This window comes from Pantherophis guttatus, chromosome 3 (assembly GCF_059756535.1).
Source record: "Pantherophis guttatus breed Tessera chromosome 3, ASM5975653v1, whole genome shotgun sequence".
Classification (NCBI taxonomy): domain Eukaryota; kingdom Metazoa; phylum Chordata; class Lepidosauria; order Squamata; family Colubridae; genus Pantherophis; species Pantherophis guttatus.
The window spans coordinates 45,565,658-45,678,413 of record NC_142065.1 but is presented as its reverse complement, the minus strand read 5'-3'; the positions used below and the strand labels follow the sequence as shown (position 1 = coordinate 45,678,413).

At 38.2% G+C, this 112,756-nt stretch overlaps 3 protein-coding genes and 1 long non-coding RNA gene across 13 annotated transcripts; 1 reads left to right on the top strand and 3 right to left on the bottom strand.

Moving 5' to 3' along the window:
- Positions 1–8,208: 8,208 nt before the first annotated feature.
- ELK4 (ETS transcription factor ELK4) lies at positions 8,209–23,926 on the bottom strand. 2 transcript variants are annotated; one of them, XM_034414416.2, is made up of 7 exons: positions 23,653–23,911; positions 22,899–23,052; positions 17,769–17,953; positions 17,050–17,265; positions 14,541–15,425; positions 12,583–12,699; positions 8,209–10,636 (listed from the first exon to the last, which is right to left on the bottom strand). In XM_034414416.2, the coding sequence occupies exons 4-7, from the start codon at positions 17,254–17,256 to the stop codon at positions 10,538–10,540; spliced, it is 1,308 nt and encodes a 435-aa protein (XP_034270307.1). In that variant the 5' UTR covers positions 17,257–17,265; positions 17,769–17,953; positions 22,899–23,052; positions 23,653–23,911; the 3' UTR covers positions 8,209–10,537. The 2 variants fall into 2 exon arrangements, with proteins under 2 accessions (XP_034270307.1, XP_034270308.1); XM_034414417.2 differs by having other exon boundaries at positions 9,498–10,636; positions 22,899–23,060; positions 23,653–23,926.
- Positions 23,927–31,234: 7,308 nt separating this feature from the next.
- LOC117663879 (Krueppel-like factor 15) lies at positions 31,235–48,698 on the bottom strand. Of its 7 annotated transcripts, none has more exons than XM_060689743.2 (4): positions 48,242–48,555; positions 38,117–38,216; positions 37,197–37,999; positions 31,235–32,288 (listed from the first exon to the last, which is right to left on the bottom strand). In XM_060689743.2, the coding sequence occupies exons 2-4, from the start codon at positions 38,123–38,125 to the stop codon at positions 32,108–32,110; spliced, it is 993 nt and encodes a 330-aa protein (XP_060545726.1). In that variant the 5' UTR covers positions 38,126–38,216; positions 48,242–48,555; the 3' UTR covers positions 31,235–32,107. The 7 variants fall into 7 exon arrangements, with proteins under 7 accessions (XP_060545726.1, XP_060545727.1, XP_087745528.1 ...); XM_060689744.2 differs by adding an exon at positions 35,413–35,506 and having other exon boundaries at positions 37,197–38,216; positions 48,242–48,372; XM_087889402.1 differs by lacking the exon at positions 48,242–48,555 and adding exons at positions 35,413–35,506; positions 42,053–42,198 and having other exon boundaries at positions 37,197–38,216.
- An 8,695-nt stretch (positions 48,699–57,393) lies between these two features.
- Positions 57,394–96,441, bottom strand: SLC45A3 (solute carrier family 45 member 3). 3 transcript variants are annotated; one of them, XM_034414409.3, is made up of 6 exons: positions 96,308–96,439; positions 92,757–92,802; positions 67,333–67,729; positions 65,732–66,556; positions 64,395–64,660; positions 57,394–62,708 (listed from the first exon to the last, which is right to left on the bottom strand). In XM_034414409.3, the coding sequence occupies exons 3-6, from the start codon at positions 67,523–67,525 to the stop codon at positions 62,280–62,282; spliced, it is 1,713 nt and encodes a 570-aa protein (XP_034270300.1). In that variant the 5' UTR covers positions 67,526–67,729; positions 92,757–92,802; positions 96,308–96,439; the 3' UTR covers positions 57,394–62,279. The 3 variants fall into 3 exon arrangements, with proteins under 3 accessions (XP_034270300.1, XP_034270298.1, XP_034270299.1); XM_034414407.3 differs by lacking the exon at positions 92,757–92,802 and having other exon boundaries at positions 96,308–96,441; XM_034414408.3 differs by lacking the exons at positions 92,757–92,802; positions 96,308–96,439 and adding an exon at positions 74,214–74,350.
- On the top strand, positions 84,214–92,163 carry LOC117663878 (uncharacterized). Its single transcript, XR_004590848.3, has 4 exons — positions 84,214–84,440; positions 86,463–86,605; positions 89,259–89,380; positions 91,895–92,163. It is a non-coding gene; the product is annotated as an uncharacterized LOC117663878 (long non-coding RNA).
- Positions 96,442–112,756: the final 16,315 nt, after the last annotated feature.

Sequence of the window (112,756 nt, the reverse complement as noted above, 5' to 3'; positions counted from 1 at the left end):
CACAATTAGCTCTTGTTATCTTTAAATTTATATTTAATTAACAAGCCTGCATCAAACTGGCCATGCTGTATCTGTATTATCAACCTGAAAACCTGAGGCGTTGCTTTATTCATTTTTTTCTAGACTGCTCAATAGCCAAAGCTCTTTGGATGGTTTACATTAAAAATACAATTTGAATAAAAATATATAAATAAAAACAAATAGCATAAAAACAAAAACACTAGCAGCTGCACAAAAATAATTCAAAAAAATAGAATTAAAAATCAATTGAAGAGCCTTGTAAAAGAAAAATGTCATCTTCATCTGGAACCAAAATGATGCAAACAGGGATGCCAGGCAAGCCTTCTTGGGAAAAGTTCCACAAATTGGTATCCACCACAGAAAAAGTTCTCTCCCTTGTAAAGACCCATTGGAGGAGACCTAGAGACCCTCATGGGATAACTTTAAGGCCTGGTGTACATATGAGAGATAACCTGAAGTGCAGACACCCATTAGGACAGGTAGGGCAGCATTTGGCTGGACAGACCTGCAACCCATAAACAGAATTTGTCTTGTCTACACTAACTCTCAGTTTATTGGCCCTTATCTAGTCCATTACTTGCCCAGTAGTTCAGAACACCAAGCACCTCACCTGGTTAGATGAAAAGGAGAGGTGGAGCCAAATGTCATGTTTATTAATGACTGACATATGCTCAGCTGACACCCTCTCCCAGCAGTCACATGTAGATCAGTGTTTCTCAACCTCAGCAACTTTTAGATGTGTGGACTTCAACTCCCAGAATTTCCCAGCCAGAGCAGAAGTTGAAATCCACACATCTTAAATTTGCTCAGGCTTGAGAACCACTGATGTAGATATTAAAAAGCATAGCTGAGCTCTGAGAGATTCAGACATCCAACCACCATGAGGCAGAAATCACACAGTCGTCAAGAGTTGAATAGCATATACATTTAATAAAGAATAAATCCTTCTGGATTTCTGGAAATGGCCAAATGAAGTGGAATCATTCTAATACAGCGTACATCCCAACTCTGACAGTTCATCTAGGAGAATATCACAGTTCTCCTAGTTCTCCTCAATACCAGAGTTAATGGTATTGAAAGCCACTGAGAGGTCCAAGAGGAACATAATATGGTCATAATCCCTATGTCTTGTTCCCAAGTCATCCTACAGGATGACTTCCTTTTCCATAACCAGGCCTGAAACCAGACTGAAATGGATCTGAAAAGTCAGTTTCACCTACGAAAGTCTGGAATTGATAAACTACCACCCACTAAAGCACTTTGCCACACTGACAAAGTAGCAAACTGCATAATCTACAATGAGAACTCGGCACCTGAATAACTTTCTCCCATTTGGGAGGCTGTGAAATAGATATGAACCCTGCTTTAACTGATATATGGTATATGAAAATGAAACACTGCATTGATTGGTTATTGGAATTATAGGAAGGAAGGGATTGGGATTCAGTCACTTTAAATGCAAGATATATAAATAGCATGAAATAATCCCAATCTAGTGAAAGAATATTCTTGGCGGTGGATCGGTTCACACTGCAACCCAAAAGGAAACTTCAGAAGACACAGCCACCTTGCCTGGTTGCTTACTTGCTTCCTTGTTGCTCATCAAGACCTTCAGAGCCAGCTCCAAGACATAGGAGAGGGGCTAGTTACATTTTGGTTTGCCAGTCAAATGATTATTATTGCCATAGGATATCCTTTACACTTATTTCTCTGGTCTTATTTCTTTGAGAGGGCAATCTTCACTATCCATAAAAAATAATCATCTGCAAATATCTCCAAAAACATTATTAAAGGGGGGGGGGGGTTCTCTTCTTGCAAAGCAAGATTTTCAAACTGAATCCTAACACCAATGTAGTAATTCAATTTGCAAAGCCTCAGATTTCAATAGGGTACTCTACGATGAATATGTGTCATTTAATTACATCCAAATTCAAGAACAATACCAAAGAAGCAGGCTGTAAATTTGTACTATAACATATCAGATTTAGATAACAGTTGATGGTTATCTAAATCTGGCAAAATATTTTTAAATATTTCTTTTTAAATTGTACTGTAGTGGCATATTGTGTCTGCCGCAGAAAAAAAATAATATTCCAAGATAATTTTTTGTTAAAAAATATTTATTTTAAAAAATACAATTGTTCTGTAAGTCTTCTAGCACATACATATTAACATGATTTACTACAACGTTTAAAACAAACCTATATTATTAAACAAAGTAATTCCCTCTATCAGTTCTTAAAGAAAATATTTAACACTTTCCCCAACTCTTGTAAAAAGAAAGATTGCCATAACTTTTTTCTTGCAAAAAAGTCTAAGCAATAGGAAAAAAAACAGACTGATTTCTCAAGGAACAACTTCATTATGTTAGGGTGTGCAGTAACTAATATATTTTTTTAAAAGCAATTAGGCCTCCAAACTCTGCTTGAGAAATGTAAGATTAACCTTGCAAAGATCTGAATCAGATTTGGTAATTAAAATTATTATTGAAGATATAGATTTTTCTCTTTTCTTATAAACACCTTACAATTATGAAAGTCTTCCTAATGCCTTGTCTAGATATGCTTGTAGTCAAGTAAATAACACTGAAAACTTACTTAGAACTTTGGCTATTCATGCAATTTTATTATATATTAACATTATTTTACAATGGCAATATACTAAATATATAAAACGTATAGGTTTTCAATTTTTTTAAAAAAAGGAATAAGAAGCTACATTTCCCTAGATAAATTCACTTGACTCTTGTGACAAAAGGCTGAACATCTGACAATTATTAAGAAATCCTTAATATTTCCAACCCATCCCATTGATGTACCAACATAAATATTGCAGAACACATCCCAAACCCATGAGAATTTAGGTAAGATCATAGGATGAGGGAAGAGAAACTAGAACTGATTTTTATATCCTTTAAGGGCCCCACAAAAACCACAGGAAGCTGTGAAGGTTTTCCAATAGGCAATTACACTAAGAAAAAGCTCAAGGACCTGGCCTTACCCACTGTCATCGTTTCTGGACTAACCATCATAGTGGGCTATCGTCTCCAAAATTAAGATAATTCCACTTTTGTCCGCAATATATATGCTGGGCAAAAATATTATTTTGAGAAAGTAACTATTGAAATAGAAAAGAACAAAAACCAAGTGCTGTACGCATTTGTAAACTAAAATGGGAATTGCAGGAACATTAGTAATACCAGAGCAAACTAGCTTTAATTCATCAACGTAAGCCAGAGATTCCATAGTAGGTTTCATGATTACCAATCCCTTGCAGAGAACTCCACTAGCTTCATCTGCAGTGTAGGTACTAGCTAAATTGCATTCTGGCAGAAGTATTTGTGAAGCACTGAAAGTACTTCAACAATATTTAATTGTGTCAGCTTTCATTTCTGAAAAATGTTTGCTATATCAACATATACATCAAGGCCTAGTCTAATTTATTCCACTCTTCCACCACCTAGATTTCCCCTTGTATATTCTTACAACATGCATGAACGTGTCAACTGTGAATTGAAACAATAAAAAAAAAACCACTCTCACAACCACTGTGTACATAAGGTCATTTGGTAACTGCATTAAAAATACAAACAATGCATTGTCACATGGATTTAGAAGAAGAAGGCTTTCCCATACAAGTTTTAGCAAGTATTTTGTCATTCTAATATATCTAGTATTTAAAATTCTGTGCAGCTGAACAGAGAGAGACCAAATATCAACTATAGTTAAAGCACTACCTTTAACTATAAAGGGTCTATGGGAAAACTTTGTTACTTTTTCCCTTCTAATTACACAAGGCATACCAAAAACAGATTTTATTTAAAGAAAAAAATAAAATCAGATATGAAGACAGTTTGAAAATAAAAACTTCCAGTTATTAATGTAGTGCACAAGTAATATTAAGGAACTTGTTCCATATTGGAGTTTAAGATGGCTTTAAAATGGGATACAGTAAAGTTGGAACAAGAATAACTGAGTATTAATTGAGGGCCACAATGAAACCTATTTATTTATATTCCATGTTTCTTTCAAGAGTTCAAAGCAGCGTATCTATTGGACCTTCCTCTCAATTCCCCCCCTCAACCTCATATTACCTTCAAGCTGTGTTTCTGGCCTTCCTAGTAGCATGTAGCTGATCATGGACTAGTAAGATCTTTGGTGTGATCTAGAGATTTTTTTTTCCTAGAAAACTCTGCAAAAGGATTCCAAATTAACACTCACACTGAAGAATGCACTAAGTATACAACTTTGGAGGTTTATCATTACACAGAAATCTTATTTTGAGCCAATCCATTCATATCTTTTTCAACAGCATGAAAATAAATGATGCTAAACCAATTTAGCTTTGTGGCTCTTCAACTAAAGAAAAGCTTACTCCTTCAATTTATGCAGTACCAACATGGAATGACGAACTAAATAAAATATTTAATTTGCAAATGTGAAAGCTGCTTCAAGCAAAGATACATTCATATGGTAACAACTATTTCAACCATTCAGGTTATTTATATGACACAGTTGTAGGACTAATGCTAACCTTTAACTCATTTTCAGAAAATTGGTTTAAGATACTTTTGGAGAAAATTATATTTTAGTAGCTTCAAAATTATGTTTTAACGAATAGAGAAATACGACACAATGATCTATAGTATTAGAAATCCTGAATGTGCAACTATTTTAAAAACTGCAGCCATAAAGTGCAGTACCTTTCAATCATGTTTAATAAAACAATCTGAATACCATTCCAATTGTTTAACTCTACAAAATATTGCCTTAGGTATCAATTTCTCCAAGCAATAGAATTAGCTTCATCACTGTGATTAATAACATTGCATAACATTGTAAGAGTGACCTTAAGAGAAAACTCTTTTGAACAATGCTCAGCAACTACCATATAATTGCGGTAGTTCCACAGTCTCACATTATATTCATATTTTGTCAAGATCAGTCAAACTTTAATAATAGCATTGTGAACTACTTTCAGAAGCATTTTTCTCTGGAAATAAAAAGCAAACAGCTATTCAAAGAAAAAGTTACTCTTAGCATTAGTGCAAATCCTAATTAGTGAGTCTAGAGCAGGGATTTCAAACTAGTGGCCCACGGGCTGGATGCGTCACGGACAAGCCACGCCCACCCCAGCTCCGCAAAGGGAAAAAACGTCATGATACGTCACATGACAGCAACGTGACATGAGTTTCACACCCGTGATCTAGAGCAGTTTTCCAACCATAGTTGCCTAGGCTTCACTGAGTGAAGAGGAATTGTCTTGGGCTGCATCTAAAATATATAATATAGTTAATGTATATAAATAACAAAGTTCCTTTATTTTTTAAATATTTATTATTATCTTGTGGGTCTGTACAGGGGCCACATACAGCTGCTAGGGGCCACATACAGCCCACAGACTGGACACATCTGATCTAGAGCCATAAAACCAGCTTTATCACTTTTAACCTCTTCAAGATGTCTATGTTCTGTAACATATTTATATTTATTAAAATCAGTGGGACTTTAAGTAAACAATACACCAGCTTGGCTCACTCACTGATAATTACTGATAGTTAATTTCAGTTTTTATTTTGAAAAAGTACTCTAGCCCTTAAGACCAATACCTCACTTTTTTCCAGTACCATGAGTATTATTCTAATGCTTCTTTCTAAACAAAATTTTGGAAATATTAACAAGCTTAAGAAAGTATTTGGTTATTAAATTAAAATGTCACTGATTTACATTCACAAAACATTAGCATGGCAGCAAAGGAGAATTAAAGTTCTTTGGCATTTCCTCACATTAATATGTACTTTTATGACCTCTTACAATCTGTTTTCATACCAGTTACGAAGTGGGGAAGGGAGATCTCACAAATGTAGTTTGTGAAAGGTAAAATTTTCACTGCTTACTTTAATACTTGAAAAGTAATATCTAATTTAATATTCTCTTAAAAAACACGGAGCTCTAACCAGTATAATCTTGACAGGCTATTGAGATCTCTTGAATGAATAATTGTTTATACGTGATTACATATAAAAATGCAATAAAAGAGTAGCAAAAATTATATATAATGAATTACTTAGGAGACTCAACATTTGTCCTAACACTAACTGATTAGGTAAAAACCAATGAATATCAATTTGTGCTAACATATAAAATAATATTGTAGAGATAAATGTAGAGCCTTGGTAGTACAGTGGTCTAAGGCACCCTGTTATTAAACTGGTTATTAAGACCAGCTGCCTGCAATTACTGCAGGTTCGAATCTCTCCAAGGCTCAAGGTTGACTCAGCCTTCCATCCTTTCTAAGGTAGGTAAATTGAGGACCCAGTTGTGGGGGCAATAAGCTGACTTTGTATAAATATACAAAAGGATGAAAGCTATTGCTGAGCACATTGTAAGCCGCCCTGAGTCTCCGGAGAAGGGCGGCATATAAATCAAATTTAAAAAAAAATGTAGAAATTGTTGTTTTCTCTAATTATTAGATAAGAAAAATACAGCATTAAGAAAGGTCAATAAAGTATCAGTAATCATATCAAAATAAGATACCATCTGACTAATGTGTATGTTAACATGATCTAGCAGCTGAAAGCATGAAAATGTTTATCATCTAACACAATTAAAGAAAGCATACATGAAAAGCAAAATAAAATCTAGATCTGGATTCTGGAAATTAAAATATTCTATATTATCTGGGGTGTAAAATGGAGGTTAACCCTTTACTGTCCTCCTATTAACCTGCATTTCCTCCATCCTCGATGGTCAGAGTGGAGTTTTCACATTTACCAAATGGGTGTTTAGAAAATAACAATGAAGTACCTAGGCCAGGGGTCAGCAACCTGCGGCTCCAGAGCCACATGCGGTTCTTTGGGCCCTCTGCTGTGGCTCCCTGTCAGTGATCCTACCACTGGCTGGCCCCGCCCTTCACCCTCCCCTCCCAGTCACTCCTCGCCTGGCCTGAGAAGGTAAGGGCGACGGCGTGGGATGGAGAAGCGGCCGGGGCAGAGACAGAGAGATACAGAGAGAGGGGAAGAGAGAGAGAGACATAGATACAGAGAGAGAGGGAAAGGGGGAGGGAGGGGAGAGAGAGATATGTCAAAAGGGTTTTGTGGCTCCTGATGTTTTTTAACAACTGGTTCTCTGCCTTAATGACTGGCTGGGTAGGCGTGGCTGGGGGGGGTCATGTGAATGGTTGAAGTGAGTGACATTGAGTTGGCCACGCCCACCCGGTTTTGTAGCACCCGGTGTTTTCTTTTCTGTGGGAAATGGGTCGAAATGGCTCTTTGAGTGTTTAAGGTTGCATACCCCTGACCTAGGTGAACAGTTGCAATGGGACAAAAATTCAATTCAAAATGTAAGAATATGAAATAAAAAAGAAAAAAATAGCAGGTCAACCAGCCAGGAGGCAGACCAGTATAAAATACCTCTCTAAATAAATCACAAAAACATTTGCAACAGGGAATGTGGTGTTTGGTTTTTTTTAATACAGAGGGAAGCTTCTCTAGGTAATGCCACTATGTAATGGTTAAAGACTGTTATCTTCCATACCAAACAGAGTAGCCACCTCCAGTTGTGGCTTCCAAAGCTCATTCTTTAATAGAAAATAAGAGAAAATGATTTATTGATGATGAAGCAAGAAGAGAGAAATTCAAAATTTCTCTACACATAAATCTCCCGTAAAATAAAAGGACAATTTTGTTAAGTCACTAAAAATGGAAACGCTATACCTGGATCTTAGCATAAGAGGGACAGTGGTTTATAGCAGAACATTTTTTTCTGAGAATATTGGGACTAGCTTGTGAAACTAGGATAAACAATTTAGATCAGGATGATCTAAGTTTTGGTTCACTTGCAAATCTAAATACATGTATTATTCCTGTTGCTTCTTGTACCATATAGGAAAGCACAATACTGGAAAAGGGAGACTCCCAAAGAAGGCAGAAGCCATTCAAGCCAGTGTTTCTCAACCTTGGCAACTTTCAAATGTGTGGACTTCAACTCCAAGAATTTCCCAACCAGTGCTGGCTGAGAAACTCTAGGAGTTGAAGCATCCATGCAAATGGCTCAGTCCATCAGATATTATTTTTTTAACACTTAATTGGAATCTGCCAGTCCTTTCTGTTGTCTGACTGGCAAAGGAGATGACAAGCAAATATTTTAACCACATTACTCTCCATCATAAAGTTAAAGCAAAATTTCATTTTTAAAACCTCTTGTATTTAATACATATGCCGTCAGCAGCCAGTCTAGAATGGCTGCCCTTAAAAAGTGCTGCTCTGACCTGGATATTGCCTGCAAGACATCTACTTTTCTATTTATAAAATGAATCCCGCATTTTGAAGCTGAAGCTCAAATATTTTGGCCATCAAATGAGAAGCAAGGACTCATTAGAAAAGCCCCTGATGTTGGGAAAGATTGAAGGCAAAGGGAGAAGGGATCAGCAGAGGATGAGTTGGTTAGATAGTGCCATTAACACAATGAGTGTGGGTTTAGGAGGACTCCAGGAGATAGTGGAGGAAGGGGGCCTGGCTGCTGTGGTCCATAGGGTCACAAGGAGTCAGACACAATTTAGCAATTGAACAACAACAAATCCCACCTTTATAATTTTTATGAAGAAGATATCCAACGTATCTTCCTCCTCCTATTTTTCCCACAGCAACAAACCTCAAAGTAAGTTGGCCTGAGAGAGAAAGAGACTGGCCCAAGATCACCCAATTGGCTTTCATGGATAAGGTGACACGTCCTGCTTTCTAGATTTCTAACCACTAAACCAAACTGGCCCTCTCTTGTTACCTGCCATCAATGTTTTTCATGTCTATACTGAAATAGATCCACATATATTCAATTAGGTACAATGAGAGATAGGATTGGGCCTTTTGAATCCCTGCCTGATCAAGGGCGCCAACTACAGTTTAATGCAGACAAATGTATCCTACTTTAATCTGATATGTTACCTTGAGGCACTATGGCATACTAACCAATGTATGAGGCCTGTTAAGAATAAGTATATGAATAAAAACCCACAGGTTGATTGCCCTTTTAAACCAAGCCTACTTTGACACAGAAAAACGGATTATAATACTTTACTGATATCTATTTCAACTTTCTAATAAGCTATTGAAGCAACAAGATTTAAAGTGTTTTCTGAAATATAGCAGGGCCTGACTATAAATATTACAGTATGTAGAAAGGGTGAATCTTCTTTCAATTCAACTGAGGGATACCTACTATTAGTGGTGTTAGATCTATCCATTTTACTTTCAATTTCTAGTCCCCCAAATAAGTCTCCCACTTTAGCAAGTCATCATTATGTTACCATATATTTGCAAAGAAGTCTCAACTACCATCATGCTGAAGCTGTTATGCAATGAATATTTTCCCACAAGATTAAATTCAGGCTAGAACCACATTTTACTCCTTTTAGATTTCAAACAGCATGTGCCACTTTATGCTTTCTCCCTCCAGTTTCAAACATTTAATTAGTCAGAGTACTTTCTAATAATGGCACATTTTTAATTTTAAAGACTTGAACATTCAAAACGTCAATCCATTTATATTTAAAAGAACACCTAGATATGCAGTAGGCCAAGAGAAGGTGTGTCTCTTTCCCTCTTTGAGGGAAAAAGAACAAACAATAAATGTTCACTTCTCAAATGTCACACTTATGTACATTAACAAGAAGCAAGACAACAATAACTCACTGCATGTCAAATAAATGCTTATTAATCCAGTGCCACCATAAATCCACTGCAAGTTTCTTTAATTAGCTCAACCTGTTAAATTGTTTATTAAACAACAAGGGATTTGCTTTTATTTTTCTTGACTTGGCTTATCAAATATTAACACCTTTAAATATTTTTGGAAGATCAAAGCAATTCAATCCATGATCTATGCATAACTATGCCATTCAAGCATACAAAATACCATTCTATTATGTGAGGATGAACTGACGTTTTTGCCAAAGAAAAAAGATTTTTCTTATCCATAGCAACCATTCTTAAAATTTTGCTCAACTCTACACTACTGTAAGTTGCAATGCTAAAACTTTTTAAGGTCATTGGAATTCACTGTAAAAAAATAAGTCTTTTTATTCACTTTCCAAGTATTTCTTGGAATGCCAGCTTCCATGAAATAATATTTTGACATAAAAAACAAAAAGCAAAGGAATGGATGGATAACAGTCAAAAACCATCTGATATCAGTTGGCTGTTCTGTCCAATACCTCATTATAATACAAAAGTGTGTTCTTTGTTAAAAGAAGCCTTCTTCATTCAAAAGAAGCAGTAAGGAACAGGAGGAGAGAGAAACTCTAGAGAAGAATCTCCACAATCAAGGCACTTCCTTATGAATTCTCTTATGTCTTAAAGAGAATTTTGCAAAGGCATCTGAACTGGGAATAGCAAAAACCAAGTCACTTTAAATTGTCTCTATGGAATTAAAAACTGTCTCTTAAAACCTGGATTGCAGCATTTTTAATAAAACCTCTTCCTCTTTTTAGTCCAAGCTGTCCATTTTCAAAAGGCCGTATGTTAAGTCTTCTGCAAATCTGGGGAGAAAGGGCCAGGAGTGGAAGGGCCGTCCATTCCTGACAGAGTAAATGGTCCGTGAGTATTCAGCACTGATGGAAACTATAAAACAGAAACAGATATTAATGCTACAGTTGTCTATAAGGTAATATCTGTATTTTCAGTTTTCCACTGGTTTGCTTTTGTCATCAGCAAAACACCCACAGGCTTCAGTTTCTTCAGCTTAAGACAAAGTAACAATTTCATATTCATTTTTCAAGAGGGAAGTCTACCCAGCCATGTATTCATATGAAATTCATCAAGATGGCTTCAAAAGATAAGCACCCAAGTCATTTCTTCTAGCATGATACAGTAATACCTTAAATGCAAGGACCTTTATAGTTATTGATTCCCCCACCCCCCTGCATTTTGGTTATTTTTGCAGAAATATTGATTTCCCTTAAGTCTTTCAAATCAAGCAAAAAAGGCACAGCCATTTTTAACTTTCCTCTTCTAATTCCATAATCAGGAGACTCATTTGCCTAAAACGGTGTTTCTCAACTTCAACAATTTTAAGTTTTGTGGATGTCAACTCCCAGACCCCCAGAAAGCATTCCTGTTCCAGGAATGATTCTAGGATATTCTGATTCTAGGATAATGTTACCAGATAGCTTCATAGCACCAATTACCAGGTTGGGTGTGACCAAGATGCAGTACTGTATAATTTTATTGCATAGTAAAGCATCACACGATCTTATTTATCAGCTAGAAGGTGTTTGAGCTTTACAAACCCCTCACAGGAATGATCAACTTAGAAGGTCATTTTACTTTTTGTTCACGCTGTCCTTGTAGCTATTTCATGAACAGGGAAGTTCCTATGGCAGCCATTTTCTTGAGTATACTTACATCTTTTAAAATTTCAAATGAGTCCCTGTCCCAAAGCAGTATGCTTATCCCTGATCAACATGGAGCCCCTGATATAGATAAGCACATTTATTTTAAATCTTAATAAGAGGAAGAAAAGCACAAATAAGTTCAACAATGACACCTATCTCTATTCTGATATTATTTTCCACAGTAAGAGGCCAACCTTCTTATAACACTGAAAAATTAAAGATAACACTGATCCTTAAATGTGTAAAGATTAGAAAGCCCTACAGATTAGAAAACCCTCAATGCAGAGTCAGAGTCACCATCTACATTTGGAGGGTGAAGCTTTGGCTGGGATACTTGCTCTGCCTCTTCTTTTTTGTTCTTCAAATTTAACAAGCTTTTAACAATTCTGAAGAGGCTAACATAGGGTTCTAAAATGTAAATTAAATTAGTACTTGAATGGGGCATCAGCTGAAAATTTCAGAGGTGTTATCAAGACTAACTAAAAAAAAAAACCTATTGAAAAGCAACATCTGCTCATTTTTGTTTTGCTGCCATAGACACATTGATCAGAAGAGTGGGCTCAATTCAAGGCATCCTCAAACTTTTGTTTTAACTGTACTCTCACTCAGATTGTAGACTAATTCCTTCATAGAATATATTATTTTGGCTTTCTTCAACTTTTAATTTACACAAACATGCGTAAAACAACAAACGTGCCCTGGGAATATAGAAGTTGGGAGCCCAAATTTATCTGAAGGACACCAGGTTGGGGAAGACTGAATTATTTTGTTAAACTGCTAAGCTTAGCAGCTGCAAACAGTTAGGAAATATGTGTGATTTACATGGAGCTAAATTAAGGGTGTAAAAGCTGTCAAATTTCCTAAGACCATCTTTGAATATAGCTGTCAACTGCAGTTCTTAATATAATAGAAGGAATGAATAAAATGTGATAAGTAATAAGATTAGTTGTAGTTAAATCAAAAGTAATTGTCCTACTCTTGCTCACTCCTTTGTCACCTTCTTGATCAGCCACCAGACTCCTCCCAAATTGCTCCATAAAGGCCAAGTCTAGCCCTTGGCTTAAATAAAGTTGCACAATCTTGTCCTAATGAAGAAAAGGGCTCACTCTTATGTGACTATTTAGGAAATATCTGCCACATAGACTTTGTTTGCTGTCATGATCTGAAACTTACCTGGAAGAGGGTATTAGCACCTTGTAATCTTGCTGGGCTGAGAGGAGCAACTGGACTGAGAGTACTCCAAAAATGGATACTGGAGAGCAAGGGGCTTGGTGTCAGTAAAATAGGTGTCTGTGGGACATACAGAACAATAGCATAAAAATAATCATTTGGAATTGCTCATTAAGCTCAATATGACTAACAAGCATCTAATACCACTAAGGCAAGACATCTGTTTTAACATCACTAGTCTGGGATCAGACACCAATATGACAGTTAATAAAGGGTAGAAAATCAAACTGGTTCTGTCTAGTCTAGGAACTAAGAATGATGGCACACCACAAAAACAGGAAGACAATTTGGTTAGCTATCTTCCTTTTCCAGATACAGCAAGAGAAGATGAACAGAGATTTTTTCCATTTCAATGTCAGATCCTAACAGGTATGATAAGATGGAGGGGAAATCTAACAGTTTTAAATTATTTTATTTGCTGTCCAAGCAACAATTAATGGCTCAAAAATAAAGGAAGTGACCTACGTAAACAATTTTTAATGAACTGTCCTATTCAGATGGTCATAAAATAGAGATAGACAGAATTCACATTATTATTATTTTTTAATTTCTTATAACACAAAGTGGTCATATTCTGATATGTTTACTGAATTCCTCGAATCTAAAGCATTAGCTTGAGGTTGTTACTCTGATTTTACTTTTGTTTTCATTTTGATCAACTGTTTTCTGGAACTTTACAGCTTGGGGTGCTGACCCCTAAAAACTGGGTTGATTATATTTTACAAAATTATCCAAGGTTGCCATCTTGGGATTTAATCCAAACTATTTAATCATAGTTAAATCATTATATTGGATTGCCTATTCGCCAACACCTCTCTATTCTTCATTACATTCAACTCATTTGCTTACTCATTACACTCTATTTTTATATGCGAAGTAAAATTAAGTATAGCTGAAAGTACATCAGGGTCCTTGCTTAATTTAGAATATAAAATTACCTAGAAATAGATTTTTAAACTGCTATGTTAAGTAAAAATTATGCTGCACATAACGTTGCTGTAGCCATAATAATTAAATATGGTTTTAATCAGTTGAAGAAATGTCTTCTTAAAAGGGAGAGAAAATAGCAACTCCAAATTACGTAACCATGATTAAATAGTGAAATGTTAACTGTTGTCCTTTTTTTAAATCTTCCATTCAAGCCTTGATAGTACAGTGGTCTAAGCACCCTGTTATTAACACAGCTGCCTGCAATTACTGCTGGTTCGAATCTCTCCAAGGCTCAAGGTGACTCAGCCTTCCATCCTTTCTAAGGTAGGTGAAATGAAGACCCAGTTTGTGGGGGCAATAAGCTGACTTTGTATAAATATACAAAAGTATGAAGGCTATTGCTTAACACATTGTAAGCCGCCCTGAGTCTCCGGAGAAGGGCGGCATATAAATAAAATTAAATAAAAAATAAATAATAAATCGTGTCCAATTTTCAGAGACTGCCTGGTCAAGTCCCTGAAGTTTTCTTGACAAGGATTTTCAGAAATGGTTTGCCTCTGCTTCCTTCCTAGCACTGAGAGCAAGTTACTGGCCCAAGGTCACTTCATGTCCAAGGCACGACTGGAACTCTGTCTCCCAGTTTCTAGCCAGATGCCTTAACCAATACACCCAACTGTCCCTTTTGTCCTAACTAGGATACAAAATATCTAGGAAGCTTAGAACTCTTAAGGAAAAGTAATATTTTTAAAAAAACACCCAACATTAAGTATTCTGCCTCAAGCACAGACTAAAATATATACTAAACAGATTAGGTCAGTTTTCTGGTCTACCTTAGCTAGATAGCCATCCAGCCTCTTAAATTCCTAGTTTTATTCCCAAACTTAAACCAAAAGCAAGAATTAGCAGGCAAATTTCTATTCTGTTGCAAATTCACATACAGAATTTAGATCCCAAATAAAAGACAAGATTACCTGTGAAAAAAGTGCTGGTGTAAGAGAAGCAGTTGGTAGAGAAGGACTCAGTATTCCCAGTGGACTGGGGTCACTACCAGTAATAACCAGAGTGGGAGTAATCTCCAGTCCTTTGGGCTTTCTAGTTCTGCTATGACGAAGATTCTTTTCAAAAATGGAGGAACTCATCTCTTTAACCTCCAAGATTTGATTCTGAAAGTGCTCTAACTGCTGGCAAACTACAGACTCAGTTTCTGTGTCTATAACCAGATCAGAATTAGAATTTAAAGGTGGCAAAGGAGATTTGGCTGGAACTTTGAGACGAGGAGATGTGGAGGTTGCAGGAGATGTAGAATTAAAATTAGAAGTCAAGCCTGGCAAAGATGCTGAACTTTCAGTGGCTGCACATTTAGATTTTGCTAGAGGTTCCATGGCCTGGAGATGTTCATTTGAACCTGAAGGTACGATAGAGGCAGCTGAGATAGTAGAGGTCAGTTGAGTAGCTGAGGCAAGGGGAGACACAGAAGGCCTTTTGGAGGACATGGTTACAAATTTTATGACTGAAGGTGTTGAATCCTGAGTTCTTTTTTCTGTCAGCTTCTCAGCTGAATTCTCCATCTTAAACAGTTTTGTACAAGAGGAGGAATTAAGAGAGTTCAAAGTAAATGAAGAATACAGGCCTGAGTGGATATAGTCATTGCGACTGGAGGATTTCACACTGGCCTGATGCTTTTCTTTCCCATAAGTTTCAATGTCCTTTGTAGAGTTGCTAGTATCAACAAAGCCAGCCTGTGCCTCAGCTTCACCCTCAATCTTGCCAACAACCAGTGGATCCATATTCAAAATCTCTGGGTAAGATACAAACTTGTAAACAAACTTTTGACCATTAACTTTTTTGATGATGTTCTGTGAAAATATCGAAAATAAAACAGAGATTAGGCACCCCCTCTTTGAATACTTGTCCCAGATATAGTTCAGCTAGTCAAGGAGGCATTATGATTAACTAAAGATGAAAAAATTGTGGGGCCTATTAAGTCCCTTTTATCTCTATAGGCTAAAGACTACATAGTTCTAGATTCAAACTTTTATCTTTCTTCATTTTTGTTTTGAAAGAGATTTGGGGATACACATCCATGTACTAATCAGGACACATATCCAACATCCATTTGTCTAGAAGCATATAGCACTGGGGAAAATAAGAATATACTTTCCCGTTTCACTATGAGGCCAACCACCATGGTTCAAATGCTCCCAGTTCAGACCGGATCGCCCAATCTGGTAGCGATGGCGTTGGGTGGTTCGGAGAACTGGTAGCAAAAATCCCTGCCCCCCCCCCATGCCCAGTTGAGCGCGCAATCATCAGAGGCTTTTTATTATTATTTTTAAAAGCATTTTTTCTACAACCTCTTCAGCCGAAAAAATGCTTTTAAAAGTAAAAAAAAAACCGCCTCTGATGATCGCGCGGCTCAGCTGGGATCGTCAGAGGCTTTTAAAAGCATTTTTAAAATGCTTAAAATACAACTGAAGAGGTTGTAGAAAAAATGGTTTTAAAAGTTAAAAAAAAAAAAGTTGGCAACGCCCACCCAGTCACATTACATCCCCACCAAGCCATGCCCACAGAACCGGTAGTAACAAATTTTACATTTCACCACTGCCAACCACATACCAACAAATCCATCAATAATAAAAAATGAGTTTAAAAACATAGTAGAGCTTTAAAAAAAGGTTGCTCATAATGAACATGGTTTCAGTCAACTGCATATTTTATTCCTTTGATTAAGAAGACAGTATAATATAAGCCAATTATATAATACTTGTATCAATATCAATGGTGCATTTTAGCATCAAGGTTAAGTATTAAAAGCTGACTGTACATAACATTTTGATGTAGCTGAAGGGAAATGAACATCTGAAATACTCAGCAGAACAGTATGAACTACAGCCATTTCAAAGTCTCCAGACAGTATTCAATGGCTTTCACATTGTTCTATAGCAATGTGCCGATTGCTACAATCCATGTATCATAAAATTACAAGCAGCATTTAATAGTCAATGTTATTCCAAATTAAATTCTAATAAGAACATCAACTAAAGCTTTTCAAAATATACTGAGAATTTTCCAGAAAACATTAAGAGGGGGGGGAGGGAATCATACTCTATGCATTCACATATTCCATAGAAATTCTGCATAAAATATTACTTACTTTTATTTATTAATAAAATAGCATTTAACATATTTTAAAAATCTGAGGATGAAAATGAGTAAATCAAAATGTCAAATAATAGAGCTCTGAGTTGCACAAACCTATTTCAAAACAAGAACAAGTGGTTGGGTAGAACAGTAGCAGTGATTGTTGCTAAATCATGAAACAAATATTTACTCAGACAGGCAAGCAGTTTAGCTCAATAAACTCTCATGGTATTCCCAACATTCCTGCCATCAAAATCAGAGAGGAAAAAAACACTAATTCTAGAACCACTGGAATTCAACGTAAGTTAAACATTGGAGGCAAACAAAAGGCCAAGTTACCTTTACGTAATAATATCTGAGTGCACGACTGAGTTTGTCATAGTTCATGCTGGGCTTGTTTTTACGGATTCCCCAAAGGCGGGCTACCTCTTCTGCTTGCAAAAGTTTGAATTCTCCATCATTTGAGGTCCAGCAAATAATGTCCTTATTCCGAGATTCCTGAAGAAGTTGCAAAAGGAACTGCCACAAGGTGATAGCACTGTCCATAGCAATGAACTGAAATTTAGAAGAGAGGAGATAAGATCGACATCAAGATCATGCACAATACTTTGGGAACAAAAGCATCTCCAGTCAACTCAAAGTCAACTCGCATTCAGGGGACTCATATTTGCTATACAATCTGGTTTTCTGCTTCTTTTTCTTAAACTTTCTTTGCTAAATCAGATCAATTGGGAGAAATCTAATTATGAAAAGGGGGGGATAAGTTTATTTTAGATTTCTAGAAACTATGACAATGGAGACTGAAACATTTCTTTCCCTACAATCTTACATTCAGAGTCATCTTCTTTTCAGGTAAATACCAAACATGAAATGGTTCAAATAACCTCTTGGCTTTCCAAATTTATTTTTACATCATTTTTCTCCAAATTTCTACAGCTGAATAATACAGGGAAGATCCCAGTGATATTCAACAGTGAAATAGGAAGAGTCTTTTATAGATGGAAATATTGACATTATGGCCTTGTTTTTCCTTCTTCTTTTGAGCACCATAAACATACCTTCTACAAAAATCCACATGTCTAATGAACATCAGATCCCAGCAGCCCCAGCTAGTAAGGCCAATGATAAGGATTTCCAAAAGCTGTGAATCCAAACATCTGGAAGGCAGCAGGTATAAATGGATTTTCACTTTGGCACTCAATCCTCCAGGTTACAGACAAAGTTGTGAAAGAGGAATCAGGATCTAGAGACAAGTGACAAAATTACTGGAGGAAAAAATATATGAAGAAGTCTTAGCCAATTACTTTCCAAATAGCATAAATAATACAATTTGTTTTGTACTCTAAATTTATACTCTAAGAAATTAACTGTTTAGATAATAATTCTGCTAATAGTTCTGTTATTTACATAGTAATGTTTTTACAAGTACCAAGAATAATATTACATTACTAATTCTAGAATATTACAAAGTGGGCCATTCAGAAAACATACTGGAACAGTACCTGCATAATGCTTAAGTAGGGTTCAGCATTTTCATTTGAAGTACCCACTGGGACAACTGTCTCCTTCCTTGAGATACAATCTATCATTTTGTCTGTTTTTAACACTGTAAACTTTTCAAGTAAAGGAACTCAAAATACTTTCCGAGAAGATTTGTGATATTTGATGCCCACAGGCTGCCCAGTTAAGAAAACAGGCAGAAATAGAGGTCACAGGAAAACAGGAAAAAAAACCTCTTTCTTTCTTTCTGTAAATGGATACAGAATAACAGAATTGGAAGGGACTTTGTAGGTCATCTAGTCCAACCCCCACTCAAGCAGGAGATCTTACACCATTTCTGACAGATGGCAGTCCAGTCTTTTCTTGAAAGCTTCCAGTGATGAAGCTCCCATGAAACCAGATGTCTCTGACAAATCTCATTACTTTCAGCATCCAGGAATGCAGGTAGTCCTTGCTTATCAATGGTAATTGGGACCGAGGACTTTGTCACTAAGCATTCCAGTGTAAGGTACAAGTCGCCTTACATCATGTGACTATGCCAACTTATAACACCAGTCCCAACTGCAGTCATTATGTGAATTCCAGTGATCACAGATATCACAATTTGTGACCTCCTGCCAGCTTCCCCATTGATTTTGCTTGTTGGAAGTAGGTAGTGAAGATCACAAATGTCATCACGTGACTGCAGAATGCTGCAATAATATAATTGTGAGTCAACTGCCAAGTGCCTGAATCATAATCATTTAATCACAGGGTTGCAGTAATGGTTACGACCACACCATAACACTGAACGGTCACTGAATGAGTGTACATGAAGGGAAGACTACTTGTAGCCAAGAGCAAATAATATTTGCTTCCTATTCCAACTCTGACTGATCAGAGTTGGAAGATCAGAAATGAGAAAAACCTTTCTGAAGAACCCCTTATCAACACTGTCTTAGGAGAGCACAACCAGAGTTAAAGGGACACAAAAGGGAAGCATTTGTGTACATTTATAAACTGCTTTTCTGCTGATGAGATGTTGCCAAGTGCCCGAAATGCAATCACATGACTATGGAAGTGTTGTAGTCGTAACTTTGAGGATGAGTTGTAGGTAGCTTTTTTTACTCCCTCGTAACTTTGAATGGTCATTAAGTGACTAGCCTGTAAGTCAAGGACTACCAGCATTCCTTTAGGAAAATGCTGGACTATGCAAAGCTTAAGCAACAGTTTGGTGAAATATTAGGAATCAAGCAGTGAAATAAAGCAGGTGCTTTTCAAACACCAAGACAGAATGGCTTGGCAGGAACAAAAAGTCCTACTGTGTATGGCTTTTAAAAGGCCTAAAAGTTCTTTCACTTATTGTATGTTGCTCTTGGTACAGTTTGTGGAGCAGACAATGTGATAGCTATGATAGGCAAGGGAAGCCCCAGAAACCATGATGCACTTTTAGAGGACAATTTAAGATTATTGCAATGTGCTCTATATGGAGTCTCCTTGAAAAATGCCTGAAACCTATAACTAGCACAAAATACAATAGCCAGGTATCTGTGAAACTTCATCTGGAAATCATGTCTTATCAACTATGGAGCATCTTTATATTGGTCCATGTTTATTTTGTGATCTATCAAGCCATCTATGTAAATCTTTTTCACATGTGCAATTTTTTATCCAGTATGGCCTCAATCACACACGTCTGTGATTTTCTTACCCAAATACAGGAATATATGGCATAATATATTTAGAGAGACTATGTTAATAAACAAGTCCTTTTCTAATTAGTCTTCCTGGAGTAGGAGTTTTTTACACTGGCATCTTCTATCTGATATTCCATATTTGTACTGTTTCCCTGAAAATAAGACATCCCCTGATAATAAGCCTAATCAGGCTTTTGATCGCATGCGCTAAAAAATAAGACTCCCCCGAAAATAAGCCCTCCCCGAAAATATTTAAACACAGAGCTGGAAATCTGGTAAGATGGCTAGAAGAGCCCCATCTTGCTCCTCGCACCCCAAAATAATAAGACCTCCCCAAAAATAAGGCCAAGCACTTATTTCAGGGTTCAAAAAAATATAAGACAGGATCTTATTTTCGAGGAAACACGGTAAGAAAGATGCTTCCATTTTGGCAACGTTTTTAATACTCTTTATATATATAGTATACATAACTCATTATAAAAGGAAGGATTTATTTTGTTCCTTTGATTGAATATTTTGAAGGTTGTTATTTGGGTACCAGTTAGACGTGAGTGATAACTGCATTTAACAAATATGTGCAAAAGAGTCACTATTTCCCACAAAGAACATTTCCCAAACCTAGAACTTTCCCAGACTTAGTATGATCAGAGAGAAAAAATCCAAATCCAACTGCAGAATGCTTGATGTATATGTCTGCATATTTTAGTATATTTTCCCTTACAATTCAAATTCAAACTTACAATTTAAAATTCAAGCATTCCAGAAGTCACTATCTGAGATGCACATATAAGAAAGAATTGTTTGTACCCCTTGAAGGATCTTTTGCTATTGCTTCTGGAAAGTTAAATAACAGGGAAGCCACTTTCCTTTTTAAAAATGCTTTGTCCATTTAGTCTTGCAATTGCAGAACAAACTTCAAAGACCTTAATCTACTACAAAAGTAAAAAAAAAAATTCTTCCCTACACAAGCAAATAATCAAGCTGCAAAGCTACACCTCAGATCTTGGCAAGCATATACTGTTACTTCATTCTGTTCTTTTTAATCTTTTTTAATCTATAAGCCTGCAAAAAAAACTAATATGTTTTTGTGACAGTAGACACATCAATGGTGCATACTTAACAATACTTAACAAAGACTTAAGTAGAAAAAGTAATAGCCTGAAAAACCAGAGAAAGCAAATAGCTCTTAAGTTCTTAGCTAGCTTCCACCAAGTTGGCGTTTTCTGTATATGTTGTAGGTTTCCCAGGTAGAATGGGAATAGCTTGTCATTTTATTCTCACAATAAACTCTATGAGGTAGCTTGGGTTCCGAAAACTGTCACAAAATCATCCAGTGAGTTTCATGGTGCAATGATAAAAGTCCAATGTACCAGTTGCAGAATTATTAGGTGAATTATGTGGGAAATGGGATGAGCACCATCACAGTATGTCTTCTGACCCCAATTTCTTCTCAGTGAAGTAAAGAAAGTGCAAGCATACTGCCATTGAGGGATGCTCACTGAGATTTTATTCTTGTGAGTGGCTCCTGAAATCTTGGTTGACTCAAGACCATCTATTTGTTGTCCTTGTTATGTGGAAAATATACATAAATATCAGTGGTGGCTTGCTACCGGTTCACCCCTGATCGGGCGAACCGGTAGCGGCGGTGGCGGGAAGCTTCACCCACCCACCCGTGTGCACCCATGAGCGAACCGGTAGCGACGGGTTTTGAAACCCACCCGATACATATTACACAAATTTTATACAAGTCACACAAGTCATATAATCTACTAATAAGCATTTCCAGTGAAGAAATAAAAGTTCACAATAGAAAAAAAACAAGCCAAGTTCAGTACAAATAACTACTATTTGTACTGATGATGTTACCTAGTTTGGATAATGAATCATCTGCAAGAAAAGAGCCAAGGTCAGAGAGTTCCAAGGATCCCTCAACTACTATATCCTTTCAGAAACCAACATCCTGAATGGAATTATAAATTTCAATACTTTTGTAACTACTTTCATCCATGTTCCTGGCATGTATACAGAAGCACACCGATACACAAGTATCCTCATCCATATCACACCAAAAAGGAAACCTTTAATATTTTCATATATATATATAATAGTTTCTAAAGAGAATCTGTTTCATTCACTGTTTAAATATTAATCTTCACAAATATGTCTGGAAATATATAGCAATATCAGACACAGATAATGTGAAATACTTGTATATAGTGCAAAACTTTCAGCCTTTTTCTTGTGAGACATGAGTTTGTCTGACAATTAAGATTTAATGAAAGGGCCTCCTTAAAGAGCAGATACAAATACCAATAGATGGTAATATGAGCACTTTCCCTATTTCTATTTATACAAATTACATTTGGAGTTCCTACCAATCACCAAAAAGGCCTGTTGTTTCTGATAATCTTGGGAAAGAACACTATATTCTCAAAGCTCTGGAGCAGGAAAGGAACAGTAGTAGGAAATAAATATCCGATGTGTTCCAGAAGAAAAGATATTGAAGTGAAAACTGTGTGAGCAAACAGAGACGTGTCTGGAATAGTCCTAATAACTGGTTTAATATTCAGAGTCAGGTTTGTTAGAGAAAATTATCACTAATTATCATTTATCCTTTTTCCTGGTGATCATTTATTGAAAGAATGAGAAGGATCATTTGATAGCAAAAACTGGGGCATTATCAACAAGGAATAAAAAATTAACTTATACAAGCTAAGATATGTACACAAAATAATTTCTAACATTTCTGATAATTTATATAGAAAAGCTGAATTATGGCCTTGTCATTAAAGAATTGCTTCTCATGTGAATATTGCAAAAAAAAAAAAAAGGAGCCGTTTTTTCCCCTTTCTTTAAATAGCATGTGCCCACATTGTATTAAAGTTTAGATACTAAGCTAAAAGCATCTGGGTAACCCCACATGATTTCTTGCCTTATGAAATATGCAACCAGTGCAAAATTTAATGCCTATGTCCATAAATCTTGCACAAATTTCAAAAACAGCTTGCTTACCATGCATGGTCAGCATCGGGTAGAGTACTTGTCATAAAGGCAATAACTAGAAGTGTATGAAGGAGAGCACAGTGGATTCCAGAAGAGCCATGACAACAGAATATGAAGACTTGAAGTCGGTTAGGAAGATCCCAGCTAGTTTCAGAAGCCACATCTGAGGTTCTCAAAGCAGAAAAAGAAGGGAAAGTTAAGGTTTATAGGCCGAGAATGAGTGGTAGGGAGATTTCGAAATATCAGTGGAGCGAATTATAAACCTCTACCGTAGATACAGATTTGATTTGTTTGGATCAAGGGAGACATTTCCAAATCCTTAGCCGAGTGGCGTGTTCGCATATCGTGGCAAAGCAAAATTAACGAAACATACGGGACAACTGTTGCATGGGAATACTTCTCAGAAAACAATTAATAAGCCAGCTAACTATGATAAAGAACAGCGAGAGAAACCCAGGCGTCTGCCCAGGCGGAGTTGAGCACGTCAGAACTTCGCCTGCTTGGGAGTCGGAATCTGGAAGCCCGAGGGATGCGGGGAAGCGAGAGGACCAGGAGCGACACATGCGCTTAATGCGCGCTTAGTTTCGGGGAAGGGACTCTGAGCATACGCAGAGTGTCTTTCCCCCAGTGCCACCGTTAAAGAAATTCCGCACACGCAGGAGAGTAGCGGCCAGGGCGCGCAGATCGCCTAACATCGCCTTGCGGGATTCAGCACCATCGGGGAAGGGGAGAGAAAAGGGTCCCAAACCGACCCTGGACTCACCCAGGCGGACAGCCCCCTCCCGCGCCAAGCCGTTCCTGTGCAATGGCAGGTGCTGAGCTGCTCCCTGCCGAGTGCTCGCCTTTCATGGCCAGCGGCCTCCGCGGAGACTCAAAATCTGGCTGCCCATCTCTCTCTGCGGGCAAAACCGAAACAAGAAGAAGCCGAGTGGCAAGACCAGCCTGGCCGACCAGGCATTTACTCCGGAACACATAAGATTTTCCCAGCCCAATTACGGCCACCGTACTCCGCATTTCCGCCACTCCCCTGTGGAAAGGAAGGAAAGAGCCCAATCACGACAACTTGAGTAATTTATTGGGCCAATGAAAAGTTTCTTCCCGCCTCAGTCCCGCAAGGCTTTCTGGTCATTGAAGTATTTTGTAAGTGGGAGTTTTGCTTTTATCAGCCAGTCAAAAAAACAGCAGAGGTAGAAAGTGAGAGTTATGTGGGTTAGCGCATCCTTGCTTATTACCAATTCAAAACAAATCATCAAGGGTTTTCTTTAGAGCGCGCTCGTTTTGTTTTGCCACATGCCTTGAGGCCTGGTTTATTTATTTTTAACAATCTGTTAATGGTTTATCTTTATTAACATTATGACTTCCAACCCTGAAAGTGAGAAAATAGTGAGGTGGGAGGCTAACTGCAAGAGACTTCTGGTTTGAAATCCCGAGAATGCTCCCCCCACCCCTATACCTTGCACTTCATATAGTGCAGACATAAAAGAACCGAGAAGCTAAAACATTTCATGGTTCACAGACCTTGAAAGTAGCTTACCCAGCCAAGTGAGATAAGGTATAAATTCCAGGGAAGGCTTCTCCTTAGGTAAATATTCTCAGAAAATATAGAAAGAATGAACCTTTTTATAAAAATGATGTGAGGACAGAAATGAGTGCCTATGGTATTCTATAAGAGGGGCTGATTGTAATGTATATAACCAGGCTAGGGTATTTGTGGCTACCCACCTAATTTCTTGTTGTCACTGCTCATAGATAAAGAATGAAGAACTTAATTTCATAATATTTTTATCATTACAGATCAGAATGAACTTGGTAATAAATAAAATATTCCAACAAACATAATAATAAATGTTTTTTAAAGGCAGAACAGTCTAGACCACACATTTTTCAGCCAATCAAATCAACGAAAAATCTCAAATATAGAGACCATGTTTAGACACCTGTTCTGGGGGGAAAATATATTCAGACCACCCACTTTCTAGTGGGCCAAATGAAGCAAATTCACTTGTCACATGTGATTATGGAGGACTCTTGGTGCAATAAGAGCAACGTGGGAACTATTGTTTAGTCCTGCATTATTGGCAAACTTTATTGTTTTAGTTGGGTAGAATAGAATACTTTATTTGCCAAGTGTGACTAGATACACAAGGAATTTGTCTCTGGTGCAAAAGCTCTCAGTATATATGCAAAGCAACAGAGTAATAATAATCATACCATGTTTCCCCGAAAATAAGACCCTGTCTTATATTTTTTTGAATCCTGAAATAAGCACTTGGCCTTGCCATGCGCTCAAAAGCTCAATTGGGCTTATTACCAGGGTATGTCTTATTTTGGGGGAAACAGGGTAATAATACCAATAAGAACAGATAAAAAAAAAAGAACTGGTAGTAAAGATGGGAAGGATTATAATACTACGACATACAACACGGGTAAATATACTTAGATATAAGACAGTACTGTGAGAATTGAGTGTTCAGCAGAGTGATGGCACGAAGGAAGAAACTGTCCCTGTGTCTAGTTGTTTTGTCATACAATGCCCTATAGCAGCAAGGGGAAGAGTTGAAACAGTTTATGTTCAGGATGTGAGGTGTTTATATTTTCTCAGCCCTCCTCTGGCCTGCATAATATATAGATCTTCTATGGGCTGGTTGCCATTGTGTTTTCTTTTCTTTTCTTTTCTTTTCTTTTCTTTTCTCTTTTCTTTTGTTTTTTGTTTTGTTTGCAGCCCTAACTATCTGTCAGTCTGTATCTGTCCTGTTTGGTTTCTGTATCTGACCTGACAGTTATATAGAAGTACAGATTACAGACTCAATAATTCCTCTGTAGAACTTTATCAAGAGCTCCTGGGGCAAGCTGAACTTCGTAAATTGATGCAGGAAGACCATTCTTTGTTGTGCCTTTTTAATGATAGTTCTAATGTTAGGTGTCCATTTCAAATCCTGGGAGATTATAGGACCCAAAATCTTTAAGAATTCTACTGCTGATACTGTGCTATCAAATATAGTAAGAGGTAGTAGAATAGAAAGGCTCCTCCTAAAATCCTCCCTTATCTTTACATTTTTAACCATGGTCAGCTCCAGATTGTTCTGGCTGCCTCACAGGGCTAGTTGTTCAACCTCCCATCTATATGCAGACACTTCACTGTCACAAATGAGACCAATGACATTTCAATCATCTGCAAACTTCAGTATTTTAACAGAGAGAATCAAGGTTTATTATTATTACATATGCACAGGCTCTTGGTAGGCATGCAAGGTTCCAAGTTAACACCTGCAACGAAAGAAGACTCCAAGCTTATAAGTTCCTGAAAGTTCCATTTTATTAGAGATGTCATATTGGCACATCTGGGAAAACGTGAATCTGAAAGTTTCCAGGTTTTCCCCACCCAAAAGAAAGTCCAAGTCCCTGCCCCAGCACCCACATGTCCATCACATGGTCCAATCAATGCACCATCCCAACTGGAGATGCCTCCCAGTCACTCCACTCCAGGTGCAGGGCCAAATGTCCTTGACTCTCAGAGAAAAGAATGTTATTATGGCTAGATATCTCCCCAACTCCATACAATCCCCCTTCCCAGTTTCCCACAGCGCTAAATGTGGCAGCCCTGAAGATCCAAAGTAAAAGATGGCTTCCAGGGCTGACAAGGCACACAGGTCCTCACAAAAGCTAATATATGTCACAGTATCAGTGAGTTCATGCAAAATGTCAGTATTCAATTTTGTTCAGTTTTGGAGTAATAACACTTTAATGAAAAAATAGTTGAAAATGTTGCAGATTTAAATATTTTTACCATGTAAGTCTAGCAGAGCTCACTATGGGTTTTATATTTATTTATTTATTTATTTATTTATTTATTTATTTATTTATTTATTTATTTATTTATTTATTTATTTATTTATTTATTTCACTTATTTAGGTTTTGTTATCCCACCTTTATTATTTTATAAGTAGCTCATGGCGGCAAACATTCACAAAACTACTACTCCTTTTCCTCATAACAACCACCCTGTGAGGTGGGTTGGGCTGAGAGTGACTGCCCCAAAGTCACCCAGGCTGCTGTCCAGGTATCTGTCTTTTTACTCTCCTTTTCCATCTCTTTATAACATTAAATTATATGTATGCAACATTAATTATTTGTATGCTTAATTATAGAAGTTCCAGAAAGACTCAAAAGTTTCAGATAGTCTTAGTATTGCATTCATACAGCATGCTTCATTTAATTACCAATTTCATCTATTTTCTGGGTTTGTATAAAACCGTAAGCTAACAATATGGTCTGAATTCTCTCTGAGCTATAAAATACTCAAGTGGGGTTATGCTAGATCTTCTGCAGTCACGACATAAGCCTAAGACTGAAAATCAGGCTTGTCAGATGTTACATCTTTTCTATCCTGCTCTACGGAGCAGAGAGTTGGTCTCTGACAGAAAACCACTTGAAGAAACTAGAAGCATTTGAAATGTGGATTTACAAACAGCTGTTACGTATAAAATGGATTAACAAAATCACAAATGAGGTGATAAGCCGCCTGGGAAAGCAAAGGGAAATTATCAAAGCCATTAAAAAGTGAAAGTTAAGAGTATTTTGGACATGTGATGCGACACCCAGAAAAATACAGCATCCTTCACTTAATTCTCCAGGGAAAAATTGAAGGCAAACGAGGCCCAGGTAGAAGGAGAACATCATGATTTCAAAACCTAAGGGACTGGTTTGGACAAAACTCAGCAGCACTTTTTCATGCGGCTATTGACAAAAATAGGATTGCCAACATGATCGCCAACATCCGATGACGGACATGGCAGAAGAAGAAAAAGGAAGAGGAGGAGGAGGAGGAGGAAGGAGGAGGAGGAGGAGAAGGAGAAGGAGAAGGACAAGGAGAAGGAGAAGAAGAAGAAGAAGAAGAAGAAGAAGAAGAAGAAGAAGAAGAAGAAGAAGAAGAAGAAGAAGAAGAAGAAGAAGAAGAAGAAGAAGAAGAAGAAGAAGAAGAAGAAGAAGAAGAAAAGAAGGAGGAGGAGGAGGAGGAGGAGGAGGAGGAGGAGGAGGAGGAGGAGGAGGAGGAGGAAGAAGAAGTAGTTATGCTAACCAAGCATAGCATGCTGTTATGTCTTTGCCTGGCCCAAGTTATGACAACACAGCTAAAAAATAATTCGTTTTAAGATTCTTCAGGGACTGGCTCAGTGTTTATGCAAGATTCATGTTTTTGAACTGTTTTTTTATTCCTGATTTTATATTTTTTTAATAACTGTTGCCTCCAATTAAGATAAAGCCATATTTTACAAGTTTTACTTGTAAAAAGTAAAAAAGATTTACACTTTTGCCAGGTTCAGTCAAGAACATGCAGCAATAAATATCATAAAACTGTAAGTGAGCATGATCTGGAAGTTGTGATTGTGTTTACATCCTTTATATATATATATGCATCATAGATTGCAATCTTATATTTTCTGTTCTTATTGTACAATTTACTTCTTCAAACAACCACTGCATGAGCTGCAGTTATTTGCTATAACATTTGCATCCTAGTTGATTTGCTCATTTATTTTTTTTCACATTAGTCCTTTGAGACAAATTTGTACTGAAAGAGTGATGGTCATTCAATGATGGTCATTCAATGATATTTATTACAAAGCAAGCTGGTTTTCTGAACTATCTCCCCATTCAACATCAATCAACCATGCCTATTCTGCCAAAACCCACACAATGATGTATACATTTGATTCCCAGTAAAGCAGCAATCCCCAACCTTTGTGGCTTGGCAGCCCAGCTGGGGATGGTGGTAGAGAGAGAGGGGAACTGGGTGGTGCGAGCAGCGGGATGGGGTGCACACACGCACCCATGCAGCCCTTGACTTGCCAAGCAGTGGGCTAGGGCCCATGCACTCAAGTGCCCACCGGCTCACTGCTTACAGAAGTTCAGCCAGCCAGCCAGCCACTTGCATGGCCCAATTCCAAATAGGCCATGGCCCGATAGTGTGCCACGGCCCGGGGACCCCTGCAGTAAAGGGTTTGAATCCTATAGAATAAGAATCTGGCTATGTACATCTGATGATTCCTAATAAGGATAAAACTACAATAGTCTGTTGCCTCCTGGTAATTAGTGTAACTGAAAACACTACATACTATATATTGTGTAAAAATAAATAAATCCACCACCACTAGGATGACAGGGAGGGTGAAAATCATGTAAAACTTTCTCACACTGCCTCAAAGTTCGAAGGGAAACAGTGTGTGGATACCATTCTGATTGATTCGATATATTCCGTCTGACAACAGTAGTGGGAACCAAAAAGCTCCTAAAGTTAATGCACTGTATTTATTCATCTAAAATGCAATAATCAATGAATTTAGTTCTTGGAGAGGATTTTAACCAACATCTGATATGTTCGTCCAATGGTTCCCAATAAGGATCGTGTACCATCTTCCAGTGCCTCCTGGTGGTCAACATAACTCTTTATAACAAGTATAAAAAATTGGGAGCCCTATTGTGCAAGAAAAAAAAATCCCCCATAAAACATGTAACCAGAGATTACATAAATCATTACAACTATAGAACATATATGATTTTATATTAGGACTTGCTTTCAACTTGTAACAGCATTTTTAAAGAATGGTAGAAGTTATGGGGAAAAATTAAGTTCTCCGAGTCCAAATAACTCCGAAAGGGAAAAGAATTCAGTAATACCTAATCTATGCGTTTATATGTTAGATAAATGGTGCAGTTACATATGTAAGAATATTTACTTGCTATATAATGGTGGCATTAATTCAAATCTCATCAAATCAGAGTGTTGAAAGAGGCTATTGGGTCAACGCCCTGCTAGGATAGGAATCGAAATTAAGCATCCCCAGAAGACAGCTCTTCAGCTTTCTCATGAACATCTCCCACAATGGAAATCCTACTATTTTTTGGGGGGACAATTAGTTCCACCGCTGAATGCTCTGTTAATTTTATTCGATTATTTGAAGCTCAGTATCTACAACCTATTATAATAGATTTCAGCTTTATTTTTCTTCTAGGGTACATGGTTGCTACATCAACAGATCCTTGGAAATCAGTTTGCCAATTACTTCTCCTATTCATGAAATAATGAAAAAGAGATGATTTGGGTTGCCAGAAGACATTTTCCTTTCAGAAGTAAGAAGTAAGGCACAACTTAGGAAGGATTTTGATTCAAGTCTTATCTCTTATTATGATATATGCAAAAATATATATTTTACTGTCTTGTCATTCTCTTTTACTGTTATTTGTATGTTCGGATTTTAAAATTGTACCAGGGTTGTTTTAAACAATATTATTTAATCTATGTATGCTGCTGAGAGCATTTCAACTGCAACAGCATAGAAATATGCTTAATAAACAAACATATTTACATAGTTGGGCTTGAATTATGGATTTCTGTATCTTCAAATACAACTTGCTTTGAAGATTTTTCAGTACAATTTGTTGTGACATGGTAAAATTTTCTGTACGGCATATTGGAGGTGCTTTTAAAATCGTTTTGTTATTTATGCCAACAGAATGTCGTTCAGTGGGGAGAAATCGCTGTAGTACACCTTTTATACATTATTCAGAGTCCTTCACTGAGAGTGGTCAGAGACAGAGAATAATAAACTTGACACAGTACAGAACTCTTGTGGAAAACACTGGAGCAAAGAAAGGAGTCAGCGGCAATATAAATCATTTGGGCTGGCACACGCTAAAAAATGAAAATAGTGCCCATAGGGGAAGGAGGCTAAAACATCTAAGGCAAGCCATGACATATCTCAGAATCAGTTTTCCAAGTAAGCATGGTTGAGTGCAGGCTGCTACTCTTACACAGGATTATACAGATTCTCTCCTCTTCTGGCAGGAACTGTTGCATTTTGGGACAGGCTGGAGATACATAAGAAGCTTGCTTGCTTGCTTGCTTGCGGATGCATGTTGCCTCTTAAGTACAAGGCGTTTTCTGTGCTCACATTTAACTGTCCTAAATTTTACACCAGCAGTTCACTTAAACTAGATCTAAATACTTAAGCAAATTAGCCATATTAAAGATGAAAACTCCCACTTGGGCTGCATTCTTGACAGCTTGACAGTAGTTTTTTTTTAAAAATAACATAGACGTAGCGTGTTATTGCATACTGCTATTCTTTCAGATCATTTTTAACCTCATAGTCTACCCAAAGCCTTGGAGTTTCCTGGAAATGTCCATCCACATATCAACCAGATGTGACATGCTTAGGTTGTCTGAGATCAGCCAAAGTTAACTAGGCATTGCCATTGCTGTACTGAGATAACAAATCCAATGCAAGGATTTTGTGTACAGTAGTGTATAGCAGACATCATAATACATTGATTAGTGTTTTATCAATTGTAATGTATCCGGCTCTTTATTGTTGTAATTAAAATGGACTGAAGACTCATTCTGGCTTGCCTTATTAGAAAGGCAGAAGGCACTCCCTAATAATGCAGCACTTTGATGAATAGCAAAAAGTGTACAAATTCATCTTGGGTCCCATTCAGAGGCACTGGCAATCTGCATTCCATTGAATATGCATTTTAAATCTGGCTCTTAAGAGAGAATATAATCATTCACAGTAATCTAAAATACAATTAATTTCCCAAAAGAAAAACAAAAGAAGAAAGCATATTACAGAGAAAGCAATGAAACTCACTTTGAAGTAGCAAAATATAAATTTAGGAAGTCTACATTTTAAAAGAGGAATTTGGAATTCATGGAGTAATTTGTTTGCTGGATTTATTATAGTTTACGTTCACTTGCCTACATTTTAAACCAAAATAATTTTCTCCCACTCTTGGTTTTAGAATAAGTGCCAGGCTGATCAAACAAGGATAGGCTGAGAGATGATGAAAAAGGTAACTTACATTTGAATACAGTCCCGTGTGTGCAAGCTTAATACCGGTAGAAGATACAGAATTCCTGAATAATATTTACAGTACAGTATTTACAACATTTAGAATGAAACAGGATCTCATGCTGTTCTTCTCCACATCCTGAATTGTCACATTTTCCTCTCAGATATAATGTACAATTATTAACATGTGTCAAAGATCTTGATTTGGAGGCAAACCATAATTGTAAGGCACATTGAAACAGAGGTTGTTTTTTCTTTAAACAAGTCATTTTCTAATTACTTATCTCCTAAAGAAAAATTGTATTTTCTATTCAGCTGTCCTTTGAGTTGATGGGAAATCTTCTCTTGGCAAGGAAACAGGGAGTTAGTTAACTATTACGAAAACAACCTGCTGACTGACTTCCTGAACTGAATGACCCTTTGTGGATCTTCATATGTTTAGATAAGTGGTCACTGCGGGCAAATTTCTTCTCACATATTTGACACTGGTAAGGCTTGAGTCCAGAATGGGAGCGCTTGTGGCGAGAAAGCTCATCTGAACGGGAAAACCTGCCAGACAGAAGAGGAAATATTTGTTTATTGCACATTTGTTAAAACCAGAGAGACTGTTGCTTTTCCCCCTGTGCCATCAACACCAAACCACAGAATGCAGGAAAGTTTTCTGGGATATAGAAAAGAGAATCAAATGGATGTCATCCTTATTTGAATTTCAAGGAACCAGTATTTTTCCACTTATGAAGTTTCCCTTGTAAACCAAACATTGGCTCATATAAATTCACACAAATACATTATGTATGTAGCATGTTGTTGTATATGACTCAAGGAGAAAGGAGACATGACACCTCTCCAGTTCACAACAATAAAGGCTTATATTACTTTATTTTTGTGCACATCAGGTCTTCTCTTTCGCTCTTAATAGTGTCTTTGGTTTTATTTTCATATGCACACCCAATATTCCTATGAAGTCTTGCAACAGATCTTAACAAATCTTAATAAAGCCATTGTGCTTTTGTGCAATACCACTTCTCTATTCAGAATGTGACGAGAAGGAAGCATTGCTGGTCCATTGTTACATAACAATTCAGAAACAGGCTAGACATGATTTCAAACTGGGCTCAGAACACAAACTACTCCTTAGCAGATTTATTTTCCTTTTAATTGGAAAGAAATCTTTGTTCAAATGTAAATATATAAGGCAAGTATTGGGTAACATGCACCCATCAACCTAATTTCAAAACTCTCACCAAGCAATCTGTTCAGTTCTCTGATTTGAGTAATCTGTCTCTCTTCTTGGCCTGGATGACAAAGAATTTTTTAGGGTGGTGGTGAGAGAAAGAGACTGTCTCAAAAAAAAGAGAGAGAGAGGGCGGGGAGAGGGAGAGGGAGAGGGAGAGAGAGAGAGAGAAAGACAAAGGGTGGCAAAAATAAACTTTCTAAAGGGGTAAGAGGTAAGAGCATTCTCTGTGGGTGCTCCCACCCTCTGGAATGAGTTGCCTACTGAGCTCCAGACGGCTCCTGATCTCCGCTCCTTCCGTCGGGACCTGAAGACTTGGCTGTTCAAGCAAATAGGCTGACTCTGATTCTGGGTTTTATTATTTATTATTTATTAGTTAATTTGGTTTAAAATGAGATTTTATTGTACATGTTTTTAACTTGTGTTCGCCACCCTGAGTCCTTCTGGAGAAGGGCGGCATATAAATACATTAATTAAATAAATAAATAAATAAATAAATAAATAAATAAATAAATAAATAAATAAATAAATAAATAAATAAATAACCCTGCTATTGTGGTTTCTGGTTATGCCTACCACTGACTTAGCTCTATCCATGACTCACACAGAACCTTCAGCAAATGACCTTTCCAGGAATATGGCTCTTGACATATTAGGATACCCAATTCTAATGAAATAATGTCATTTTCCGGATCTGTTTCACATATTGTGTTACCATGTTATGAGATACCTCTCCATTGTGGTTTATTGAACAAACTATGATTTAGTTGAACAAACTCCAAGCCAAGCTGTAGGGTGTGTTTAATGCTGCATCAAGCCCTTGGATTAGAATCAATCTAAGATCAATTCTTTTTATCCTTCTTCAATAATAAGCATTTTAAAACAGAACCAGCATAACTAAGAAACAAACTTCTGAATACAGTTATTGGATAACTAATGTTTGCATCAATTTTCAAGCTATAATTTGTCCTACCTTTATATATTTGGGTTACATATGTATGGGTACGTATTCTCGGTTCACTTAGTCAGGCCCCTTTGCCATTTTGAAGGTTTCACAGAAATAAAAAGGGCGACTAAGATTGGGTGGCTTGTTCTTTTCAAGCTCTATCAAAGACTCAACTCTGCACTGTATAGAGCCAGATGGATAAAACCAAGAAATTCACTGTGGTATAATAGATTTTACCATCTAGTTTATTTTTTTAGTGATTCTTATTAGAGGAAACACAAGAGGAGCTCTGGATCAAGGATAAAACTAAAATCAGAATTTCCCAGAGTGACCAATCTGGGCTTCCTAGCAAGCCAGAATAGAGGAGGAAGATAACACCATCTTTTGCCTTATATCCACTGATAGATGATAATAATATTTACCTTTTGCCTAAATTGATCAGGCTTTGATTCTCCTAATCCAGAATCCAGTTCCCCAGAAGGGAACTAAAATCTCTAGAGTACCCACCTCCATGAAGCAGCATAGTTTCAAACTAAGGGAATGCATTCCTGGTTACCAAAACATGATAGAAACATTTAACAAGGCTTACGTAAGATAATGTAGAATCTGAAATATGTTCCAGTCATAATTCCTCCCACTTGCATTTTCATTTAAAAGCAACTCATTGTCCACACATCAGAGGAGTCAGCAAAGATCCATTTCATAATTCATTTACCAGAGTTCTGAGGTGGAGGAAAAAATTGCAATAAAATGGGAATGCATCCAAAGATATGTAGCTGAAAGAGTGGAGGCAAACAGATCATTCAAAGAACCTTTCAGCATAATTCTTGATAGCTTGTAGACTAAGAACTGTAGAAAACGGCAAATGAGAGTGGGCCAAAGTGGCAAGGAGCAGTTCCCTATTTGTTGTGGCATATGGTTAAAACTTGCGGTGGTGTAGACGTTATGGATTGGGGAAGGGTACATTTCCTACTGAAGAAGCCCTCATTTTCCAAGTTTGTCCACAAAATAAGAATTGAGAGACTAATCTTCAGGTGGATCAGTTGTGGATATCTCACACCTAAAATAATTCACAAGTTTCCCTAGCTCATAAGACCATTAATTTCTTTCACCACATTTGATGGACAGAATTTGTTCCTTTAATCAACAGTAATTTCACCATTTGGGATGCCAGATGTTTAACCAGAAAATAATTTTTAAAATCCCTACCCTCTTAATAGCTTTACAAATGGACAATCTGCTCCATGAAAGAACTTAAGTTCTTAATGTATAGAGTGGAACAGGTGCAGTCCAGTTCTTTAGGCTTCTAGGCAATATCTTGTGAATCACAGCCAGCTATACAGTATATAGGGATTTATCACACTCATCTCTGCAAATAAATTACATGTTATTTCAAATTGTTTCCCTTATTCTGAACTATAAAAATCTGGATGACCACTGAATGCTAGTACAAAGATTCAGAATCAAACTCTTTGTTCCCCTTCTGAGGTTACCTGGCATCTTTCAGCCCAAATATGGTAATCCTGTTCTTATCACAAAACTGTCATGGGACAAACAACACAGCTCTGGCAATTGCTGCAAAGCTCCCTGTAAATACAATTGCACATCTGTTAACAGCAGCCTTTCTCCACATTTGGAAAGTCTCCACTGATGCAATGACAAATAGATAACTGGACATTTAAAACTGTACAAACTACCATTGCTTGAAGAAGAGATATATGCACATAAATGTAATTTTCCAAAACTTTGCAACTTTACTGCTGTAAAATATAGCTAGGACTGAAAAGACCAGCATAACTGCATAAATAAAATGACAATCTGACAAAGTCCATGAGTGGATAATTCTTTATCAGAAGAAAATATGTGAAGTGCAAAACTGTAGAGAGCTTTCAAGATTTTCAGAACTCTTCATCCTGCAAAGTATACAAGAAGCAGATTGGGGGGGGGAGAGAAAGGAGGGGTGAATGAGGCTAACATAAAGATGAGGTCATAAAGGCCAATGACCTGTAGACTAAGGAGGATTCTGGAGGAAAGGGGAATACTATGAGGAACTAATTCATGCTGCCTTTGAAAATGTACATTAAACACAGTCCCAAGGGATGGGAGGCTAACCTTAAGGCTTTCCAAAACTGTAGAACACCAAGCAAAAATTGAGCAGCTGAAGCTTTTCCCAGTCGTACTAAGAAGGAAAGTTATTTGGTGTAAAATAACTTCTTTATTTTACACCAAACTAAATTACTGTAAACTGCCAGGCAGCTGTAAAACGAATCAAAACCTTGTGAGTAGGGAACAGAAAAAGACAGAGAAACTATTGTATGTGAATCAGCCTCTCACCAAGATTGGACATAAGAAATGCCATGCCTGTTTAACCTTCCAGTTCAACATTCTGTTCCTAAGAGATTGCACATGGGAAACCTAACAGCAAATTATACTGTTCATGTTCGTCAGCAAATGATTGCAGATGGCTGTAACCGTGGACTGGGAGCCTTTGATACCCTCCCAGAATTTGTTTAATTCCTTTTTAAACCTGTGGAAGTTGATGGACTTCAGGGAATCTTGTGGTAATGAATTTCGTAGTTTATTTATGGTGCTGTGTGAAAAAGTACTTCTCTTTTTCTATCTTCATTTTATACCATCGAGTTTTGGAAGATATCTCCCAAAAGAAAGAGACAAACGTGTGCCTTTTTTGTACACTAAACAGTTAACATTATTATAATCTTCCCTTGTGGGCAATTTGAATATTTCAATTGCCATATTGTGTATCTTTCCCAACTCCGTATTAAATATACAACAGCATAGTCTCACACTATTGTTTATTTAAAAATTGCTTCATATAATTATATAAGAAGATACTGTTGAGCACATCAAGAATAATTATCCAAGTATTAACAAATGATTATATAGTTGTTTCTGTCAACTGTGTTGAGATCATGTGTACGTTTCTCAGATCAGGTTAATACATTTCAAATTATTTTTCAAGCAAAGTATGATCTGTATTTGGACTGCAATCCTAAAGAGTTTTATAAGCCTCACTGAAGAGGTTTATGAGCCTCACTATTTGGAATGTCTTTTGTGAAAATATATGTGGAATTAGAGTGTAGGTTCAGAGAAATAGTAAAAATAATGACAGAATTCTAAGACCATTACACCTATTTGAAATGTTTCATTGAACTATGCTAAAAACAGGCTTGAACAGTAAGCCTATAGTTATAAAAGCAGTGAAAGATGTAGCTGGAGAACTTAGTTAAGAAAGCGGTTTTCACTGTCACACACTTACCTCCAACCACAGTCAGGCCATGTACAAGTATAAGGCTTTTCTCCAGTATGACGTCGGAAGTGTGCCTTAAGATGGGAACTCTTGGTATACATCTTGGTGCAGCCAGGATGTGTACACTTGTGGACTCGAATAACTGAAGGGGAAACTTTGGGGGCTTTGGTCTCTATACTCTTTGGACTTCCAAGAACTTCTGGCCTCAATGCCACAGGCAATGGAGCTATTCGTACATACTTCTGGTCTGTGCCTTTCACAGGACTTGGAATGACCTGGGGATAAACAGTCAAGTTTTGGCCTTGCATTCTGATGATCAAATGGGCCACCCGGATACCACCCACAGAATTCTGGATGGATGAGCTATCTTCTGCTTGGCCAGGCTGGATCTGAAGGAGAACAGGGATTGTCCTCATGGTTCCAGGCATGCTTATATCTCCAGATACTACTCCAGCCTGAACAGAATTAGAAACGCCTTCATCTAGATCAGTCCCAGTAGCAGATTCTTCCCCTGCACTGCTTAAGTTGATTTCAGATTTTATCTCAAGTTGTCCCCCTGGTTGTTTGTCATTCAGCTCATCCTTGACAAGTTCTTTCTTCTCATTGAGGAACTCCTCAATCTCTTCCAGTGTGGGGATGAAATCTCTAGAGATATCAGAACAAAAATCTGGCAGTTTGAGGTAAGCCTCATAGATGGTATTCTGTGGTTTCTCCACTTCCTTCTTTACCATTGACAATGAGACACCCATCTCTGGTGTAGAAACTGTGTTTGAGGTAACAGCTGGAAAAGATACTTGTTCATTGCTGCAGTCCTGCAGTAAATTTAATGGTGGCATGTCAGGCTTGAAAACATCTAATATGATATTTTGCTGATCAAAAGCTGGGGCAAGCAATGGACCAGAAACAGATAGCAGTTTGCTGTGACTTACTGAGACCATGGGTTGATCTATTCCCTCATAAAAAGATGAACTGCACAGTGTGTAATCAAATCAGATGGAAATGAAGGCCTTGGGAAATCTATAGCTCCACCTGCAAGAAAATAACCAGAAACTTGTCTAAAGGTATCCACATCTAGCTGAAACAAAATCAAGATATAGAAGATTTTTGGAAATTAATTTTGTAGGAACACACATTCCAATTCAAAAAAATATCCCTGAAACATACTGCACTAATATCCAAATATCCAATGACTTTCTAGTTAGCAACGAACTCCTAGTATCTGATATTGTTATGTTAATAAAGCCATTGATTTGACATAAAATCTATCCTTATCTTTTAATTATTTGGTGAGTGATATATTGGCATTTTCTTTTGGCTCTGAATTTTATTTCATTCTTCTTAGTATTACTCCTGTTATGTATAAAGAAAAGGCAAGATAAAAATATAATAACTCAACATACATTATCCTTTTGATTTTCAATTTCAGTGTGCAATTTTAGGGTTTGGATTTTGATATGTTATATATGTATTATGATAGATATGCACAAAAATCAATTTTAAAATAAAAAGATATTTCTGCAAAAAAAAAAAAAAGATAAAAGGAAAGTCCATTCTCTTATTATGCTATAGTCATATACAACACTCTACATTATATTATGCTCTACATCAAAAGATTCAGTGAAACAACTCAATGGAACAAATAAGCATTGCAGTACAAATAAAATCGGCATCACCATATATCTGTCCTGTTGCACCTGCAGACCCAGCTGTCCCTATGCTAGAATGGGACAAATTATTCTTTAACCAGAAGTTAATCTTGTAGACTTGCCTATGCTCTCTGTTCAGTAGAACAGAAAATGGCTCAGACCAAGATTACACTGTTTCTGGCAAACACATGGCATAAAGGAGAAACCGGATTCTACATATTACATGGCACAACAAATCTTAATTGGTATTTATCAGTTTTGCAGCCTAATGGGAAACTAATGGAAACCTTGTTTCAACCATTAGCAAAGTCAGAGCAACCAGTGTTCACAACTATTGTATCAATCCCTCCTCATACAGCCATTTTCCACAAAAGTGAAATTCAGCACTGAATTTGGTAATATGTAGAATTTGGTCAGAATTTCAGTCAGTAAGAATAAAAGGTACATTCAGCCATGACTTCATTCTAGCTGTTCATGTATCTTTGCAGACATCCAAACACTTTGCTTTGTGAGCAAATAAGCTGATAGTAGATTAGCTTCATTTAGGAAACTGTTCCCATAGGAGAAGGAAGGACTGCTGAGATGAAATCAGAAATGGGGCCCAAAAAAGAATAGACAGGATTCTGAAGAGCCAAGGAGAGAAACTGGAAGTGATATACAGGTAGTCCTCGAGCTAGGACCACAACCGAGCCCAAAATTTGTGTTGCTAAGTGAAATATTTGTTATGTGAGTTTGCCCCATTTTATGACTTTCCTTGCCAAGTGAATCATTGCATTTAAATGTTGTTAAATGAAACTGGATTCCCCATTGAGTTTGCTTGTCAGAAGCTGATCACATGACTCCAGGACATGCAACCGTCATAAATATGAACCAGTTGAACCGCAACTGAATTTTGATCATGTCACCATGGGGATGCTGCAACGGTTGTAAGTGTGAAAAATGGTTATAGGTCACTTTTGTCAGTGCTATTGTAACTTTGAACAGTCACTAAATGAACTGTTATAAGTCAAGGACTACCTGTAATGGCTGTCAAGATGACTGTAGACAGTGCTACACTGTTAAAAATTTGGTTTGGGTTTCAGGATAGAGCAAGGATGCCTGATGGACCAAAACTAAGCTGGGCAATGTTATAGTGTAGAACAAAGGTCTCCAATCTTGGCAACTTTAAGACTTGTGGACTTCAACTCCCAGAATTCCTCAGCCAGCAAAGCTTTCTGGGAGTTGAAGTCCAGAAGTCTTAAAGTTGCCAAGGTTGGAGACCCCTGGTGTAGAAAGCTTAAGGGTAAATCTGGAAGAAGTCGCTGAAGAGCCACTGACTGAGATCTGGAAAAAAGCTCATTGAAGAGGAGGCTCCTATTGGAAGACCCTATCTACTCAATCTCAGAGAATGAAGATGGCAGAAGATAAGGCGTTCTACCAGCCAGAGTTGAGGTAGGAAACTTAGGCCTATCCAGGAGAGAAAGGCAGCCAGCCAATACATATTCAGTTCTTTCTCTATTTTTGAAGTAAAACATCAATAGAAGTACTTTTAGGGCATATATGTTAGAGCAATTTTATTGCTTGAAAACATATACTGTATGAAATTAAGAAAAATCTTAAGTTATCATATTCAGTAATAGAAAGGGGGGGAAGTCTCCTTGCAAGGAAGAGAGATAATTTAAAAAGTCAAGGGGCAGTGTCATCAGTAGCCAAGGGTGAAGATGAAGTGGGCACTGGAATGCAATTAGTCAGTTGTAAATTCTCTTTGCAGAGATAGCTGCAGGGGTGGACTGCTGGGGGTTCATAGGGGTTTGGGAGAAACTCTAGCTAAGATTCTGTGCAGTTCGGAGAACCCCCAAATCCCACTCCTGGTGGCCCCGCCCATCCTACTCTGCCCCTCACACGCAGCCGGTTTTGGATGCAGGTAAGTGCAGAGCGCGCATGGAGGCTCAGGGAGGGCAAAAAACAGGCCTACTGGAAGTTCAGGAAGGGTGGAAATAGCTGTTTTTGCCTTCCCGGAGGCTCAAGGAAAGCTTCCAGAGCCTGGGGAGGGCAAAAATGCCCCCCCCGCCATGGTGCAGGAGGCCAACTAGGCCATGCCCATCATGGCCACGCCCATCCAGCAACCAGGCAGAGAACCCCTTGCTAAAATTTTTGAAGCTAACCCACCCCCGGATAGCTGGTGAAATGAAACTAATGCCTTAACTCTGATGTACTTTGTTAATCAACGATTACACTCCCCTCCCCTACATCCAAAGGAATTGTTCCTATATTATGTGATTCACCAAATCTTATGATCCTATCAATGATCCCTGTGATGAAATGAATCTCCTTCAAGCTGAACTCTGCTCCCGAAGCCTTCTTCTCTCATGGAGATGTCCATGCAACTTCCTTGGCAATAGCACAGGTAGTTGTCATATTATTTTAATTTAAGAACAAGGATACTCTTACAGCGGGGGTGAGGGAGAGGTTTTGGTGGTGGTGAGGTGGTAAAAAGGTTTCCCTGTCCAGTTGTGTCCGACTCTAAGGCGTGGTGCTCATCTGTGTTTCTTGGACAAGGAAGCCAGTGTTGTCTGAAGACAATTTCCATGGCCATGTGGCCAGCTATTCCATGGAATAGCTATTACCTTCTCATCAAAGTGGTACCTATTAATCTACTAGCATTTGCATGCTTTTGAACTGCTAGGTGGGCAGAAACTGGGTAAGAACAGAAGCTCATCCGTTGCCCAGCACTTGAGTCACAAACCTGGGCTGTCAACCTTCCAGCTGACAAGCTCAGTGTCTTTAAGCACTGAGCTATTGAGGGGATGGAGTTAAAAACCAGCAGCACTTCAGAAATATCAATTCAGAGATTTATCCATGTATTTCATTGCATACATGCATTTGTTCCTTTTGTGAAGATACAATTTTGTAAAACACATAAGTTTTATCAATCCATTCAAAACCTTTTCAATCCACTTTTTCCTTCTATTTTACATAATAGTAGCCATAACTGGAAATATTTTTTTAAAAAAAGAAAACATAAATCCAAAAAGATCTGGATGACAAAAAAAAATCAAGAATGTTTGCTCCTGTCCCACTGAGTACAGCTCACTAACTGCTGCAATTCAACAGTGGATGTGTTCTGAGGGCTTAACCGACAGAGCACTTTTCTTTTAATGGCACTCAATCACAGCTTATCTTCTTGTGCACCTTCCTGCAAGAAAACCTAATTACAGGTACATTCCTGAATAAACATACCCATTTTTGAGAGCATAGCATTCAAAGGATTTCACTTCTAGCCCAAGGCTATGTTCAGGTCAAGACCTGGCATTACTCGATGCATTTTGTAACACACCATTCATAACAGTTGGAATGTTTTCTGATCCCACACCCACTGCAAGTGCCTGCAATGTAAATCCAGAAATTGCAAGGAATTAGATCACCCTGGCTTCTCCTTCTCCTCTGGAACATTTGGTTCCAATCAAAATGGAGATCAGATTTGGTTAAGAAACATCCCAGGAAAGGCAAATACAAATATTTCTGTTCTGTTGCCAAGAATTAATATGGCCACGCACCCACTATCACAGGAAGTGAAGCTTGGCTAGCAATCTTTACCTTTAAAGAACACTTTGTGATTTTAGCTTTGGTTTACTGAAAACAGCCATTGGATTGGCTTAGACACAATGCTAAACCAGCCTGGGTTATACAATATACTAAGCCAAAACCCAAATATATGTATGATGTCTTAAGATTAATTAAAGAGACAATTAGGAATCACATTCAAAGAGAATATACCCTACAGGCTTAGAATTTTTAAAATGTAAACTATTCCAATTAACAGTCTCTGTATGGAGGAAGGGTATTTTCTTTACATTTCTTCCATTTTATTATGGCTAGGGCTTTGAAAACTGGAACAGGCCTGTAGTAGCCATAGTAGCTAGAGGTAGTAGCTAGATGACTTCAGTCCAATTATTCTGTCTCCGCCCAAACTACCTCACAGGGTTGTTGTATGAGAGAAGTAGTGGTACGTTTGGTACTTTGCACTCTAAACTAAAGGCAGGATATCAGACTAACAAATAAGCCAATACTTGGAAGGGCTTCACTTTGTGGGTTAGAACAGAAACTAAACATGGTCCAGAAACTCAAAACAAGATGGCCACATTTCACCACATTTTTCCCATTTTGTTTTTGGTTAATAGCGTTTATTTTCATTGCTAATGTTTTTAATTATAGTATAAATCTCTTTCCCCTTTCTATTCCCCAATTTTTTCCTTCAGAAAGTGACTTCTTAAAGGTTCAGCACTGTTTCACATCTTCAAAGAATAGCAGCTTCAGCAGGTGTTGAAATCACTGTGGCTGTTGTTGGAGCTAAATCTGAAATTATTTTTAGAAGGCATGAAAGGCACGTATGTCAATGTGTGTGTTGTCAGGAAGCACTTAAAAATCTCATTTGCAATTTAAAACCAAAGAACTGTGTGTGCAGGGAAGGGTTTCCTTCCTTCATACTTGATGGCACATTTATATCTGAAAAATAAAACAATTGGGACAACTTGACTTGTTGTCTGAACAGAGGCATTCAACAACTGCAAAAGAGGCTCTGTCAATAACAACGGTGATTTGTCTTCAGCAAGTCATCCTCAGTGTAAACAATGAGTCAAGTGAGAACTGGCTCTAACTGGATGCCGATAAAAACTGGATTTTCATATTGCACTGATGTGGTTTGTTTAACTAAAGTTTATTGACTTTAAAAGAGGGAGGGAGGGAGGGAAGAAAGAAAGAAAGAGAAAGAAAGACATTTTGATTTAGCCTATGGATAAAACAAAATGACTGAGTTAATATGTTATGTTGTTTAAATGTCTTCAAATTCCATCCTGTTCTATGTGGCAAAATGATTACCTATTTAAAATATTTTATTAATAGAGATCTAAAATCAAGACAAGTGAAAGACTCAAATTCCATGCTTCCTATCTTCACCACAGAAACAGACTAATAAATAGCAGAATATCACTTTGCTTACAGAATGTCTACCCATGGCCTTTCTATTTATTTCAATAGGCTCCCTATTTGGATAAGGTCATTCAAGTCAGTCACTAAAATGTGAATATAATGCTATCATATAAAACTGTAATTAAATTTTAAATGTCAGAAGTAAAGACTCCAAGCATACATATTAAACTATAATTCAATTGCTAGGAAAACAGAGAAACATCTGAAGAACTGAAGAAGCTTCTTAGATGAGAAGCAAAACGTCTTAAAAGAAAAACCAGAAACTCCAGTTGCCTCTTGAAAAAGCACCTTTGGGAGCGTATCTCAGCTGCAATTGATCCTACTCACTTTTGAAGGAGTCTCTTCCACATCATTTACTAGGAAAACAGTTTCAGTAATAAAATGCCAGAATAGGGAAGTTGATTATCACTTGATGCAATGCATCTTCTACCCTTCAAGGCAATAGAAGAAAACATGCTATTAAGCACCTTTGAACTGAATTGCCTCTTGATTTATATATAGACTTTAACTATAAAGTCAGAAAGCTGGTTCACATATGTATCAGCATCAAATGATGGTTTAATAAGATAAATCACTACTAAAATCAAATAGCAGGTATTGGCACTATGAGCAATTTATTATTCCATATGAGAAATATCTAAAGTGACACCATCAATTTACATATGTAACTACAAGACAAGTATTAAAGAAAAATTAAGCAAAAAATTTACACATGTGGAAAGATTTCAGAGACTAAGTTCATATAAAAATATTCTCATTTTTTGCACTTAAATTTTGACCTGTTTTAAACAGGTAAAACATCTTACCTACTGCACCAAGGAACTGTAAATATAAAGAACATTGATGTTTTCATGTTCCATAGCCTAATTAAAGGTTTGTAAAACTTTTAACTGAAAATCTGGCACAAGAAGAATTGTTCTATCTTGGATACTGTGTTAATTTTATTAAAAACCAGTTTTGCCAGTAGCAAATAGAACCTGTTAAACTAAGAAATTAACTACCTGAATTCTACTATTTGCATAGATTTTAATATCATATACAAACAATAGCTGAGCCATCCAATTTCCTCTGAATCTCGATTAATAACATTAATAATGGACATATTAACCAATGGTAATTTTGTAGCATTGAATTCAAGAGGGGAAAGAGAATGTTTTTAAAGCAAACAAAACAAATAAGAGACTGAAAGAACAAAACAACTGCATAACTAGCAGTGTGCTAATAAAGAAAAAGCCTAATGCTGGGAACGATTGAGGGCAAAAGAAGAAAGGGACAACAGAGAATGAGAATGTTGCTGGATGGAGTCACTGAAGCAGTTGGCGTGAGCTTAAATGGACTCTGGGGGATGGTAGAGGACAGGAAGGCCTGGAGGAACGTTGTCCATGGGATCTTGATCAGTCAGACACAACTTCGCGACTAACAACTGGAGACTAGGGTGTGTGGTTACACAGTAGAGTAAACAGAGAAGACTGAGCAAAAAGAGACAGAGAAATGGGTTGCAGAATATTTGGAGGAGAGAAGGTGGGACTACAAGCACGGTAGTCCTTGACTTACAACCACACTTGAGCCCAAAATTTCTGTTAAGAAAGAAAAAGAATATAATAGAATTCTTTATTGGCCAAGTGTGATTGGACACACAAGGAATTTGTCTTAGGTGTATATGCTCTCAATGTACATACGGAGGATAAAGTACATTCATCAAGAATAAAAAGGTACAACACTTAGTGATAGTCAAAGTTACTAATAACCTAATAATAATAATAGCCGCCCTGAGTCTCCGGAGAAAGGCGGCATATAAATTGAACTAATAAATAAAGAAATAATAAACCTATCAAATCGTACTAGGATTATACTAAGACAGATTGTTGTTCAGTGAGTTTTGCACCATTTTATGACCTTTCTTGCCACAGTTGTTAAGTTAATTGCTGCACTTAAAACTAGAAATACAGTTGCTAACTGAATCTGGCTCCCCCATTGACTTTGCTTGTCAAAAGGTTGCAAAAAGTGATAATGTGACCCTGGGACACTGCAACCGTCATTAATATGAACCTGAATTTTGAACATGTGACCATGGGGATGTTGTAACAGTTATAAATGTGAAAAATAGTCATAAGTCATTTGTTTCAGCGCCGTTGTAACTTAGAACAGTCACTAAATGAATGGTTGTAAATCGAGGACTACCTGTATGTAGATTTAGACAAATTCAGATTAGATGAATGCCAGGGATCAATCAGAAAGAAGAGAACATTGTTGGAGATACAGTATATAAAATAAGAGGCAAAAACATTATGGGAAGAGATTTAATGAGGCCCCAACTAGGTTTGATTTCATCTTGACAAATTAAGGCATGATCAGACCTGGTTACTTCTTGGATGAAGACCTTCTCAAAATCCTAAAGTTGTACCTAGTTGGTAGTTGTATCTTATAAGGAATTAGAAAAAAAGTATCTCGGAGGAAAGCATCTTCAAGCTGCTTTTGCATTGTTGCAAGTTACAGGGACCTGTCCCCCGGAACCTTAACTTGATGTGGAAGAGACTCCTTCAAGATTGAGCCAGTAGGATCAATGACAGACGAGTTATGGTCCCAAAGGTGCTTTTTCTCCCAAGAGACACTGGACTTTCTGGTTTTCCTTTGAAGACCTTTCTCTTCTCATCCAAGAAGCTCCTTCAGCTCTGAAGTCAACAAGTGTTGGTGCATTAATTTTAAAATGGGTGGGAAAGTATTAAAAAGGTCCGATCTCAGGCTAATATTTGAGGATCGCTCCTAGCCAGATCGGGATTGGTGCTGTCTGCTACAAAAGGAGTGGACCAGAGGTGGGTTTTAGCCGGTTCTGACCAGTTCTGGAGAACCAGTAGTGGAAATTTTGAGTAGTTTGGAGTAAAAATTCTGACTGGCCCGGCCCCCATCTATTCTCTGCCTCCCAAGTCCCAGCTGATTGGTAGGAAATGGGGATTTTGTAGTAACCTTCCCCTGGATTGGAGAGGGAATGGAGATTTTACTGTATCCTTCCCCTGCCACGCCCACCAAGCCACATCCACAGAACCGGTAGTAAAAAAAATTTGAAACCCATCACTGGAGTGGGCACAGTCAGTGGGGGGAGACGGGGAGGACAAGAGGGGAGCCTACTTAAGGAGGGAGAGCAAACAAGCGAAAGCGCACCGCGGCTGGAGCGGGTGCACTTTTTGAGGAAGAGGGTAAAGCATCCATTACGGGCGTGGCCAAAACTGGAACGGGGTGAAGAGCTTCTACTTCCAGCTGTCAAGAGCTCGAGGAGCCCAGGAAAGGAATCCCGAGCCTCCCACAACGCTCCTTGCTTGTCCGTGTATCCGGGCGCGGAGCGGCTCAGATAGAAAGGAACGAGGCGTCCGCTGGACAAGACAGGACAAAGCTTGCCTCACGCGCTCCTTCGGCCTCACCTCTCGGGTTCCACTCGCTACACCAGGGGTCTCCAAACTTGGCAACTTTTAAGACTTGTGGACTTCAACTCCCAGAGTTCCTCAGCCAGCAAAGCTGGCTGAGGAACTCTGGGAGTTGAAGTCCACAAGTCTTAAAAGTTGCCAAGTTTGGAGACCCCTGAGCTACACAAAGGTTGCCCCCACCCCCGCCTCGCGCTAGAACCGAAGGAGCAAAAGTCCCGCCCTGCAAGCCGAAGCCCCGGGGGGCAGGTCTCTCGCCCATCAATCAACAAGAGCTCGGCGTTTTCCGATAGGCCGGGCGAAGATCGACTTCCCGACGGCCAAGCCGGCTCGGGTTACTCGCGTTCAGAGGGCGCGTTGTTGCTTCACGCGCCTTGCAAAAAAAAAAAAAAAAAAAAAAAAAACCACCACCCTCCGCTCTAGAAGTTTAGCCTGCTTAGCCGGATTCCTGAAGCCCCATTAACGTTTGTCAGCGTGACGGGAATCGGCCGCGTTTCTGAATTCAGACGATCGGATTGGGGAAGGAAGGAAGGGAGGGAGGGGAAAAAAAACGTACCCGTCCTTTGGCGGCAAGAAACCCCAGATTTTCCACTGTAGAAAGCGGGTCGGGAACTTTGCCTGCCATTTGCAGTAAACAACCCACGCGGTTTATTTCTCCCGCAGTTTCCAATATAACGAGGCAGAGCCTAAAGCTTTTCAGGAGCTTTTTGCAAGCAAAATAATAATAATAACAATAAAAAAAAAAACCGGCTCTTGCTGGTGAATCCGTCTCCAAACCCAGCTAGCTTTGGGGCAGAGAAGCAGCAAAACTGTTTCTTGGAAGAGGTTAATTCACGCGCATTCCTCGCGCGCCTTCCCCAATCCACTAGCTGCCGAAGTGGCCCTTTTTACAGCCACAAGGCGCTGTGCAACCTTCGCGGTTGAAAACGCGGCCGCTCCCTGCAACCCCCGTCCCCGTTTCCTTCCCTCTCGTGGCCAGCCCGCGCGCCTCCACGCCGACAGCCCCGCTTGTTAACCCCCTTACCCTCGCCGGCCGCCACGACGCTCCCGTGTGTGTTGCCCCTCTCCTCCTCGCGCTCGCGCCCTCTGCTCACATGATCCGAAGGTAGGTGCCCTCCGAAACGGGGGCCCCGCCCCTTCGAAGGCTTGGTTCCATCCCGATCTCCTCATTGGCCGGCTCGTCTCGGGGGCTCGCCTGGCCCCGGTAGCCGCGGAGCCACGTGCCGTTTGGCTGGGCGAGAAACCCGGCAGGAGCAGCCGGACCCATCGCCGGGAACTTCCCCGCACGCGCAAAATAGGCTTTCGTGTTTACATTTTCATTCTGCTCTCGCCGCTGGCCTGGAAGATCAGAGGTCCCGACGTTTCGGTTTTATACGCCTTGAAGCTAACGGGATTAAAAGATATGGTCTTGATTAGGAAACATGGGAAGTTACCACGGGAGATTTTTCTATCGGTTGGTTTGCGCAGGTCGATAGGCGAGTAGTCCTCGATTTACGACCGCAGCGGAAGCCCAAACTCTCTGCTGCTAAGTGAGAAATATGCTAAGTGAGTTTTGCCCCGTTTTACAATATTTCTTGCCACATTTAAGTTACCACCGGTTCTCTTCGCCCACGTGCTTTGCTTGTGGCAATGAGCTCCTGAGTATATGTTTAATTAGCACATTAGCTCATAGCTACCATAGAAACTGATTTATTAAATTTTCCAGTGCCTCTAAGGCAGATTTGCTCCAGGGCAGTGTGACAGATTTAAAATGATGTTTCTGAAATGTAACTGTAAACCATTGGAAAAGATAGCAGCAAACATCCCCTCAGTACTATAACAGCATTTACATTCACACACGCTCGCATATTTCAAATACTGGGGATAGACTTCCTGGTGATGGACTTAATATTCTCGGCTGGAGTGGAGCTGCCTATAGGAATGATTGTATGCCCAGACAGCTTCCTTCACACTTATCAGGCTCTAACTTCTTTTTTTAAAAAATAATAATAATAAACTAGTATTCTCCAAAATTCAACCTTCCAGCATTACCTGTATTTCTATGAATACCACTGGGATATGAGACGTATAGGCATTCTCAAAAAAAATAAAAATCATGCATAGCTGCAATCTAGTTTGAAATTGTTCTGATCAGAAAGCTGAAATTTGATAAGGACCATCTTCAGGAATGAAAATGGATGATGAGGAACAACTTTTAGTTTACATTCCAGTTAATGAATGGACTGTGATTATTATATCTATTACAAAAGCTATTTTGTGAGTAGACAGACTCATTTCTCCCTGTTCCAGCAATGATTTTGTGAGATTACCTGCAACATCTCTGCCCCTGGCACATTAAGTGATATTATTCTGGTGTCTGGAGGCTGTGAAGTTCTAGATGGGGAAGAGGCTTCAGTTGAACCCTGACAAGACTTAGTAGCTTTGAATTTGGGGGCTTACTGGTCCTAGGACTGTGCCATTTTTGGTGCTGACTGAGGTGGTACTACTGCAGACAGGCCCGTTGTACAATCTGGGAGTCCTCAGTCATGGCTAGGAGTACACCAGTCATACCTGTACCTGGATTGGAAGACTCTGCGCTTGAACAGTATCCAGAAGTTTCAGTTGGTGCAAAATGCAGTCATGCAGTTATGTGTTCTGCTAGAACAACATTCATTACACCTCCATGAGCTGCATTGGTTGCTAGTTTGCTTCAGGGTTCAATTCAAGGGCTGGTTTTGACCTTTAAAGCTAAGTTTTTTGAGGGACCAAATGAGATCAGCATTCCTTATTTTTTGAAAGTTCTTCAAGAACTTGCTTTGTCATCAGGCCTGGGGGTCTCGGGAGACCAGTGAGATCTTCAATTGGCATCATTGCTGATTAAATCAATTGTACTGATAGAATATTTGTATCCCAGGGTTGAACTGTGGAGTCCTTGGTACTCTGGTTGTTTGGTTATTTACTGATGTTTCCTTTCCAAATTAGGCAACATCATCAGTGCTAGTAGGGAGTAGGGATTTACTGTCATTTTATATAGTGGCTTGTTCTGTCAGTATTGGTGGAAGGTCTTGGTGGTTCCTTGATTGGGTTGTTAACTGTTAACTTCTTTGTCTGATTAGGGTATTGTTTGCTTCTTGTTTGTTGGTCTAGTGTTAATCTTGGTGTTAATTTGCTCTTGTGGTTGTTGATCGCTGGTGAGGAGATGTTTGGGCCTTTTTGTTTCCTTTTTGACTTGTTGATTGTCTCTTTTGAATGGTATGTAGATGATGTTTATCTCTGCATGCCTGTTGATTGCCAATTTGTCTGAATGCCAAGCTTCCAGGAATTCTCTAGTGTTTTTGGACTTAGCTTTGTGTAGGATGCTCACAGTTAATTAATTTCACAATATATGGACAGACTTAATCATAGCTTCAACTGGTTATGGAGAAGCCAAGATTGTCTCTACAAAGAGACAAGATATGGAGATTCTCAGTCATCCAGGTCATAGTTGCCTGAAAGGTGCATTTTCAAGAGGCAACTGCACTTTCTTCTTTTTCTTTGAAGACATTTTGCTTCTCTCCAAGAAGCTTCTTCAGCTCTGACTGGATGGTGGGGAAGAAGCTTCTTCAGTCAGAGCTGAAGAAACTTCTTGGATGAGAAGTGAAACATCTTCAAAGAAAAACAAAAGTCCAGGTACCTCTTGTAAAAGCACCCTTTGGGACAAGATATGTGCATGTTTGTATGTATGGTATAGAGTTCAATTAGCATTTATTTTAAGGGAAAGCAGGGATTACAGTACCTAGTCATTTTATACTGTCGTCATAAGGACTGTTGAGAAAATGAGAACATAATGTTCTGAACACTCAAAAGAGATACGGAAATTCTAATAACTTCTTGGCATTCAAAGTTTGGTTTGTGGCTGGCATCTACTCAGTTCTATACTAATCACAAGAGGATCTGATTCTTGTATTATTTCAACACTGTCTCTTTCTTAAAGCATGATTAGCCCTTTCTTCCCAGAGGCTCAGAGACTTGCATCAACTTGTAACCAGTTTAATTCATCTACTAGAATGGTAGTAAAAAGGTACCACCCTTAATTTCCAAATGCAGGTTGCCAACACTCTTGATCTTTAATTTATTCAGGAATCAGAACCAATTCCTGCTACATTTAAAATGCATGTTTTAGCAGACAGTGTTTACAGAACATTGTTTGAATAGCACCTGTAGTTTTTAATGATAAAATTTGCACACCATTTCAAGTAGTTGCTCTGTTGATGTCAGTTTAACAGTAACGATAACATCCGCTCTAAAAATAATAAATAATAATATAATGGGATGTCTATTCTAGAATTAACATACAACGAACTATACATAACAAACTGCACTGCAAATGGGTAGGAATAAGTTAGCCTATTCATGTTTGTTCATATAAGATTCCTCTTATCTGGTTTGGGCCTGATTAGCAATAGCACTGAGACTTATATAACACTTCATAGTGCTTTTATAGCACTCTCTGAGTGGTATATAATGTCAGCCTACTTCCACCTCCCCCCAACAATCTGGGTCCTCATTTTACCAATCTCAGAAGGATGGAAGGCTGAACCAACCATCAGGATCGAACTCCAGGCTATGGGCAGAGTTAGCCTGAAATACTGAATTCTAACCATGCGCCAGCAGGGCTCTTCTGGAGTCTTTGTATCATGTGTTGAGCACTCAGATTTGGCTGGGATATCACCAGTGTTCTTTCAGCAGTCTCTGTGAATAGGCAATGGCGTTTTCAGTATTGAGACTCACAAGCTGATTATCCTGAGGCACCTGTAGTAGCATTGCCTCAACAAGGGCAGTTTTGTTTCATAGCTGCCATGGCAGACACAGTTATCTTGACTTGTAATTAGCCCAAACTAAATCTGAACTATTTTGAATTGTTTTCTCAGTTGGACAGGTCACTAGTGATCTGCAGGTATGGATCTCTATTCATGAGCCATGGCTGGATCACTGCCTGTGGATGTTTAATCTGTCAGTGGCTTTCTCCTTTTGTAAGGATTAGATTTTTATCCCACCTTTATTACTTTAAAAGTAATTTAAGGTGGCGAACATGCATAATAATCTTTCCTCCTCCTCCTAGTTTCCCCACATCAATCTTGTAAAGTGTTTTGGACTGAGAGTGGCTGCCCAAAGTCATCCAACCAACTTTTATGCCTAAATCATGGTTTCCCAGTTTCTAGCCCGATGCCTTCACTGCTCACCATACTGAATGGCCTATTGAAACTAGAGATGGATTAGGATATTTTTCTGGATGATAACAGTTGTGTTTATGTTATTTATACTGTGTGTGTCTATATGTATAGATACAGGTGAAACTCGAAAAATTAGAATATCGTGCAAAAGTTCATTTATTTCAGTAATGCATCTTAAAAGGTGAAACTAATATATGAGATAGACTCAATACATGCAAAGCGAGATAGTTCAAGCCTTGATTTGTCATAATTTTGATGATTATAGCTTTGTGGATTATGGATTATGATAGCGTTGTGATGTGTAGGAATAGTTGAAAAATTTTAGTACAGAGCTTATTTATTGCTCTTGTTGGTATTTATAAGGAAACTAGCAAATTTTTGGGTCTATGCCATGGCACAATTCATGATTTGAAGAGCATAGGGGGCTCAAGTGCTACCTGCCAGAAGCTGCATCATTTCCTGGGATTGTGCAGTTGCCATCCATAGCTGCAATCTGATCCTCAGAAAAGATGCATTCGTTTAAGAAACAGTAAGCAGGTGCAACACACTCGGAAGCATTTTTCTAAGTGTCTAAAATGCTACAGAAATCTTAGGTAGTTCTTGAAAGAGTACATGGTCTGTTATTTGTCCAATGAACTCATTTTTATTTCTCCATATATCCTTACCATCTGAGGGAAATCAAATTATAATTCACAGTAGCTCCCAAATCAAATTTCAGGGTTGATCTTTGACCCCGTCTATTCTTGCTGATGCTTTATTTCCTGATAGAAAAGGGTATAACTTGTTATTTGTGCTTTTGGACTTCACATCCCAAATCTTGTTAATCAGAAAAAGCCGTTTTAAAAATGTCAAAGATCATTGACTTGCACTATTTTGACTAATAGTGCAGGGGCCTCTGTACCACAGCTTTTGCCATCCCCAACTGTTCTATTATGCTTTTTATCTCACTTCAGAGGGTATTTACACTAGTGAAATTTAATACCTTACCCTCAAAGATATTGGAGGGAAGGTTCAGCTGCATCCTTTATTCAGTTGGTTCTCATCTATGCTTGGATGAAGCCATCAAGGAAGCCCCGCTCATCTTGCATGCTTAGCACTCTGAATTAATAACTTCCAGGTTGGCCAAAATAGTAGGAATGCACTTCTACTAACGTATCAGGTTATTGAAATTTCTATAAAAATTCTGCTCAAATGCAACTGCTGTGAAGTTACTGGTTTGAATTACCCATAGGCTCAAATGATCTGGTTATATATTGGGACTAAATGAATACTTTGTTAATGTTTGCCACCATTTCCATTCTCTAATGTGTTGACTTTTTACTTTATCTTTTATATTTGTGTTCTTTTAGTCTTGGACAATAAATTCAGTTCCTTAAAGGAGTTCAATTCCGTATATTCATGACTTCATTCTCCAGAAAGGCTCACAATCAACATTTTCAGTTCATTAACATATTCTATTAGGGTTTTCAATATATTTTAATATTTCTCTTAATAGCATATTTTATCTAGCTATTATCTTAATGAGTTAGGCTGGCTATACTGGGATGCATTCTAAAGGACTGCTTTTATTCTTTTACATATTCTTCCTATTTTATTCAGCTTAGTAGTTTTAGATCTTTGATTCTATTTTTTCTTTGTTCTGTTATCCATTTAACCTTTGATGCCTTTAATTGAATTGCCATGCTGCCTTTGCTCTGCTTTGTAGAGGTTTTATTTTTTTGAATTTGAAAGCTATTATTTAAAAGCAATTAATACCTCTTAGAATCAAATAACCAATATGTAAATCTTCCAAGTGCAAGCATAATTATCCAGAACTGCCAGAATATGGTGCCAAATCAATTAGCCTGGAAACAGATATGTCCAAAAAATTAATCCAGTTTAGGATTCACATTCAGAAGGAATGGATGTAGCATTATTAATCCAAGTCAACTGTATATAAAAAAGTAATTTGTACACTAATGCAAACTACTTGCTACAGTATTTGCCTAGAATATTATAGCACCACCTGCTGGAGATCCTGCACAAAATATGGTGTATCCATACCTAAATAAGGTAAGGAAAGCAAACAGTCTTAATTTTTATTTTTTTACTATTCAGCAGAATTTTGGGAAGAAATTATGTAAAGGCATTCAGGACTGTCTGTCAGCAAAATAGCTCTTTAGTGCAAGAGGATCATATTTGGTATGGGGGAGAAGCTGGCAAAGATGTTTGCAAATGGGCTGAATCAGCCCAGGTGCTACAGAGAAAGATTTGTGGGAAGAAGCAATTGGCCAGGAGCTCCGATTGCTGGCAGCTGTTCCAATTCTGAGCACTCCCCACTTCTTATCACATGACCCCAAAGCAGAGAGTATTCACACAGACACAACAACACGACGCCTCATGCTCACAGATGATACTTAGCTACACAAACCAAAGTGCAATTACCACCAATAGTCAGGGGTTTGGAAAAAATATTCAGCTGTGCTGTTCTATGAACAACTATTAGTTCTACAATCATTTTAGGGGTGTGGGGCTAGAAAACAAAGCTGTTACTTTCTCCCTAGCAGATACTGTACTAATTCAGAAAGGAATGCATGACAAACCAAGAAACGGAACTGGCAGATTTATTTTACAGTTTAAAATGAAGGCATAAATTAATGTAAAGTTGCCAAATTTTTCTAGGAGGGTTATTTTTTTCCTTTTTTACTCCTTTAATTATTCCCACTGTGCACATCCAGACATGATCCTTCAAATTATCGTTTATTCCTCTCTGACTTCCCTCAATTATAATTCACAATTTGTCAAAACCGTAGCATTCCATACCTCAAGCGATTCTTCATAGAACAATTTCTCTTTATTCACTGCCAATTTCTTGAGTGCCTCTGCCTAACGTTTTGTAAGAATAGTTTTATTAGCCTTCCAGAACCACCATAGACTCCTATTTAAATTGATTATGCCACACTGCATAAATTATGCTACACTGCTAGCGTACATAATGGCAGCTATAATCTGAATACTTCAGCATTCAGTAGCTATTATTCACTATACACTAGCTGGGTTAATATCATGGATATGCATGAAATGGAAACGTTCAGGTTTTGTTCAGAATTCAAACCACTGCATTCTGGGTTTGGTTCTCCAAATAGTTTGGCAGCCGAAAAGTTTGGAAACTCCCAGAATTTCCAGCCTTTGGGTATATTGGTTTGAAATGTTGGGGGTCAAAGTCCCAGTACAATGTTTCTTTAGAGCTGCAAATTGAAAAAGATTGGTCTAAGTTACAACCACCCACACTGTTTCTTTCAATAGTCATAATAAAATAAATAGAACATAAAGCAGGGATGACTGTCTCAGAGAAGTTTGGATTAATCTAAGAATTTTGGTATTTGTGTGATGCAAGCAAATGGTGATATCTTCTATCTTTTCTGAAACTTCTCCTTGTTTCTTGTGCTCATTCCGAATATTTTTGTCTATTTAATGGCTGCAAAACTATTAGTGATCAAAAGGCACAAAGTTTTAATTAGTAATGATGAAAGTAAAATAACTGCAACAGATTTATAACTAAAATCTGCCAATATGTTTACTATACACACTGTTCTGCAAAAGGAATTGACAAGCCTGCTGAGAATTTTCTAGCGTGCCATGGCAGAATCATAGAGCTAAAGGTTATCCATGCCAAATCTAAAAAGAGGTGACTGGGTGAAAAACAGACACATTTTCAATACAATTCTATAATCAATCAACACCAAATGGGATTTGGTATGAAACACAAATATATTTGCTTCATAAACCAAGTGTAGAGCCTGGATAGCTCTGCAGACAAAAGCACTGTAATTTAACACCAGCTGTCTGCAATTTTATTTTTATTTTTTTTATTTTTATTTTGATTTATATGCCGCCCTTCTCCGGAGACTCAGGGCGGCTTACAAGACGTTAAGCAATAGCCTTCATACTTTTGTATATTTTATACAAAGTCAGCTTATTGCCCCCACAAACCGGGTCCTCATTTTACCTACCTTAGAAAGGATGGAAGGCTGAGTCAACCTTGAGCCTGGTGAGAATTGAACTCGCAGTAATTGCAGGCAGCTGGAAGCTAAATACTACCTTTAACAGTAGCATTAGTCTGCTGCACCACTCAGGCTCATTAAATTAAATTAAATTAAATTAAATTAAATTAAATTAAATTAAATTAAATTAAATTAAATTAAATTAAATTAAATTAAATTAAATTAAATTAAATTAAATTAAATTAAATTAAATTAAATTAATTAAATTAAATTAAATTAAATTAAATTAAATTAGTTCGAATCTTGCCAGGCTCAAGGTTGACTCAGCCTTCCATCCTTTCTAAGGTAGGTAAATTGAGGACCCAGTTTGTGGGGGCAATAAGCTGACTTTGTATAAAAATATACAAAAGTATGAAGGCCATTGCTTAACGCACTATAAGCCGCCCTGAGTCTCCAGAGAAGGGCGGCATATAAATCAAATAAAAAAAAGTGTAAAATTTGAAAATAAAAATATTTTGTGAACTTAATATTGTAGTGCCTCCAAACAATTAACTTGTATTTTGTTTAGATGTATTATTTAGTGTAACCTCACCATAAGTTATTGTAATATGGAAAATTCCATGTCTTGAAAAGGAAGCTATTCAAACTTTGTGACCAGCTTCAGCTCTTCAGCTTTAATTTTTCTGATGAAATTACCCATTTTCAGAAAAAAATCACAATGATATAGCCCCAGAAGTATATATTATCCCGCGGGCCAGATGCATCAAATGCAAGCCACACCCACCCCGGCTCTGCAAAGGCAAAAAATATTCGTGATACGTCACGTGACGCAATCAAGTTTGACACCCGTGCCTTACAGTCTGGCTGTGAATGACCCTGACTTCCTTTACCATTTCAGATGTTATTCTTTCTTCCAATTCAACATAGAAAAATGTAAATAACTTGGTATTTGGTTCTAAATCCAAAAGTTCTTATTGTTTTAAATTAAGTCCATTTAAACATTTCCATTCCTTAATAGACTTTAATATCTCCTGCACAAACTGTACAAAATATTTATTTCCATAAATAAATAAACATACAAATTCCATACAGTTTTTTTTTAATGCTGGGAGGACATAGCACACAGGATATTATTTAATCACTGGCCAAAACTTGATTCAGAAAATTCCCTTTAAATAAAGCTGTGTGGGAAAGATAAAGATGAATACTATTAACTAAGGAGGAATAATTAACACCCAAAGCTGATGTGATGCCAAAATGACAATGACAAAATGTGAAGATGCAATCATGCAAACATTATGGATACATACATACAATGACACAAATGCGTAAGTTGCAGGTTTTGTGTGATTCCATCATCATGCCTGTGTCATTATTTGTCCATTTTGCCACCCCCACAGTCATCGCCCTAACAAAGTTTCAACACAACCAAAAGAAAGTTTGTGAATGATATGCATTAGAAACCAAACAATGATGGGCACATAGCAATAAAGGAAGTGTGTGAATCTATTACCCAGTGGATTCTTTGTTAGCACATCTCGAGTATAAAAATAATGTTTCTAACAATCATACGGATTTAAACCAGGTTACTGATATATATGTGTTTTGGATATGGCTCATGAATTTATTTTTTAATTCTGTATTAACCCTCCACACATTAGCAAGACCAATCTTTATCAGATTTATGTTTCATAATTCCAACTGGACAGCATTGTGCCACATAATGCAATGGAACACATTTAATCATAAGAAAGCCAAGATGGTCACAATTTGTTACAAATCCCACAAGTGTTTGTCCAGCCCAGGAATAGTTCATATTCCTGAATAATTTGTTCAAAATGCAAAAACAAAAATACTAAAGCCTAAACTATAATGTGGTTACTCAGATTTTGTTTTGGTATGTTTTATTAACTTAGCAATGGAAATTGTTAACTCAGAGTTTATGGCTATTGTTTCTATGAACACAGCTACTTTTGGCTTATCCAATAAATTATGGTCAAACCACCAATGAGTTAATGGAATAAATGAACCTAATTTATATTTTTAGGGATTGGTATGAAAAAATGAATTGGATGATTTGTCAAGCTTTTTGTGTTAGCATCTCTGCCAATACCTTTTCAACCACTCAGCTAGTTCATATGTCAATTTACCTCAAGCTAGACCCCTCTAATTGTGTTGTACTTCTATATTATCTCTCCCTCCCAATCTTGACATATCAAGCTAAGCCAAGCATGTGAATATGGACTGAGTGGAAAAGACTGTGAAGAGTGTATAGCAGAAACAAAAACTCAATTGACATACCACTTTCAGAGACCCATATTAAAAAAAGACACCATCATCCCCGACAACAGCACGATTCAACTCTAAAACTGATTATACATAATTTGTACAGGAAACTGCTTACCACTGCAGCATCTAGTGAGTACTATGATATATTTTGCTGATAAAAGACCGTTGTGATCTTTTGCAACATAGTATGAGGAAGAAGAAGAAGAAGAAGGAGAAGAAGAAGGAGAAGAAGATGGAGAAGAAGATGGAGAAGAAGAAGAAGAAGAAGAAGAAGAAGAAGAAGAAGAAGAAGAAGAAGAAGAAGAAGAAGAAGAAGAAGAAGAAGAAGAAGAAGAAGAAGAAGAAGAAATAAATAAAACATTGGGGAATACCAGATTTCTGACTTTTTAGATCTATGACCCAAGAAGGATCCTAGAAACAATTAATGCCTCTCACTTTTGGCATAGAGGACCTAGGATGACAGTGAAGGCTCTCATACCGTACTATAAAGATTGGTATAACTGATTTGAAGGTGACTACAATTCTCTGGAACTATTTTCCTTGGAAAAAACAGAACCTGAGCTATTTCCACATAGGCCCTTTTCTCTTTCTTTTTTTCTCCTGAATTCAGATGATTTGTTAGATGTTTTTCTAAGGTGACTCTCTTTTCGTTTTTTATTCCAGACCTTTTTTGCAGCAATAAAATGAAATTGTAGTTATCAAATGTCTCTGAATAGTGAACAAGCAAAATGCTACTTATAGTCTTTTAACTAAAATTTCCCAGAGGAAAAGACCTACCAAAATTATTGCTTTCTCTAATGGAAATTTATTACTCCCTTTTATAGTTTCTCTCAATTGGTCCAGTAGCGCTCTTAGGTTATGAAGAATTAAAGAACCCCATGTAAGGAAACTAATAAACTAATGTCATTCCTACCAAGAGAGGAATGTGGGCACCTGAGTGACTTTACAAGGAGAAAAAAGTTTCAGTGAAAATGGGCATAATTTTTAATACCAATCACTAGATTCACTGCTCTGAAAAAAAACACATCTATCTGAGTCTACTCAAATTAGAGGTGGGATACTGACTCTTTCTATCTATAAATGAGTTTTTCATTATTATTTAGACAAGATAGGATGAAATTGCTTAGAATTTTTGCCATTGCAAAACATTTTAAAGATGTCAGGTTAAGAAAGTCTGAAGTATCTTCTTTTAGAAGGCTCTAGCTTGCATGTTCTTGCCGGAAAATAATCCCATTTGCTTCATGGAATCATAAACTGTGTCTGAAGCACACATCTATTGCTAATCTGTGAGTAAACATTATGGAAGGACCATTGTATAATATATGAATACTTATTGTTTGATCACACAGGTGGGACTCATGACTAATACAATATTTGCCATTTAAAGCATGAAACCATGTTAGGATCTAATATCAAATGTGTTTTTTGAACAGCCTTGTTGTACCTGTGACATCAGAAGAAAACATGTTAGGACTGTAGCTCCCATCACATGTAATCTTGCTGGATGGGAATGCCAAATCATAATCCAACACATGTGAAGAACATCAGACTGGGGAAAGTAATCGCAATGTATTCAATTTTGGTTTTTGCTTTTTCCACTTCAATTTACATCTTCCCCTATTCCAGTTCTGACATTTTGCTCTTATTTTTGTTTTAAAACTTTACTCCTTTCACTCAGAAGATTAAATTACATGAGTCTGTAGCAGGAGACTTTGTGGATAAATGTCAACTTTCACAGGATTTAACGAACTGGTTTCTTTAAGCTAAGAATTTGGACTAATTAAAATTGCTTAAGGCATTTAACAATAGCATGATTCATCCATTTGAACAAAAATATTTTTCCTACAGGGGTCTTCAGCTCAAATTCATCTAGCAGTTTCTTAATGGGTTTTTGTGACATACTAGAGTCTGGTTAACACTGTGATATTTGCAAGACTGCAGCACACTAAAGCTAACCCATGGTCATAGGACCACATGATTGTCTCAACAATTATCTCATAGTTCAAAATGCAAAATGGGTCAGATTAGAAACGACTAACTGAAATTTATATCAAATAGATACAATATAAACATCCATCTTTCTTGCACTCTCTCAACCCCAAAAGATCATCTCATCATAGTGGTTATCTACATTCCAAGAAAAGATCATCAATGGAAGCTTCTCTTGAAATACAAATTGCAGCTTTAGTGACACTATTTTTGGGGGAGGGAGAGAATATAGAGGACAGTCCTCTTTCCTATCCCAGATTCTAGAATCCTAAAGCTTCCAACAATCCCTATTTACTTAATACTATTGTCAGATCTAATCTCCAATTGTTCTAATTACAATCTTTTCAATATTAATTGGTGCAACCCATAGAAACAGGATCCTACCTTGGAGAAAGAGAGTTGATCTTGACCTTCTGGTCACATTGTTCTATACATCCTGAATTCTTGTACTCGATATGTGTTAGTCCTGGCCAGGAAAAGCTGTCCTGCCTGCTGCTGACTGAATCAATGCCAGCTAAATGGCTTATTAAAAATAGTTGGGGTGTGGTGTGTGAGTTTGTACGTGTGCACTTAAAAAAGAGCAGTTTGGCTTACAATACTTTTCTAACCCAAGAAATGCCTACGCTCTATCTGGGTGGCAGAAAGAATTGATTACACAGTGGAAAACTCAGTTTGGTGCCTGCCTTGTGGTACATAGGAACATAGTTCCTTTTCTATGCAATCCTTCCCCAGAAATTTAGATGACCACACATCTCCTTAGCCGAAATAGCAGCCTACACCCAAATGTTTTTAATCTAAGCCTTCTTTTTAGGATTGCATACAGTAGAAGGTACTGTAGTTTGTTTGGGCCAGTCAGTTACTTAAAGGCAATTCCCCAGAGAGGCATGTTCTTCAGTCTCCGTTTATGCAAGACTTTCTATTTACACTAACTGCAAGCTCTGTTTTGGGCAGATGTGGGGAAAAGGATCAGCTGACAACTAAGGTTTCATGCAGTGGTAGAGTTGCTGCCAGTGTAACCACAGCATCTTCTCTTAAACAAGCTCCCTTCTATGTAGCTCTGCTCAGATTATTTATACCACCTACTTTGACCTGCAACATATCCAGAAAAATGAAGGGAGTGTATTATTCTGACATATTTTCAAAAACATTAACATACCATATCACATTCTTCCATACGATTTCTGGCTCACGACAAATTGTGAGGATTTGTAACTCAATACAAAAGCTGACCAACAACATTTCAATACAGAAAGTAACTAAGAAGCGAGGTTCATTGCATTTCTGAGCTATCTTTGGTCCCTTCTGCACTATGTCATCATCTACCCGCACAACTTAAGGAAGTGATCATAGTAGCACCCCTGTTTGAATGGCTCTTGTGAGCCTGAGCCAAAGGATTGGACACAGATTTTTACTGAAGGCATTGGGTAAAAAGAGGCAGCCCAATACCACACTTTTTGTTAAGACACCCTGAGATCAACCCAGTTATTTTCCTTCAGTCAAATATTTTGTACATCTCATTGAACAGAGAAGCAGAAAGAGGCTATATTTGCACTCCTGACTCTTCTCTAGTATGTCTTTAATATACGTTAATTTTCCCTCTACTTTTCTCCTACACTGAATACTTGGCCATATCACTTTTGTCAAAAATAACTTTGGTTGCAAAGTAAATGGCTACCAACCCAAAGCCGGTGGCAGATGCCATATAAGTGGTGACTGACTGTGTGAACTGAACCAGCGAACCCATAAGAAGGGACGGGATAACCTGGGAAAGAAGAAAAGCACTGTCCAAGATGGCCAGATCTGAACAGATGCCTCGGCTTGTCGCTGCAGTGTCTGAATCTCCCACCATCATCATGAGCGAAACTTCACATGGTGAGCTGACACAGAGAGAAGACCCGGCAACAGGGGGAGAGTACAGGCTACCACCGTGTCCATTCTGGTAGGTCAGCTTCTGAGTAGAAAGGTGGTTTTTGAGGAAACCCAGTTTCTTTTCTGATTGAGCTGCATTCTCCTTATTTTTATACTTAGGCAAATATATCTGAAAGCACAAGAAAATAAAAGATAACAAGATGCTGGAACACAATTCAGCAAAGACATAGAAACCACAGAATACGATATGGAATATATGATTAGCTGGAGCAGAGAAAAGTGAGGATGAAAGCTTTTAAATAGAGATCAACAGAAGAAACAAAGCTGTTTTTTAGAAATTAAAAATGTTCAAACTCTTTCACATGAATTGAGGATTCATTAAAAAAGAAAGAGCTCAAAGCAGCTTGGTATTATGTACTATTTAGTTACCGCTTACGTTTATAAGTTTAAGCTTATTTACCATTTAAGTTTATGTAATGTCAACCTGGTCAAAGAGCTTTATCCAAAACAGAACAGTCAGGAATTGATTCCAGAAAGATGATAGTCCTGTAAGGACGGTACGATTCAAGGGCATGCATGAAATGCAACCGACTTACACGGCTTGTGCACTGGAAGCTTCAGACAGAGTTAGTCTTGCTGGCTCTCACAACACTGGAATGGCAGCTGTTATGAAATCACTTCAGAAGAAAGAAGCAAAAAGATAGAGGAAGCAGACATAAAGGACTGACAATAGGCAAAGAAAAAAAGAGGAGGCTTAGGTAGAACTATATCACCCTACAAAGGTCTGCAAAGAAGATACAGTAGTCACTCGATAGTCGTGCAGTTAGATAATGGGGAACAGCTGCTTTGGACATATCCTGATTGGTGTGCAAAACTGGCATTAACATAGTGACAGTTTTAACAATCGAAGTTATGTATTTGTTTAATGGTTTGATCAGGGCAGCCATTCTGCCAGTTCTCTGAATAAGGATCAACTGAACATGCCTCTTTGTTACCTCTATATAATTGTCTTATTGCTTTAAAAACCACTTGTAGATCTCTAGGCCATACAAACCCTGGTCAAAGAAATCCAGGAATCCTACCCAATAAATAAATGCACTGGCTAGCATATCCTGCATGACTACTGTCAAGGCTAGTGGTGGTGAAGCCATTACGACTTGGGAGTTTGTATCAGGTGTCCCAGACTTATTGATTATGGTACTGCTAATTACATATCCAAAAAAAAAATAAAAATCCAGTACTGGAATTTTAACTATGTAACCTCTAGAAATCCAGGAGTTTGTACTATCAGAATTTCCAGTGATAATTTTCTCTTAGATTAGTTGAAATTATTCACTCTTTCCTAGTTGTTTTGGTCTGCAACGTAGGTTTTAAGATTCATGGCTAGGATACCAAGTCTACAAAAATCCATTGCTTATTAAAATGTCTATAAATGGGAAAAACAGGAGATCAAGTCAAGATACTACAGTACTTTATATAGTCAATAGCTTGATATGACAATGGGCAAAAATCAATAAAGCAGCAATCAAGTGTACTGCTGATTGAATCTTTAATGCACTAAGCAAATTTAGTTTTTGGCTGCTTTCAGCTGGATGTCTGGGAATATTAGCAATCAAATTATTATGCAACCATTCTGCCTTTTCCTCAACAGAATGATAGGAGAATCACATCTGGAAGATGACATATGAATTCATCAGAAAAATTACCTAAGAGCCTTCTCTTGAACCATTCTTATGTGCTAATTTCTGCTTTCATACAAGATAGCTATGGGGAAAAGTGTACATGTGCCAAACTTCATATTAAAATTATATCCATTTGTTCCATGCTCTGAATCATTTCAGGATGTTTCTCCTACCTGTTTTTCATGATGATAAAGTGATGCAAGTGTGTATGGAATGATCTGAAGCACTGAGAAAGGGAAGCCAGTCAAGGCAGCAGAAACAGTGACAATGACAACACTTTGAGAGAAGCACATGATGAAGGCTGTCAATGGAAATAAAGCCACACTGGCTAAGTAGACCATTCGTGTCCCAAAGTGTTTCACCATCCGATCCATGATTGTTGAGAAGAAAATGGAGATGATACACTGGAGAAAGAGGCCCAGGCTACCCATCCGAATTCCTGAGAAGAAAGATATATATCATGAAATAAAGAAGATGGACAGGTTAGCTAGAAAAAAAGTCAAATTTTATAAAGCCAACTATTGTTAGTCATCTGGACAACAATGATCTATCTGTTTATGAAGTTAAAAAATGAATAAGAGGAAAGTATTAAATGTTTTAATATTCAATATGTCAGAAGTCAAATCCGTCCAGAGAGTAACATAACCCTCAAATATAGCTCAGCCTTAAACATTTTCAGAACTTTGCCCAGCTGTTAATTTGAACTGCGGCCAAGATGTTAACTTGTACCTGCAAATGACAAACTTTGCTCACATTTCATTTATATTGAAAAAGACGTTTAAATCAGTGCCACATTTCAGTTCCTTGTGAACTTTTCTTCATGCATCTCTAAAAGATAATTATACATGGGTCACAGATCCAAGATGAGGCAATTACTGAACAGTATTGTGTATACTTCATTAATAAATGTTAAATATTAGTTAAACTGAAACTGGGTCACTCAGACCTTGGAACTATGCTATATTGGAACAAAAGGCAAACCAGAGATCAAAAGGCTTTAAGAGGAGACATTCAAAAAAAGCTACCATCTGGGTAGTTTTTCATGTTAAGAAAGAGGTGAGAGAACATGTCAAATACATATTTTATCCTTTTGCAACAAGAGGGGGATCTGCACATTTGATTTCGTGCAGGACAAATATATAAAATAATATTTTACAAATTTAATTAACAAAAAGTACTTTGCTTACAGGCCATCATACATTAATCAATGAATCAGAAAAGTCAAATATTAACTACTTTACCAATGAGGGGATATATTTCCATAAAAGAATAAAGTATAGGTTAATGTTATGTGCATGAATAAAAACTTCTCCTCAAAAACTTCAGGTTCAAGGAGAAAGAAAAATGTATAACAAATGGCAAAGGCAGGTTTATATAAGTCTGCTCTAATTACATCAATTATCAAACATTTTTAATAAAAATGGATTTACTAATTAAATAATTTTAAAAACTTTCAGTTCTGTAATCTGCTTTAAGGGCAGAAGCAAAAGGACTATCGCACACTTCATACCTTCATCATAGTTTCTCCTGGCCTCTGTCCCAGGTTTAGCCCTGGGAATGCCTTGGTACAATCCTTCCCCAACAAAGTCTGTGTAGAACAACATGAATGTCATGAGGGCCATCCAGCTGCAGAATTCCGCCACAAAAAGCTTTTGGATTACCTTGGGAATACGACAGCACACTCCGTGCAGGCGTGGGGCCAAGGCACAAAGATTCCTAAAGGCCTGAACCAGATGCCTGGTCCTCAAAAAGTTCTTTGGAAGCCAGAAGGAACAGCAGGCAAATGATGGGGACTTGGAAGACGACTTTCCTGTAGGGCCTGAGCTGAGCTCTACTTGAGCTGACACCTCCTCTGTCACAAAGACAGTTGCTAAAACACAGCCAAGGAAGATGATGGTGAGGAGGCTGAAGAGGCATTCCTCCTGACCCCCTAAATAAGGAGCAAGGAAGCTACTGTCCCAGTCAATAGCTGGTAGCAAGTAGCCAACACAGCCTCCCAGGCTAACCATGAAAGAGTAAACAGAGAAGGCCCGTCGGCAGCTGTCAGGCTCTTGGAACAGATCAGAGAGAAGAGCTTCTAAGGGGGTAAAGCAGACCTGGCCGCAGAAGTCAAGAAGGCCAACCCCCAGGATAAGGAAAGCCAGCTCCAGTGCACGGGCATCTAAGGCAACAAGTCTGGCCAGACGGTGAGCATGTGGAATGATGAGAAGGCTCAGGAAAACACCTAGGCATAGGACCCAGATGAAAGGCCTTCGTCGACCATAACTACTATGCCAATGGTCACTGGCAGAGCCAAGCAGTGGTACAAACACTAGACCCAGAACTGGTCCAATTCCTGGAAAATAAGAATGGGAGAGGAATTATTATTTGAGGTGAGGGGATTATATAGGGCAGTAGCTAGAAACAAATGCTCACAAAACAAAAATTACAACGTCAGATAATCTATCCCAAGATTTCCAAAACCTAAGAGGAAAATCAGACTTTCTAAGGAGAAATGAACAACTGCTAGGGGCTCTTTGAGCATCCCCTCACCCATTTTCCAAAATGGAGCATGTGTGTGCCCATGTGACTTCAACAGATTAAGACAAGAGTAAACAAGTTAGCAACAGAAGTCGCATTCAAAGGTAAGGAAAGCCATGATACAAAAGTAGGAGAGTCATCCTGTGTGATAGGGAGAATAATCTTGAAACATTTTTTAAAATGCAGAACTTCCCATCCCCTAGCCTAGACCATTTTTTAAAAAAATACAAGGTTTGATTTGCAGCCAAATCCAGTGAGAAACTATGCTGGCAATATTTGGTAATGCAAACATAAGGACAATGTAGGGACATATATGGTTTGCAGGCTTTAGGTTGCTCATACCTGGATTAGATTATAGCTAGTATCATATTGTTTAATATAAAATAGCAATAACTTTATATTTTCTTCTTATATCCTAATCCACATGCACGACACTATTATTGCAGCCTGAATATTGTTCATTTGGCAACCTGCAGCCTTAAGGCCTTGATTGGTGGACAGATAAACATGCACATATCCACACACTGAACTCAATGTCTATCAAATCTAGCATGGACAGTCTCCCTGCAAAGAAGAAAAGAAGCCACCTACCCAGAACCATTGTCATAAACTTCTCTTCCACTCCTACTTCCAACAAGAGGGGTGGCACATATGTGACACCTGCAGCAAGACAGACCTCCAGGCCAAAAGTCAAGGAGTTGATCAGCAAAAGCTGGACTCTGCAATTCTGGAACACCATCCTGAGCCAGGCCCTCTGAGCCAAGCCAGCCATGCACCTCATCATCCCAGAGTTGCCTCAGCCCACAGCATGCTCCTTAGGGGGACTGAGAACAGGAGTTCAGAGTCCTGAGTTTTCTTTTATAGCTGAATGGCAAAAGATTGGTAGCCATGTTATAGCCAGCAGTGAAGATCTGTTTGTTGTCCACTTGGGTCCAAGCTGAGGATGGCAAGATGAGTAGTCTTAACTGTTTATCATGCTTCACTTTTCCTATGAGAATGGTGAAAATTAAAAATAATACATATCAGCATCTAATTTCCTTAAGTTGAGGCAGTTTCTAATAGCAATGTAATCCACATAGCAGCTCCCCAACGCCCTGCAAATGAATTGTTCCCCATGTTTTGCAAGGAACACAGAGGACAGTTACTCCTTAAACACCAACCCTTCCCCATGACGTAACTTAAAACGGCAGCTTTATCATTCATAACTGAATAACAATCGTATTGTGTCTAGTTTAGGACTGAAGAAATCAAGGTCCCATGATTCCAAACTGCCCTTGCTTCTGTTTTTCTCTGCCCACAATTGCCCCAAATACCACACTACCACCCACCACTTGGCAACAGGAAATATAAACTCAATTGGTGATTCTGTGGGTGACAGTCACACTCCCTCAATCCAACTTTCCCCACAGGATTGTTGTTGTGGGGGGGAAATAAGTGGTGTTATGTATGCCACCTTGAGTTCCTGCAGAACAAGTAGGACAGAAATCTAATTAATAATAAAAAGTGTAGTAAAAACATCCATATAAATGACACATAACCCAGAATTTGCATAACCCTTGCTAAAACAATCGTGAAATGCAGTCCATGATCACCAAATGATTTCTCAGCTCTGGACTTTTTAAATGCTGGTTCTTTTTTTCTTGTTTAGCTATGCAAATAAGCAGTTTAAACTAGCTCAGTTCCATGGTTTCTCCAAACAAGTTTCAGAGCTGTACTTTGGGAGGATGTTAAGAATTGTGATTCAAACAAACACTTAAGTTCTGACAACTTCATTGAACTAAAATAGAACCCTGAATTTGCAGTAATTATGCTTAGAAGTCCTTTCTTAACTTGCCTATTTATCTATTATAAACACAAGTAGTCCTAGACTTACAACAGTTCATTTAGTGACTGTTCGAAGTTACAACGGCACTGAAAAGGGGGCTTATGACCATTTTTCACACTTATGATCATTGCAGCATCCCCATGGTCACATGATTTACACTCGGATGCTTGACAAGTGGTTCATATTTATGACAAATAGTTCATATTTATGTCATGTGATCCCCTTGTGCGACTTTCTGATAAACAAAGTCAATGTGGAAGCCAGTGTTACCGACTGCAGTGATTCACATAACAAACATAGCGAGAGAAGTCATAAAATGGGGCAAAACACACTTGATAACTTTTTCACTTAGCAACGTAAATTTTGGACTCAATTGTGGTCGTAAGTTGAGGGCTACCTATATACTCCAACACAGTGGTGGGTTGCTATTGGATCAGGCAAACTGGTAGCGGTGGTGGCAGGAGGCTCCACCCACCTGCCCAGACGTCTCTGCACATGTGCAGTAGCATTGCGCACGCACCCACGAGCAAATCGGTAGCAAACAAAATTGAAACCCACTACTGCTCCAATAGCTGCAAATTTTATATGGTACATTAAAGGAGTATTTCAGTAAACAAACAGGAAACAAAATGTCAAATGGAATTCAATGGAAATAAGTACTGAAATGAAACTCTCTCAGTGAAGGGAAGATCTGAACCAATTGTAAGTAATCAGGGTTAGATTAGGGTTAGTGTTCGGATTATGAAAATAGCCACAACCAAGCCTCCCCCTCAAAATGGATGAAACATGACTGTAATATTCTAATGCATTTAGACAATAGATGGTATGGTTATAAATGTATAGTTAAATGCAACTCTTGTCACAGCTCAAAAAGAATAATGTAGAACCCTGCCAGAAAGGCCAATCAGAATGACTCCAATGAAGAAATGTTATAGTGTTTAGCTCTCTGGGTTTGGAACAAAGAAAGTGGAAGAGGTAATAAAGAGTGTGAAATGTACCAGTGGTGAAATCCACATTTTTTTACTGCTGGTTCTATGGGCGTGGCTTGGTGGGCGTGGTGTGACTTGGTGGGCGTAGCAGGGGAAGGATACTGCAAAATCTCCATTCCCACCCCACTCCGAGGAAGGATACTGCAAAATCCCCATTCCCACCCCGCTCCTGGGGAAAGCATATTGCAAAATCTCCATTCCCACCCCACTCTGGGGCCAGCCAGAGGTGGTATTGGCCAGTTCTCCGAACTACTCAAAATTTCCGCTATCGGTTGTCCAGAACCTGTCAGAACCTGCTGGGTTTCACCCCTGAAATGTACAACGTATAAAGAAAGTGGATCTTCTGATCATGGAGAAACACAGTATAATGAAGTCAAACAGGAGAGTCAAGGCAGATGGGAAAGCAGAGGAAAAGCTTTGCATAGTGAACCTATATAACTTGTAACAGTAGGAGATAACCAATAGGATAAATGATTTAAGAGGGGGAGAAAATGAATTCTTGGAGGAAACATAGTCTAACATAGTCTTTTGGGCATAACAACTTCATAGTTTACTTTATTGATTAGCCCTTTGGGCCATATCAAAGTGCATAATGACTACAAACCACCTCCAAGCTGAAAATATTTTCAATATTTTCACTAGTAACCGCACATCCCACTCAGGGCTTCTCAGAAGCTTCTAACTAGCTATTTTAGGATGGCAGCCTGGTTAAATGCTTCATCAGATTCAGTAGAACACTTACACTCTAAACTCACCTGACAATTATATTCACTGGATGTGGATCAGAGTAAAAGGCACATGGAATTTGCACTCATAGAAACAACAGGAATGAGACATGTCCCATGATCTATCCATATTTGTAAAATATGCTCCCTTTCTTTGTCTATTTTAATTTGGTCTCTGACCGCAATAAAAGCTTACTTACTTACCATTTACATTTGCTAAATAGAAAATCTGGGCTAGAAAGAGAGGGAAAAATACAGATTATTAAGAAGAATTAAAGATATTAACAAGTACACTGTATGAAGGAGGAATTTTTTTTCTACTAATATTTTATTCAGAAAAGAAGGAATAAATTCTAAGCAGCTATAGAAGGGGTCTGCAACCTTAAACACTCAAAGAGCCATTTGGACCCCTTTCCCACAGAAAAGAAAACACCAGGAACCACAAAACCCTTCCCGTGCCTGATTATTTCTTGAGCGGCCACAAAACTAGCATATGTAGTTGAATTAAACATTCTGTTTTCTTCGGACACTTTTCTTTTCTTGGATTTATCCATGGTTGGCCTACCGGGGGTTGAAAAGCTCAAATAAATCGCGTGCTGGCAGATGTCACACATTGGCAGTTGTGATGCATATTTTGAGTGAAAGGGAGCCACAGGAGAGGGGTGAAAGAGCCACATGTGGCTCCAGAGCCGCAGATTGCTGACCCCTGAGCTATAGTGTAAGGGTATGTGGGAATTATCTTAGGAGACAGGAGGAAAGCCTTATCTGACATCAGATAAGAGGCAGCTAGGTTGGAAGCAGGAATGGCGGCATGGAAAATGCCTCAGAAAGGATCCTCCCTGGTTTCTTAGATTGTAAAAGTGAGCCAGGACAGACCCCTGCAAACTTACAAGTTTCTGTTAATGTAACCTTACAATAAAGATTGAGTGACTTTTCTTGGATATGCTTGTTTGGGCTGGTCCACAAAGCTGACATATTGTTAAGAAGGATTAAACTCATGCCCAAGTTACTATATTGATTACTTTTGCCCTTCAACATCTCCATCATCAGATTTTTCCTCAGATAATGTATTAGCAAAGGAAAGAAGGTATATAAAACATTGAAAAATGTATTTCTTCAAGTTGGAATTACAAGCAATATCCCTTTGATAAACCATAATTTAACATCTTAATAAAATAGACCAGTAGATGGCTCTGTTACCTCCAAGACTTTGCATTACTTTTCTCACAGCACTGAAAATATATTCTACCAATGTCCCCTTAACAAGATTAATATGCAATTTTCTTCACCTTGTGCAAACTGTAGGATAATTATCTTTAATAAGAAGGGTAGGGAGTTTTTTCCATGATAAACAAATTCAATCCTTCATTATAGTCTCAAATCCAGTTTGTTATTACAGAATTTCAAAAGTTCTGAATCAGTTTTGCAACTGAAATCTAAAAATAATTGTTATTAACATTTGGGTCTCTTTTGTTTTAGCTGATTAGGTCTAACAGTAATTTGCTCATACTGGCAGAAATTTTAAGTCAGAAACCATTTGGAGCCAAGAAATTCCAATAATGTAAGGGTGTAAACCTATATGTACTTACTAAGCATGTTTTAAACATGCTAATTTAAAATAAATACAAAGATGAGAGGTCTTTTTCTCTACAATGAATTTCCCCTTTTCTTTCTTGAGAACATATTTTTGCTGAGACCAGCCCAATCATCAAACAAGGCATCATGCAGAACTTCCTATTTTAAACAATCCTAAAATTTACAGTACAGTAAAGTCAGTACATTTTTCCAGGTAATATTACTTAAAAAGAGGCAGGACTAAATAATTAAAGTTGTTTTTAAAAATCAGGACTTTGAAACAATGAATAAGACACATTCCTGGAAAACATATACTTGCAGTTTTCAAATTTTAAAATATTCACACATGCACACACTGCCTTATCTATATATGTAAAGAGTTTTCCCTATCATTGCATGCTTTCTACCAGTAACTTTAACACCCTTATTTAAATTTTGCTTATCAGGACTGGAAGTTATGTTAGATCTGCCACTATTAACAAATTATTTTCTTCAGCTATCAAGAAAATTATTTACATTTAAGTAATTCACACTAATTCCATACTTCTGTAATATCTGAGATCCAAATAAAAACAAAAGCTAATTCAGGGAAGGCCATTTATCTTTCATTTAACTGCCTGAAATTTATGTAGTTTAAAAGAAAGCTTGATCAGTCTTTCCCAAAAAAGCAATTATGGTGTTTAAGGAGGAGCTACTCTGCTCAAGAGTTGAGAAGTTCACGGGGCCATCATCTTAATTTTCGACATAACCCATACAGATATTTACGTCCTTTCCTCCCTCAAACAATTCAACCCAAACCCATCATCTCAGTTTTAACAAGTATGTGTACTGCATTGCTTCAACACAAACAGGCCATAAAAGACACCAAGAGAAAGGTGTGTAAACTATATATATATATAGTACCACCCAAAAAATTAGCCTGTTCCAGTTTGAGGATCGAGACCACATAAAATGCCCTTTAGCTCTTCATATTACACACCATAGATCCTACTGGTTAGTTTTGTATCAACGAGAATGGAAAAATGTTCTTACGGCTGTCTTCTAAGGAGAAAGGGGAAATGGAAAAGATAAAATGTGAGCAGATATTGAAGAAACATCTCCAGATGAACAAGTTTTCCCTAGCTTTAAATATAGGCTTCTATAATTCTGAGTTATTGAAAGAAACATATTTGGCAAGTTAGGAAACAGCTACGTTGAGAAAACTAAAGTCAACTACATGCTACTTTTTTCACGTTTAGATTTCTGAACAACACACATTCTTCAATTTCCAAATTGAATAAATGGAAAACATGTATATCAGTATAACCGAAATAATTGAATAGATCTTTGCTTGGATGCTCACAGAGCAAAGAACAATATAAACAACTACAATGGGTTTTAAATTCCAGGAGAATCATAGGACTGATGAAATTATCAATTGTTATGAAGATTACCGATATGTACAAAAGTAAGAAGTCTGTGTGTCGTGCTTCTAGATGTTTGCTTTTTCATTACTTTTAATCTATTATCTTAATGACAGTATTTAACTCTCTGATTTGAACTTTGGTTACATTTATCCATATGGAAGAGTGAATTGGAAACATATTTACTGTACACATTAATTTCTACATTGATAATACCTATAAAATTGCTATTCAACTGCTAGAAGAATTATTATTTAGCCACTAGGCTAATGAAAAACTAATAGACCATTTAAAAACCGGTTAGAGTAAAACCTTCCTTGGGATATAAACCTGCCCTAAAGCCATAAAACTCAAGTTAAGTGCTCTTGACGCATTTGTAAATAATAATAAAACCCATTTATGTAGTCACAGAGCTGTAGCACAGGATTCTATCATAGCATCAGTTAGCAGAATTAGATGCCACAATACTAAAAATCTTCTGTACTCTCTGGGGCAAAATTAGATTAACTTCTTGCTTGGCCAATAGAAATTGCAATTTCAGAATGTTTACAAATATAATACCTATTTAGCTTTCATGCTAGACATTAAGCAAATCAAAATCTTGGATTTTTCTTTCACTTCTGCGCAAACCTAAATGCATGCCCTGTATTAGTACATTTCCGAAGCAAGGAGCTGTTCAGTAAAAATCTAAAGCATTTTGCTGAACAGCTAACCCAGCTAGTCTCTTCCCTTCCCTTCCCTTCCCTTCTCTTCTGTGGTAGTTGATGAAAGGTGTTATTTCCAGTAAATTTCTATAATTGCAGCTTTCATTCAGTAATCTGGAAGAGTGAGAGAGAGAAAAGAACTATTCTGGGAAGCAAAGAGGAGAAAACAGTATAAATTTAAACTGTCCTTCACCAGCCATCCAAAACAACTGCAGAGTCTCCACTTATTCCAAATGCTAAGATCAACTCACCTGATTATTTGCTAAAGCTGGAAGCCAACAGGCTAAGAAGTTCAAGTATGCTGGTTTCATATCCCTTCCCTCTGAAAGACAAAGCTTTTTCAGCAGAGTAAGCTTGGACCGGCATTGGGAGTGCACCAGAGAGAGGTGGGGCCAAGATCCACCCCTCTGCTGTCATAGCCTATTGGTTTGGGAGCCCTCCCTGCTGCTTTTTACCTTTCCCTTTTCCCCTCTTCCCTCCCAAGTATTACCACTGCGAAACTATTGTATATTTTACAGTGAGTTAAGAGTTCCAATTACAATGCACAACCTGCTCTTTTGTCTGGGGAAAGAGAAAGAGGGAAAAAAAGAACACAAAGCAGCAAATACACAATCCTTTTTTGAACCCACCCACCCCCCAAGAACTCAGCTTCTCAATTTCTAGGATGACAGGACTGTTGCATTGTTCTCAGTAGGATGACTGTTACACTCCCATTTCTGCTTTTTGGAGAAAGTAGCACTTCTGCTCTAAGACATCATCATAGTAATGGACAACCTAAAAAGGTACAAAAGCAGGGGGGAGGGGGGGAGAGAGAAGAGATGGTTGGGAACAGCTGGGAACCCTGCCCTGAAACCATTCTCAAAAGGGATTATGCAGCTGAATAGTGCTGCCTCCACAACAGGAGAGTCTGTACTCTACTGGGCCTCTTGGAAGGGATGCAGTAGCGTCCACAGAAAGTTGGCATGGAATAAAAGCTATTGTTGGAAGGGAACTCTATTTTCTTTGCAAGTTGCTCTTCAGAACTATGTCATTCTACAGTGCTCACCAACTTGAAGCTGCACATTCCCTATGATAAGTAGAAAACTCTCAACTTGTATTTCCTCCATTTCCATATTAGGAAATCCAGTTGCGACATTTGACATGTGATCTGAATCCATTAAGACAACAGTAGAAATTAAGAATCATTGAAGGAGAAATTCAGGTTATATAGACCAAAAACAACTGAGTTGTCCTGGGCTATCTCCTGTTACTGCAGCTTCAATTAATCTGGGCATTAGAGAGAGAGATAATAAGGGGAGCACCAAATGTCTTTCTGCAAAATAGTGGAAAAAATTAGGAAAACACCAAATGTCATTCTTGATCCAATAATTGTGTGAATTGTGTGATAATGTAGCCTTCACATTTTTATTGTTTGTGACATAGTAATACAAAGGTAATCAGCAAATATGGGACATTATCAAGAAGCAGCTGATTATAGCTTGCTTTTTTTTTGTTAAGGGTCCTCTAGTATACTAGCAGTTTAAAAGACAAAACTTCTTTGCAGTATAGTTTGTATTTCTAATTAAAATTTGAAAGCTGCACTTCAGGTTGATGAAGATTTTTCATTCATGATCAACATGGTTTACTAACCGAACCTAAAAAGCCACGGCCTACAACTTATGTACAGGGTTGAGAACATGCTGAACCCAATCAATAGGACACTGCATTAAGTATCGTGCTCTTCAATGGATTCACACGTAAGCACACATATGCAAACACTCAAACACCTACACTTCAAAATTTATTCCTGAATCACTGAATGTCATTTTATATTTAGCACCATAAATAGATACTATAGATAGAGCATTTATTCTATTCAGATGTATGGAGTGTACGTACATTGTTTATGTCTCAGTCATCTTGAGGAAATGTGGATCAAGTAGAAAGAAGAGGGGGAAGTTATTACTCATAATTCAAAGCTTACACTTTTGCAGGTGCCTGTTTGGCTACTAATAACAGTCTCAGCAGAGAGCAGGCAGGCATTATAAACCACTAATCTCCCCCACAACAGACTTGCCAAGAGACTAGATCTGCCAGGCATACAGCCAAATTAGATGCTACAGTGGAAGTGTCCAGGACAGATAACTGCAGTTGTAGCCCATCATGCTGAAAATAAAACTCTGGTCATGATGAGTCTAACAGAACTGCTTTGTTTATTATACCTTGACATTCTAGATGCCATTATGCATATCTTACTAAAATTAAAATGATTTGGCTATTTCAGCTATGAAATTTTTAGGTCTATTTTTGTTTTATTCAAAAGAAGTTAAAATACAAAACTCCAAAATATTTTTTAAAGAAACAAAGAAAAATCCCACAAACCAAGCAAAACACTAACTTAACACATATATACATATTATCCCCTCCCCCGGCTGAATACTGATTAATATACTACAACAATATTAGTCTCCCACCCCTTGCAAAACAGGCCACCCAAATTTCAAACTACTGCCAGTAATTCTATTTGCAAGTTATTAATCTATCATCTATATATTACATGCATGACAAAATAGATAACAGGAAATACAATGATACTAAAAAAGACAAGATTAAAGTTTCAAAACCCTGTGTCAACAAGCTGTTATTATAATCAACTCATAGAATATTTACCAGAGCTTATATATCCCAAATCATTCTAAGAGTTAACACTGATTTATCCTGGATCAAATATCCACATCTGTTTCTTAATACCATCTCTTATCAATTATCTAGTTAAACATACTAAGCCTAATCTCCAAAGTAGGTCTATCTTCCCAAAAATGTCCAGAGGAAATTGTTTACCAGCTATGTGTGATAAATTCATTGCCCAATCTCCTTCTATCCTCTTAAGGAAACCAATTTATCACTTATCCATTCAATTAGTTTTCAGCTGCTATAAAAGAATGCAGGCTTGAACTTCAAGGAAGTGTATGCAATTGACTTATTTAGTTCTAAGTCTGTAAAGTATTTCTTTCCAGTGAATCTGCTACTTTCAGATCACATTTCTTTTGTGAACCTGATTTATCTACAGTTGCATGCATCTGAATACTTTCCACAGCCATTATCATTTCACCAAACTTTTTAAAAAAAGCTTTCAACTAGGGACTCCATGTTACCAAATGGTCTTTTTTAGATGCCAGCCACTTTTCCTTGTTTGTAATCTGATACATTGTTGCTTTGTGTAACCTAGCAGATAGGTAGATAACAGAATTTTTCAAAGACACAAAACAAGAAACAAGAAATAATATCCCTGAGAAAATAGAGAAGCAGGGAAGATATTTTGATCCAAAATTAAAAGAAAGATTAAAAAAAATAAGCTCCAAACTTTTTGCAAACTAATAAAAGACAACATCCTTGTAGTGAATGTCCAAGAAAAATGTAAATCAAGTAAAAGTACTCTCACTATCTAGAAATACGCCACGATTTCCTTACAGAAAAATGAAAATTATTCAAAACAAGAAAATAGATCAAAGGAGAGAGACAAAAAAAAAAAACAGATGGAGTCCAGCAGAGGATTATAATAAATCAGCATTCAACTAGTTGGTCAACTTTTAATGATAAGAAGCAAAGAAAAACAGAAGCTTTAAAAAATAAAGTTAAAACCGAGGCATTCTTAAGAAAATGAACTGACCAGAAGAAAAATGGATGCCCGGTGACTTTCTGACCCCTCCTACATGCAACTGTAATCTTCAAGATTCCTCTTCAAGGTGGGGGGGAAGGTCCACGGACAACAAAAGCTATCTTGGGGCATTTCTACATTCTTCCATTCAAATTTAGGAAGTAGCTCTGTCAAAGAACCAGCTTTGGCAGCAAAAGCAGCAGATCCTTTGCAGAAGGAAGAAAAGTTCCTACTGTTCGGCAGCCATCTTGGAAGAGAAGTAATGAACAGTATTAGAAACACTAGCACTTGAAGATTATGCACAGTATATGGCTGTATAAAATGTCTGAAAGCCAGCAAAAAAGATATATTCCTAGATATTAAGGAGTCTTTAGGAATAGGCCATGCTCAGTAATACAGCATACACTTTGCATGCAGAAGCTGTGCGTTTTGTTTGAAAATATCGGAAGAGACACTGCCAGTCTATACAGACACTGCAGAAATAAGCAGACCAATGATACAAGACACCTTCCAACTTCCATGTATTCTGTGTACTTCACACATGTGTGCCCTTATATAATGTAGCATTAGGCCAAGTAGAGGCAGAACTTCATCTCATATCTGTATCTGATCTAAACGTTTGGGAAAGCAAAGTGATAACATTTTCCTCCCTCTTGGCCAGACCACACTGCTTATGCAGTCGTCACCAATTCTTTTACAATTATTCAAAGCATTTAAGGAACTTACACATCATGAATGTGTGTGCACGCTTGTGCATGCATATATGGAGAGAAGAACAGTGTCAGTTCTTATCTACCTACCCAAATTACATGCATTCACTTGATTGGCCTATAACCTCTTCAAATCCAAACTTGCACACAGTCACTTTGTGTATGTAGTGTCCTACCACACGTTTAGGTCTTATTACTATTTAAGCTGCATATTCCTGTTTTTCACACAATTGTATTCAACTAGATAAGGTAAAGGGATGCGGTGGCTCAGTGGCTAAGATGCTGAGCCTGTCGATCAGAAAGGTCGGCAGTTCAGTGGTTCGAATCCCTAGCGCCACATAATGGGGTGAGCTCCCATTACTTGTCCCAACTTCTGCCAACCTAGCAGTTCGAAAGCACGTAAAAAATGCAAGTAGAAAAATAGGGACCACCTTTGGTGGGAAGGTAACAGCGTTCCATGTGCCTTTCGAGTTTAGTCATGCTGGCCACATGACCACGGAGACGTCTTCGAACAGTGTTGGCTCTTCAGCTTTGAAACGGAGATGAACACCGCCCCCTAGAGTCGAGAACAACTAGCACATAGGTGCGAGGGGAACTTTTACCTTTACCTTTAGATAAGGTAATGTATAATAGAGGCAACCACAGATTCAACAAATAGATGCATAGAGTTTATATGCGCATAAGGACAATGTAGTTTAATGTATATACAAATCTTCTGGGCATAGTTTTTGTCACTATCTTGTCCACAGCTTCTAACACAGTATATATTAACTAACCAAATGCTAATGCTAACAGTGCTAGCCTCAATACTCCAGTTCTCTGATAGATCAAGTGTTATTGGATATATTTTGTGAATGAATCACTTTTATCATTGTTCTGATTTTTCATCTAAAAGAAACTAAGATTTCCATTCAAAATACTAGATGTTATCTTTCTGATTCTAATAATGCCCTCCCCCCTACCTATGGATTATGAGTCTCCTGCAAATCTGCTTTTGAACCTGAAGATTCACATTTCAACAAAAAAATTAAGCATCTCCTACTCCGAATGAAATGCAGTCAATAGAGTCTAAACTGATCTGGCACAGGATCAATTCGGGCTTTGCTTTATTCTTTCCCTGGGAGACAGTCTGAAGATTTTTTAAAAACATATTATAAGCCCTACCTGACGAACAGAGAACAACATTTGTCCAAGAAACCAGGAAACAAAACTCCTTTACCTGAAAACCAGGTAAGCAGGCCAGGCCTCAGCATGATTTAAAGGGAAAAAAGCCAGACAAAGGGAAGGCAAATTTAAAGCACAATTTAGAAGGATGGCAAATGTTACAACATATATTTAACATTCCTGCAGCTTATGTTCCAAGGGACCTAAAACCTTGAGGACTGTATCAAAGTATAACAATAACTCAACAAATCACACCAATCTGAATTTTTTAAAAATTGTATAAACATGTTTTAAAAAATTATGTATGAATGACTGCTGGGCAAAAATAAAATCGATAAAAATCAAAAAATCTTCTGGAAGAAATTATTCAGCACCAATGTATAATATTAATAAATTATACTGCCTGTAGTACTCAACAGTACAGAACAATAAGATACACATTATTATTATCTTTCATCACACAGTCAGTCAGATGTTCAGACTGCATTTGGCACTTTTATCCACCTATTGAGTCCTTTCAAAGGACCTGGGGTATTCTTATATTTTATCCTGCCCAGATGAAGTTAAATATAATGGCGAACATTCCTAATCCTCTTGCCTCCTCTTTTTGCCACCACAGTTGTGTGAGGTCAGTTGAGCTGAGAGAGAAGGCTTTCATGCCCAAGAGAGGCCTAGAATTCACAGTAATGAAAATGGGCACACTTAATTATACAGTATTGCTTTTCCACTTTTAAAACTTTTAAAATCACTTTTAGAAGCAATACTGTAGGACAAAGTGGCAGAATTTATTATCTTCCCTTTAGATGCAAATATAAAGTTTTTAAGTTACCAAACTAGCAACTTCATCCCCACAAGAGATGTATGAGGTGAATGGTCAAGCCCAAAGTTCTCAAACAAAGTTGTTTTAGAAGACACTACAAATAGGTACCCACAAACAAGATGGAACTCATATCTTAGTCATTGGGAGATGACTCTTTGGGAGTTATTTGAAAAATTGAATGCATAGATTGTATTGAAGGAGAATATGCTTCACAGTACAATTATTGTATAACTAAAGTCTCCTGAAAAGGAAATTTGATTGCTTTAATGGAGATGTTGAATTATATTGAGGGAGATGTTGAATTATAACTTAGAATAGGAAAGAGGAACATTTCTCATTACAGTATTTTCTTTAAACCTCACTTGATGATGTCATTGTGTCTAGTCTAGTTGTCTACCTTAAGGAATAGGCAGGCAGCTTACAATTAGATCTCATGACCTGGCCTGGAAAGTAAACACTTAGCTGAGGGGAACTGGGAGTTGCTTATTAATAATTTTAAAATGTATTTTTAAAAAGTTAGCCTATTGTAAAATACTGTATGCATTTATCCTCCGAGAAAAAGACTCAGAAACCTTGGCCTTCCAAGAAGAGAGAGAAGAAAAACTGGGAAGCTGCCCTCCAAACTGAATGAAAGGGGAACAGAACAGTTATAAAGTTCCTCTCTGATCTGGAAAATTCCCTCGCCCTTCTTCTGACCCATCCCCCCTCAGTTCTTAAATACAGTATGTGCTCAGAGTAAGGAAGATAGAAGCACAGCTGTAATTTATTTAATTTCAGCTCCTTGAATTTGCTCCTGGTTTGGTAAACTGAGGCCTCTGTTATCTTACTGGCTCTTCATCAGAGCAAGGCTAATAATATGTTGCAAAAACCCTTTTTATCCGAGGAATGCACAAATATTGCCTTGATCTAACAGCCTTTGTGAGTGCAAAAGAAAACTCACAATGAAGTAAGTTCCCTGTTTCTTTAAGATTCATGAACTGACATTCAATTGCTGATTTCAGTTCATTGAAATTTTAAATAAGGCTGCAATCACACACTCTTTTACTGAAGAATGTTCTTCTGAATAAATATAAAGGAGGTTACTTCTCAATAAGTGTTCAGAGGATTGTTGCATAAATCTATTGTCTGTCAGTCATTGTTAACAAAATATTCCAGCTGTTTTGTCCCTACAACAAAAAAAATAATAAATTTCTAACTATACAATTGTGCTTCAGTTTTGTTTCCCAACAACCTACATTAACCAGAAAAAAAATGACTCAGAGAATACCAGTAAAATTATTTGGAAAGGAAATCTATTTATTTCAAAACAAGACCTTTAAATAAAATTAGGGTCAGGGTGGATAAAAATCGATGGGGTTTTTTTAATCAAAAAAATCATTTTTTTTATTTAAATCAGATTTTTTAATTTAAATTTTATTTTTTTTATTTTTATCAAATTTATTTTAATAAAATGCTTTTGGAGTAAAAATCTATTTGAACATAGTTTTCTGTTTAAGATATATTCATAATTTAATTTATTCATTATTTAGCTATAGGTAACTTCGGTGTAGTTACTCTCCACCCTAGGAAGAAGCCAGTGATAAACTACTGTTCTTCCAAAAATGCTGCCAAGAAGGCTGCACGGAGTCCTCTGGGCAGCAGCCAGAAGTCAAGACTGACTTAGAGACACATACCTCTCCCCAAGAAAGTTCAATACTGCTTTTTGGAAAGCTATTTTAACACCCTAAGGCTTTCATTTATGTTCTATTGAGGGTTTTCCTGTACTCTGTGCACCATCAAAGACAGCTGTTGCAATTTAACAGCAGAATCAATTTGCCTAGCATAAAAAGGAGTGTGAATAAGAAAAGGAGAGGCAGATGTTTCAGAATGGCTTTCTCATTAGGCCACTATGTCTACAAATCCACATCTGTTCTAGCTACACTACAGAGCAGAACCATGCCAGAACATCCAGACTGCATATGTATATGACACTGAAATAAAGATTTCAGATACCATTCAGTAATCATTCCAAAACTAGTAACCCTCCTGATATGTTGGATTACAGTTCCCAAAAATCTCAACCAGCATGTTGAAGTCTGGAGGACACCAAGTTGGTGATTGCTATATGACTGCAAAATTCACCAAATGACCATGAGCAAGTCTTCATGTCAAGCTTTACCAGAGGGGATACAAGACATCTCAACATAGGCAGCTAAACTTTTTAAGTAATTTCTGTGCAGCTGTTGAATTGCAAGAATGAATTGTTCTCACACTACTTTCGGTTCTGTTTCCCAGCTTCCAAGCAAAGCAATACAGGCAGTCCCTAGATTATGAATGAGATCTGTTTCTAGGTCTTCTTTGAATTGAATTTGTAGGTAAATCAGAAGTTATTTAGTGTTAGTCAAATGCTTGTCTTAATATATAGTACGCGTAGTCTTCAATTTACCACTGGTCATTTAATGAGTTTGAAATTACGATGGCCTCAGATAGGGTGCTTCACAGCAGTAAAGCACTTCCAGCCATTGTAAAGCATCATGCTTTCCCACAGTCACGGATGGCGACCTGGGTGCTTGACAATCTGTTCAGATTTATGACTGTGACTATGTGATCACCATCTGCAATCTTCTCTGGTGGCTTCTCCAGAAAGTCAATGGGGAAGCTGGTAGGGAAGGTTGCAAGCTGCTGCCGGTTGCCAAGAGGACTCCCTGTCATCTCTGGGGAGTGGTTGAAAGAGCTGCCCACTGGAGGAATCTCAGTTCCATGTGGAGCTGAGATTTCCTCCATTCCAGAGCTGAGATTTCTCCCACCCCGACAAAGCATTTCCCCTTCCCTCTGTCTACGGGATGGGGGAATCCTTCTAAAAATGTCAAGATTTAACTCTATTCCTGCAGCCCAACAGATTCCCCTCCCCTCGTCATGTATAGTTCTTGCACTTAGTCCTACAAATCCATGCTCCATGGCCAATATATACAACATAGCAGTGCCAGCTGTAACTTCTACTGTAAATGAAGGCTCTACTACAGCATTAGTAGTTTATGATTTGGAAGATCTTAATTCAAGTCACTAATCAAACATATTAAACTTGGACTGTCAATATCCTCAGTGAGGAAGAGAAAGCTACCTTTTAGAAATAAAGATGGGACCTCCCTCAGCTGTTTGCTTTCAAATGGGACGGGATTAAGGACTGCCCCTCTGCCAGTCAGCCTCCTCTCTGGTTTAATACAGAAGAATAAAAATGGAAATAAAACCAAGTGAGAAAAACCTAAAGCCATCCCAAAGGTGCCCCCCTCCCTTTAACCTCTTGGCCATGGTAGTGGGCAAGGATTAAACCCTGATCACATGATCCAGCCAATTGCATTTGTATATCGGGATGTAAAACCCGCCCTGCTGAGCAGCCTTTTCTCTGCCTGAGGCAGGGAAAGTGGGGTGGGGGTGGGGGCTTCTGCTGAATGTCTCGCTCAACAGACACACAAAGGGGATTAGCCAAGAGCCTCTCAGCCCTGCAGAGTAATCCATCAAATTATCCCCTTGTTGGTGCTGCCGTCCTCTTGGGGAGGGAGCAAGGCTCTAAAGGCTTTTGAAGACACTGAAATTACCCTTGAGCCTGAAACAGTCGTCGTAGTCCCCAGCTGCTTCTAGCTGAGCCCTACAATGGGACAGTTGTAAACAGAAGACAACGATTTGGAAGGGAAAAGAGAGGGAACTCTGCGAGAAAAAAGAGGAGAGGCAGCCAGTGTTAAAAAAGGCAGCAGCCTCTCCCATGTGTCAAAACCCAACAGGTGGCTTAGCCAGCTCTCCAGTAACAGAAACAACAGCAGCCAGGAGAAGTATCCAGCAATACATGCCAAGCTCCTCCCAGCCCACCCCTTCTCCATTTAGGGAAAGAGTCCCTATTTCTAAGAGTTTAAGTTTGGTATTATGTAGCAGTGCCCCAGGCATTTTCCTTTCTTCCAAGCCATTTGGGGGCTTTGGGTTTTATCGCTTTTCCTTCTTAATACACATGGAAGAGATCCAGACTTCAGCTAGGCTTCTCCTGGTGCTGGGCTGCATTTGACCTGCATTCTTGAAAAATGTGAAGTGAGCAGTGGGCCTGGTCCAGAAATGCCATTTCTGAAGATGCCGTTTCACAAGTACCTCATTCAAACAAGATCTGGGAGTTTATTGGAGGGTAAGTGGCATAAGAAAAAGCGAGCTTTGATTTTTATTAAATAAAGATAAAATACATTTGTAACTTCTAAGTGGCATTAATATTCCCAGATCTCAAGATAAGGATCAAGAGGGTGAAACTGCTATAAGGCCATGCATGGTCTGTTCCCTGGCTCTGGCTGGTTGTTTCCATAGCAGAAGCCTTCATCCTTATTCACCATCCACTGTCAAATAATCACTTTCAGGTCAAGATAGTTTGAACTCACTTTAAAATCTGGACACAGTTTCAAGTTTAAAGCACTTAACTTTGTTTTAAGATGCTCTTCCAATAAGCATCAAGGGAAATGCTCATATCCTTTAATCCAACTTTCTGGCAAAGGAAAAATTCAGTTATACATCATATCCAAAGCGACAAGAGACACACATGATCTGCACCAGGGGTGGGTTCTAAATTTTTTTACTACCGGTTCTGTGGGCGTGGCTTATTTTGTGGGCGTAGTTTGATGGTCATGTGACAAACAATTCTTTAGGATTTAGCAGAGGTACTGGTCTACCAGGCTTGCAGAGCCATACCGGTCTACCCATTTGTTTTTGGAGTGCACTGGTCTACCACCACACTGCCTTTTACCGCTGATCAGCTGTAGGGCAGCCCTTTGAAGCACCGCGGCAAGAGTTTAAACAGTTTTTTGCTGCTCTGCCACCACCGAGAGCATTGGAAACCACTTTCAGGCAGCTTAGCCTCAATTGCCAATCTACCACCGACTGGTTTACAAGGAGCGGATCGGTTCTAGTCGATCAGTTGGGAGGCTTCTTGGTTTCTCAATTTAAAGCTAAGGTGTCTTGGTTTTTTTCCCTCTTCTTTGTCAAGTGAGCCCTGATTTTTTCCTTCTAGCCAATCAGCTGGGACTCAGGAAGCAGCAAATAGATTGGGAGCGGGGCCAGGGAACTACTCAAAATTTCCACTACCGGTTCGCAATAACCGGGGCGAACCGGTAGCAACCCACCACTGATCTGCACCACACTGGGATGAAATTGCAGAGAGTTTTAGTGTTTTGTAATTTTTATCCAGAACTGGACCCCTTCACATACAACTCTGCCTTCAAGCTCCAACAGAGTATAACTTGTATGTGCAACTGAAAACTTCTGTGCCTCACAGCCATCCTATGAAGTAGGATATAATATTTCAAGCCATTTAATCAGAGTCGCATGATCAATTCACACAAGGTGCTACTTCTCCTTTCCTTGTAATTATAGGCAAAAACTGTATTTTCCTTTCTTTGTTATCCATTTTATCCCCACCTCCATTTCATAAGATATCACTCTTTTGAAATGGCGGATTTTTTTGAGAGAATGGCAATACAGAAGTGTATTGGAGTACTGTGAAGATACAGCATTGTGTTATAGAGTTAACAACTACCGGTATCAATCTTTTGACCTAATTACTACCTATATGTAAACATACCTCATTACCTGTTGGCACTACAAGTATTTTCACTGTCTCACACCTATCCTTTTACCATTCTGAAAGCAATGCAGTTTTTTTTTAAAAAAATCCAAATTATATTGCTTTTAGCACTCATTTTTAATATTATAACTCTTACACACTCTGACACTTTTAGTCTCTTGAATCCAGCATACTGAATTTAAGTTTTTTTAATCTCCTTCTTTCTTCAGAGTTCCTCCAAAGTTACATTTGCTGCAAAGTTGTAGAATACAATTCAAAGCCACCAAAGTTATGAATTTAAGGGTGTAGAGATAATCTGAACTGCTAGACTTCACATTTAGAAATTAAAAGGCAGATGATTTGAAAAGTTTTCATTCTTTCCCCCCCCTATACACACACACACACACTTCACAGTTTAGCCCTGAACAGAAACAAATACTCTGCCAGTTTAACATCACTCCATGACATCAAGAATCTCAAAAATGCAAAGGTCAGACTGAAAACAGCAGCAGCTAACTTTGCTCCCCCTTTTTGTGACAGTGCCTGGTCATGCTGTCAAAGACAATTATTTACATTTTCCATTTTGCCTTTTTCTTCTAGCCAGCATGACACAAGGACTTTTGGGACAGATATAGAGGGAGAACTACCAGCTGATACAAGACACATTGCAGACTGAATCCTGAGGTCTCCAATTGGAAGGGAAGCTAATGAACCTAAAGAAGGATCCCATGAAACCTTTAAATGTAAATATCTCTAATACACCATAAAACAAAATGGTGAATTTAAAACAAATCACGCTTGCACATAGAATCCAACCCATTATATTGGATTCAGATCCAAGATAATAAGCTAAAGTCAAACAAACCACCTTATCGACTCGTATGTGTGAAATCCAAATAAGTTTTTTCAGGCAAAAATATAAGCAATTCACTGGCTAATCCAGTACAAAAAAACTAGTTAAAATTTTTGAATGAGAAGATAATTTGTTGCCAATAGAGGGGCCTTATTTGGTATAGAACAGTACTGTAGTGATAGGAGAAAAGCACATTACTCCAAGTTTCAGCCACAAGAAGCTTTGAAGAAATTATGATAGCAAATTCTTAAGCTTTATTACATTTTTCTGACTGAAGTTGAAAAGCATGACCTTGTGCTCTTCTGTGAGGGATAGGTTTTGAGTTCCAGACATACTAATGGCCCCTTTTGTGGTAAGTAACGCATTTTTGCCTGTGGCAGTTTTGTGGCCTGCCATTCCATGATTATTTAAAATCATGCCAGCTATTTCATGTCATCATTGTAATTTTTGACCACTGCAAAGAAGGAATCTGCTGATAATCTCCAAAACAGAGGGGCATGGCGTGGAAACCAAGAACCCTTATAGAAGAAAACAGACAAGTATAGAATATGGATTAATTTCAGTTACAGCATACTGTTAAAAAAACTAAGACAAACGTGGATGTACTGGGAAGAAGCAATTCTTGTGTGTTCAATTGGGTTGAAAATGCCAGATTTTGAAAGAGTCGCCTCACTTTTCTCTCATGAGTGACCTAAGTAACATAAATTCCATTCTTCTCAGGGATTTCTGCAAATCACATCAGCCCAATTATCTCTTTAAGAATAAAGGCATTTCCCTAGCTTATCAACGTTTCTTTTGATAGCCTGAAATTTAAGCTGTTGGCAACTATAACTATTATACCATCAATTTCTAAAGTAAGACTTTAGAAATCTATGGCTCTCATGCTATTGCTTAACCATAGTTCCAACTTGCCCTAATTTCATTAGGGGAAATGGGAATTATGGTTGAGACACACGTTCCTCAGTGGTCTACTAAAATGACTGAGACCATTCTTAGGAACTGGTACTACTTATATTTCAGTTTTCCCTAAGACTCACCATTTAGCTAAGACTGGTTAAGATACGTCTTTCATCATATTCTGCAGTATATCATATGGCCAGGAATTATGAGAAATCACTTGATTGTTCAGATTTTAATAATTCCTTTCAAATAAAGCACCAGCTAAGTCTCTTGTACAACTGGGATAATTAATCGAATGCTTTCCACATAATCAGATCCTTTTATCCTGTTAGTTTCTCAACAGGAAAAGAAGGAAAGTGGGTTTTGGCAATAGAAGATTGGTTAAGTTTGCACTCTTGAGTCTAATTTGGCTGCTGCAAATTTTAAGACTTAGTACACACAGCATGGTTGAGAAGAACAAGGCTAACTATAAACATGAACTCTCTCACTAACTGGCGCTCTGTACAGACAGGGTGGAGACATCTTCCTGGCAGTCTCTGAAAATTACAGGCATATTCTTTTCCCGTTAGTCCTTTATGTTTCATTTCTTCAGAAATCTCAAATTTTGCAGATCAAAGATCATGGAGAATATACATGGAGTGGAAAACTTCCTCCCTCTCATACACCTTTCTGGTGCCTTCAAATTATGCTTTCTATAACTAATATACTTTGATTTTCAAAAAGTACTTACTGTGCATTGTAGGTAGTGAATATACAACATAAGAATCAGGTCAAAACCCAAAAACAAATAAGTATATAGAGAGGGAAGGATAGAGTAAGGACAGTCATAATTGCTGTGAAAGTCTGAGATTGTTTTCCTGGGGCTATTCATATTTTCATATTGCCCAGAAATAAAAATGGGGGTACCCATAAAAACATAGAATTTGAACAGATTGAAAAAAACATCTAGGAAGAAAGCAATGGCAAACCATTTCCATACAAGAAAACTATAAAATTGCACTCAGGTAGTCACCAAGAATTTCAGGTAATTCTTAAAACTTTAAATAAGTAATGCTAGGATTCTCTTCCTCCCACCCCAAATTCAGTCCAAGATGCAGTTACACAAAATGCCAATAATATACAAAAATGATCTTACATTTGTTACCTGGGAAATGCAGCATCCAAGGGTGGTTTGCACAAGGCTCAATGTAACTCTCACAAAGCTTTGTGTACTGTAAGTCACTGTGAACTTTGGAGTTAATATAGACAGGATGATATGTTTAATCACCCTGCTCATTGGCTGGTGCAATATGCAAAGGTGATGAAATTCATAATTTTGCCCAATGGAACTAAGCCATTTATTTCCCTATTGATCCATCTGACTGCAGCAAAGGAGAGGCACAATACTAAGACTCTCCCTTTCTCCACCCATCCACCCACTCATCCACCCTACTTTTATCTGGGACAAGCTGCCATTTGGCTACTCCACTTATCCCAAAAAAATCTACAGCAGTGAACATTACAGCTGGATGTTTTGCAACTTAGTTATGTAACATTTATGAAAGTATGATAGCTTATTTGCTTATCTTCCTCCTTTTGGGATCCCTGACTTTTTTTCTTCCATTAATCACTTAGATTTTTAGTTTATTTTACTTCTTTTTCAGAAATTTTGCAAGGCACAAGTAAAGATAAACGAACACCTATACCAAGGAAAGCATGTATGCTCAACCTCTCTTTTTGATGAAATAGTGATTACAGTGAACAAAACAGTTAACCAGAAATGAATGTGAGTATTATAATGCCACCTATGGACTTGGTTCTGTTTGAGAAATATAACTGAGGAATAAGACTCAGAAAATCCTATGGGCCTCCCAATAACACTTCATACAAAAAAACTTTTAGTAAAGCCAGCTTGCAAACTAAGCCCTATTCAACAGTTCTATCTGAAGATAATTCATGATTAGTTCCCATTTTGCATAATGCAACAAAACAGCTTAGGTGATAGATTACATAGATGACAAAAGGTAGGTAGATAGATAGATCGATGTTGCTTTGGAGTGAAACAAAGCCTATCCTTTTGACTCACAAATCTGTCAATAGATGACAATAAGGAATAGTTTTCAAATACAAGGAATAAAGAAATTATTCTCAGAAATCAAAAAGAAATGAAAAAAGCTGCATTGCATGATTTTTTCCTGGGACAGCCAAGTCCACATATGCTATTATGTTTAACTTTTCTTGCCTTTCTTGTAATACATTACGCTGCACTTAAGTAGCTTTCAAAACATGAAGCTGGGTTTTCCTTTGTCTGCACTCATACCTGTATGCAGTTTAGAACCTTTGTGTCTCTTGCACATGAATGTGGACTTTAACCACAGAGATTAGAAATTGTTTTTCTGAACACCCAGAAACAACAATAGGAGTGTTAGGTAACTTTAGGTTCAGGAATGAATGGCAACTATCCCAGGGGTGGGTTCTACTTACCTTTACTACTGGTTCACAATGGCATCGGGGTTGGTGGGTGGAGCCTCCCACCGGTGCGAACCGGGGGCAACCCACCACTGAACTATCCTCTTAAGATGATAACGCAGTACTGCCTACCTGAACATAAGGTAAATGACCTACAGTCTCTGGGGGTTGTATTTCTCATATCCAGAAACGCCTGATTGAAAAGGACACTGAAACTCTCTTGGCAAGTAGCAATACAGACTAACAATCCCTGTATGGCAGTAGATTGGACAGAAATCAGAATTGGCTGCCATTAAAGAAGAGATTGAAGTTGCAGTTCGGAATACTACAATACTGTATTTGGGAAGTGAATTTTGGTGCTTGCCAAGCTCAGTAGCTAGCATAATCGACCAGAAAAGCAAAATTGTTAGCCAAAGAAATCAGCTGCAAATATGTAGACTGGAAGGAGTCTTTCAAGCACTTAGAACATGTTATATGGAACAGAAAGTCCTTGATTTACAACAGTTTATTTAGTGACTATTTGAAGTTACAAAAGCACTGAAAAAGTAACTTATGACCATTTTTCACACTTATGTCCATCGCAGCATCCCCATGGTCACATGATCAAAATTCAGATGCTTGGCAACTGACTCGCATTTATGATGATTGCAGCATCCTGAGGTCATTTGATTACCTTTTACAGCCTTTTGACAAGCAAAGTCAATGGGAAGCCAGGTTCACTTAACAATCTACGTTATTAACTTAACAGCTGCAGTAATTCATTTCACAACAGTGGCAAGAAAAGTCATAAAATGAGGCAAAATTCACTTAACAACTGTCTTGCTTAGCAACAGAAATTTTGGGTTCAGTTATGGTTGTAAGTCAACTTATGACCACAACTGAGCTCAAAATGTCTGTACTATCTATACAGGAATACCTGTATTACTTTTTAAAGGCACTGCAAAGGTAGAATTAGGAGGCAATAATTCGGTGATATGTCAGTGACTATTTTTCAGTTTACGAAACACAGAAATGAAGATAATTTTCAAGGTGAAATAAACAATATTCTAGCCATGATAGTTCCTACTGATCTAAAACCAGTCTCACATTTAAATGTCAATGTCTTACTTTAAATTTCCATTTTTGAGATAGAACACAAATTAAACTAAGGCTAGATGAATGCTATGAAAAGAAAGCTAGGTTTGCTACACCACTGTCTAGACGGATACACCACTATCTTACTAGCAAATATAGGAACTAAACACTTTAGAAACAGTTTAGACCAGTCTTTCCCAACCCTGTGTCCTCTCCATGTGCAATTGCGCAAAGAATGGGAAGACGGTAAACATTGTAATTCTCTGCCACAATAACTGATGCAGCCTTGGAATTATGTGAGTTGTGGTTCAACGTATCTGTAGGCAGCAAAGTTAGGAGGGAAAGAGCCCCTAGAATAGAAAACATCAAGTGAATCATGCCTCAAAAGAAAATAGAATCTGCCAGTGTATAGCATATCATAACAGTGTTGTACACTGCTCAAAAAAATAAAGGGAACACAAGCAGAAGACATCCGAGATCTGAATGAATGAAATAGCCTTATTAAATACTTTGTTCGTTACATACAGTAGTTTTGTGTTCTCTTTAGTTGTTTGAAAATGTATAAACTACTGTATGTAACGAACAAAGTATTTAATAAGGCTATTTCATTCATTCAGATCTCGGATGTCTTCTGCTTGTGTTCCCTTTATTTTTTTGAGCAGTATATGTGCAAAAGCTACGTTCAAAGTATTCAGTGCTGTTTTGTGCATCCCTTCGTCAATTATTATACTTATTTAATATACTGTCTGCCTTCCAGGACTACTTTTCTCATCTTCTCATCGTTTCCATCACCCATCTCCTCCCAGTTATGGCTGTATGACTGAAACCTTGTTGCTGGTATCCTTACGATTTATATTGATATTGTTTCCTGATTGCTTATTTGTAACCTATGATCATCATTAAGTGTCGTACCTTATAATTCTTGATGAACGTATCTTTTATTTTATGTACACTGAGAGCATATGCACCAAGACAAATTCCTTGTGTGTCCAATCACACTTGGTCAATAAAAATTCTATTACTCTCTTCTCTTCTCTTCTCTTCTCTTCTCTTCTCTTCTCTTCTCTTCTCTTCTCTTCTCTTCTCTTCTATTCTATTCTATTCTATTCTATTCTATGCCTGATTGAATAAAGATCATTTGCATATCCATTGGTCCTCAAAAAAAAAAAACAATTCACAAAACTGATGCTACTATTTTGATCCTTTACTCATATAATATGCAAGAGTGTAACACAAAATCATCTCAGAATTGTTAGTAGATATGTCTTAATTTCAGACAAATCTGTTATACCACTTCAGACGTTGCTCTACAGAAAAAGGGTTAATGTGCTTGTCATAAAATTGGTCACTGGGAAGCAAAACAAAGACTTAGAGCAGAGTATGAGCCACATAAACTAGCAATTATGTATATGACAGGGGGAATGGCCCAAATCAACTAGAACAGCTAAAGCTAAGACTCATGTAATCCACCTTCTGATTTAGGAGAAACCCATCTTTGAAAATACCCAATGCATTCATGTGGTTCAATGTTGCCTGTTTTCATCAATTTTTGGATAGAATAATTTTGAAATATATCCAAAATTAACAGAGAATAAGGATTTAGAAAAGGTGTGTCCAACCTTTTGGCTTGCCTGGGCTGCACTGAGTGAAGAGGAATGTCTTGGGCTGCATATAAAATAAATAATATAGTTAATGTCTATAAATAACAAACTTCCTTTATTTTCTTATATTTTATTACCAACTTGTGGGGCTGCATTGTGTAGGCTGCTTATATATACCAGTAGATACAAACATACAGAAGTGCATGTGTCACTTGTGTTTAGACCTCCACACATATCTAGTATGCATACTAGAATAATGTCACGTCACATCTAAAATTGCATACTGGCCAGTGGTGAAATCCAATTTTTTTTATTACCAGTTCTGTGGGCGTGGTGTGGTGTGACTTGGTGGGCATGACAGGGGAAGGATACTACAAAATCTCCATTCCCATCCCACTCCAGGGGAAGGATACTGTAAAATCCCCATTCCCTCCCCCTCCTGTGGGTAGGATATTGAAAAATCTCTATTCCCATCACAATCTGGGGCCAGCCAGAGGTGGTATTTGCAGGTTCTCTAAACTACTCAAAATTTCCGCTACCAGTTCTCCAGAACCTGTCAGAACCTGCTAAATTTCACCCCTGATATTGGCAAGGAAGAGCTAACTCACTCCCTCTTTTAGTAGTCATTTCTTCTCTAAACTACAGTACTGATTGGCCATTATAGGCTGTTAAAATAAATGTTATCTCCATATAGCATAACACATAGCAGCCATGGTAAATTTTATCCTCCAACATAATTTTGTGATTCTTAGAAATCCTCCTGTGATATCCAAGAGGAAGAAGTTCATGAAGAACCGCAAAGAATGTTATGAGTGAGCCTAGATAACACTATCATCTCACCAGCTCTGAGCTGAACCTATCTGAAAGCAGCTAAACCTAATCGTCACTCAAATATTTGCAATTTCCATTATTGCTGCCACAAATTATGGGTATATGCTTGTTTTAGCAGGTGCCCAATATTTCAGATAATCCCAAGTAAAACACTAAGGTTATATCCCAATCTGTCATAAAGGCTTAGTACTACTTAAAATCCATTATTCAGTTTCCCCAAAGCTAAGATTGTTTAAAAAAAAAAAACCCTAGGCAATAGCTTTTATTGGATTAACTTCTGCTGATATAGGAGTGTGCAAACTTGATTTTCATAGACCTGTTTCACAAGTAAAGCTAACAAAGGAATACAAACATCAGTCTGTTTTTGGGTACTACAAATTAATCTATTTTTTTAAAAAAGACTCACATAGATTATTACTGATTTACAGTCAATTTATGGCCTTTGTCAGAAAGTTAAGGGGCAGTTGCTTTCCCTTTAGATCAGGAAAGAGTTTAGTTAATTATTAGAAAAACATCCTTTCTTAACCACAGGACATACAGACCAATCTACCTCTTACACATTCGTTGTGGCATGGGCATTATGAAATCATTGCTGGAGTTTTGTTTTCTGTTTGAGAAAGAAACCAAAGCCTATGAGTCTATCAGAGTTAATCAAGGACACCAGTTTACATGCCCAGCTGGGAAGCTTCTGCTGGATTCTTTGGTTGGCAGGATCCATGGAAAACTTAATTTTTGAGGAAGGGGAAGGAGCCTTTCCTTGTCCAACTTGCATTCCTCCCCCATGCATCTCACAATCAATTCTTCATACAATTCTGAAGTGGTCAATAAAACAATTTGGAACATGTAGTGGGAAAAGTGTTATGTGAAACAGATCATACTTCAATTTATATATATCCTGGGCCACAGGTTGAATTCAGTTCTTAAGTGAAGAGCCAATCATGTAATACTTTTTATTACTATTATTGTCAAACAGCACTTATCACCATTATCAACATCAGCCCTAATGCTTCAAAGAGTATCAGGTATCTGGGTTAGCTGCCATTTTGTTTTTCATAGGGCAGTAGTCCTTGTGACACAGTAACTGGGTCACAGTATGTATGGATTTATATAGCATAACAAATATTAGGTGCCTTGAAAACAACTAACATGTCAGTGCAGTATTACAACAAAATAATAAACAAAATTTTTTTTATCCAATATTTAACTTTTAACAACCCATGTCCCCAAACTTTAAATGCCAATTACTAAAAAGCCCTGGTTAGATTTCATCGGCTTATTATATCGATCTAATATCAGCTCCCAGAATTTCTTGACAACATGGTCATGTAGTCTCCACATTTCTGGACAGCAAGAGAATTTTCTTCACCCAAAATCACAAGGCTATAATGAGCAATCCAGTTGTCACAACTGAAAATACCTTTGCCTCGAAGTTAGCAGCTTTGCTTTATTCCATAGCAGCAATCAATACAGATTTTCTGAGGAAACCTTGGAGTTACTAGCTGAATGTTTTAGATAATTTAATGCCACCCCATTTGGATCTTTAAAACGTAAACCCTGGAAAGTAGGCCTACTCCAGGTAAAGACGAACTTTTAAAACAAAATTTCTGCATTTCTGAAGGCGGATTTTCAGCTTTCAGAAATGTTAATAGCACCGTAGAATACAGTGGGAAGAAAGAGAAAAGAATCTGAAATGTCTCCCTTGACTGATGAAAGAGGTTTAAAAACATGTTTTTGTACTTTATAAACTAGAGCAGCAACTGGGCTGTGTCAAATTTCAATCTGTGCTCTATGGATTTCCAACAAGTAACAAACTTTAGAAAGCTCAGACTATCCAGCCAGTTGGAGAGAGCGGGAAAGAATTAAAGAAAAAGAGGAAAAGAGAGAAGTTCAAGGATGAAGTTAACCCGATGATCATTTTTCCCAGGGCTTGGAGGAATTCCTTCGTCATCTAATAGATTACCGCTCATTAAGTAGCAACCGTAACCTAGGGGCCAGACATTCATTTATCCGCAACATTACTCCCAACGCCACGTATCCAATGAACAGCTCTGAAACCCGGGTTGAAAGTAACTAAGTAGCGAAACGTGGAATCCCCGAGCAGATCAAGCATCAGAGATTTCCGCAGCGAATCCAACCAAAATAAACCCCGCGATTAATATATGACTCATACTTCTTGCAGCCCCACCCCTTTCCGGAGACGAAAGCCTAAGATTTTCCAAAAAGAACCGAGATTACGATGATCAAGCAAAATAACTTTCTGGTGGTGCGCTTGCGGTATCTCAAACGGAGCGAGCGCCGCCAACAATGTCCTACTCTTAAAAATACTGAGCCGGCTTCTTCCCCCTTGTCCCCCGATCCAACCACCCACGCTCCTCCGCAGCAGTAGCCGCCGGAGGAGGAGGAGGAGGAGGGAGAAGGCACAGGGGACGCCGGCCTCCCCAGATCCCCCACGGGGAGCCTCAGAGGACCTTGCCCGACCTGAGAAGAGGCGCCGGCCTCTCAGGGAAAGCCGTCGGAGCGCTGGGGCTTCTTTCACGATTCACTTTCCCAGGCGTCCACCGATTGCAAAGCCGGACGGAGCCGAGGAGAGGCTCTTTCCACAGTAAGAGAAAGCGGCCCCGGCTCTTCAGGAGATGCCCAGAGTTTTTTGTTTTTTTAAAAAAAGAGCAAGGGCAAACATGTGAACTGACTTCATAGGAGACGGCTCGGAAACAGTAGCGCACGTGTTGCTGAAGTACCTGGAAAAGAGAAGCAGCAACTTGTACGCCTCCTTCTCAAAGAGAAGCCGCATCTCCGCTTCTAAGCCCCGAGTGGTGAATTACGTGTGGGCTCGATCGCAAACCGGCTCGCGTTCTACCGCCTTTTAAATTACTAGACCTCAAGGCGCATGCGCCTTGTTGCCTTGTGAGTGACGTTGACCTGCCCAAATCTGGGGCCGAGGGAGCGTTCCTTGTCTGGAGACCGGGCGAAGTTACTTTCTCGTCTCCTCCCGCGGGCTGTAGTTCAAGGCTGCGGACCCGCCTAAGGTTCGGCTTTCGGGAATTACCTGATTACCCTTTTCATTTCAGTGTTGCAAAAAGCACTAAACCGCCCCCCCCCCCGCTCCAGAAGTATGAGACTCTCTAAAATTATGACCAAAGTGTTATTGACTCCCTCAGACATTTGAGATGAACGGTGTTCTTTACGAATAAAACACCAACAGAGAAATACATGCTAAAAAATTTTATTTTTTAAAAGTTTAAAAGTTTATTTTGTATTTATTTATTATATATATATATATATGGGTGTGGCTAGCTGATGAGGACTAATAAGTCCGAAATAGATCTATCTTAGTCTCCTTAGTCTCCCAATGGGCAGCAGGGTGCTTGCTGGCTGCCTGAAAAAAGCCTAGAAACTAGTGATTGTGATTTCACTGAACTAGGGCTGCATAAAAATCTTGGTTTATGTAGGAAGTACCTGGCTAAAGAGAAATACATACATACATATATATACATATATAAAATATATATAATAAATATATAAATATTTATTTATATAAATAATATTATTTATTATTCCGTGTGTAAGTATACTCTCCCTTTCTTGTTTTACAAACTTTTGAGGCTGCTTAAAAAAATTAAGTACAAAATATAATATAAAATCAATATAGTTAGGATCAAATCAGTATCATTAAAATAATTTAACAATGGGGAACTCCAAAACCTGGAAGCCAAACAGAATCCTCCTTTTTGTGCCAAATTACCAAGTTTAGGTGGCTGAAACATCTTCCAAATTTTTAAATTTAACATTTTTAATTTTATGTGCTTCCAGGATTTCTAACACTACCAATTTTTACACACTTGGACTTCAATTGCCATGCTGTAAAATTGCATTTAGGGGAAAAAAGACTATTATAAATATTTTTATTTGGAAGCCCAGACATGATTTAACATAAACCATCTTTCAGATCAGTTCAAAAGTGTACTGAATTTTTGAGTTCTGTGCTGTATTTCAGGCACAGCTCCAAACATAGGATACTGAACAATGATTCAATCATTTTTAATTTCCCCAGATTAAGCTCAGGTTATACATTCCCATATCTACAAGTTCATGATTTGTTTATTTCTTTGACAAGGTCATTGGGCAGACTCATTTTTGTTGAGAACAACATGATGCCAAGACCTCTGCATAACAACCTTTTTGTTTGTTTCCAAAGGAGAAAGATTTGGTGAAGGTAACATGGGTAACATTTGAAACTCTTGGACTTTGCTTACTTAAGAGCTTGCCAAAGTGTGTGGATGGGTGGTGTGCATGTGTGTATGCACACATGCATGAGAGAGGGTGTTTAATGAGTGTTCCTGAGAGTGTTCCCATTTTTCATCCTTTGGTCATTTTTCCAGCCTCACGGGTTTCCGGCATTCCCATGACATCCCAAACAAAGTCATCCTCCTTTCAGTCTTACTCTGATCAGCCAAAAAGCTGCACAAGGATGGATCGATATGGGACAATAGAATCAACAGCAGACTCCTTTGCAACAATAAAGTAAGTCAATTTAAAATATTGCAAAAGTAGTAAAAAAGCAGCTTCAGAACGAAGTACAACAGGAGCCTCTTTTGTCCAGAACAAAACTTTCAGGAAATTACTAAATATTACCTATAACCAATCCTAGTTTGAAGTGATTATATAAAAACTGATCTGATTAGCTGTCTCCTGCTTTTAAACTGTACAAAACTCTGCTTAGTTGGGGTTTCTATGCCTGACAAAGTTTCAGTGAGTCAGGCAATCATGGCTGAGACCTCACAGATCCAAGTCTGTCTTCCAAGTGCCAATTACAGTGATAAATGAGCAGCTTGTTTCAGCTGTATTTAGACTAGCATTGAAGTCAGTTTCACTCTGTAGTCCATTTAGATCTTCATGCAGCATGAGTTTGTGTTAGTCCTTTATCCAGACATGAATGCAGGCATTCCCCAAACATCTGTGTGACCAACTAGATATTTGTACAAATATTCACAAATAGAGGCACAGATGTGGGGATGGAAACATCTGTTCTCCAATTAGATAGGCATTTGTTGATATGCAATTCATTGATAATCCAATTTATAGCAGTTTATGACAAGGCCAAGACACTTTAGTGATGCACGTAAAACTTTTTGCATGTGAATTATTATTGTCCTTTATTTTTTATTTAATATCCCATGCCTTGCACTTTTCATTCTATTGGTGTAGTTGTACAAGGCCTGCCTTATTTGGAGCCCCAGACACCTGTTCCATCCAAACTGTTTGCAGATTGGATCCCTTACACATGAGACAAAGCATATGCAACACCCATTCTTCTCATGAGTCTACCAAGTGGGGACAAGTCCATTGGCATGGTTCTTTGAGACCACTGACTGATGCAAAAAGCCAGTCTCATTCCTATAGAAACTCCATAGGTATATAACTCACTGTGCAAGTGTAAAAAGCTGCAAGACCATGTGGAGACATATCTAACCAGGACATATCTTTTACTGAAGAAAACATTTGGCTAAATGTTAATGTTAACTGGTTTCATTGTGCTTTTAAATTCCTGACCAAATGTATGTCTTTCTGCCAAGTCAAGTTCAAAATTACTAACATGAGGTTTATTTTCATAAGTATAATGTAGAGAACAGCCTAGTAGAAATCAGAATGTGTGTAATGATTTAAAAACTAAAGGGCTATTGTTAATTAGCTACTGCTTTTAAATGATTGCCACATCAGGAAGAGGAAAAAAATCCAAAGAGAGTCCATGACTCCTTCTAATCATGAGTTCAAGAAGTTTATGTTGGCAAGAATGGAACCAAAGCAATGCCAAACAAGAGCAGGTATCAACGTGCTTGAAAACTTGAGGTTTGCAAGAGTACCAAAATAACCCTAATGCAAATGAATAAATCCATGAAGTAAAACATATCCTCTTCCCTGCACATACAATCTGAGTATAAATTATGTAATGCTGTGCATCAACTGGAAAAGAAAATGACTGAGGAGGTGAAGTTAGCTGGAATGTTTTAATTTAGAGGTTGCCATAGTTGGCTGATCATCCCTAAGCATTAAGAAACATAACTCTTAAGAGATGAGATAATACTGAAATATATGTTTCAAGTCTGAATAATTAATAACATCACATATTATTAGAATGTTGTAGAATATCACATGTTGTAGAATTCCAGCAGATATTTTAGCCACCTCTATTAGTCATAGTCCAATTGACTATTATTTATGCACATCTGCTTTTGACATCTTTCTTCATGTATACCCTGAATTATGACCACAGGTTTCCAAGTTCAAGCTGCAGAAACTGTTCGGTTGGGATAATACATTAGGAATCCCAATCTGGGGTAATCTGTTTCTGTTTCCTGTTTACCTTAACAACAGATATGTGAAAAAGAGAACTGTTTTTTCTTATTCTTGCATATAAATTATTTTGACAAGAATGCGTGTCAAAAATGATACAGTTGGAATCAAGGAAGAGGAAAGTCAACTGCCACATCAGCTGCATCTGCCTGATTAGATTCTTTTACAGATTTTCCTTCTATGATCTAAAACTGAACTGAGATTGAGATCACTTAACTATCAGGGTATGACAACGTCTGCAAGGATGTGATAAAAATTGATAATGTCTCAGTCACTGAATAATCTAGCTTTGAAAGTGTTCTGCAAGAGGAACGTCCATCTATGGCTGCAAAAGTTCAAAAGCTGGTGCAGTTGAGCTGCCCTTCAGAATATTCTCCAAGCAGTATTCTTGCTCCAAGCAATGTTGTCCAAGCTATATGCTCTGCCAGCCTTCCAGCTCTTGGCCATTTGGGCACTCCAGCTGAAGAGTCTGGAGTTTAAGTCCAACAGATCAGGAGAACATCAGGTTAAGGACAGTTGTTATGATGTCACAGAAGCTTAACACTGAAAGAGCACAGCTAGACCATCAGGTCTATGTTCTTGCTCACTATAAGAATGGAAATTAATACATTTGAAAACATCCAATGAAGGGGAGCATATCACCTCTTTGTATTTATCTCAACAACCATGCTGTATATTTGGAAGTTTTTTTCTAATGGTCAGTCAGAATCTTCCATTCTTTAATTTAAACTGATTGATTTATGTTCTATACTCTGCCGGTTCTGTAGGCGTGGCTTGGTGGGCGTAGCAGGGACAGATACTGCAAAATCTTCATTCCCACCCAACTCCAGAGGAAGGATTGCAAAATCTCCATTCCCGCCCCAGTCTGGGAACAGCCAGATGTGGTATTTGCCAGTTCTCCGAACTACTCAAAATTTCTGCTACCGGTTCTCCAGACGCTGTCAGAACCTGTTGGATTTCACCCCTGGTGCTGACCTCTTTTGTATGACATCCTTTCCAGTATTTGAAGATTACTGTCATATTCTCCTCTTCTAATGATTATAGTCCCAGCTCCTTCAAATCTTACCAGTTTCTAGTTTCTTAATCATTCATCAGTCAGAATGTGTGATTGTTTGCCTGAATCTTTCTTAAACTCTGGCAATACAATATTCTGAATGTGGCCTGGCCAACAGATAGCAAAAGGTATTATCTGTCTCAAAGCTTGGAAATATCTTCCTTTTCATATCTTCCTTTTTCATATTCAGTCTGTAATCAACAATTCTTTTAAGATTTTTAAATATACATTATTATCAAGTCAGGCAGCTCCCAACAAATAACAGCTGATTTAATGTCTGTTTTCTAATGTCAACTTTTCAGGAAGTTGTCCCTGTTAAATTTCATTCTCTTATTATCTACTTATTTCTTCTACCTTTTGAAGACAATTTTTGGTTATTCCCTATCCCACTCATATTTGTGCTATCTCCAGATAAAATAGGCATTTATTCTACCTCTTCATTGAAATCATTATTAAAAACATTGAAGAGCATAGATCAGAACCTAGTATCAAAAACAGTTATCATAAAACAGATTATTATTGCTTTACTTATGCAACAAATCAGATGATTTATCTCTACTAGTGTATCATGGATCCTAGCCAACTATACAGATGTCTTTCCTGTATAAAGTTAATATGTATGCAGTTACAATCCTGTGAAACCAGAATCAAATCATATTAATATTGGATTGCATAAGCATTAATGCTTTTTTTAAAAAAGCTGCCAAAAAAGGTATTGAAACCCAAACAGACTGTAGTAATCTTCTCAAACAATCTGGTTGCTTCTACAGGATGATTCTTGAAAGCTGATAAGATACTGCTCTTCCACAAATCAGGCAGAAGCTAAATTAAAAGTACTTCATCCAGAATGTATTTAGTAAAGTATTAAATAGAGCCAGTCTGGTGCAGTGATTAAGGTACCAGGCTAGAAACTGGAGACAGTGAGCTCTAGTCCCACCTCAGTGACAAAGGTAGCTGAATCTCCTTGAACCAGTTACTCCCTCTCAGCCCTAAGAAGGAAGCAATGTTGCCAGCAAACACTGACTAGAAGGTACACAGACAAAAATTAAAAAGTACTATATTTTCCTCATAATTCCACCCATGCTCTATTCTACCAGCAATATTCTAATATATGCTTTTCTAAACCGAGTCTCATTCAGAAATTTTCTCAATCCTTATCTGCATCTTTAGCAATTTCTAGGCAAAAATTCTCTCTTTAGTTACTTCCTTTTGATAATGCCAGCTATGCTATTATTTATTTAATATATTGCTTCAATATTAATATTAATAACAGGGCCTGGTGGCTCAGCAGACTAAAAGCATTGTGATTAACACCAGCTGTCTGCAATTACTGTAAGTTCAAATCTCACCAGGCTCAAGGTTGACTCAGCCTTCCATCCTTTCTAAGGTAGGTAAAATGAGGACCCAGTTTGTGGGAGCAATAAGCTGACTTTGTATAAATATACAAAAGTATGAAGGCTATTGCTTAACGCATTGTAAACCGCCCTGAGTCTCCGGAGAAGGGCGGCATATAAATTAAATAAAAAAAAATATTGATAATAAAAATTACAACAGTCTTAATTTCCCAGCATAACATGAAAAGGAGAACAAGTTTCATTTTCATGTCAGAAAACATGATAAAAGGATAAATCCTGATTCTTTGCAAAATGCCAATTAGGGTCAATTCAGGCTCAGAGTTAACAAGAAGATCGAAATTATTTAGGGGATGTTCCATGACTGCATTTCTATTTCAAGCATTTGCAGACTCAGTTCAAATCTGAAGCACTATGATGGGCGAAAGAGATTTACTTTATTCTCTACACTACTTTTTAAAATTATACTCCATCCCACGGCCAGTGGTTGCTGCTATGGAAAGCATTATACAGTAGCTACCTAAACAAAGAGCAATAGGGTAGGGACAAGAGGAAGGATGATTTCATTGCAAAAATAGGAGGGAGAAAAGTAACTATAACCCTGATCATGTTCTTAAAAAAGAATACTGAACTCTCAACATTTTGTCTCTTCAAAATTATGTCATCATAAGAGTTCATCTTTAACCTCAATATTATTGATTCCCTTGTGTTTTAAATTTAAAATAAATCATTTTTATTATGATTAAACGGCATAAGAACCATATTTAGATAGCTGGATTTCCATCCAAAGTATGTTTGTAATTTCTGCTATGGGGAAAAAAGGGTTAATGAAACCAGGAAATACTTTAGAAAAGCAAATAGAGATTTGGACACACTGCTCATTACCTCCTGAGAGGATGTTCTAGGCAGGGCTGCTACGGGTGACTATTTAGATGAGGAGCTGAGCTGGTTCAGAAAAATTTCTTCCCTTCTCTGGTCAGGAACAGATATCCATTTGCTGATGTCTCTATTAGCAGCCTTTGTGTAAGAGACAAAACATTGCATATCACTGGAGATTCATCCTGAATCTCCAGTTTGTTTCCAGTATCTATTGTGAAGCATATTTATTACAGATGTTCAGAACTGCTCTTTACTGTGATTTCCTTCAACAGTCACATATATTTTATAAGCTATTTTTAACACACACACACACACCCAGGATACAGACAGCAGGGGCCTTGACACAGTCAGAGTAAACATCTGAACTCTTAAGCTTATCTGTTCTCGTTCTCTAAACAGGAAATGTAGATACAGTGCAAGAATTTCTCTTCATTACAGAACAATTTGGGCCAAGTGTTTCCAATTGGTTTTTTTCCTCTTGTCTATTGTAGCAATATACACAAGCTCAGTAACATGGCTGGGTGCTTGTTCTACAGTAGCATCGAATACCTGAGGTCATTGCTACCTGAGTATCTGTTTAGAAATCTATTTTAGCAGTTCTTTTTAAAAAGTTATAACCAAGAAGAGATTTTCTTATTAAACTCCCGAACATCCAAAAGAGCCAGTTATTTCCAAAAGCTAAATCCAGAAGCTTACTCAGAAATCCCATTGATTTAAGTGGAACTTACCTCTGAGCAAGTTGGCATGATTACAAACATGGTGAAATCTGAGACAGCATTGTTGGAATATGTACACTCATTTTTACAGATGACAAAATGGAGCAAAGAAATGCACACACACACACATATAATGCTGGCAAAGGAGAGAATAATCACGGATGGGGGAGGGAATAAATGATTCCCTTCTTACAGGAAGTTTTTGACTGGCACAACATACAGCAGGGATCTCCAACCTTGGTCACTTTAAGACTTGTGGACTTCAACTCCCAGAATTCCTCAGCCAGCTTTGTCTTAACAAACAAGTCTTAAAGTGACCAAGACATACAGCGTTTCAAAGCCATTATACAGTACATTACACAAAAAGTAAAGAATAATATAACATTTTAAGTAGTTTAAAAACAGCTCTGCTTCAGGAAATGAAAGATGTTTCTTGGAATGGATTCAACAAGCTGAACAGGAGAAAAAGGGATTTAATCTTACTTGTAAGTAATGGATACAGATAATGCCCATTTCTGCCACACTTGTTCCAGAAATCAATTAAAACTATTTTTGAAGGAAGAATCAAGATTCATTTTCTTTCAAATAGTCTCTTTGAAATGTAACATTTCAGAGAGGAAAGACTGGCTCTACTATTCAGAAAAAAGGAAATATGTACTAGCACCTCAACTGTTCAGTCTTGAACCTTCAAATACTACAGATACCGTGAATAGTGCACCTTTCTATCTCATTTATTTGCACTGTCAAAATAGGGTCTTACAGATACTTCTTTGACTGGTCATAGAGAGTTTGAATAACTTTGTATTAAAAAAAGAAAATACAACCCTTTAAACCTTTTTGATCCCAAGATTTTAATTGGTTGTCTAGCAGTGCTTGAACAATGCACATGTGAACCTCAATACACTAACCAACCATTTCTCTTTTCATCTCAGACTGCTACAGCTATTAGCATAGGACATGGTGTGATTTGGGCTGTTTCAGTTCAAAAGCATGTCTTAACATTTTAAACGTTCATTATTATTAAACAAGCATTATTATTTTTGGCCAGCTCACAACTTCAGACTAATTTGTACTGCAAGGCTGATGTTTTTTGATACAGCAAAATGTTTGAGTCCATTCAAAGTATGGTAGAGCTATTTGTAACCCTAAGCAATACTACATGAATACATCACACTAAGGCATAATGTGGATTGTATGGCTTAATAATTTAGTGTATTATGTGATCCTACCCATCATACAAAACTGTACTTTATGGCTACATATTGTGGCTTAATCAAACTATAACTAAACAAAGCATTTTTTTAAACAAGGCAATCTTTTGATGACTGAAGACTGCTTTTTTCGATGTGCCAAGAGTCTTAAACTGGAGAAATCACATTAAACACAATTGATTTAAGAACAGATTTCAGTTTGCTCCACATTATATATGCAATTCTTTCTTTTCAGCCAATGATTAGACAGTCTCTTATTCTAAACGTGTGTATTCTCAGGTTCAGGGGATGGGACCCATAACAAGCAACTAACTTGATAATTGAGAATCACTTTTACTGTAACATCTTCATTCATACTGGGGTATTTCCTGGGATAGTAAAAATCATTTCTCAGTCTGCATTCACCAGTCCTTCAAACCTAGAATGGCCCTTTGCCAGCAGAACTGTTGAGACTCCAGGGAAATGCAAATGTTGGCACTTTCTGTCAAGTTAAAAGCTAGAGCTGGATTTTCCCTGGGCGGTAAATTAAGTGCTACTGGACCACAGCCAGGCTGAAAAATGCCTGGCAGGGATGGTTGAGAAGAATGCAACAGGATCTATTATTTATTTTTTGTGGGCATTAAGCAAATTATAATGTTGTATTGCATGGTTTCTATATTTGTCACTCTTCATTACCACCCTGGTAATCTTCAATAGGAAATATTCTTCCTTGGGTCAGATGATGATAAGCTCAGGAAAGTTGTCTTTGCAGACAAATTGTTTTTAAAGTGAGAAACTTGTCGTCTCTCACTTTGAACACAGGTGTAAAAGATTCACAAAAGATCTACTGCTTCCACGATGTTGCCTTTTGATTTGTTACTTGCTGTATAGGAATCTCCTTCCACTAAGTTCTTGCTTTTCTGTTTTAAACTGAATAAACGACATTTGACAGGTTTTGGCTAATAATACTCTTTTAAGAATTAAGATTACTATTTATTGTTTCAATTATACAATGTGAAATGTATGGACTTAAATTAGCCAAGATTTTTGTTCTCCAAGTCTATATTTGTGAAAAAGAGACAAAACCTAAGTGAGATTGGAAATTCTTTACTGGAATGTTTAACAAACAGATTTTTATTAATGGGATTCCAATTCTCACCTAAAGAGAGAGGGCTCAGATTTCATGTCCTTTTTTTCTAATATCAGAGGTGTTTTTATTTTCTTTGTAGTCTGTTCCCTTCAGGAATCTCCTCAATTGCTTGAGTGTATCTTCTTATGCTAAATTGGCACAAGGCCTCAGAATTTATTCGAAATCATATAGAATCTTAGCATCTGTCATCTGCCAGAGGGGTCATTTTCTTGGTTGCAGCAAAAACAACGGGTGGGTAGGACCTTAAAGATAAATACAATTGTTACAGTATAAGCCACTATGATTAAGGAAAAGCTTCTGCTATCATCATTGGTTTTTAAAGGATGGTAAATTTGTATAACAGTTTTATCCTGAACAACGGATACCAGATGGGACTCTATAAAACAAAAGCAATTATGATAGCAATTTTGAAAGAACAGTTAAAAAAAATCTTTAAAATGGAGGACTATTTTCTTTAGGTGCGCAAAACCACAGAAACAGACTAAAATAGAAAAGAGCCAAGTGCATAGGATTGGCTGTTAGCTCTTATTCTAAGAAAGTTGTAATACAATATCCTTATGAATTAGTCATTTATATTGAAAAGGAAGAGTCATTAACCAGAGACCTTTTACATATAAAATATATAAACACTACATTAAACAGAAATACAATACACTTTTAAGGGCATCAGAGTTCTCTAAGATAAGTTAGCAATATTGTTTGCAATATGCTATGGGAGAAAAATCCATAAAATAAAATTATGTTCATTTTGGGTTGTGATAACCAAACTCCATATTTAATTGGTTGTCCATCCAGTTCTATTGAGAAAAATGCGATAATACATCTTAGCTAACAAGAATTGAATTTTCTTAAATAAATTCCTTACTCATCAAGATCAATGGGGCATTTTAAAAAGGTTTAAAAGTTTACTCTGTTCAGTTGTGATTGACTCAAGGGAGCAATGTTTATCTCTGGTTCTCAGTCAAGGGAGTCTGTGTTGTTTGAGGAACGTTTCTGTCATCATGCAACCAACATGAAAATGTGGAACGCAGTAACGTTACTGACAAAGCAGTACCTATTTATCTACTTACATTTGCATGCTTTTGAACTGCTACATTGGTAAGTAACAAGGGCTCATCCCATTGCGCAATGCTTGGATCTTAAAATTTGGCTGTTGGCTTTCCAGCTGAAAGCTCAGCATCTTAACCACTGAATACCAATTTGTGAACTACAACATGTAGTCAAGCCCTAAGTGGTTTCCTCTAGTCACGAATGTTTGTGGAGGGACCAAAAAGTCAAGATGGCAGCCACAAGCCAAGTCAAAAAAGGTGGGGTTGGTTGCGCCCATCATCTTGACACACTAGCCTTTAACATTAAATTTAATACTAAAATGTTTATAAACTTTGTTTTATCTCATGCTTACTGTCTGTCCTTGATGCATCATGTTCCACATATTGTTAGGGGAGAGGGGATCAGAGATGGGTTTCAGCAGGTTCTGACCAGTTCTGGAGAACTGGTAGCGGAAATTTGAGTAGTTCAGAGAACCGGTAGTAAAAATTCTGACTGGCCCTGCCCCCATCTATTCTCCGCCTCCCAGGTCCCAGCTGATCAGGAGGAAATGGGGATTTTGCAGTATCTTTTCCCTGGAGTGGGGTGGGAATGGAGATTTTACAATATCTTTCCCCTGCCACGCACACCAAGCCACGCACACCAAGCCATGCCATGCCGACCAAGCCACACCCACAGAACAGGTAGTAAAAAATTTTGAAACTCACCACTGGAGGGATGTGTGATCTCTGAATCTGACCATATCAGGGGCATGGGAAATCAACAGAACTTTGTACTAATAAAATAGGGAGCTTTTACACAATCATTTAATCAAAGACAAAGACTGCTAAGTAGAGTTGTTTAAAGGGCATTTTTCTTATTATTAAGTATGGTCAAGGAACACTTACCTCAATAAGGAACACCTCTAGTCTATTGGTCCTATGCCTCTCTGTGGGGTCCCAAAAGATCAGTTACAGGCCCAGCTTTCTCAGGACAAACTTATTTTTGTTCCTGAATGTGTAGCAACTCACAAACCAAAGAACAGAATATTATTGCACAACACTATAGAAATGCATGAGATTTATTAACTAACCAAATAAACCTGCTCCTCTGGCTAGCATTTTTATTGATTGTGAAAAGATGTCTAGCATTTTTGCAAAGACTGTTGAAGAATGAAAGACCACTTGGAAGATTTACTTTTGCCTTGTGGGAGAGCAAACCTTTTGCATTTTGTCCTTTTGTGCTTTTGTGGGCTGAATTCTTAACCTCCAGGATTTTGTTTTCAACAGAGCATCACATGCTATGACCCATGTACAAACCCATCTGTCACAGCTGACAGTATTCAATGCGAGAATCAAGCTAACATCTACTTGCAAAAAATAACAACATTCAAAGAACACCTGCTCTTTGCAACATATTGACATATCAAAGCATCAGTGTTTTGGAAAGCTTATTATCTGGATGAGCTTTGCAACATGTTGCATCAAAGGTCATACACAGATATTTTAAACAAATAATAGATTGAGAGGTCTAGGAGCAACTGATATCAGATCATCCAGAGAAGTGCAACCAACTAGATTCCTTCCAAAGAGAAACAAAATAAAACACTGGCTGTAGAGTCAGAAGACATGGAAGAATTATTTATTTATTTATTTATTTATTTATTTATTTATTTATTTATTTATTTTCATTTCTATACCGCCCTTCTCCAATAGGACTCAGGGCGGTGAACAGCCAGAGTAAAAAACAGAACATATAAAATTTAAAAGCAGTTTAAAATGATTAAATATTTTTGTCCGTAATTTAAAACAACCCAATTTAAAATCAGTTTAAAATTTAACTCAAGCCAGCCCAGCTAGTTGAAATAAATAAGTTTTCAGGGCCCGACGAAAAATCCGGAGGTCTGTTATTGTACGTATCTCTGGGGGGAGGTTGTTCCAGAGGGTGGGCGCCGCCACAGAGAAGGCTCTCCCCCTGGGGGTCGCCAGCCGACATTGTCTGCAGATGGCACCCTGAGGAGGCCCACTCTGTGCTGGCCGGTGGGAGGCTATTGGTGGCAGAAAGCGGTCTCGTAAATACCCCGGCCCTAAGCCATGGAGCGCTTTAAAGGTGGTCACCAACACCTTGAAGCGCACCCGGAAGACCACCGGGAGCCAGTGCAGCTCGCGCAGGAGAGGTGTCACATGGAAGCGCCCAGTCGCCCCCATAATCCCCCACACGGCCGCGTTCTGGACCAGCTGGAGCCTCCGGGTGCACCCCAGGGGGAGCCCCATGTAGAGAGCGTTGCAGTAGTCCAGGCGGGACATGACGAGTGCCTGAGTGACTGTGCGTAGGGAGTCCCGATCTAGAAAGGGGCGCAACTGGCGTATCAGGCGAACCTGATAAAAAGCCCCCCTGGCCACGGCCGTCAAATGATCTTCTAAAGACAGCCGTGCGTCCAGGAGGACGCCCAAGTTACAAGCCCTCTCTGTGGGGGCGAGTGATTCGCCCCCAATAGCCAGCAATGGCGTCAGCTGGCTATATCGGGACGCCGGAAGCCACAGCCACTCGGTCTTGGAGGGGTTTGATTCGGAGCCTGTTTCTCCCCATCCAGGCCCGTACGGCCTCCAGGCACTGGGACATCACTTAAGGGCATCGTTGGGGTGGCCTGGGGTGGAGATGTACAGCTGGGTGTCATCAGCGTACTGATGGAACTCCACCCCGAAGCCACGGATGATCTCACCCAGCGGCTTTACATAAATGTTGAACAGAAGGGGCAAGAGGACCGACCCTTGTGGCACCCCACAAGCAAGGTGCCTCGGGGTCGACCGCTGCCCCCCTGTCAACACAGATTGCGACCGGTCAGAGAGGTAGGAGGAGAACCACCGCAAAACGGTGCCCCCCACCCCCAGCCCCTCCAACCAGTGCAACATGATACCATGGTCAATGGTATCAAAAGCCGCTGAGAGGTCTAACAGGACCAGGATAGAGGAGCAACCCCTATCCCAAGCCCTCCAGAGATCATCCACCAACGCGACCAATGCCGTTTCCATGCTGTGCCCAGGCCGGAAGCCGGACTGGAGCGGGTCGAGATAGACAGCTTCATCCAGGTACCGGGGAAGCTGCTGCGCTACCACACTCTCAACAACCTTCGCAACGAAGCGAAGGTTGGAGACTGGACAATAGTTAGCCAAAACAGCCGGATCCAGAGAGGGCTTCTTGAGGAGGGGCCTCACAACCGCTTCTTTCAAAGCGGCCAGCAGGACCCCCTCACTCAAAGAAGCGTTAACAATCTTCTGGAGCCAGCCTCGTGTCACCTCCTGGGAAGCCAGTACCAACCAGGAGGGACACGGGTCCAATAAACATGTGGTCACGTTCAGCCATCCCAGGACCCTGTCCATGTCCTCGGGAGCCACAGGATCGAACTCCTCCCAGATAACACTCTCAAGACCTGCCTCAGTCATCCTGTCCGGACATACCCAGTCAGAGGCCAGCCCTTCCCGAATCTGAGCAATTTTGTCATACAGATACTGCACAAAATCCTCAGCTCGGCCCTGCAAGGGGTCATCCCGCACTTCCAGATGGAGGAGGGAGCGGGTCACCCTAAACAGGGCGGCCAGGCGATTATCTGATGACGCGATAAGAGCGGCAAAATAGCTAGATTTCGCCGCTTTTATCGCCACTAGGTAGGTCTTAATATGTGACCTCACCAGTGTTCGGTCGGATTCGGAGCGGCTGGTCCTCCAACTACTCTCCAGGCATCTTTTCCGGCGCTTCATCTCCCTCAGCTCCTCGGAGAACCAAGGAGCTAGGTGAGTTCGGTGCCGGGTCAGAAGCCGCAAAGGCACGACACGTCCAAAGCCCCGGCAGCCACACTATCCCAGGCAGCCACCAGGTCTTCAGCCGAGTCATGAGCCAGAGTCTCAGGAAATGGCCCAAGCTCCATCTGGAACCTATCAGGGTCCATCAGGCGCCTGGGGCGGAACCACCTGGTCAATCCCGCCTCCCTGCGGCGGGGTGCAGTGGTTAGAAAGTCCAGTTGAAGGAGCGAGTGGTCAGACCATGACAAGGGTTCGATGGCTATATCCCCTATATCAAGGCCACTCAACCACTGACCAGAGACAAAAACTAAATCCAGAGTGTGTCCACCTGTGTGAGTGGGGTCATGAATTAACTGAGTAAGGTCCATGGCCGTCATGGAAGCCATGAACTCTCGAGCCACCTCAGACGTTTCACCGATAGATGGCAGGTTGAAATCCCCCATGATAGCAAGTCTGGGGGTATCCACCGCCACCTCGGCTATAACTTATAAATTATCCATGAAGCTGATATGATTTGGATCTCTGTAAAATGTGACCCATATAACAAAATGATTACAGAGTAAATACCTCCTTAGTACTTTAGCAAAAGTACTTAGCAAATAAATTCTAAGTGATATCCGTGGTTTTTTTTAAAGCGGTCCTATGCAAAGTTGGACTAAGTTTTTGCCAACGTAAGGACACTTAATCTTGTGGTTAGACCTAGTATGACCTCTGGATTTGGATTACGATTTTAATCATCTTTAAGAAGCATCTTAACCATAATTTCAAATGGTTTGGAAATCATTGTCAGGGATTTAGCCACCTAAATTACCACCCAATATGACATCAAATCCAAACATAAGCATTAATCTGTGGTTAATTTCTGCTTCTGAGATGATTAGAGCAACTATGAAAATAAGCTATTGTAACTGTTGTGTCTGCTTATCCCCAACATTCTGTCTTGTTTTACTTCAAAATATGTTTTTTAAGCTTCAGGAAGTGTTGACTGGCCAGTGCAAAAAGGTGACTGGAATAACAACCAAACAGATGGTTAACCAGCAATTCACAACTGGCCACAGTTTGCCATTATGTCTTATCCCAAAGCAGTGTGTAAATTGTTTACTCATTGTTAGCAGCAGACTTGCCTTCCTTTGTTGTACAACCTCACTGAATTTCTCAAGCAATTATAAGTAGCTTTTTTTAGATAGTTGTGAATTTAGCAAGTATAATTAAGTCACTATTAGGGCAGATCTGGTAAGCAACTTTAGTGTTAAAAATATCTTACTGATATAGAATAACATGAGGAATAGAACAAGACATATAATAATTTTAGTCAAATCAACACTGCACAGTTAAAAACACATCATAATGTTCCTGTATGTACAGTGAGATAACTATCATTAATTACCATTTAATTGGTTTTAAATACTGTAAAAATATCATACCTTAAGGAAGAAAACCAGAACTTTTAAAATTAGTTGCATAGTTTTATTACAATAATTTTATTGGAAAGGATGCTGCCACCTCCCACCCACCCAAAAAATACCCCAATTGAAGTTTAATACAATTTTTAAAAAAAGCATATTTGGCTTGAAAACACTATAATGCTTTGCTTGAAGAAATGTTTAAATTTGTAGAATTCAAGTCAATTTGCCAGACTGAGTTGAAAGTATATTATGTATACATTGAT

Bases quoted from the DNA above. Each gene is read 5' to 3' on its own strand.
- LOC117663879 (XM_060689742.2), bottom strand. From the start codon at position 38,125: ATGGTCTCAGTAAGTCACAGCAAACTGCTATCTGTTTCTGGTCCATTG. The intron at 32,289-37,196 runs GTAAGTGTGTGA...TCTGTCTGGCAG, and splicing joins TGGCCTGACTGTGGTTGGAG to GTTTTCCCGTTCAGATGAGC.
- SLC45A3 (XM_034414407.3), bottom strand. From the start codon at position 67,525: ATGATGAGGTGCATGGCTGGCTTGGCTCAGAGGGCCTGGCTCAGGATG. The intron at 66,557-67,332 runs GTAGGTGGCTTC...CTTATTTTCCAG, and splicing joins GTTTATGACAATGGTTCTGG to GAATTGGACCAGTTCTGGGT. The intron at 64,661-65,731 runs GTATGAAGTGTG...CTTTCTTCTCAG, and splicing joins CAGGAGAAACTATGATGAAG to GAATTCGGATGGGTAGCCTG.
- ELK4 (XM_034414417.2), bottom strand. From the start codon at position 17,256: ATGGACAGTGCTATCACCTTGTGGCAGTTCCTTTTGCAACTTCTTCAG. The intron at 12,700-14,540 runs GTAATCTTGTCT...TATGTCCCACAG, and splicing joins CACCAGCACTTTTTTCACAG to ACACCTATTTTACTGACACC. The intron at 10,637-12,582 runs GTAAGTTTCAGA...TCTGTTTTATAG, and splicing joins GTGCTAATACCCTCTTCCAG to TTTCCATCAGTGCTGAATAC.